This window comes from Notolabrus celidotus, chromosome 10, assembly GCF_009762535.1.
Source record: "Notolabrus celidotus isolate fNotCel1 chromosome 10, fNotCel1.pri, whole genome shotgun sequence".
Taxonomy (NCBI): domain Eukaryota; kingdom Metazoa; phylum Chordata; class Actinopteri; order Labriformes; family Labridae; genus Notolabrus; species Notolabrus celidotus.
The window spans coordinates 26,351,613-26,491,488 of NC_048281.1; the positions used below are offsets into that span (position 1 = coordinate 26,351,613).

The 139,876-nt window shown below is 41.4% G+C and overlaps 4 protein-coding genes and 1 long non-coding RNA gene across 8 annotated transcripts; all 5 read right to left on the reverse strand.

Moving 5' to 3' along the window:
- Positions 1-26,868: 26,868 nt before the first annotated feature.
- impg2a (interphotoreceptor matrix proteoglycan 2a) lies at positions 26,869-57,965 on the reverse strand. Its single transcript, XM_034694043.1, has 21 exons — positions 57,881-57,965; positions 57,337-57,564; positions 54,952-55,118; positions 54,829-54,854; positions 52,021-52,067; positions 51,657-51,736; positions 50,509-50,664; positions 49,594-49,652; positions 49,468-49,488; positions 46,742-46,953; positions 43,715-43,758; positions 41,062-41,242; positions 40,254-40,933; positions 39,220-39,507; positions 38,905-39,124; positions 37,290-37,500; positions 35,840-36,028; positions 34,151-34,352; positions 32,130-32,209; positions 31,642-31,705; positions 26,869-29,298 (listed from the first exon to the last, which is right to left on the reverse strand). Exons 1-20 carry the CDS (start codon positions 57,963-57,965, stop codon positions 31,663-31,665), a joined length of 3,219 nt encoding a protein of 1,072 aa, XP_034549934.1. The 3' UTR covers positions 26,869-29,298; positions 31,642-31,662.
- A 2,683-nt stretch (positions 57,966-60,648) lies between these two features.
- Positions 60,649-82,606, reverse strand: senp7 (SUMO specific peptidase 7). 3 transcript variants are annotated; one of them, XM_034693781.1, is made up of 23 exons: positions 82,416-82,606; positions 81,850-81,938; positions 80,094-80,159; positions 79,885-79,988; positions 76,773-77,030; positions 75,397-75,521; positions 74,695-74,813; positions 73,283-73,574; positions 71,046-71,194; positions 69,347-69,481; positions 69,225-69,258; positions 66,484-66,708; positions 65,921-66,369; positions 65,475-65,602; positions 65,181-65,297; positions 64,972-65,088; positions 64,760-64,855; positions 64,453-64,667; positions 64,319-64,377; positions 64,142-64,185; positions 63,155-63,223; positions 62,917-63,067; positions 60,649-62,811 (listed from the first exon to the last, which is right to left on the reverse strand). In XM_034693781.1, exons 2-23 carry the CDS (start codon positions 81,904-81,906, stop codon positions 62,674-62,676), a joined length of 3,147 nt encoding a protein of 1,048 aa, XP_034549672.1. In that variant the 5' UTR covers positions 81,907-81,938; positions 82,416-82,606; the 3' UTR covers positions 60,649-62,673. The 3 variants fall into 3 exon arrangements, with proteins under 3 accessions (XP_034549672.1, XP_034549671.1, XP_034549673.1); XM_034693780.1 differs by having other exon boundaries at positions 69,347-69,484; XM_034693782.1 differs by lacking the exon at positions 80,094-80,159 and having other exon boundaries at positions 69,347-69,484; positions 82,416-82,605.
- A 1,649-nt stretch (positions 82,607-84,255) lies between these two features.
- On the reverse strand, positions 84,256-86,222 carry LOC117820128. The gene is made up of 3 exons (XR_004632702.1): positions 86,060-86,222; positions 85,251-85,340; positions 84,256-84,973 (listed from the first exon to the last, which is right to left on the reverse strand). It is a non-coding gene; the product is annotated as an uncharacterized LOC117820128 (long non-coding RNA).
- A 2,602-nt stretch (positions 86,223-88,824) lies between these two features.
- Positions 88,825-96,281, reverse strand: atp6ap2 (ATPase H+ transporting accessory protein 2). Its single transcript, XM_034694384.1, has 9 exons — positions 96,127-96,281; positions 93,328-93,458; positions 92,737-92,865; positions 92,523-92,618; positions 92,287-92,424; positions 91,873-91,926; positions 91,617-91,766; positions 91,403-91,522; positions 88,825-89,682 (listed from the first exon to the last, which is right to left on the reverse strand). The coding sequence occupies exons 1-9, from the start codon at positions 96,200-96,202 to the stop codon at positions 89,488-89,490; spliced, it is 1,089 nt and encodes a 362-aa protein (XP_034550275.1). The 5' UTR covers positions 96,203-96,281; the 3' UTR covers positions 88,825-89,487.
- A 5,400-nt stretch (positions 96,282-101,681) lies between these two features.
- bcor (BCL6 corepressor) lies at positions 101,682-135,862 on the reverse strand. Of its 2 annotated transcripts, XM_034693893.1 has the most exons (14): positions 135,005-135,862; positions 125,256-125,337; positions 121,896-125,018; positions 120,394-120,450; positions 119,726-119,891; positions 118,231-118,566; positions 116,860-117,144; positions 115,124-115,431; positions 113,596-113,880; positions 106,985-107,151; positions 106,164-106,309; positions 103,317-103,394; positions 103,052-103,205; positions 101,682-102,965 (listed from the first exon to the last, which is right to left on the reverse strand). In XM_034693893.1, the coding sequence occupies exons 2-14, from the start codon at positions 125,256-125,258 to the stop codon at positions 102,635-102,637; spliced, it is 5,439 nt and encodes a 1,812-aa protein (XP_034549784.1). In that variant the 5' UTR covers positions 125,259-125,337; positions 135,005-135,862; the 3' UTR covers positions 101,682-102,634. The 2 variants fall into 2 exon arrangements, with proteins under 2 accessions (XP_034549784.1, XP_034549785.1); XM_034693894.1 differs by lacking the exon at positions 120,394-120,450 and having other exon boundaries at positions 135,005-135,861.
- Positions 135,863-139,876: the final 4,014 nt, after the last annotated feature.

Here is a 139,876-nt window from a genome sequence, read left to right on the forward strand (position 1 = left end):
ACTCAGTTAACTTTACGCAAACTCAACCAGTCCTTCACCTTTATATTCCATCTTAAAATTTTAGCTAATCTCTGCAACCTTTTGAGCCAATTTGACCAGTCCCTAATTTTACTTCATGGGCATCATTATGAATGTCACCATTTGGGAGTTAAAATATGTTTCTTCTTAATTCTGCAATATTGTTTCATCATTACAGGATCCCAGTGAGCATTGTTCAGTTGAGTAAAAGTTGAAAAATGACGATGGCAACCATTGAAAGCCCTTGAAAGTGTATTTGTAGCAGTTGATTAAACGCCAATGTTCAGATCAGATGTCACAGGGAAATTCACACCACACAGCCTATGATCATTTTGTTTAAAAAATGTTGACTTTATAACTGAAACATCTTTGCATAGGCAGGATTTCAACAACAGCTGGAAAATAACTTTGGAGAAATGTCACAAAAATCATTTATTTCCTCCTTTCCCTTCAGTTTGTTAAAATTCTAAAACAAATGTATGATTTATGACACGTTGAGATCGTAACCAAATTCATTTCACCTTGTTTTCAACCACATTTCAACATAGAGATCCCAGTCAGTGCTCATTGGGTTACTTTTATTTGCAGGCAGCAGCTCTATTTCAATAAGGGCTCTGGTGAGATCAGGTCTCTCTCATGAGTTTCATAAACTGACCTCAAGAAATCCAACGCTCAGTGTCTTCTTGTGATCATTTATCCAGAACAGTTAGCTAGCCACTTAACCACTTCTTGGTGCATTTTGTTGAGTCTATTAACCAATCAGAGGCTGTGTCCCTCACTTTCCATCAACCGGACAATCTGTTCCAGTAGTGTGTGTGACTGCTGATTTGAGATAGTGTTTGTTTATTAAAACAGCAACCCCCTGTCTCATATCAGTGATTTTATACCATTGCAGTATATATAAACTAGTGCTGTAATACAACAAACATATTGTATTTTAGTCTCTGACCATTTGGATGGCACTGAAATGGGCATGCACATTTTATTTGGCATCTAGACACAGACATTGACTAGTAGTTATGTCAGGAGAGGTCTCGATCTCAATGGGTCTTTTATCTGGTTAAATAAAGGTTAAATAAATAAATAAAAAGGAGACAAACAGCTCGCCCAGCCAGTAGATGACTTTGATTGAAGTATTTCTCCCAGTTGATATGTGATATGTTTCACATAAGAGCTCTCAAAACATTGCGACCTGTTGTACTGTAGGGACTGATCAATCAATCAATCAATCAATCAATCAATCAATCAATCAATCAATCAATCAATCAATCAATCAATCAATCAATCAATCAATCAATCAATCAATCAATCAATCAATCAATCAGACTCTATTTATAAAGCGCTTTTCATGCAATGACATTGTAACACAAAGTGCTGTACATAAAAACAACCTAAAATAGAATAAATTCAGAAAAAGATCAAGACCATTAAGAGATTTAAAAACCAATAAAATAATCTTAAAATCTATTCTAAAAGACACTGGAAGCTATTGCAGAGACTTTAAATGATGATTGTCATTTTGTCATTGAGAAATTAGAAATGTATTTGATGTTTATGGGTTTTCCCTTTGTCAATGCTAAAATGATATCATTTCATGTTAATGTGATCAGATGCATTGCCCAGTTTGCATTGCGTTGGGTTTATTTTGTGACCTCATGACCTTTCCCTCAAGTACCAGTGACAGACCAAATTTAGACTTCTGTGCAATTTAGCCTTTCAGCATTCAGTGTCTCAGAATTTGATAGATTAACTTATACAATAATAAATCTATGGATATGAAAGGTTTCCTGCCATCTGTTGTAATAAGATACTGGCATTGCTGCTAAAATGACTAATAACAGTATCTACTTGCTGGTCTTTCTTTAGTTAGACAGGTAGTTGTATCAGAAAGGGAAAAAATGACAAGTGAATGCTGATGGAGAAAAAATATGAGCTAGGTGTGTTGTTGAAAGTGTGTTTTTATTTCATTGGTAGGGGCATTGAGCTAGCTTAAAGCTATATTGAATAGCATAGGCCCTCCAATCGATGATGGTTTATTTAATTATCAGAGTGACTTGTCGAGGGGTATGCTGACAGACTGAAAGAAAACAAGGAGAAACAACCTCTGATTGAAGTGCGTTTGTTTTCCTGGCTTGGTAATATGATTGTGCTAAATCCTCCTTTAGTCTCGGCTCTGCCTTTGTTCCTCTGAGTGATTAAGACAAATAAACCTTGGGATCAAACTAGGACAGGCTCTGGAAGACAGAATGGAGGGTACAGGAGAGATTTGGACAGATTTAGTACAGCCAAGCTCAGTATTGGTGAAAGCACCAGTGTGTTAAACCGCAGAAAAAAATCACCCACTTCACATCACCTCGACACAACATTTCACACCCACCAGACTGAATACAACCACCACTCTTTACAGTAAATGATGTAAAAGCCTGAAAATCTCTTATGTGACACTTCTTTAAAGAGACTAATTGCTCCTTCTTTCCATTTTTCTATCCCTTCATTTATCAGTCATCCATCTGGACTAGAACAAATGAGACTTTATCTGGATTTGAACCAGAGAAAACCTGCATGTGACACATGATGAAGTAAGAGGCACAGTATAGATACAGTGCAGTCCTTGTTTGACCTCACAGGAGACAAATATAACGCTCAACAGGTGTGTCTGCATGGTTTCATCTATTTGTCTTCATTTGAACACAGTGCAGGGATTGTGCTGAAGCAGAGCTCTTGGGTGCATCCTACGCTGGCAAAATGTTCATAAAATGATTGATTGTAGTAGGGAAAGAAGAAGAGGCCGTCAGAATGGGACAGTTTAAGCCATAGAAAATAGTTGTAAGAAAAAAAATGATTCAGTGCCCAGTGTGAACAAGAACAAGTGAAGAAAGTTTTGTCATACGCAGCATAAAAAAATGAGTTATGAAAAGTTATGGATGTTGCCCAAAGAACTCCAGATGTCTCTCTTCTTAAAAGAAAACTACTCATTCTAGATGTCCTTGGTGAAAGTGTCCATGTGGCAGAACTAATAGGGCATTGTTAAACTTCATTGCACATGGGGCTTCAAGGGATATTTCCAAATTATAAAAAATTGGCTCTTAGTTCTGTGTTTTTTAAAGGGTTATTTGGCATTAACTGAGAACACAGAGGTTAAGAGTGCATATCTTTAAACAGGATATATATCAAATGAGTCGGATAAGACATCTGATGATCAAACAGGCCCAAAACAAGCCAAAAGTTTAGACCACAACAACTTGGACTGGTTGGCTTGGTGGCATTTAAGACACTGCCGTGGAGACACTGTGCCATTGAAGTGTTTTCACAGCTAGCAGCCGGTTGACTGCAACTGAAGTTAAACGTTAATCATAATTACTAGTCTCTGGGTCAATGACAGTATTCAGAGGACTTGTGCTTCATATCCATCCATCCATTCATTATCTTGACTGCTTATCCCGTTAGGGGTGACGGGGGGCTGGAGCCTATCCCGGCTGGCTTTGGGCGGAAGGCAGGGTACACCTCGGTACACCTTGGTACACCTCGCTCGCCTATCACAGGGCTTAAGGACGCAGAGAGACAGACAACCATTCACGCACACACTCACACTTACGGGCAATTTAGAGTGATCAATCAACCTGGTAAGCATGCTTTTTCGACTGTGGAAGGAGTACCCGGAGAGAGCCCACACATGCACGGAGAGAACATGCAAACTCCACACAGAAAGGCACCTACCCATCTGGGGATTTGAACCAGGAACCTTCTAGCTGTGAGGCAATAGCACTACCCACTGCACCACCGTGCAGCCATGCTGCTTGATAGTATAATATTAATGTTTTGTATCAAACGTCATTTAAAAAATGTTTTTTCTGGTAATGATGTGGTTAATTTTAATTACAATGAATAATTTGAGTGAAATACAAGCACCCATATTAATCATAGGTAAAAACATAGCAAATTGCTGATTTTGTAAAAGCCAAAAGGGTATTATGAAGAGCTGTTTGGGAGCCAAAAGTGTTGGCTCTCATTGCTGAACTGAGCAAAATGATCTGGATTACTTAAAAGAATCAGAATTCCCATCATTGGTACAAAAAATAGAAAATCTGAAACCTGTAACATCTGCTGGAGACAAATAAATACGGCACTGACCTATCATCAGCTTTTACAGTGTAAAGGTAACCTTGTCAGCAGACCTTTATTTACCCAGAAATTAACTACTCATAGAGCCAAATTATTATACATTATTGTTATCGTCTACATTTTGCTTATAGCTCCTTCAAGATATTAGGTCTCGGGTAGAAGCTGTGGAAAGTTCCTTGGTCACTTCGGTATCACCCAAACTGAGGTTCAAATCTTTCAGAGGCAATACAAGAGGGTGAAACACATCAGACCTCCAATTGGTCGAAGAGGGCAGAGAAACAAGGGTCCAATCTCAATGTCCTCCCTAAGCCCTGAGCCCTGAGCCCTTCTTGACTTAATTGACGTCAGCTGGAAAGTGATTGAGGGCAGGAGGCTGTAAGGGCTCAAACTGTGGAACTAGAATGGGACAGCACTTCGCGACTTCTCACGTGACCTGCATGACGTCACCAGCTCATCCTAGCAATATTAAGAATTTTTATTGCACAATTTTGACTTTCCTCAAATTCAAGGCGCTTAAGGGACTGACTGCCATGTGATCCAGGCTCTTACCGTACAGACTGATTAACCACAACATTTAAAATATATAAATAGGCTATATAACTACAAATATATAAATTATAGGCTACTGTATACACATATATGTGAAGATGAATACATTAAGGCTGTTTTCTATATTTATACTTACAGGCAAACTTTTTTACCTGTAAATTTCATTGCAACTTTCATGGTTCTTTTTTACTGTCACACTTTTTTTTATTTCCATGTTACGGTGCTCGTTTGCCTTTCCATGCTCGCGGGCTTCCCCTAGGAATCCCTTGTTTCACATCAAAATGCTATGAACTATGGGTAATTCCCTTACACTAAGTCTGCACACATGTCCACTTACGGAAAGGGGGCATAAAGGGCTCAAAAAGTCAGTGAAAGATCCCTCACACACTTGATGATTTGACAGTGGGACAGCCCTAAGCCCTCACAGACTTAGTGGGAACGCGCCTCAAAGTCAGTGAGTGTTAATTGGGAAGGATTGGGAAGAAGAAGAAAACAAAGCATATAAATTGCCAAACTAGTTCAAAGCAGTTCAGTAGAACCAACACCATGCTGTGTGGAAAAGCTGCTTATTTGATGTTTGAGGTCAGGTCAGAGTTCCTGTCAGTTTTAGCTAATGACAGTATAAGAAGGGGACAGATGACATAATGTTTGGGGTGGATTATATTTATATACAGCACAGAGAAGACCAATGTTATGCGTGATTTTAGGGAAAATATGCTTGAAGTGACAGGAAGTCATGATCCATTGGTTTGTGGTTGTTTACTTTGATTTTAATCTTCCCTAATGACAAAAACACTCATTTCTCATCCACATGGAGAGCGGATTTTCTGCTCTGCAGGGGAGGATTACAGCCAATACAAGCAGGCCAGGAATTGTTTTACACACACAGGCACGGAGACTGTGACTTGGTTAATTTGGAAAATGTTCAACATATTTAAAATTATCAGCACCACCCTGCAGCGGCAAGAGCACTAACAAATCCTTCAACTAAATAGAGATGAAAGTGTGTGATTACAGACTGTCAGACCAAGCATTCAGGGTGAAAAGTTTACCACCCACAAAAAATAACAAAGAAGAAAGACTAAATATACAAGCAATCCAGTGTAAACCAAGAACTGAAAGCAATGATACTTAAGCAATGATTAATCCTTTGGTCCATAGAAACCAATGACATGCCGATGGTTTTGCATTTTTAAGCCCATTAACTTCTGTTTTACTTTCCATTATCCAGCATACCGTGAGGCTTTTTTAATTGGTTTTCCAAAATTTCAGGAAACCATTGGTTTTAATTTGCTGAAAATATCAACTTGCTGAGGCTCTCAGTTTGCTTCCATCACAAAAGACATGACCTCAATTCTTCAATATTTCATTGTTCTGATGCAGGATGTGTCTTATCTTTGCGATACTGCAAAGGTGAAAGAAGAATGTCGTTGCAGTGTGTGGTGTGAGGGAGTTGAAGGACAGATTTTGATCAAATTGAACTCCCAGTTTTCTTACTGTAGTGCTGGATGCCAGGACAAAGCCTTCTATCATCATCTGTCATCAATCATCAGAAAATGTCTCTCTGAGTTGTGTGGGGACAAGAACAAAAACTTCAGTCTTGTCTGAGTAGAGTGACCAAAACATCCTAGTCATATGGGATTTGATGTCTTTAATCAATCAATCAAACAATCAGACTTTATTTATAAAGCGCTTTTCATACAATGATATTGTAACACAAAGTGCTGTACAAAAAAATTAAGAATAAAAAGACCCCATCCTAATACCAACCCAGCCCAACCCTAAAAACCCACCCTCTTGCTCTTATGATATCTTTATGAGGAAACACTGGAGGTAAAATAAGGTGTTAAAACTCAACGCAAGAAATTAAAATCATCAAAATAAAGTACATTTCTAAGATAATAAAACACTGAAATATTAAACCATTAAAAGAAAATATTATGCTATACTTCAAATTAATAAATAAATAAAATAAAATAAAATAAATTACTAAGATAATAAAACACTGGAATATTAAACCATAAAAGGAAAATAAGAAGCTATACTAAAAAAAATTATAAAATAGAATAAAAAGTGACAAATTTTTGAACTAGATGATAAATAAATAAATAAATAAATAAATAAATACAACTGTTATAAGAATAAAACTCAGTTAAAGGCAAGACTAAAAAGGTAGGTCTTGAGTTTGCTCTTAAAAATACTTCTTGTTTTTTTCTGGTTTGATAAGTATAACTGTGTGTCATCTGCCTACCGGTGAAAGTTTATGGACTTTTTCCTCATATTACCAAGAGGACGCATATGTGAATGTGACTGACGTGTCAATTATGTGACAGTTGTTAAAGACAAAGAAGAATTGTTCCTGAGAAACTGGTTGGCAAATACTATTACAAAAAAGATGATTCTTCTAAAAGGTCCAGGCGCAGTTTTAGATAGCAGTATAAAAAGCCCTTATTGTGATCACTACATGACAAAAAAGTAAACAAACACACACCAGGCTTCCTCACACTTCCACACAACAAAGTACAAACCTTTATCACACAGAAACCACATTAACTTTTTGTTTGTCCTGCAGGTTTTATTCTCTTACACTGTTTTTGCTAATGCACTTCCATGTTAGCTGACAGACCTCATCTGTTCACCCATCAAGGCTACCTGTCAAGAAGAAGGGATCACAAGTGAAAATTTTCAGAAAGTCCTGGAACAAACCGTGGCTTTCCCGTAATATATAAAAAAAAATATATAAAAAAAAAAAAACTTCCAGCAAAGAGATGAAAAGTGAATCCACTCACACCTGACGGCTCCCGCGGTTTGGAAGAGATATGCCCCAATAACTCAAAGATAACATCATGTGCAGCATGTGGGAGATATTCTCCATGGTAGCAGTCAGAGCTAGTCTCTAATTACCATGCTAATGCCTGATTGTGTTTAATTTGATAAAAATGACCATATTATCCAGCAGTTTACAGGGAGCAGTTATTACCAAACATCTCACTTCATAGGCGAACTTGGTATTATGACAGATGTGTCACATCACATCACATACAGGTGTCAATATTGAGCTGGGGTTGTGTTAAATCCTGGGAGTTGTGCTGCTGGTGTGATTAATTCTGATTCCCCGAAAAACTGCTGAAAGTTTCCTGACAGACACAGGCCAACATCTAATTGAGCCTGGAGAAGGGGGAAGTTCTAACTCTTAACTCTTTTTTTTTTTCTATAATCCATCCCTGTGTTTCCCATTAAAATAGTTTCCAGCCACCGGGTAGAGGATTTGAAACAGCCAGCCTCAGGTAATACCTGCTGAAGCGTTTGCCAGACAGTTGAGATGAACTCTAGACCTTTAATCTGGTGTTGGACTGTCTCCAATTGTTACTCTTTAACTGTTAAGCTGAGTCCATAATATTTGTTATACTGTTTGTTTATTCCACTACAACACAGCGCTCTTTCATGAGCTTTAGTTTTGGTCTAAACCAGTAAGATAACATCTGAATTATATGCATCTGTTGTAACGTAATGTGGGTGTTGTTTGTTAACACTAATGCAACATTGAAAGACTCAACCAATCTATTAGTAACTAAGGTAATACTGTGTCAGATAGTCATATGGACAATGTGTTGTGGGTTAAATAAGACATTTGACAGAGGAAGAAATGTACACCAAAATGGTTCCATCTGTATGGGCACATGATTTCTGTCCAGCTGGAAAACTGCTGTCTAGCGGAGGTGAGCTATGCTTAAAGGACTATACTCTTTTTTTTTTCTTTTTCTTTAAAATTATTTTTGGGGCTTCTTTTCATGCCTTTTTTGAGAGGATAGGACAGTGGATACAGTGGGAGGAGATGGTGGGGAATGACATGTGGCAAAAGGCCAGGGGGCCACCTTTAAACCTGGGCTGCCTGCTTTAAGAACTACAGCCTCTGGACATGGACTTAGTGTGGAAAATTGAATTAAAGTGCTTTTTACACTATTTGTCATATTCACCCATTCATACACTGATGGCAGAGGATGCTCTAGTCAAGGACCAACAGTGTTAAATAACTCCATTCATAAGCATTCACACAGCAAAATTGGGTTCAGTGTTTAATTACAGGACTAAACCGTCACCCCAAAGGACCACCGTTTTCCAAAACTTTTGACAAGGTTATGGCACCAGGCAAATACTGAGGTTGGAAAAAGCTGGGAAAAAAGTTTAAAGGTGAAGACCAAACCAATCAGCATGAATCAGACAAGTCTAAAAACTATTTACAGTAATTCAAGATGATTTTCCCAATAAACATGTAATGGCTGAGGTGCCAGTTTTGCCTAGTGGTTAAATCGCGCACCCCATGTACAGAGGCTTAAAGCTGGGGTTGGTAATCAGATTTAGATACACTTTTTGTTATACTGGTTAAAATGATCTTTATGTCCTGATGGCAATCAATACATAATGTGCTCTTAAAAAAGAGCCAAGAAAAGTTGCTATCTACAGCCAGAGTTAACCTGGGAAAACACCAACAAATCAGCCTTTTTTGGGTGCCAAAATTTTAAACCATTCAAATCCCGACCTGCTGTTCTGCCCGCCTCCTGCGCGTACATTTCCCCGGCGTGCACTCTGAGTCTCCGTCTCCTGCCGCCGCTTCCCCTGACTCTATTGACTGCCCCTCTGGCTCGACCTCGGGCCTGTCCCCTCTGACCCGATGAGGTGCTTTGCTCAGGACTGTAGTCCGGATCAGAGTCTAAAAAGCTCTCACCACGGGGGCTCTGACAAGCAGAAGAATGAATGACATTTACTAAGTCGTACAGAAATGTACATGTATTGTAGCGTCCGTCCAGACGCTGTAGGGATGACGAGCCGATTCGTGAACACGTTGAGCTTTAATAACCGGTCACTGTCGGCCGTGATCACGACAACCAACAAAGCAACAATCAATGTTTGAATGAATGAAGAACTTCTCCTCTTGTCTCTCCTCTCTCCTGCTCACACACTCTACACCTCTTCTGATGCCTTCACTCAGAGCCGGCTCTACCCAATGTGGTGCCCTAGGCGAGATTTTAAATGGCGCCCCCCCTCCATCGGCGATTAACATGCACTTACAAAAGAAATCGAATAGCATTGCTTTTATCAATGTCTTTAATTTGTAAGGTAACGTCACCAAATTTACATACGTAAATACAAAAAAATATGAAATAAGTTTGGAGGAGCTCTGAGGGAGGAGGGGAGGGGTTAGATGGAGTCCTGAGGAAATGCTACATTCAAATTCATGCTAGCTTTCCGAGACTGCAGACCCCAGCTTTAAGTCCCAAAAGTGGGCATCCCTGGTTCCATACCAGCCTGCAGCCCTTAACTGCATGACTTTTCCCCATTCTCTCTCCCAGTTCCCTGCCCTACCCACTCTCCTATCCTCAAGAAAGGCATAAAAGCCCTAAATAAACTTAAAAAGAAACATGTCGGGGCGCTGGTGGCCTAGCAGTCTAAGCATCCCACGTATAGAGGCTATAGTCCTCATCGCAGAGGTCGCCAGTTTGACTCCTGGCCAGTCGACCATTTACTGCATCCCCCACTCTCTACTCCCCACATTTCCTGTCTATCTTCAGCTGTCCTATCAATAAAGGCAAAAAAGCCCAAAAATAGAACTTAAAAAACAAAAAACAAAACATATCTTGGCTAACTAGCTAGCATATCCCCTAGTCAACAATTGGCAGTGCCAATAATTTGTTTAAGTAACATTTAGCAACAGTAAGCATTTGAATTAAGAATATGATAGCAAAGTCAGAATAATATATAAGCACTTAATTTTGCACTTATCACTATTCAAGATGGTTACTTCCAAAGCTAGCTCTTTAGTGGTACCACGCATGGGTTCAATAAACTAGTTTATTAATGTGTATAAATGATTACACAGAATTGTATTGAAACAGAGTCATTACACCCTGTAGCTATTTACCTATCAATTTGTTGACACTTATTTGTCGAGTAGGTAGTTGAGGCCACATCAGGCTAGAAAAAAATCCTCATTTTAAAACTGAAAAAACTCATAGAAAAATTTTAACATCTTCATGGCCAGATTTTAAAAACTGGTCTAGATCCAGCTTGTACTCCGCATTGATTGAAACTTTATGGAGCAGAAATTATAGTATGAATCCAAATTATTAAATTAAGTATCAAAACGACAGTGGCATGGTACACTAAAGGACTAAAGTTAACATTGCTGTATATAGTGCTACTCTGAAACTTCAACAGTAAGTAAACTCTGAATGCATTAATTAAAGACTGTACTTTCCTACATTAAATTATTACAATTATTGTAGACTATTGTCTACTTAGTTGGTACAAAAAATGACGTAGATCCTTCCAGCTTCAGTCTATGTTAAACATTTTGTCTGAAAATACCTACACATCTTGTACTGTATTTATACTTGATCAAAGCAGCACACAACAAATCCAAAGCTTACAAAAGCTCTGAAATGCTGCACACTGGACAGCAAAATCCTAAAGCTCAATTCATTGACATGAAAGTGTATTTCTTGGCTGTGATTTATTGTTTTGAATCCAGTCTTCGACCTGTATTAGAGAGGCCCTGTCTGGACAATGATTGCTGAGGACATAGAAGGAGAGAGGAGGGAAAGACATCCAGGTCTAATTGTGAGCAGGTGACAGGCAGGCGAGCAATGGACAGACTGGAAAAACTGCCCCCGCTTCCAAATGCCACAGTCACCCTGACTGGCCCTGCTCCCTCACAGGCCTTTTTAATTTTCCATAACATTCCTTAATCCACCTGGCTGACTCCACACACACTGAAACTCAGACGCATGCAAACATACACTCACAGATACAAATAGCTTCACATTTTGCCTCAGACCTTTATTATACTACCAGTTGGATGTGTGTGGGCAGTTTTCACTGAAGCATGATGCAAACAAACCACAGCGAGTGTCAACAAACAATAGAGATGGACTACAAACAGAGCGTGAAGGACAACCTGGACACAAAGAGGTCCAAGTTACCCACACACACATAAATGCAATGTGTAACACAAGGTATTATAATACATACAAGACTGGGTTGTTTATCTTAAGTTTGACAGGTTGGTGTGTAAGCCACCATCTCTTGATTACACACACTAGTTAAAGCCTTGGAAGATTTGTTTTGGTAAAGCACCATCTGGTTTCCATATGTCTTTCAGGAACAACTCTTACTATTGGCCGGAAACCAAAAAATATCAGCATTGCTAAGATCAGCAGTTGGCGGAGGTGCTCGCTGCTTTCTGAAGAAAACAGAAGGCTCTCTGATCTATTAAAAACCCAACACATAGATGGATTCTTCATGAAGACACTGTCGCACCCAATTTTTAATATAAAACAACTGTAGCTGAGCACCATTAACTTAATACCTTTCACCACACCACTAAATCCTAGCGTCTTTCTTACATCCATTACTAATCATACAAATAGTAAAGTACCACAGCTAGAAAGGTAATGTTTTTGTTCCATTACTGAATGTTGATGCCAAGGCTAAGATATGAAGAAGGTTACAGCTCTCCTGTTTGTCAACTAAGTCATCTAAGCTTAGCATACAGACTCTACTTTGGGAGAAACTAATTGCCTCTGTACACAGTTAACTAAATAGGTCTGCTAGCCGGGCCCAAAACAGAATATGATGTTTGTTTATTCTGTACATAAACCCAAGTGTAAAAAGCCAAATTGGGGTTTTATGGGGGATTGTGTGTGGTCATGTGTTATGTTCTGGAGTCTCTGCTACTTTCCTGGCAAACCAGGAAGTAACTTCACCCTGCCAAGAAAGTCTGACGCATAATTCCCAGTAAATCTCACAGCGAGTGATTTCTCCACTTTCATATGTGGAGTTCATGACCTTGTTTCTCTCGAAAACAGGTTCAAGAATTTTGTACTATGTATGCCTTTTTAAATATTTTTAAACTGTGCTTCTGTATGGTGAGATATTCCGGTTCGCTTTGTGTTACTACATTATCAGTCATTGCAATATGGCTCTTGAAATAGGTGAAGATTGATTAAACTCACGTTATATCTCCCCGAAAAAATGGATAGAGGTTGTGATAAGTTCAGGCACATGTTTTTAATGATATGAGGGTTCCCCCGATCCCTTGAGGTGTGGCCAGATCTGTCCTCAAAATTGTCCCACAGCCCACAAGATTGGAGATATGTCATAGAGCCAGTTGGGTTTGAACTTGAAGCCAGTAGAGAAAACAAAGTTAAAGGGGAGGTTAAGACAAAAATAGAAGGCTGAAGAAGAGGGGAATCACGATAGACAGCGTAAGAAAAAAACAGTGACTGGCAGATTATAGCTAAGTAGAACAAGAGATTATTTAAAGGGAATATAAAATCCAGATGATTTAATACAGTCTCTACCGTAGAGACCAGATTGTTATTCCTGTTCAGATTGGTTGGTTAACCGTGGTTTCCTCTTTGTGACATTGTGTATCCAAACATTATCACTGTTGACCACAGATATGATACGAAATACCTCAACTGAGGCGCCAAACTAAACAAACCACGGTGAAAAAAAATAACAAAGCTGAAGCTGTTGTACAAATCTGTTCTGTACTTTTTTTCATACGGCTCATCCGTGATATTGAATCCATTTTCTCTCTGAGTGGGAGTTTATTCTTTGTTGCCTAGAGCTAACAGCCTGTTAAACAGTGGTCCTTCCAAACAGCGTTCACTAATTTCTTAGGACCAACTGACCCTTCTCCACTTCTGCCTTCCAAAATTCTTGCTTGTATACTAGCCACTACCACCGCAATCTGCACCCACAGTAGCTGCAGCCTAACCTAACCCACAACTATTACCATAACCCTAACCCTAATCTTAACCCTAACCCTAATCCTAACCCTAACCCGAATCATAACCCTGAATCTGAACCCTGACCCTAATCCTAACCGTAACCCTGACCCTAATCCTAACCCTAACCCTAATCATAACCCTAACCCTAATCCTAACCCTAACCCTAACCCTAACCCTAACCCTAACCCTAATCATAACCCTAACCCTAACCCTAACCCTAATCCTAATCCTAACCATAACCCTAGTCATAACCCAAATCATAACACTAACCCTAACCCTAATCATAACCCTAATCCTAATCATAACACTGACTCTGAACCCTAACCCTAATCCTAACTCTAACACTAACCCTAATCATAACCCTAACCCTAACCCTAATCCTAACCCTAATCATAACCCTAACCCTAATCATAACCCTAACCCTAACCCTAATCCTAACCATAACCCTTATCCTAACCCCAACCCTAATCATAACCCTAACCCCAATCCTAACCCTAACCTTAATCCTAATCCTAACTCTAACCCTAACCCTAATCATAACCCTAACCCTAATCATAACCCTAACTCTAATCAAAACCCCAACCCTAATCATAACCCTAACTCTAATCCTAACCCAACCCTAATCATAACCCTAACCCTAATCATAACCCTAACCCTAATCATAACCCTAACCCTAATCATAACCCTAACCCTAATCATAACCCTAACCCTAACCCTAATCATTACCCTAACCCTAATCCTAAACCTAATTTAACCCTAACCCTAATCCTAACCCTAACCCTAACCCTATTCATAACCCTAACCCTAACCCTAACCCTAATCATAACCCTAACCCTAATCCTAACCCTAATTTTAACCCTAACCCTAATCCTAACCATAACCCTAATCATAACCCTAACCCTAATCCTAACCCTAATTTTAACCCTAACCCTAATCCTAACCCTAATTTTAACCCTAACCCTAATCTGAACCCTAACCCTAATCATAACCATAACCCTAATCATAACCCTAATCGTAACCCTAACCCTAATCATAACCCTAATCCTAACCCTAACCCTAATCCTAACCATAACCCTAATCCTAACCCTAATTTTAACCCTAACCCTAATCATAACCATAACCCTAATCGTAACCCTAACCCTAATCATAACCCTAACCCTAATCATAACCCTAATCCTAACCCTAACCCTAATCATAACCATAACCCTAATCCTAACCCTAATTTTAACCCTAACCCTAATCCTAACCCTAACCCTAATCATAACCCTAATCCTAACCCTAACCCTAATCATAACCATAACCCTAATCCTAACCCTAATTTTAACCCTAACCCTAATCCTAACCATAACCCTAATCATAACCCTAACCCTAACCCTAACCCTAATCCTAACCCTAATCCTAATCCTAACTCTAACCCTAACCCTAATCATAACCCTAACCCTAACCCTAGTCATAACCCTAACCCTATCATAACCCTAACCCTAATCATAACCCTAATCATAACCCTAATCATAACCCTGACCCTAACCCTAATCATAACCCTAACCCTAATCCTAAACCTAATCATAACCCTAACCCTAATCCTAACCCTAACCCTAACCCTATTCATAACCCTAACCCTAACCCTAATCATAACCCTAATCCTAATCCTAACCCTAATTTTAACCCTAACCCTAATCCTAACCCTAACCCTAACCCTATTCATAACCCTATTCATAACCCTAACCCTAACCCTAATCATAACCCTAACCCTAATCCTAACCCTAATTTTAACCCTAACCCTAATCCTAACCCTAATCCTAACCCTAACCCTAACCCTACCCCTAATCCTAACCCTAACCCTAATCATAACCCTAACCCTAATCATAACCCTAATCATAACCCTGACCCTAATCGTAAACCTAATCATAACCCCAACCCTAATCTTAACCCTAACCCTAGTCATAACCCTAATCATAACCCTAATCATAACCCTAACCCTAACCCCAATCATAACCCTAACCCCAATCATAATCCTAACCCCAATCATAACCCTAACCCTAACCCTTATCATAACCCTAACCCTAACCCCAATCATAACCCTAACCCTAACCTTAATCATAACCCTAACCCTAACCCTAACCCTAATCATAACCCTAACCCTAACCCCAATCATAACCCTAACCCTAACCATAATCATAACCCTAACCCCAATCATAACTCTAACCCTAACCCTAATTCTAACCCTAATCATAACCCTAACCCTAACCCTAATCCTAACCCCAATCCTATCCCTAACCCTAATCATAACCCTTACCCTAATCCTAATCCTAACCCCAATCCTATCCCTAACCCTAATCATAACCCTTACCCTAATCCTAACCCTAATCATGACCCTAACCCTAACCCTAATCCTAACTCTAACCCTAATCATAACCCTAACCCTAACCCTAGTCATAAACCTAACCCTAATCCTAACCCTAATCATAACCCTAACCCTAACCCCAATCATAACCCTAACCCTAACCCTAATCCTAACCCTAACCTTAATCATAACCCTACTCCTAACCCTAACCCTAACCATAATCATAACCCTAACCCCAATCATAACTCTAACCCTAACCCTAATTCTAACCCTAACCCTAATCCTAACCCTAACCCTAGTCATAACCCTAACCCTAACCCTATCATAACCCTAACCCTAATCCTAACCCTAACCCTAGTCATAACCCTAACCCTAACCCTAATCATAACCCCAACCCTAATCCTAACCCTAACCCTAGTCATAACCCTAACCCTAACCCTATCATAACCCTAACCCTAATCCTAACCCTAATCATAACCCCAACCCTAGTCATTACCCTAACCCTAACCCTATCATAACCCTAACCCTAATCCTAACCCTAATCCTAACCCTAACCCCAATCATAACTCTTACCCTCACCCTAATCATAACCCTAACCGTAATCATAACCCTAACCCTAATCATAACCCTAACCCTAACCCTAACCCTAATCCTAACCCTAACCTTATCCCTAATCCTAACCCTAGCACTAACCCTATTCTTAACCCTAACCTTAACCCTTATTATAACCTTAACCCTTAAACCCTAACTCTACTGCTAGACCAAACCCTGCTCAAAACCCCAATAGTCAGAAGGCTCGTAAGGCCTCGCTTTCACTGTTTGTATTCATACTGAAAATTGAGATCAAGCAAGCTTTTGCCCTTCTGCCCCACCAGAGGTTTCTTTCCTCACTTGTCTCATGTTAGGACACCTGCATTACCCCAGTCAAACTCCCCCAGCTTCCACTGTCCCTGGCATGGGTCGCCTCATGCCAAAAGTGAGAGCCCGCTTGGGACTTGTCCCCCTGCCTCATCGGGTAAGAGGAAAAAAAAACACAAGAGGCGAGGCAAGTTTATTTATGAAGCACCATTCATACAAAGAGCAATTCAAAGTACTTTACAGAAGAGCAGTGGTATTTCACCAGAAAACAGGCCTCCAACTTATTCTGAACCTCCCTCAACAGGGTATTCTTCCCCCGCTGATTCTGCCAAGCCTGTTCCCTTGGCTGTAGTTTCGCTAGATGTTAGGATGGGACAGTGGGAATCTCATCCATTCATTCATGCACGTCACTAAGTAGATGACGAGGCATTTGGCTACCTTAAGAGAGTCATAGTTAATTTGCGGTTTACCCACCCTTCATTGAATTTCTTCACTTTGACATTTAGAGCACTGAATGTGACTAACCCATGTTTCTGTTGTTGTTTTTTGATTTCAGGTAAATTTGTGAAAAGATTGCTTTGACTTGCAGAAGCTAGTTCAACAAAAGTTAGCCTGGGTTTGCCTGGACTTGTTTAGGACACTGTTGCATCACAGTGAAAGTACACTATGAGATGATTGAGAACTGGTATTAAACACAAAAAGCTCACTGAAGAAAATAAAAAAGAAGGAATGTTTCTATCCATGATCTAATTTTTTTGTGGAAGCTTGCCCTGACACATCAGGTTTTCCCTTTTAAAGGCCATGGAGAAGGCAGTTATGCAACCGAAACAGCAAAAATATTCAGATGGTCTTTCAAAACTAATACTATAAAATCATAATCTCATAAACAGAGAACATTTTTCTATCATTATTTTTTTCATATAAATAACATTTATCACTTGGCCACTAAATTTAATGTGAATGACATCAGTATGTTAGCTTTTTGGATAAGTGGCGCTCTTCTACCCTTTCCAGAAGAAGTAAACTTGTCACCATAAACCGGAGTATTGACAAGCCAGAAGAGGTTTCCCATCTTTTCCTCTCTGTGGAGCCGTTTGTACCGACCCACCCTAAGGTCTCTGCTGATGTGGGCCTGGAACGAAACAGCTCTGATCATGTTTTTCACACTCTTGATTTAACAGTTCCAGTGCAGGCAAATATAAATAATGTCATGGAGTAAGTGCCCCATTACATAATAGCAAAGGGACATGATTGGGAAAAAGAAGAAAGAAAATATTCAATTTCCATTTTTTCATGTCAGTGGGGAAAATGCCTCATTGCTTCAGAGGGATATCTCATACACAGACTGTCCCAGCTTATTCATTTGTGGTGAGTGTTTGCAAAACACAACAACAGTCACCTAAACGAAGTAATAACTACTGCCAAACTTACAACTGATACTTGCTGATGAATAGCCAGCAGGTACATTTGCTGCCATGGAACCTGGTCTGAATCTAGCCCTGATTAAAGATAAATGATGGAAGGAGCTTTATTCAAGTATTATAGCTCATCAGGTTTAATCTTAACACATGTCCTCCTGTGAAGACAAGAGGATGAATAAAATCAATCAAACTGATGTAGGGGGAACAAATTTAGCTTATAAATATAATAGAAGTTGCTGCCTTACAAGTTCATCGTATAAGAGTGATTCAAAACCAGGAGTTGGTCTAACTGTAGTTAGACAATGTACAGAATGTGAATGGAACAAAAATAAATAGCAACTGGATTTTAAACAACTAGAAGTCTAAACTCTGTGGCAGTTAGCCTGAATGCAACATGTGGCAGCAAAGAGTGGCCAAATTAAGCCTAGCTTTGAATTTGTTAGCTAAAAGTAACTGATACATGAGTGATTATATTAGGTTAAGGAGTATATAAAGATTTTTTACAGGTCTCTATTGGTACTATAGAAATGTTGTTAGTCTAAATTTAAATTTAAATGGTTACGTTAATGTTAGCTTAAAGTAACAGGTAAACAGACAAAGTAATGGATAAATGATTTAATTCATTTTATAAACTTCATGGAAAAAGATAATTGATGTTTTTATCATAATTATCAAAAAAAGTGAATAAAAATTGTAGTAGTTTGCTAAATGTAATAGATACGTATTGGAAGCACTTGTTAATGAAAAAACATTAGCTTCAATGAATAGCTAAAACATTATGATAGTAAAATCATTTTTAAAATTGTCTTATTTGTTGAACATTTGTATGTTTTTGCAGTTAAAAAGCTAAAAGTCTGCACTATTATCTATTTACATTGTCCATTTTTAAACTGCCAAGGCACTGCACTACCTGCACTGTGTACATAGTCTGTTTTTAACTGTATTTTAATGTACTTTATATTAAAATTTTTGCTATTTAAGAGTTGGAAGAGAGAAACAGCATCTTGATTTTCCTGTATGTCATGTATACATAGTGAAAATTGACAATAAAAACGCGAATGCAGTTTTACCGAACCAAAAACCGGCAGTTCAAATACTTTTTGAAATAAAATTGTAACATAATATTTAAATTGAATATGATAGTGTGAATTTAAGTTAGACCTCATGTCTGAGGGGCTGAGAGGGGACATTAAACAGAAAAGGTTGGGGGCCACTGTGATGTTGTATAACTGTCCTCTAACTGAGATAATGAATGGAAATGAACTGAATTCACAAAACAGAGTAGAAAAGCAGGACTTTGAGAATTTCCCCTCAGACTTCACTGGACAGCGCTGTATCACAGCCAGTTGCATTACACTCATCACAAAGACACGCACATACTAGCCTACTTCCCAACAGGATAACTGCTTGTCCCAAAACATCTGTGTGGTATAAATCACCCTGGGCGAGGTTACCTCACAGACCACAAGGCCTCACAGTCAAAGGGGGAGAAGCTTTGGCAGCAACTGCCAAGCACGGGCGATAGAATTTAATGTTCACAAACTGCAATACATCATGTTTTAATTGCCAAAAAGCTGAAATTATGTTTCAAGTGGGATTTGGGAATGAGAAGTAGAAGCAGGCTTAAAACTTGGGTGGTGTGACTGCAAACTGAAATCAACATCTCATTATGTCACATCTATCACCACAGGTCTGTATCGCTGTGTAGATGCCTAGAATGCTTCTAGACTAAGAAGTAAATGATACAAAAAAGGAAGCACTCTGCTTTGCTATCCGGATCATGTGCTATAATACACTACAACTTGGGGCCATTGTGGATACATCTTAGGAGAATTATGTATAAAGTCATGGCAATGATATGATATGATGATATATTGACAGTTATTGAATCTACCAAAAGGCAGCCTGTGCAGGAAAGGAGAAAGGGGCCTAGACTACTACCTTGATGAACATTGTATTTAATGTTTTAAGTTGCTAAAACAGAATAATAATAATAATAATAATACATTTTATTTAAAGGCACCTTTCTCGGCACTCAAGGACACCGCACAGATAGAAAATATATACATACACAAATTCACATTAAAGGAAACAAAATCAGAGTCAGAAATGAAAACAATATAAACAAACAAGGGGTGAGAAAAAAAAAAAAAAAAAATGAAACAATAATAAAATGACAGTGCAATTGGAGTCAGACGGAGTAAGCGGTTTTGAACAGATATGTTTTGAGTTGTGATTTGAAATGGGGGAAAGAATCTGTGTTTCTGAGTTGAGGTGGCAATGAGTTCCAGAGAACCACCAAGATACTCTTAAAGACAACACAAGCTTTGTCTGAAAATTTTGATTATGATAGTGACCAAGAAAATAGAGTTTGAGCTGGAAAACCAAGATTTAGCAAATGATTGTAGTGTTGCTATGTTTTTAGACCCCAAAACTAGAGCACTTAAGTTCACCTTGTTGGTGTACCTTTTGTGTTTTTATCAGGACGGGGGATTTATCTCACAAATCAGTGTTGAAATTAGATACTTTGAGCATAGTTTAGGTTTTTATGTTGTGTAAGCTAAAAGTGAGAGTAAAGGCTGATTTATACTTCTGCATTGCCCCTACGCAGCAGGGGCAGATGCAGATATGACCACATACTTGTGCGTCGATGTGTCCATGTCGTGCAGCAATTCTCCGCCAAAATGCTTGAGGGCAGTGTGGTCTCTCTGATATGCGGCATCTACAATGCTGCTGAGCGGACCAATCACAGGGCTTGCGGTCCGCGTTGATTCTACAGGTAGTTACATTTTGGAGGAGGTGCACGTTAGCTACGTGTGTAGGTCTCTGCTGGAGCTACGCAAGTTGGGGTGAGCTGATGTGAGAATTCAGCAGGAAGTGTGCAGAAAAGTCACAGTGGGCGTGGGTGATGACATTTATATCATGCAATATGTAACAAAGAGTGACACGTAACAAAATGACTACAACCATGAGGTCGAAGAAGGAGAATCATTTTCAAGATCATAACCGCAAAGATGTCTGCACATCTGTTTGTGTGCAAGTAGCATTGAGATAAAAGTAAACGCCGTCATTGTGTAGATATCTGTCGCTTTGTCCATCATCATGTTGTAAATAGTACATTTTGACTTTCCCAGCAAGCTTTTCATGTCAGATCCGTCCCCCAATACTCATGTCGGGCCCACGATCACCACCACCCTCATCTGACAGGGAAGACTTCACGGTGTGTGGGACATGTGTGAACCAGCAGTTATGGAAACATTTCAGAGTGACTTAGAATTTTAGATTTACTTGAAATTTTCACGAGTGTGTATGTGGAAGAGGCTTTAAGTATTTGTTACTATACTCAGGTCGCTCACTTGAACCTGGGCCAAGACAACTTGGGTCAACTCCAGCCAAACCGGCACATCTGGTCACCCTAAATATATGCTAGTTCACCAACAGCAGACAGATAAGTGGCCAAGTCTGGGTGTTTAATTGAGTGCAGATTGGACCTGTGCAAATGGCCAGGCCAGTAGGACTTGTGAAAAGCTGATGATGACTTGCACACTTCCATCCTTTTTTGAACTCTTGGTCACCCATAACATGCACCACGCTGCTGGGTGAGACACGTGGGTCGAAAAGAGGGCAGTCATCCAGCCACGTGCCTTTTCAGATTCTTCCGTCTCCCACTGACACACACCCACAGAAAACATACTGAAGGCATTAATGGGTCCACATCGGGATTAGAAGAAAAACACATAGTTGTAGATATAAAAAGAAGCAATGAAAGGATTAACTGGTGCAGGAGACTTTGTAGTAAAGAGGTTAAAGAAAGTGCTGTTACTAATTACATAAAGAGATGAAAGTAAATGGAAAATTATTAGTCCTAGGAGAGTCAAACAAACGGCTCTGTGTCATAACTTGTCGCTTCAAAACAAGGCTGTTTCACCTAAAGTTATTACAACTGAACAGAACCTTAAAAAGTATGCATCTGCTGTGAGCAACAAATGTGTGACTTATTTCAAAATAGTGTCATATTCAGCAAAAAAAATTGCACTCATTGAGGACTCTTTTTCATTCTGCACGGGTAGAGGTGATAAACTCCAAAGTTACTGCAGTATTTCACAGCCAGCTGGGGCAGCCCAGGGTTGTTCTTTCAGCTGACACATTTATCTTCCATAAATCAGCAGACATTTATAAGACACTTAACAAGCGTCGGCACAGACGTGAGGGAATGAGCTGCAGCCAGATTGAGATATCAAATTACACTCAAGCAGGCTTATCATTTTAATTACCTGCTGTTGTTGGGGAAGAGACAAGAGGAGAGGAAAACAATCTGACAGACTGATATAACCAATTACCAACAGAGAGGACTGAGGATGCATTTGTGTGTCTGTGCCAAAAGGTACTTTTTCAGTGTCCTAGGCTGCCTCTGTTCCAATGAAGTCTTTCCAAAATATGCTCATTTCCATATTTTCATGTTAAAAGTCAGTGCCCTTGTGTCTTGTAAATAATACACAGTCAACTTTATTACAAAGTAATAAACAAACTTTTTTAAAGTTGGGTGCAGACAGATACATGGCCCTCTTGTGGCTGAAATGGATCAGAAACATCCAAATCATCATACACTCCTGACCTTAAAGCTGAGTAGTCCCAACAACAGAAGGGTCACTGAATTTTGGAAGTGCAGGTCAAACAAAACAAACTCAGTGTGTTATCACAGGCTCTTCAAACAAAAAAAATGTTTATCAAAACCTGTTTTACAACTCCTGTAGGAGTTTATCTCAGCTGCTAACAAAATCTACTGAAATTTCACACAAAGTTGTAGACGAGTCACCAAACCTCACGTCTTAGTTGAGTTTGGAGTCCTCAGTGCTCAAGTCCAAATCAAGTCAGAGTCTCCAGAGAAGAATCAGAGTCGAGTCCCTGTTACCTGAGTCCGTGTTGAGTCCTCATAATAACGAACACTGTTTGAATCCAAACTATATTATGAACTTGGACTGATTGTGCGGGACCTTTTGCATGTGTAGAAATTACATTTCATCCATTAACATTAGATGTCAGTATGTCTGGAGATTTAAATTACTAATAAAGTTACAGCACCGAGTAGTGTTGTAGTCAAGACCACATTAACCAAGACCAAGACATGTCCGAGAACAGAGTGCACCTAGACCAAGACAAGACCAAGACAAGACCAAGACATTTAGGGATCGAGACTGAGTCAAGACCAAGACCGAGACAAGGCCAAGACCATATATATCAATGAAAAATCATCGTGAGAGTTAACAAAATAAAAGACTTCTGTTCATTTTATTTACGTTTGCTTTGAATACAATTGACAGCAACAAACCAGGTTTGGTTTTGTCTTTGTTGCCTTTCTTTTGAAGCGCTGAGAGACTTTTGACTCCTTAAGTTTAGCTTTTCCTCTTATCACAGTAATGACAGGGACACAGAGTGCATCTGTGGTGGTCTCGATTGGTCTTGATGTGAAATACGGAGTCTGCCCAGTCCGAGACCGAGTAAAAATGCTTTCGATTCCGAGACAAGACCGAGACCTGAAATAGGTGGCCTCGAGACCGGTCTTGAGATCAAGACCAATCTCAAGTACTACAACAACTAATAAAGTAAAAGATAAATACAACTGATGCATGTGCAGGAAAAAAGATATAGGAGTCATTACTTGTTCACAGGGGGCGCCAAAATTAACACAAACTGAAAAATACTCACAAGAGCTTTAAGTAAAAAAAATTATCAGAAAATAATCAGACTTATCAGACATGAAAATAACCCTTTCTTATAAATAAGTTTTCATTAAAATCACAAGAACCACTTTTTTGTAAAGAAGGATCGCCTTACCTCTTTGAGCATTGAGAGGCAAGACAGTGCCCCTAGAACCACTGGGGGGGATGGAGTCTTGCCATAAGGTCACCTCAACCTACTTGCACCATTTCAGAATCACCCTATATTATATTTGATTTGAAGTTAAAAAATTAAGTTCATGGTGAGTTTAATATCTTTAATGTTTACGGTAATTAGAGGCAGGCACCAAACAATGACAGTAATACTAATGTGTCAACACACAGGGGATAGATTAGTTTTCACTTTGTTAAACACACTGCTTGCACATAATTATGGTTTCATAAATGACGCACCCAGCAACTTGAGTGGGAATCTGATGTGGTAAGCTTTTCTCATTTCCCAAAAACAATCCATCTAGTGAGGTCAATCCACCTCCCCTGGGACTTTCGGTCTGCTCCTCACTAAAAACATTAGACGTCAGTCTGTGAGCAATACCGTAATAACTTCTTCCTTACTCTGTGTTTCAAAGTTTTACGCCATCTGTCTCACGTGCAGGTGCAGGATTCAAACTGAGCAATAAGGGCTACTTGGTGCGGCTGCTGTTTCTTTTCATCCTTCACTGACTTTTGACATGTCGAGGCTACGAGCAGGCACACCCTCCTGCTCTGTCACATGTCGAGTTTGACATTCTAACATTACATTTGATTAAAATGACGCCATCATTGGCCAACCAATACACCCAATGACCTAACAAAACCACACCAAAGACAATCCAAACCTCTGGAACAATGCTCATACCAAAATATAACAAAAAAGAGACAGCTGGATCCAATTTCTGTCTGCAGTATGAGTACACACATTGTTTCAGCGGACCAGTGCTTTGTTTACTGTATGTCCCTCACTTGTGCACATGCGTAAAATCAAACAGCCATACCCAGTACACAATCATGTGATGCAGGCTGATTACTGGTATACACTCACTCTTTTAGTAACTGTCATGGACACAGACAAGCTTATAATCTGTATTTGCGGTGGGGCTAATCTGCTTTTTGGATTATCCACAGAGTCCAAACACTTGGCTTTTGAAAAAAAAACAACAATATACATGTGTAAGAGCAAGTCTGCAGGTCACACTCTTTGTTTTCATGTGTGTATTCTTTCATAAAAAGAAAATCCATAGTGTGAAAGTACTCTGTTTAGAAGATATCCTGTGCATCGAGAGTTTTCATTGTAAGAATGCTATCTCAGGTGGAAAAGGCATATTTGCTCAAGTTACGGAAGGTCAGTTGAGAGGAGTTATAAAACTCTTAGTCCATACAGTCAATATAAAGTTCCAGCCATGAAATAGTTCACATGAGAGGTAATAGTCGGCAGGCAACTGGGTTGAGACTCAAAAAGGTAACTGCTCAAGGCCCAAATGACAGCCCCACAAAAAGCTGCCAAAAAGAGAGAAACAATGTCTAGCTAGCTGCTTCCAGTCGTAATAACAGTTGCTCTACCTGGCTGCTGATCTTCAGCTCCATAATAGTGGGTGAGTAAACGTGAGTGGTTCTGACTTTTTCAATATAGCATCAACAAAAAAAGAAGGATTAAGGGTAAAGGAAACTATTTTGTGTATTTCTGTCTGCATACTGATAAGTAAACAACATATTTCCTAGTTAACCCTCCTGTTATGTTCGTTTCCCAGGAACAGCAATCATGTTCCTGGGTCAACTTGACCCGGGGCATATTTAATTATCCAAAAGTGTCAGAACCCAAAACAATCCATTTAAACATTCTTTTAATCTCATTATTAACTCCATTACTAACCATTTAAATCAATATTAAGTGCAATTGTGTTCTTCAATCCTCACAGATCATGGTTTAATGAGGATAAATCACTCGTTTTTTATGAAAATTATGAAAATTTGTGTTAATACTTTTTTTAATGTACATTGGAAAGACCTAAATATAAATACAGTAGTGTTACATGGCATATATATTTTTTATTTTATTTTACATTTTGAATTTCTTTCATTTTATTTATTTCTTTTTAGATTTTGATCTTTAAAATGGGTCAATTTGACCCGCAATATAACAGGAGGGTTAAGATAACCAAGCATAAGCCTGGACATCTACTTCAATTCATAGAAATGTGATGCTGTTTTTTAGTCCAGCCTTACTCAGTGCTAAACTTTCTGATATGTAATGTAAGGTATGTTGTCTATTGAGTGGATGGTTATCGACATCAGAATCCTGACAGTGATGGGATCCTTAAAAGTTTTTGCCACAGTGTCAACAGTCAGTGGGGAAATATGCCACTTACCTTTTTTGATTCAACATGTGTGATCGATTGTTCCTGGTGTTGCTTTTGCTGTTGAGAATTAATCACAGTTGTTGGGGTTTTCAAACCAATCAGAATCAAGTATTTAACACAGCTGGGTAATACATTATGAAATAACTTTCCTACAAATGCATTAACATGTAGACCCTGCTTGTTGTGTCTTGTCTGGGTTGAATTGCTGTTAAGCAGTTTTCTTTGATAACTAATCTGTATACTTTAGAGGTTTGTAACGTATGTTTTGTAGATTCAGTTCTTACTCTGAGAAGTAACTCATTATGGCAGCTGAGCAGAAGTACAATGTACCGAGCATTGTACTTCTACAATGTACTGAGTATTGTACGGAGCTGCATTACTACATTAGAAAAGAAGACATGGTAGCTGATCTTTGGCCTAGAGGTTTAGTCGTGCACCCCATATACAGAGGCTGAAGCCCTTGTTGAAGCGGTTGCTGGTTCCACTCCAGATCATGACTAGTTGCTGCATGTCTTCCCTCACTCTCTGCTCCTCACATTCCCTCTCTCTTCAGCTGTCCTGTCATGAAGAAATAAAAAAGCCCAAAATTTAAATAAAAGAAAAAACGTACCACCTTAGTCTACATTTTGTACCAAAAATCGATTTCGTACAGATTACAGTTTTATTTAGTAAATTACAGAGCTGCATGTTATATTAACACTGTTAAATGATGAAACAGTTAATCAGTATAAAAAGAATATGTTCATAGAATGACAAACACATGATTTATACTGTTAGTAATGTCTCTGATGTCATGAACATGGCTGAACACTGCGTGTTTGATGATTGTCCCTCAGTACTGGTGGCATGGAGATTATTGACAGGTCTATATGATGAAATTAAAAAACAAAACAAATCCCAAAAACATGCATATAAAACAAAACTGAATAAGCACACAGAAAAGGCATGACACTGTAACAGAAGTCTGCTCCTGCTGGGTTTTTTTGCTCATGCAGACCTCCAAAATAAGAGCAAAGTTAAGAAGCATGTAATGTAAACAAGAAGCTAGGACATAATCTGCTGATTCTGACCCTGAGAGGTCAGAGGTCATGCTAGCCAACAACAACAACAAAGGAAAATATATACTGATCACACTTTGCTGCAGCTGTAAGGTCCATTAAAAAACAAGTTGGATCAAGAATAACTAGCCCAGAGGGAAACATGAAAATACAGAACAAATCACATGAGTTAGTCCATCAGAGGGTTCCAGATTGAGGAGCAGGAGCACGGCCAGAGAAATATTTGAAGTGCAAGTCATTTTTCAAGTACTGCTCGTAGACTTGAAGTTTTTATCAGGAGACATGGCTTGAGATTGTCTTGTTCAAGTGTACAAGTTGTTCATCTTGTTACATCCAACAGTACAAATCAACATTTCATCGAATCCATGCTCCACCTGCCCCACAGTATTTCCCTCCTGTAACATGTTTTCAGTTATTTCAGGATCCAGTGAGTTTATACTCTCTACCTGTGTCCCATCACCACTGTTTTCCCTTTCTCACATCTAGCTCACCACTCATTTACTAACTTACACAATAGTTTTTGATAGATGGACCCAAAATAGGTAGAAAATGGACGTCCACTCTACTTCATGTTTGGGTTATTTGACATTAATGGACACTAGCACTGAATTTGGCCACTCTAAAGAAACAATTTGACTTTTTTTTGGATAGCTGCTCTCTGGCAAGGATTATTTTTGAACGGACTGAAAAACATTTTTACATGTGTACATTAAATATAAGCCTACAGCCAGCAGCCATTTAACTGTTCAGCACAAAGATTGTAAACAGGGGGAAACAGCTAGCCTGGCTCCGTCCAGTTTAAATGCGCCTACTCTCTGCAATTAATCTGTAAAATCCGTAATTAGTGAGCTTTGGTTGCACAAAGCTTCAAAGCTTACCAATTACTTTCACCTCAGAAGTTCTGTCTTTGGTGCTGTTTGTTTGTCTGCAGGATTACTGGAAGGGTTTGTGTGAGTGTGTGTTAGTGTGTGTGGGGGGGGTGGTGGTTAAGGATGTCATTGAAGAGTAATAGCAGATCCGACTCATCAACAAGTGATAACTTTGACCAAATTCAATTCTTAAAGTAGTTGCACAAGTATTTCATTGAAAATTGGACTATTAGCCTTGACATCGGTCGGTGCTCTGCAGTGTCCTTCTGGTTCGTGTTACATTATTGTTCTTCAATACATCCATACAAATTTTGTTGACTTTTAACAGATCCAGGCGAGCTGGATTTCTCCTAGTTTCCTGTCTTTTCTGCTAAGCTATGCTAATGGTTGCTTGAAGTTAGTTTCATATTGGATTGACAGATAAAAGATCTTCTTATCCAACTTCCTAACAGATAAGTTATAAAACTATTTCCATCAATATTGAGCTTTTATTTTAATGTTAAGTGTCATTTAAGATGACCCATTTTAATTGTTTTTGAATCTGTAAAGGTTAGTCTTTATATGCAACTATATTCCATACAGTATTTTAATTTTTGATAGCACCATGGACTAAAAAAAATGCAGCTTTCCCAGTGCCCCTATGAAAAGACCTAAAGAGTAAAACTGAGCTTCATAGAGACAGAATATACAGGGAACTGTTTACAACATCTCATCTATCAAATATCCAAATAATAACACTATTTACATATTCACAGTTTTAAGTTCTTCCATTAAAAAGTGGATAGATATGACATTGTGAGACAGAGCTGATGATTCCCCTAAAGAAGAATTCTACTGTAGACAGGTTTGATGTGTCTGCCAAAATTTCAAGTATCAGGATGCGGTCCAGTTTTCCCAGCAGGGAGTTGTCCATTATATGACAAATGTGAACACGTCCCTTGATGTCGCAGCCAGCTCACAGTCAAGAGAAGGCACCGAGGAAGGACGAAGAACAGTCAGTGCTCCTGCCCAAACAGGCAGGTTCGGGCAAGATCCGGACATACCCAGATGATGAGAGGGTTCATTGGTCTGTAGCATAATAGTCTGCTGAATGAAGAAGAAGTCCGCCTTGAACGCTCCAGACTCTGAGTGATGAACGAGTGGAGATTCTTGACAGGCGGCTTCAGTTTTTTTAACATAGAGGCATGTTTCTGTGCATCAGGAAAAAAAAAAAAGGTCAGTGTACACAAATAAACACTCCAGAGTCAACTTCTTTATGCATTTCTGAAGGTTGTTGCTTGTGTATTATCCTAGTTTTAAGAAACTAAAATAGTCTCTGATTCAGAAACTATAGTTTAGCTTCCCTGTCTTATGTTTAGAATATGCAAAAAGCCAATTAATGATTCAGCAATTCAAAAAAACAATGTTCTTTTTTGGGGAAATATGCTCAAAAGTAACTGAGACATAAAGTCAGGCATAAGAAAGTCTGCATTCAGCAATAACTACAAGCCGGAGGAGACCTCAACTTCCTGTGGCCAAGAAAACCTCATTAAACATCAACACATTGGTTTAATATATTTGTTTTGTTCTTTTTGAGACTTTAACAACTTAAGAGAAACATATTGAATGTGTTTCTTTTCAACTTTACTGGTAAAAATATTTTATTACTTTAGTACAGAGTCAGGCTAGCTGTTTCCACCTGCTTCCAGTCCTGCAGCTAAGCTAGGCTTACTACATCTCACTTTAGTTTCATGCTTAATGTCCAGATGTGAGGGTGGCATCAATCGTTTTATGAAAGTCTAAACCAAGAAGAGAATGATTATAAGATTTCAAAGTCTTATGTACAGATGTTATTTGTGTGTGAGCTAGAAGTGGAATTGTTGTTTTGAGCCTACAAACGCTTTTAAATACTGCGGGGCAGATACCACCGACTCTACGACATCTACGCCCCCTCCAGAGCACTGAGGTCTGCTGATCAGATGCGTCTTGTCGTGCCAAAAAGCCGACAAAAGACGAGGGGTGACCGAGCTTTTTCTGTGGTAGCTCCTAAACTGTGGAATGAGCTACCCACCCAAGTCAAAATGGCCCCCACCCTGGATCTTTTTAAATCACATCTTAAAACTCATTTTTACTCCTTGGCTTTTAATACAGCATGAGAGTTTGTGTTGGTCTCTGTTTGTCCTTTAATGCACTGTATTTTAAATTTTACTATTATTTATTTCTACTGTTGGTATTTGTTGTGCAGCACTTTGGTAACCTTGTTGTTTTTAAAATGTGCTATATAAATGAAATGGATTGGATTAGATTGGACTCTCTGCTGACGGTAAATATTTCACTCTAATTGAGCGGGGCCGGTGTTGGTGAAACGGGTGTTATTTGCAATGAGGCTCATTTGAATAGAAAAGGGCCTGTTTTGCTCCAAATGAATGCATAATGGATCATTTAAAAGTATGCTAACAACACTGATGCACAGAGATTGTAAAGCATTTAACCATTTGTGCAACCCTTTTGGCTTATTTGCACAGGTTTAAAGGGTGTAGAAGCTGTGCAGTGATTGAGTGAATCAGACCCTGTTAAAGCCATAGACTGTATAAAATATGGACGTAGTATCTGTGACGTCACCCATCTGTTTCTGAAGCACTGTTTTGAGGCCAATCGTCGGCGTCAGCCATATTACTGCTGTCGAGCGATTGTGACGTAAAGAGGCGGGCTTTGAGCCTCCTAGCCAACAGCTGCGGTGTTCCCGCCTGTCAATCAAGTCAGCTGTGCCTCTCATTGGAAGACTCGTAATCTCAATATCTTCAAAATTCCTGCTTTAGATAAAAATTCACCCCCGTGTACAGTGTGTGCCGATTGAGAAATGAGCTATCCAGACTACACTCGTCTTTTGTACCAGGCTGTAAACATGTTTATTTCAGCTGTAAAGATCCTCTTTTTTTAATTGGTGTGTATGTGGTTTCCGGTACTTCCGGAGCCAGCCTCAAGCGGATCCTCGATGAACTGCAGTTTTTAGCACTTCTGCATTGGACTCATATTTTTAGACCGGAGGTTACCGCTTGGTTAAAGCTCAATTAGGGAATTAAAAATTAACAAAAGCTATTAACCCTTTGTGCGCCACTTGGTTTCGACTCTGTATTGGAACTTTGTTAAATCGTTCATTTCCAATAGAATAAATTCCAATTCAAGTATAACTTTTAAAGTTCGAACCATCTTTTATAAATATATTAAACCAAGTATTGATAACGTATCATAGACAAACCTTAGTAAAATATATGTCTTCTTCAAATTAGTATTTCACTTATTTCATACAGCTTAAGCAGTAAACAAAAAGCCTGTTTGGTTGTTTGCTAAATTTTGTGGAATAGAGATGGATCTCTTATCCCTACATCAGCATGCACATGACCAAGCTCAGTTTCTCTCCATCTTCTAAGTTGTTTTTCTAAATATAGTTTAAGGTTCATTTCTCAAATTTGCTAGAGCCAAACTCAGCTATGCAGTTGGATAAAAACTGCAAACTTAGAAAGTGGAACGCACTCATCAACAAAAAAAAATACCTTGTTGTTCACAGGAGAACTTTATGCCTGTACAGAGGAGCTCTCTCTGCGGGTATCCACGACACTGCAGAAGAAACAAACAAATACAAATAAGATTTCATCTTTCTAAGTGAATTAGTTACTTTATTTACACACACACAACTTAACTCAGGTCTATCTGGCACGAAGAATCTCCATGGCCCACAGAATGATGATCTACAGCCAGATACAACTTAAAAACACTCCACTCAAACACGCTCCTCCTGCTTAACTGTTGGCAGACACAGGAATGTCTGTTCCTCCTAATGATGTCTATCTCACTGAATGAGCTCCTGGCCTGGCTCGATGATGATAAATCTGTTCCCACACTGGTTTATTTTTTCGTACAATCTTGCCAGACTCCTTTATCTCAACCTCACTTCCCTCCTTCCTCATGTCCTGGTTTCTTTGGCGTGTGTTTATCTTTTTGCGTTTAAAAAAAAAAAAGGAAAAACAAGAATGGCACTCACGTTTGATGATGCCGAACAAAATCTGCGAACTGCCGGTCCTTAGCGTAGAGCTCAATAATGCGTATCCTGTCCTGGATTTCCTGCAGAAACATATGATAGCATTTGTGTTAGGAAGATTACATCACAAAGAGATAAACAGTAAACTACAGACTGTGGCTCAGTCAAAACATTGACATCATGACACATTTAAACCACCAAAGACATAAATGCCAGTTGGTGATGGATCAAGTTAACGAGCTGGGATTTCCAAATTCAGATAGTTGTCAGGTGAAATATTGATGTAGGAAATGAAAGTGATGTCCCATGCCTTAGTCATTAAGTACTTAACAACATGCACTTCCAAATTGAATAATTCTACAGCGTGAAATGAGTAAAACAAACAGCTGTATTCCCAAGTCTCTTGATTGCAACTGCCCAACAGTGTTTTCAACTTCCTAAATGAAAATCACAAAAACTAAATGTAAGATCATTTATTGAAAACTGGACCTTTGAGCTATGATGCCCTTGGTTCACCAGATTTCGACTCTATGCTGGAATGCTAAATTGAGTTTATGATGAGGTCTTTCAAAAAGTTACTCTTTCTCTGTATACAGGACTCCCTAAAAAGTCCATCAGACAACTGCAGCTCACACAGAATGCTGCTGCTCGAGTCCTAACAAGGACCAACAAAGTAGACCACATCACTCCAGTTCTTAGATCTCAACACTGGCTTCCTGACTGTCAGAGAATAGACTTTAAAATCCTGCTGATGGTTTATAAAGCACTGAATGGTTTAGGCCCAAAATACATTGCTGATCTGCTGCTACTGTATGAACCACCTCGACCTCTGAGGTCATCAGGTACTGGTCTGCTTTCAGTCCCTAGAGTCCAAACAAAACATGGTGAAGCAGCGTTTAGTCATTATGCACCATATATCTGGAACACACTCCCTGAAAGCTGTAGGTCCGCTCCAACTCTCACCTCTTTTAAATCAAGGATTAAGACTTTTTTATTTGCCTTCCTATCTTAGCTCATTTTAGCTCGCTTTAAATGCAAAATGCAAAATTGAATGTCATTTTAATATATTCTATACTATATTTGTCATTTTAATTGTGTTCTTTTATGCTTGTCTTAATGTTTCCAATGCTTTTAATCTTTTGATGTAAAGCACATTGAGTTGCCCTCGTGTATGAAATGCGCTATACAAATAAAGTTGCCTTGCCTTGTCTATACCAACAAGAAAGAGAAACATAAGAATGAGGCCTTTGCACAGCCCGTTAAAGACTGTGGGAATGCTCAAAGATTGGTATTCCAGTTGCTCCATTCATTGTCTTTGGAGAGTTGATTAAAGCTCCAGTGGGGAACTTTTTGTTTGTGTTGATTTTGGCGCCCCCTTGGGACAAGGGATACCTGTTGTATTTTTGCTGATCTTGGCCTGGGCCAAGTGCAAAGAGTGTTTTCTGACATGAAATCTCAAATTTATCATGAGTAGATGGTGGGGTAAAAGTTAAAAAAGGGGTTTTCATTGTCTTGTCTGCCACCTACTCCCTCCCATCTGTTACTGCTATTAAAAAATACATACAGAAAGTATTAATCTTCTTCCTGACAGTCTTGTTTGCCTTTGTAGGTCATTACAAAGCCTTACTGTTAAGTTCAGTCTGTTTCATAAGCAGTCAAATATTTGCATATAGCTTTAAAAGAAGTGGTAACATTTAACTAGAATTCAACTTTAGATAAAATCATAGAAAAAATAAAGAGTTTATGTATTAATTACTAATTTATAGAATATATCAATTTCAAAATGCAGTCTTGTTTTTTTTCAGGATTTTTTTTAGTTCAAGAAACAAAAATGATCTTCACAAAACTGATGAAATTCAGCATAGTGAACTTCAGTGGCTTTGTGTTTAAAGAGGACAACCTTTGTACTTTAACCTGTATCTTTGATGATTTGTCACAACATGGGGATAATAGAATACTGATTTTATCACCAAGTAAAAACACCCTCTTCATGTGCTTCTAAGTACCAGCTCACACGCACACACCTCCTTGGTCAGTTCACTGTTCTCATAGATGTGTCGTATCTCCTCGCTGCTGAAGTCAGTGGAGGCCTCTGCGCTGGCACTGCTGTACACGGGCGCTTCAGGATACCGGCGATAGTAGTGGCTGTAACCCGTAGTGGCCTCGCTCTCATACATGGGGTTGTACTTTGTTGCCCTCTCCAGCGATGGCAGACTCTCAGCCCTCCTGTGGAGCATCACAGAAACAGACAAATCAGTCCCTTTTGGCCTAAGAGACAACTAGGTCAATAGACCAAGCTGCAGTCACAACTTTAAGCTTGTTAACCTGTATTAACCCCGGATGAATCCGTGCATTTCTGCCAGATTTAGATTTGAATCTTTCACCCTTTTTTAAGGGGTTGAACACTTTTTGGGAACAGATTAACACCATTTCTGATAAGTTAATTGGCTGAGGTTAGAAAAGGGGTTCTCTGCCGGCTGCTCCGGTAAACACGCCACATGCACACAGTGACAGACAATGAGGAGATAATTTGTGTGTTCGTGTCTCCAAAAGGAGAGAGAAGAGTGAAAGAGGATCAAAGTAGGATGACAGATAATAGGCCCCTGCTACTGGAGAAGACAATGAGGATACAATCATGTCTCAACGTATTCTCTCCTTCAGGGAAAGTAAGCAGGCTCCTCTAAAGAAAAGTCTGTGGAGGGAAAATGCATTATGTACTGTTTATGTATCAAGCAGTTTAAATTAAACATATAGAGGATGTATGAATTAAAGTGATATCCCTCCTTCTATATTAGGCATAATAATGTTCCACAACTAAACTTTCTTTAAAAATTCTTCAGACATTATAAAACTTTTTTTAACTAACCCTCCTGTTATGTTTGTTTCTCTGGAACAGCAACTTCTGGGTCAATTTGACCCGGGGGCATATTCAATTATCCAAAAGTGTCAGAACCCCAAAAAATCCCAATATACATTATCTGAATCTAATTTTTAACTCCATTAATAATCATTTAAATCAAGATTTAGTCCATTGGTGTTCTTTAGCTCTCACAGATCAAGGTTCAATGAGGATAACTCACAAGTTTTTCATTCAAATTAATGTTGAAACTTTTTAAATGTACATTGGAAAGCCCTAAATATAAATACAATAGTTTTACATGACATAGATTTTTGTTCATTTTATTTAACATTTTCAATTATTTATTTTTTTTGAATGAAGTGATAAATTAACAAGACTCCTCTTCTGTCACATGCTGCCCAGATTTTTATGCTGTATTTAGCTGGTTTGGAAGGCATATATTGCCTAAAATAGACTTTAAAAAGGGTCAATTTGACCCGCAACATAACAGGAGGGTTAAAGAGCTTTAAGAATGGAAATTTGTCAGCACAAATATCTGTTTGTTGGAAACACAATTAAAGACTGTTTTGTGAACCACTTTGTCACCCACTGGTAACTTATTTTACAAAATAAATAAAAAATCTGAAAACTAATTTAGTGGTGTAGAGTAAAAAAAAATCTAATTTGTGAACTTAAATGATGGATTGAAAAGTCAAATATATATGCCCCCAATCACTTCAATTAAAGTTTCATTCTGGGCTTTCTGTTATGTAGCGTTAGTACAATAGGTCATGGATTAGATTCCTGATCTAGTTAATGTGTCTGACTCGATCATTACGGACCGGCAACAATGGGAACTTAAGCTGTTTCTCACCTAATGGGGTCCTCTGACTCATCCTTGTCATACTGATCCCGTAACGTCCTGGCGAGGAAGAAGATGACTCCAGAGGCCACCAACAGGAATCCAGCCACAGAGGCGATCGCTATGCCGACCACCAGCGGCTCGGATACGTACTCCTCGCAGTGCTCTCCTCTGTACCACCAGTTCTCCCCGACGCGACACCTGAGACAATATTTTCAGAACATTTTGGCAAAATCATCAAATAATTTCCACTCAGAACTTCAGCAATGACAAAAACAGACATTACTCTCAAACAAATCTTTGGACCAAATGAGTTAGAGGAACTGCATCACTTGTTTTCGTTCTGTGCTGAATTAATAAAGAATGTAGAAATAACCAAATCACTTGGTCACGTTTTGTCTTAACTTTGTTAATAACGTGCAAAATTAAACTGTTCAGTGAGTGTAATATAAGCAGAATTAACTTGTTTTGGAAAACTAATAACCTTTAAAAACCTCTTTCCTGTTGCTGTTGAGTAATGAAGTACTTCTGGTCAGACAATGTGCAATAAGCAAGAATCCAACAACATCTGCAGCTGTCTGCATGTTTTATGATGTTCTTGTGAGTGTGAAACAAAAGTCAGCGCTCATCTTGACACAGTCTCTCTGTTCATAATCATTCAATTCAACGTGCACCACACACACAACACAGCCAGAGGACACGTTTCTGTCACTGGTTTGGATTACTGGCATATCATGTGACACATTTTACACACAGGCAGTTGTCTGTTTGGACATGACGCACTTACTGGAACACTCATAAGAAAATAGTTTAAAAAGTAAGCCTTGGAAATGTTTGAATATAACAGGAATTAAACAGAGCTACAACACAATATAATGAAAAATATTTCACTAGACAAAAATGTGTTAATATGCATCCAGGGGCTGAAAACAACGAATCCCAACACTAATCAATTATGGCTCCCCAGATGGCTCTCATTGTTTTCATTTGTAAATAAATACTACCAGAGGGATAAAGTAAATTAAAATGACCAACTGCCAAATATTTCAGTATGAGATCAAAATCTTTTTTTGTATTCTGTAAACGAGGCCAAACGTAATAAATCATTTGAAGATGTTCAACAGTTGTTTGGAGCCAACTAGGTGTTAACCTAATCTCTATTCCATGTAGGTTGCTGTGATTCAAATTTGTTTGGCAATAGCACATATTTTGGCTCCCAACAATGATACGCCAAACATAAAAATCTTTTACATAAATGTTTGGAGTATTGTGAACATCTCTGAACTCCCTGATATTAACATCCAGTGGAGTCAAGTCAATACAACCCTTGAAACTAGAAGCTCAAAAGCTGGCCTCCTACATGAATTACAACAACATGTTTGAAGTTCTCTTTAGTCTTTAGTCTAAACCTGCACACTCTTCCCACACACACGCTTATCATTTCCCCTTAATCCCCACCCACCTGCAGATGGCTCCCTGGCCCGGGATGATGTCACACTTGCCGTCATTGAGGCAAAAATCTGTCTGCAGGTCACAGATACTCTGACAGGGAAGGTCGTCCACGCTGAAGTAGCCCGCGTTGCAGACACACTCCGCCTCCCCGGACCACTTGTTCACTTTACATTCTGCATACTCGTTACACGCCTGGAACTTACAGGGGTTGGCTCTGTCACCTGGAAAATAAAGAACCGGGAGTGTTAAGAGAAATCAAAACAAAGAAGGATGGCTACAGGCTGTTGCTTGATAATAATGTGATCAGCTATAAAAGAGACATTAAAAGGGCTTTTAAGAATAGTTAAATGTCTTAGATAATGAACTTACACCTAAGTACAAATAGTCAGATGTGAAGATTGTTACTTCTTTTGTTCTAAGCAGTAAATGTTAACTGCAGTTGACTGAAAGCGTGAGAAATGTATGGCATAGCTCTGTATTGTGTCAAAACACATCTTTTCATTGGGACTTTAACAGTTTACTAGAGTACATTTTTTACAAATTTAAGGTTTTGGAAAAGTTAAAACAAAAAAATTAATATTTCAATCTCTACAAAAGCATTTAAGTATGTTTCCCGAATGTTCAAATTCTTTAAATAACATTTTAATTTTACAGATATATTCAGACTTATTTCAGATAAAGAGAATCTAAGTCATTTTCTGAGTTGTTGTTTCTTTGGGGGTTTCTTTATTTCGAAACAAGGACACACAGACTCATTAAGTGTCTATATTTCTTTCTAATGTTGCACAAATGCAAAGGATGATTCAGTATTTTGCCTTGACTGTGACGCAGGCTGACTATGACAAGACACTTCTGGTTGTTTACCAAAAGCATGAATCAGTGATATCATGACTGGCTGATTCCAAGCAGCGTGATGTTTTCATAATAAATGAAGAAAGTGCACGGAACAAGTCCAGCTAGTCTGTGAGTGAACTACTTTTGATAAATACAGGACACATGTTTGTGTGAAACTAGAGCTGCACGCGGTGAACAGTCGGTCAAACAGTGTGTCGACTTGGCTTTTGTCCCCGGAAGCCATTATTAACTCATCCCCTACTGATGTGACCGTGTCGTTTGCCTCTTAAGACCAAGAAGAGTCACGGGAGGAATTCAAACACCTGCTTACACCAGCCTGTTTCACACACTAACATATTTTTAAATTCCAATGTCATGCTGGTGTTCTAATCAACAATGTTCTGAGAGTGCAACCATTTGGTCAAAATTTGAACACTTTGGAAAATGCTTTTAGAAGAAGAGTAAGAAGAAAAGAGTAAATTGCATTTGCATCTTTTTTTTCCATTTACTTCAATCTATATCCACAAGCTGCTGAGCTTAGCCCAGCTTGTGCGTTTCTTGTTCCCTTATATTGACGCAGGCTAGCTGTTTCCAGTCTTTATTTGAGTATACCAAAACCTGGCCCCAGTGTTTTTATGTACTGCCCTTCACAGATGAGTAAGCTTACCCAAAATGATGATCTATTTCTGTATGAAACATGAAACGTGCTTCAAACATCTAATGCTCACACAAGTGTTTTCTCGATCAGAGCACTCATAAAAACAGTACAGTGTACAAAGCTAGGAACCCACCTGACTCCACGTCCAGTGAGTACTTATCGATGGCAAGGTTCATGGTCTGGTAGGCCGTGTTACAGAAGTCCTCCAGGATCAGATAGACAGTGCTGGTAACAGCTTGTTGCACAGGCTTTCCAAACTTCATCCGACTGTTCACCACGATGCTCCCGTTCCTGAAGTTCAGGATCTCCAGGTTCTCAAAGTTAGTCAGGTTGGACTGCAGGTACGGAACCAACTGTGGGAAAAATGAGTTGAGTTTAAAGCCACAAATCAGAGGCTTGGAGACAGTGTGAGGAATGATGACCACAAGTACATGAAATGTGCATCTACCAGCTCTAGGAAGCGTTGCTCCAAAGCTTTGTATTCTGGGGAGCTCTTGTTAAAGAGATCATCAGAGAAGATCATGTTGGTCACCCTCAGGCTGAAGAAAACCATCAGAGCTCTTCCAGGGTTTGCAGGCATGGCGATACTGACTTGGTCAGTGCCGTGTGCCACGCTAAATGGAAAACCCGTGCTGCCATCCTCTGTGTGATTGATCAAACCATAACCATACTGAATCAAATCATACTCCTGGTCTCCGGGGGTGGCATCATCAGGTCCTTCATTCATGGCCTGGATCTGAGGGATAAAAGAGCGGATGGAGAATGAGATAATGCTTTTCACTCTCAACGAGGAGACAACATTCATCCTTTGTCTTATAGGACTGTATTACAACACGAGAAATTAGAAATAAAAATGATGTTTCTACCCAAAATATGAAATTTTCTTACATTCCTACACGGGTGGTGAAGTGTACATTCATGTTTTTCAGTGGGGGGGACTTTTTTGTAAATTTTAACTGGTTTTATATACGCATGGAGGGACAGTAAAAACAGTTTTAAACATTACATTACAACATTACTTGTCATCACCACATTTGGACTGAGTAAAATGTAACCTTCTCCTTATGAACTCAGTGCAAACACTGCATGGAGTGTGCCTATCAACAAATCAAAGAAAATAAACACATTGTGGAAATCAATGCTAATGAGTAAGCTAATTTATTAGCATAATCTTGAAAGAGAAAACCAACACCATGTCGCTAAACATCTTGTATTAGCATTTGCCACGTCTTGCTCCATTAGGTAGAGCACCAAAGATGTTGGCAACATAAACTCTCAGTCTTTGATATCGTTGCCAAGGGTAATAAGCACCTAGAGGCCTTATTAGTGGATGCCATGTCCACATAATTTTACAAAACACATTTGAAAAAAGAAGATATTTACTGCAGTGTACTTAGATTTACACTCAATATATAAGAATTCTAAATTCACTGGGACCCTATGATTTTGTCATTTTTGCAACATATGATTCTTGTCCATTACCTCCACCACTGAAGGGATGACGACGTCAGGTTGTCCATCATGTACCGGGTTTATGTCAGAGATTCTGGTGAATGGTGATTCCCTCTCTGGAGACAGTGCGGTAGGTTGAGGTGGGCTCGGGGTGCCTGTCACTTGTGGCTCCATCTCCTCTTTGTTGACCAGTATGATTTCATCCTCTGTAAGATCTTCTTCTGAGATCGCTGGAGCTTCCACAGCCTTCTCCTCCACTGCAGGAGCTTCAGGTGCAGCCTCTTCCTTCATCTCTATTCCCTGGCTCTCTTCAATCACAGGTACCTCAGAGTGGGTCTCCTGAACTGAAGCTTCAGTCACAACTTCTACAGATTCAGGAGGTGGGGCTAAAGCAGGTAGGTCTTCCTCTGTGATCTCAGATGCTACAGTGGAGGTCTCCGGCTGCTCTGAAATCTCTGCCTCCTCTGCAACGATATCGTTAAGACGATCCTCTTCTGGAGTCAAAGTTGTTGGTTTTTCTCCCACAGCAGCCACCTCAGCAGTCTCTGTGTCAGCCTCAAAAATTACAGCTGGTTTTGTGGTAACCTCCAGGTCTTCTACACCAGAGGACTCAACGTCCACCGGGGGTTTAGGCAGAAGTATGTCTGGAAGCTCCTTGACTGGAGGGGGGTTTACATCTTCCTTCAGCAACAGATCCTCCTCTTCAATGCCTGGAAAAAAAACAAGGACAACAAAAATCTCAACTCATTAATACAATTTTTTTTATTCTGAATCATCAAATTTTAATGACACATCAAAGGGGGAAAAGTTGCATGTGTGAATTGTGATAAACACTCACTGAGGGCTTCAGGTGCAGCAGTGGTCAGGACAGGTGCAGGAGACACAACTGTACTTTCCTCCAGGACGATGACATCATTTTCTGCCGTGGCCTGCAGAGCCCTGAGAACGTCCTCCTTGTTTACATCTTCATTGTGCTCTCTGATGATCACAACCTCTTGTGGCTCGTCTGCAGCTTTGACCTGCATCACAATCAGCTTTTGTTATCTAAACCTATTTGCACCATTCCCCTATAGTGTGCCAAGGTACAGGAATTTTGATTAAGCAGAAGTTTTAAGTTTGTAGGTCAGGTCAATCAAAGCTCCTGCTGGTTCTCTGTGGGTTGGACTGCATTGTTAAGAAGATACGATGCACAAATATCTCTTATGAGAGGAGATGATTAGTAAATTTATGACAGCATTATATTAAATTTATGTCAAATTAAGTGAAAATAAAAAATGACTGAGATGTTTTGCATGGCAGTCCCATCAGAAAGTGGGATAGTAAAGGTTCTCATGTTCATCATTGATTTTTCGCTTATGAGCATTTATATTGTGTGTCATCTTGGCTCTGTATCGTCCTCATCACCCATTTATCATTGCCTTAAGTTTAAGGTTCCACTGGATCACTCCTGTAGATGTTCCTCTGCTGTGGACGTGCCAAGCTCTAGCTACAATCCGACTCCAACTGATGAAGTTGATGTAGTCATATTGCTACTTGTCTCTGTCCATGTCTCTCTCTTTCTGCATCTCCCTCTATCCCTCTTCCCAACCCCAACACAGTCGAGGCAGATGTGTGTCTAACATGAGTCTGGTCCTGCTGGATGTTTTTGCCTGTTAAAAGGAAGTTTGTCTTTGCCACTTGTTAAATGCTGCAAAGTGCTGTGCTCATGGTGGATTAAGACGAGTCAAGACGGTCCTGCCTATAAGATGGTACTGGATCTTATCCTGTCTTGATGTTGGGTCATTGTTATTATTATAACATAGAATACAGTTTAGACCTGCTCTGTTTATAAAGCGCGTTGAGAGAACATTTGTTGTAACTTGGCCCGAAATGAATAAAGATTGACTGACTGATGATTTATTGATAAACCTGATCACCATGTGGGTTTTACCTCCTAATAACCTCCCAGATACTCCTATTGGTGGCAAGTGAGAAAGCTGCAATGCATTAATTACAATCTTAAAATGCTTTGCTCTATTTAGGAAGTAGTGGGACACAACTGAGCAAAGAAGTCAAACACTGTAACTCACATACAATTTATTGGGTAGTTATTATGAGGATTAGATTAGATTAGAAAATCTTTGTCCCCAAGGGGCAATTTGGTTCAAAACAGAAGTCCTACGCATACAAGCAATACACACAACAACAAACACAAGTTCACAAATCAATTCAAGTACATATCCATATAACTTCACTCCCGTGGATGACATCATTCTTCCTGTACATGAGACCAAGGTAAGGTCCTACAGCTTGTTTAAAACCCCAACAGCTGAGGGCACAAATGATTTAAGATATCGGTTTGATCTTGCCCTCCTAGTATAAGTGAACCTCCTCCCTGTTGGCAAAAGTCTAAACTCTGAATAAAGGGGGTGGTGAGGGTCTTCAAGGATGGCCTTTGCCTTCTGAGTGGTTCTCACCTGGTAGAGATGGCCAAGATTATTAAGATTAGTGCCAACGATCTTTCGGCATTTGACAATGAAATCTAACCTGTTTTTGTTAAAAATGCTGAGGTTACCAAACCAAGAGGTCATTGTAAAAGTTAAAATGGGGAAACTCATATTGAACAGCCAATTAGCTGTAAAATAAAGTCATGCAGAGTAAGGCATTAATAAGTGGCTTTATGTTGGCTAATAAAGAACAACAATGCCAGTAGTACAAACAATTGGCACATTTGTCAGAACTGGCTATCTTGACTTTTCCATATTTAACAGTTCAAGATAAATTTAACTGGTGAGAAGAGAGCCAATTATTGACTCACATGAGTCCAAATTATGTATAAAATTTAAGGTAGCTTTTCAACAAAGCTATAAAACTCCATAATCATTTTGTTGGCATTCTGCAGACTCTGCTCTGCCAATATCAACTTGACGAAAGCTTGAAAAAACAACAAAATCTTAAAAATCCCACAGCACAGTAGCTCCGAGTTCCTGCCTGTAAATCAATTACTAATGAGAAGGTTGCCAAACCCTCCCAATTCAAATAATGAGTCATATTAATCACAAAGTAAGCTGAGCTGTAAAGTGAACCAGCAGACACGTTTAGTACAACCCAAACACTGATTAGCATCAAAGAGCTCTTTCTACCACTAGAACACCCACAAGTTAAGACAGACTGTGGATGATTTACTCGTCTGCATGAACTCATATGTGCTGTCTCCATCCTTTACTATCTGTGGTGTGGTGTCCTGTAGCTTTTCACCTAAAATAGCAGTGGATTATTATAGCAAAAGCCACAGTAATCCTCAAAGCCTCACTTCATCCTTGCTGGTGAGCTCATCCCCTACCTGCACTGGAGTGGTCTGGAGAACATCACAAGCCAGTTACATGTTATTGCAACATCAGTCATACTGCAACCGCCAGCTTTTTTAAACATGAGTGATTTATCAACTTAAAGGAGCTCAAAGCAGCTGGAAAGAGATTGTTGTTGTGTTGTTGAGGTAACTTGTTACTTACCGCGGCTCCTCCAGCGGTGTTTAAAGGCTCGGGGACCTCAGACACTGTGGAACCAGGCAGGAATCAAATATTAATTCAAACTGACATACAAAAGGCATAAGAGCCAAATGGCTAAAACAATCGTCCCTGCGGGAGTCTACAGAATCCCTTTAATCGTTACCATTTCAGCACTGACTTCAATTTGACAGCATTACCTTCAGGGGTAAATATCTACAAATCAGTGCTTAAATCTGGAGAGAATATTAGCAACTCGCTGTGGGCCAAAGCTAATACAGCATCACCACCAAAGAAGAGAAACAAAGACAAGATGTCGCTTCAAGTTACCCAACAGCAAAACATGAAAGCCATATGAGAGTGTTTAGCCGTCATTTGTCAAAGCCCACCCGTAATGTGAGCATCAGATGGCACTATTCTCTAGGAAGGCTTGCATGCACAGTAAACTTGAGATACTCATTGTTGTGCAGGACGAAATCTCAAAGCAAGACACTACTGAAATTATTAGCACATTTTTAATTTTCGTCACAGTTTTGGAGAAGAGGCCTGGACAGATTTGAAGGTAGCTTTCCTCGTAAATGTTTTAGATAGAAGAGACGCAGAAGTTTAGTTGTGAGGATTTAAGTGTGTGGTACAAATGGGTCTACAATGATTGGAAACTAAATCTATTTAAAACAAAATGTCTGTTTGCAGATCGCAGAAGAAAGGGCACAAAAGACAACCAGGGATAAAGGAGTCAAACATTTTCTATTATACGGGGTGGTACGGCATGGTATCGTTATCGTAGCGTATACTATCACATGGTATCATTTCATATTGTATCATATCGTTTGGTTTCGTGTCGTTTTGTATCATATCCTATTGTTTCATATTGTTTTGTATCATATCATTTTGTATCGTTTCATATCGTTTTGTATCGTATCATATCATATCGTTTCATATAGTTTTGTTTCGTATCGTTTCACATTGTATCGTAATGATTCTTTTTGTATCGTATCATGTCATTTCGTATCATTGTTTATCGTATCATATCTTATCTGTATCGTTTTGTATCATATCGTATCGTTTCATATAGTTTTGTATTGTATTGTTGTGTATCGTATCGTGTCGTTTCATGTAGTTTTGTATTGTATCATTTTGTATCGTATCGTTTTGCATTGCATTGTATCATATCGTTTCATATAGTTTTGTATCGTATCGTTTTTTTTCGTTTGTTATGTATGGTATCGTTTCACATTGTATCGTATCGTACTGTAATGATTCTTTTTGTATCGTATCATGTCGTTTCATATCGTTTTTTATCGTGTCGTATCGTATCTTATCGTTATGTTTCGTAACGTTTTGCATCGTATTGTATCTTATCCTTTTAATAAAGTTTTGTATCGTATCATTTTGTATCTTTTCATATAGTTGTGTATCGTATCGTTTCACATTGTATCGTACCGTAATGATTCTTTTTGTATCGTATCATGTCGTTTCGTATGGTTTTTTATCATACTGTATCTTATCGTTATGTCTCGTATCATTTTGCATCGTATTGTATCTTATCGTTTTAATAAAGTTTTGTATCGTATCATTTTGTATCTTTTCATATAGTTTTGTATCATATCGTATAGTTGTGTATCGTATCGTTTCACATCGTATCGTACCGTAATGATTCTTTTTGTATCGTATCATGTCATTTTGTATCGTTGTTTATCGTATCGGCTTTTTTTCGTATTGCTATGTATCGTATTGTTTTGCATCGTATTGTATCTTATCGCTTTAATATCGTTTTTTATCATATCGTATCGTTTTGCATCGCATTGTATCTTATCGTTTCATATAGTATGGTTTCGTATTGTATCGGGTTTTTTTCGTTGGTTATGTATCGTATCTTTTCACATTGTATTGTATCGTATCATGTCGTTTCATATTGTTTTTTTATCGTATCGTATCTTATCGTTTTTTTTCGTATCGTTTCGTATCATATCGTATTGTTTCATTTAGTTTTGTATCGTATCATTTTGCATTGTATCGTACCGTAATGATTATTTTTGTATCGTTTAATGCCGTTTCGTATCATATCAGTTCGTAGCTTAATCTGACAAATAAAACAGTATGCTGGCATGGAGTGAGAGAGGTGAACTAACCAAACCTCTACAACATGCTCCTCATCACCGCCTGAGGCTCACAAGTCAAGGCAGTGAGAGCTGATTTTGAACCACTATATACAAATCCTTGGCTCGATGAGATGCTTTGTATGTAATGCTGTTTATCAGATTTTACAGGAAAGAAGAATGTGTGGCATAAAAAAGTAAAACATTCTTGATGCTATTGTGTACAATTCAATATCCCTTCTTTGGCAGTGAATCTGCTATAACAGCCTCAGTGTGTTACAGGGTGCCAGCCATCCATGAACAGAGCAAACGTGAAGTATAACAGCATTAGGATCATTCAAAACAGTGCTGTCCATTTCTGCAGGCTCTACTTTAACAGATTTTCAGTTCCATTACTTTCTAGGATCAAGTGGGTCCAAGCCAAAGTAAAGAATAAAACAAAGTCAAAAAAAATACCCCAAGAGCTCAGATTTCAAACATCCTTTTTTCTAAGTCCTTTTTTACAGACAATTTAATGACAAGGATTAAACTGTAGCATTGAATAAATACACAGCTCCTATAAGTGATGACTCTGTAATTTGTCTATAAGAAATGGCCCACTTTTGAGCTGATATTTTTCATAAATATTTCTCTGTCCTCTTTGACAGAAGGAGCAGACAAATAAGAAACAGATGAGACTATTAAAACCCTGGAATGTTTTCTCAAGTGGTGTAGCGCATGTAATAATACCAATGCTGGATCTAATGTGTCTCTATTTGATATGACATTTGGAGCTTTTCCCTGCACTGCACGCACTACCACTGCCAATGCTTTCCCAATGACTTCACTGCTATGCCAATTAAATAAATAGCCCTAATGGTGGCATGTGTGTGTTCTGTTACAGTTCAGGGGAATATTTTAAAACTCAGCAGTCATGCTCTGGCCATCGTCTTACCGCTCTCAAGCTCGGGTGGCTGCATGGCTTCGGTGACAAAGTTTTTGATCTCGCTAATGTTGTAGACAGTAGGACGCTTCAGCTCCATGACCTCACGGTATGAATTCTCCACCAGGTTGGACTGTAGGGTCAGGTAGTCCATCTGTTCATTGGTCGCTCCATTTCCATCCACCACCAATGTGACGGCAAAGTCCACCATCACGCCATCTTGCCTGAGGACAGAAGCGACAACTAGTTATTCTCAATATCTGCAACAACCACAGTCTAACTTAAAAGGTTATAGACAGCACAATGGAGAATGTTGTATTTAATCCTTTAATACTAAGGATGCAGTCTGTGTTGGTGCTTCACTAGACTGAACTATGTTTCTAATGAACAGAGAAGAGCTGGATTGAAGACAACTGAACCACGAGACTAATAAAGGCTGCCTTTAGTACCTCCCAAGAACAATTTCATCAAAAAAAATAAGTGTAATCCTCATGCAAAAAATAGTTTTTGCAGAGCAGTATTAGATTTATTTAAGTGTTCCTAATAAAACTTCATCTGAGAAGAGACTTTGTATGAATTAAGAACTATCATTTGAAAAAGTTTGTGGTTGGCATTTTGAGTGAAAGTGAGCTGGCCCTTAAAAATGATTAAAAATGAGTTTCGACTTGTTTTGTTAATTTCAAGTGCAAATGAAAAAAGTTAAATAGATGTTTTAATATTTAACCTATGAACAGTATGTAAAGGATTTTACTTAATCTGTAATCCTCATATTGTTTTATTCCATTTTCCTATCCCTTATTCAGGGAGGGCATTTCTCATTCTCAATCAACATATTTGGACCTAACCTGCACCAAAACAACTTTAACATTTATCTTATAGACGTGTACAATAAGGAAGTATGAAATAATGTCTCCTGGATCAGAAACCTGTCCTCTTGAACGATGAAAACCACTAAGGCATTAACGTGATTTAATGTCAAACCTGTTCAAAAAAACTTGTCGAGCGCTTACATATGACTGATGAGTCCAGAGAATTACTTGTGCTTGGAATGCAAGAGCCCGACTGTATAGGCCAAAAAAACGGCAGAGTCAGCTGAATGATCAACATCATCATAATAAACATGGAAACCTCACAACAGATTCCAGGCCCTGGAAAAAGCAATTTATCAGCCTAAATTTGACTGCTGGGAGCCCTCCACTCTGACCTAGTTTGTCGGGTTTCTGGCGGACGGCTGAGCGTGTGCCGGCCCACTGTCAGCTGCATTTAGATCCAAATTTTTCCCCATTTAATTTCACACATACACAGAAGCAGAGCTCTACTACTGTGGTGTCCCGCTGCCTGCAGTTAGCAGCAGTAGCGGTAACCAAAATGATGACCAAATAGCACTTAAAGTATGGTTAACACAAAGAAAGGAGGACAAGTATGTTCAATATCTCTTTGAGTTTTAGCAGATTTTTCTGTAAAAAATATCTTGATGCAAAAATGTGCTCAGCTTTACAGACATAATGACTTTGAAATTAAAATGACCAATAGTGGAAAAGTTGGTCTAGTTCACTCCACTTTGACCATCCACAGCATGGGAATTCTTTTAAGAAGTTGTGTATCGCTCTTATTTAGGCAGTCAGGCTACTCAACTCAACTCAACTTAATTTTATAGCACCTGTCATACATAAAAACATGCAACCAAAAGTGCTTCACAGAATAACAGACAGTCAGAAAATAACATCAAAAAAATGATAAAAGGCATGATTATAAATAAAATACTTAAAAATTAATAAAATATGTAAGAGTGGAAAGAAAAGTTAAAATAAGGTAGCGTAAACAAGATCAGATGAATAGAAGCAATAAATAGATAAATAAATAATTAAATTAAATTAGATACATAAATGTTAAAGCAATGGTTCAAATAATAAGGGTTAAATAATAATAAAAAAAAATAAAAAAAATAATGCAGTCCAGGGCTAAAAATAAACTACTCCAAGTTAAAAGCTAGATTAAAAAGGTAAGTCTTAAGATTACTTTTAAAAACACCCACAGGCTGTTTCCCTCTATTTCCAGTCTTTATACTAATCCGAAATAACTAGCTGTACGCTGCAGTTTGATGATCTAAAACTTCTCATCTGGATTTCTGCCAGAAACAAAAATGTGAGTCCCTAATTCTTTTTTTGTTCCTTTCTGAAAAAACTTCAGGGCATGGTGTTTGTTTCTGAATATCTAAACTATTTCAGTATCCTTGCAATACATAAAATAAGGGTTTGATTTCTTCCCTCACCGATGGTATAGCATGGCATGCACGTAAACCCACTAACTTCTCCACCTTCTTTTACTTCTTTATTTCTGCTCTTTTGCTCCCCTGACACACACACACACACACACACACACACACACACACACACACACACACACACACACACACACACACAACATCCTTCCCTCTAACTCTCCTGCAAGTTCGTAAAGCCCAGATAATCGTCTCTGAGGAAGAGCACCTGCTCACTCTGGTGAACCAATCTTGATCCCACTTACCAGGTGAGTGACCACACTAAGACCATTAACACAGGCAACCCGCGACACACCTCTACACGTGTCCATGCTCCCAGGGGACCGTAGGGGGAGATGAAGGTGACACTACACACACCCGAGTGGGTCTAAATAAACAATGGCTGATAGGGATCTGGTGGCTTAAACAACGGCGGGATAGGAGAACTATTCAAGGTTGACTTGAACTTTTGACTCACCCTTGGGTGTCCTTCTCTGGTCTGCATAAAAAAGGGTTGAAATGGGTTAGTGCAAAAAAATTTAGGTTGGTTTCAGCAGTGAAAAGAGGGCATTCGTTTGTCCAGGATCACAGCAGAGGGACTAACCTGAAGTCTAGCACGGACACACTCTTAAATCCAGGAAGTCCTTCCAGAGCTTCTGTTATCTGCAATTACAAAAATAATCAAAGCATCACTAGTGAGCCACAGGTGGGGTTTTTAATGAGTTATGGTTGCAAAAAGGGTAATTCTAATATTTGGTGCTGTAAATGACTCCATCAACTTTTTTCTTATATGAACTTCAGATATAAAGTCCATAATCCTGTTTTGGACACTCCCACTCACAGTGTTTTTATTCCATTAGTGATAGGACATGAAAATAGGTCTCCAGGGCCTTTAGTCTCCTGGCTTATCCTCCATTTCCCCCCTCTCTGCTTCTGAATCTTTACTCCCTGTCCTCCCTTCCACTCCTCTTTCTCCACACAGCCTTTAATCTCTTTCTGGCACTGTATGTTTGCAGTAAATAAAGTGTACAGATGTTTTTCTTATAGCAGATCATAGAGGAGAATAAAACAGTATAGCAGTCAAGGGACATGTCTTCCCTTGTGGACAAAAAATCAAGCATGTGATGAGGGTATTACTTTTATTAACAGAGTATTTTTGCCCTTTCACATCAATGTGTTGAGGGAAAAAGTACCTGAGAAATCAACTGAACTTAACAAGCTCCTATGAAACCCATTAAGTTGATTCCAAAGTTAAGTACTCATGCATATACCAGAGTTTCCCTGTCTCATCATTACACATAATGCATAATATAAAACCTAAGTTTTTTGAAGTCTTGACCAACAGTTTAGATTTAACTACTGCTACTGCTGTTGAAGTCTTGTTATAAAAGCTAACAATGCATCCATCACAGACTATAAACCAGGGGATAAAGTGAGCAAAGGCTGGAGCCAACATACAGTAGCACTGAAGGGAGTCATAAAGAGAGACAGAAAGAAGCAGCTGGAGCCAGAGACAAACCTTTTCATCAAGCTGTTTGCTGAGTATTTGGTATTGGAGGCTGTCCGGATCATCAAGGTTGTTGTTAAACATCTCCCCGGTAAGGAGGATGCTGAGCTTTACCACCTGCTCCAGCACAGCAGGGGTGGGAGGCGCCACGGCAATGTCATTGTCCTGCTGTGCAGAAAGACAGAACTTAGGAACATTCTACATTGTTTTTCTTTTCTGATCCTAATACCTAGACATGAAAATCAGAAGTATTCCTCCAGTACTAGTGTGTTCAATAAAAAAATATGTTTTTTTATTATTATTTAAAAGCTGTAGACCATATTAGTAACCATGTATGGATGGGATTTGATTGCTATCACTGCTGACCTGATTCAACACGCTGAAGAAATCCTAATATAAAATCAATCTGGGCTCCTGGAAATGAGCTACACAAACATGAGCGGCAGATCAGCTCGCAGCCTCTCCTGAAGTCCTTTGTTCTGCACAGTGCAGCAGAGAAACCCGGATTTTCTCACAAGAAACTACTTAAGTTTTGTATTTTTACAAATTTTAATCATCTAGCCTTTTTTCAAAGTAAAGCCCTATTTTTCATTAAAAAAAAAACACTGATTGGGGCACTGTTGGTCTAGTGGTAAAAGCATCCCACATACAGAGGCTATAGCCCTCGTTGCAGAGGTCGCTGGTTTGATTCCCAGCCGTGACCATGTGCTGCATGTATTCCCCCACTATCCACGTCCCATGCTTCCTGTCTCTCTTCAGCTGTCCTATCATAAAGGCAAAAATGCCCCCCCAAAACACAAAAACACTGATTGTTGGTTTTCTTTTTACTAGCTTTCAGTAAATCCTGTGTCCTCAGTGCACTACTTTTTTGCTGCATATTTGATGCTAGTGGCACTCATCATACATATTATTGATATGAAGACTACTTCTAAGAAGAAGAAAAAAATCTAATTTGTGGAAGCTGACAAATTAATTATAACAAAAGGTGTGTTGACATGTACTGAAGGATAACCCATACTGCGTTTAAGACAATAAAAGCAATTTCAGATACTGGCATTGGTAACTAAACACATTTGAAATGCAATGATCAATGTAGAAGTTAAGCCTGCAAATTAATAAAACTGTATGACTCCCAATTTGTAAATAATCTGTGTACATACTGAACTGTCCTCTGGCACCGGGATAATGTCGTTTTCATCCTCGTCCACATTTTCTTCTAATTCTTGGAGTTGGTGGGGCTCTGGGAAAAAATACAAGAAAGTATTGGTTTATTTCAAGAGGATGTGAGCCTTACCCTTTGGCAGTAGCTGTGATTCCCGCTGACTGTTTGGATTAGACTGTCCTGTTACTCTGTGTTTCCAAAATCTCAAGTGGAAGTGGCCTAAAGCCAGCTTGCTCACCAATTATATAAATAGTGGCTTTACAAATAGATACTTAAAAGTGATTGAGTAGGTGAATGAAAACACAAAAATAATGTGCTGACACTGAAATAACAAAGAACACAAACAGCTTGGTGACACTGACCAATATCAGGGGGATCGATAGCTTTAGGTGTCTCTGGTGTTGGAGGACTGTGAATAGAAAAAAGATTGTTTAGACGATGATTGTTTATAGTTCCTTAAAACTAAAAATAAAGTGCACACATTTTAGAGAGATAAACATTTTGGGTTTACAAATACAAGTAGGATATAAAGGATAGGACTATTTTATTTTTTACCATGACCAACAAATCCTTAAACATGCCAAAACCAACAATGATGTACTCTACGAAGTGGACCCAACCACAGAATAATATAACACTGTCCTAAGATTGTCCCAAAATACTGTCCTTAAATAAAATAACACTGAAAGGAATAGCTCAGAAGTGTCTGTAATCATTTTAAAACTCCCTTACAGGCCTAGGTGTACTCAACCGAAAGCTGGCAATTATTTAGCTTAGCTCATCATGAAGACTCAAAACAGTTTGGTTTTTTGGGACCTGGTGGCCTAGCGGTCTAATTGCCCCACATACAGAGGCTACAGTCCTCGTCGCAGGGGTTGCTGGTTCGATTCCTGGCCACGACCATTTCCTGCATGCTCCCCCACTCTCTCCCCACATTTCCTGTCTCTCTTCAGCGGTCCTATCGAATGAAGGCAAAAAGCCCAAAAATGTAACTTTAAAAAAAAAAAAAAAAAACTGTTTGGTTTGAAAAATAAATAATTACCCAACCATCATCTCCAGATCTGAGATAAGCTAGTACAATGTTTGTCTAAGACCTACAAAACTATACTGAAGGGGTTTGTAGAGGTTAGGACGGTCAAGAGTTTTGTTGCTATTGTGGAGAATTAGTTGCTTCATGATTACCAAAAGATGATAGAAGTGGAAATACTTTGTCTAACCTCTATCAATGTGAATAATTGCATGTGCCAAACTCTAACCTTTACTTTATAATATCCACACTGAGGCAGAGTGATTTTCTGGCATTACAATACAAAGATTTTGAACGGTATAATTTATTCTCTTATTTATTTTATCTAATAGTTATCAAGAAAGTCAATCATTTTAAGTGCCAATCTATGAGCACTGGTTGATTTATGGCAAGTATAGTTTAATACTGATACTGATCCAGGTCACACTCACATAGAACCAATAGCACAATCATTGGTGGACCTCTGGTAGTTGCTTTAGTTTAAATTGTTGGTTTTGTGTTGATTTCATAGGATTTGTTGACAATGATAAAAAGATAAAATAATACCAGAGTGGGGTTTTATTAACAGTGAAAACACATAGAGGTGCAGCTCAAAATTTTTTAAATATCATGAAAAAAAATCTCTATTTTTCTCTGTCTTTCAAAAAATTGAAAATGTAATATATTGCAGTCTCATTACACATAAACCTAAATGTTTGAAGTATTTCCTTTTTAATTATGGCAGACAGATCACAAATCTAAAATAAAGATTTGAAAATAAAAACATATTTAATGTGTGTGAGTAAATTACTATTCAAACTGTATCAATGCTGTTTGTCTTGGACTAGTTTAGTACAGTTAGGGGGAAGAGTGCAGACTTGACAGTTGTCTGGAAGAAGATCATGAACACCTTCAACAAGAAGGACAAGCCACAAAGACTGATTGTTCACAAAGTGCTGTATCAAAGAATAATAATGGAAAGTTGACTGAAAAAAGGTGTAGTAGGAAAAGGTGTACAAGCAACAGAGATGACGGCAGACTTGAGAAGATTATCAAGAAAAGACCATTAAAGAACTTTGAAGAGCTTCACAAGGAGTTGACTGAGGCTGGTGTTTGGAGTTGAGTGTAAAGTTTCTATAGCCTGATGATTTAGTGTCATCTGCTGGTGTTGGTCCACTGTTTTATCATGTCCAAGGTCAACGCAGCTATCAACTCAGAGAGTTTAGAGCACTTCATGCTTCCATTTGCTGACTAGCTTTATGGAGATTCCTTATTATTTTCAAGCAGGACTTAGCACCTGCCCACAGTGCCAAAACGTGCGTGAGGAAGATAAAAAAAAACATCAACAAAGAAATATTATTTAAGGACTGAAAGCACTGACTTTGCTCTAGAAATTTGACCTGGCTGCTCAGACAGTCTCTCCTTGATGTTCAGTGACTTCATGTCCCATTCTTTCACCTAAATATCCAAACAAACTATTGAAGAAGAAGAAGTCTTTACATTAAAACGCTTCTAAAATCAACTGAAGTTTAAAAAGGACAAGAGGTTACTGAACCCTGTTGGCATGGGGGTGCATATTTGGATCAGGATAAGCACTGCGTGAATCATTTAGAGCAGAGTCTGAACAACCTCTGTTGTACTTTTTGTGAAGAAATCCTTTCAAAAAAACTATCATTTGTCACAGTTGCTTTTTTTGTACAATGATGTTAAATAAATCTTCTTTTCAGAGAGAAAAAAAAAAGAAATATTCTAATAATTTGAGATCTTCATGGGCTCTTTCATGAGATGTGAAATATTTCACTTTACATGTAATGAGTATAGAATATATGAAAGTTTACCTTTTCAAAAAAAGGTTACAAAAAAGAGCTTTTTCACCATATTCTTATTTCTTAAGCTGCACCTGTATACCATAAGGCCCAACAAAAAAAACCAAATAACAAAGGAAACAAATGAACATGATACATGTGAAGTCGAAATATGAACAGGTAAGGTTGAAGAGCTTTGACAACCTCACCTGCACATATGTTGCCAAGACCTGGTGGGCTCACTACAGACAGTGGGAAAGATGGCACATTTACAAAACACAAACTTTATCAGGAGATTATGTTTTTAATGATTAAAATGGTGAATTAGCAATAAGGCAAATAGTTGAGTGTACTTGTACCTTAGTAACGCTGAAGCAGATTTTCTCTGGTGATAGAATAAGAAAAAGGGAGAACTTTAGTATCAGCCACTTGTAGCTTGATTTATCAGAATTTGTTTCCAGACACTTCATTTCTCCACTAACCTTTTTAACCAGAGTCTGATGCTCCCCTGATTGGCTGAAGTAGTTGCCAACATCTTGTGCCGTGACAGCACCCTCCTGGCACTTGTTCATCCAGCTTTGGTACTCGTCTTGCTCTGGCAGGCGGTCCCAGAAGATTTTGAAAGCCTCCCATATGGTTTCCTGGCACACTAAACAGACCAGAGAAAGACACCATTGCCTTAGAAAACAAACCCTTTGAACCCATTTCCAAATGACTAAATGACTCTGGTGTGTCACTAAAAGAGGAGAACATTTTAATTCTTGTGGTGGTCTCATCTACATTGAAAGGAGCACACTTTGCTCACATGCTTTGGGAACTGAAATATCTTAACATCTACAACTTTTATCCTGAGTCAGCCCACTTGGCATTGAACCACAGACAACGAACAGACATTGTTTTCTCACATCTTCTGCTCTAATCAACACTCTCCATGAGGCCGAGTGAGTCACCAGGGGTCATCTCCAAATCCCAAATCTAGCTTACTTAACGAACTTCAACTTTTCGCAGACATAGAGTCAGACTGTCTCCTGGCACCAATGACTGTCTTTGTCTATATTTGGCTGATAAGGATGATACCTTGATCTCTGGCATCTCAAACACAAACACATTGTGTTTTACTTGTAATAAGAAGAAGTTGAATATTTGGAACTTCAGTTTGATGACTTCAGCCTGCCTGGGGATGTAATACCAATTCAGAACCCCTAGACGAAACCACAACAAAATGTACTTTTTTTTTTTTTTTTTTTTTATGTTTTTGGGCATTTTTGCCTTTAATGATAGGACAGCTGAAAAGAGACAGGAAATGTGGGGTGTAGAGAGTGGGGGAGGACATGCAGCAAATGGTCAACCGGCCGGGAGTCGAACCGGCGACAAGGACTGTACTAAGCCTCTATACGTGGGGTGCTTAGACCACTAGGCCACCAGTGCCCAAACAAAATGTACTTCAAGAGTCAAAAACACTCTTCGTGAAGGCAAAGCTCCTTCAGATTTTTGTGAATTCCATTCTTAGTTATCGGTTGATAGATTATTCTTCACTGATGCCTCATATTCATGTTCCTGCCAATATTGATGTTTATATATCTTATATATATAATATGTACAAATATAATTGTATTTAAAACTCCAGAATATATATTTGGTGTCATTAAAATCAGATACTTCCGTCCGAAATGGTGTTACGCAGCAGTATAAAGCTGCATAAGACTTCGATTCACAAGAACAAGAGCCTTGGAATAGTATATTAGATCAGTACTTAAATAATCAAGCAATTAATTAATTAATTAGATTCCATGATTGGCATGTAGCCATGCGGACAGATTTGGTTCAGCGTGTTCCAAGTGTCACATCTTCAGCCGTGGGGGTTTTTTATGCAACCCTACTATGGAGGTTAAAGACAAATCACAGCATGCATGCAGAGTGAAAAAAGAAGTGTGCATTAGCCTCCTTTGATTCTGCTTTGTCAAAAGACATGGTTGTAGGTCTACTTTGCAACTGCTTTCTAATAAAATGTAAGTCCCTGTCCAATAACTTACAACATGCTGGTGCAGATTTTTTATGTGACATTTAATATGCAGCTCAAATCAATTTACAAGCACTCTTTTTTTTTTTTTATCGCTCTCAAGGAATCCTACAGTATATGTTTTTAGACCTTTGTTTCTCCGAAGAGACCTGCAGGAATCCTGAGTAGTGGACACAATAAGTAATGTCACCTGAGTCAGCAGAAGTTGGAAAACTTAAGTGTGGGTGTATAAACTTGGCTATAAAAGTTAGCTCACCATACTTGTGTGGCTTGCTCCTAATCACTACTTTAACCATCCATTAGCATGATAAGCCTAACTATGTCTGAAGCCTAAAAGTTGTGGACGATGTAGGCTCTATATTTTAACAAGAAGGAAGAATGTAGGGAAATAAGAAAAAAAGATAATGTATCTGATTTTGCTGCTTCATTTTTTAAAATAGTTGAAGTCAGACTGTCAATCTTGAATCTGTTAGCTTTCAAAGAGTGCAGTGCTTTGTATGTTAGATATAGCCTGTTGACATTAAAACGAATCACTCTCAATGAGTGCATACCAGCAGAGTAAGTAAGAGAGCAAGTTCTTGTTTGTAATCTGAGCTGACCTTGTACGGATGCACATCTTCCACATCCGAAGATGACCACAGTCTATTTAAAATTCAAATCTCATAAGGCCTAATTGTGACCAACAAAGGTTAACACTCCTTCCACACTTGACAACTAACTCCAAGTGCAAATTGTTGACACAGATGACAGTGAGGGACTCACAAAATGAATCACAGTTGGGTTTTTTTGTTCTTGCTGCATCAAGATCGATCTAAATTCTACCAAGATCTACTCAGTTCAGTCTTACCTCTGAGGTAAAAGTAGCTGAGGTGGTTTGCAGCAACTTGCTCGGCGGTCTCTTGTGCACAGAGTTTGACTCCACTTGGGAAAAAGATATTGCGTTTCCGTCTAGAGACTGCAAGGTCATCAAAAGATGTCTTGACATGGGGCGTAGGATCAACACCTGGAAACATGTCAGGCTCCTGACTGTAAGGGAGAGTCAGGTAACCCATAGCTGAACCCTCCTGTGTTGCATCTGGAGCATCAGAACAACAAAAAACACATTAAAGACTTAAAATTTGACAGTTAAATGAGCAAGTAGTGTCTCAAAAGCGTGTGATTTATCCATACATACCTGTCCTAATGTCCAAAAATATTACAACAAAACTAATTAAAGCAGAGTTGAAAAAACATCTCCAAGTTACGACCCTCATGTTAAATCCGTGATTGTGCTTAATTCCGAGGACTTGGAAAAGGATCAAGCGTACTTCCTCTCAAGGCATGCGACAGCAACAAAAACAACTTCTTACAAGTGTGCATAGTTCAGAAATCTCCAGATCCAGAAAAACAACAGAAGCCCACGTAGAAATCATTCGGCAACACTACAACACGCTGGTTCCCTGGTTTCCTCTGCAGCTGAAGAGAGGCGTATCCCATGGTGCTGAAAGGACAGCTCCTGGGTCAGGTAGATAGGCAGATGGCTCCAGGAGAGAACGGGAATTTTTAATGCCCTGTAATCCTGTTTACTCTAAGCCTTTCAGAGGAGCTCGCCAAGAAGTTACTGGAGCAACAGTGGAAAGAGAGGGCACTTAGACGGGAAGAAACGTGGACCGAGAGGAGCAAGAGAGACCTCTGAATCAGGGAAATGTATCAATACTACTGTTATTATTATATTTATATTTATATTTTTATTTGTATGCCTTATTCCTATGCCTTTGTACAAAGAGAGCACAGTTTACCAAGTCAAATTCCTTGTGTGTTCAAGCATACCTGGCCAATAAAGCTGATTCTGATACATAGCGATGCTTTGACAATATATTGATTTTTGGTGTCAATTAATTTTTTTCTGCATTATTTTCCAATAAATGAAGACCTGATCATGGTCAGTTGAAAGACAGTTCCCTTAAGTTGTAAAACCAACTGGCCACCAAATCAGTGAAAAGGCATTAAACACATCTAGTTTTTAAAGATAATAAAAGCTGTCATTTGTCTGCAGCTCTCATGAGTTCAAAAAAACTCCCATAGTATAGAAAGCTCCTTATAACTAACCAGAAACCCCCAACCCCCTCCCCATCCGATCACACACAAATACACACTGATTATACGTCAGGTTGGTCTAGCGCCTAAAGCGATAAGCTGAAGAGTAGCAACTGAAATCCTCTCAGTATGTATCTGCTAAAGAGAGTGAGAGTTGTGGAGCTTAGACAGGAGCAGACCTTTAACCCCAAACACTTCCCATTGTGTCTATCCTGTTTCTAAAAGGGAAGGGTTTCTGTTCTTATCTTTAAGAAGCTGCTTCAGGTACAAGAAAAGACACAGGAAGAGGGGAGTTAGTAATAATAGCTAACAACCCTTAGTGTTTGGTAAGCTGACAAAAGAAAGGAATATGTCTCATCTCATTGTACTGGATGATGCATTTATATTGACATTTAGAGATAAAAATATGATATGTGACCTGACACTAACAATATTAGCATGCTAACAAGCTTAAAGGATAGCACTTATAAGCTGGTGCAGTTATGAAGTGTACCATGTTCACACATGTTGCAAGAATTTACAAATTAGCTTTCACTAAATTTTGTCAGGAAATACTAAAAAAAATAGTAGAATATATCCTCTTGGGAACATGAAAGTCAATACAAATTTAAATGTAATTTTGTAGGGATATTTAGTTTAAAACCACAGTACAACCTCATGGTGGCGCAAGAGGAAATTTTAGAGGCTCCTTTTGGTCATTAAGGTTTATCCTTCTGGGATCATAATCGTTGGTTCCAAATTTAATTGAAATCTGTCCAACAGTAGAGGGGATATTTTGTTAAGAATGACAATGTCAACCCCTGAGTGGAGCTATGAGAAGTATTGGGGAGCTAACCACAGTCTTTCTGATTTGTCCTCTGGAGGCCATGAATATCTGTACCTAATTCTTATAACCATGTAATGTTGGAATATCTCACTCAAATCCTCAAAACAACCTGATGATGGCACCAAAGGAAATTGTCAGGGGCTCCTTTTGGTCAACAAGATTTATCCTCTGGAAATCATGAATGTTGGTTCCAAATGTAATGGAAATCTGTGCACCAGTTTAGAATGACAGTATCAACCCCTACGTGGGGTTATGGGAAGTATTGGGGAAAGTCTTTCTGATTTGTCCTCTGGGGGACACATATAATCATGCATCCAGTAATTGTTAAGATATTTCAGTTCTAACGGTCAAAGAGTTACCATTGCTATGAGACAGCTACCTGTAAGGCTCTAGACTGACTAGTGTAACAAGACAGAAAATAATACCAGTAAAGACTTTTGTCCTTATTGCCTGGGCATAGCAGATGGAAAGGAAGTGGTGCATTGTGACTTTGCACTAACCTAGACAGACAGCTAAGTAGGCCTTGATGCCATGTCAAACAGTCAAACACCACAATGAGTGTGTGCAGACAATGAACAGGGCCTGCTGTCCATAGGCATTTGTTAATATACAATCAACTGCATGCTTCATAGATACACATACTCCATACAAACTGAAAGGTTATCGTACTATCCTGTTATGTTTAAAAGGAGGTCTTCATTGAAGTCATTTTCATCCTTATAAGGAGACTGCAGTGATGCAAGAAAATATTGTAATATGGCGATAAGTGTTTCTTTTATTCAGCCAACCGTCAATGATATAAATGGCTGCAAGTATAAAAGCAAAGTATATAATCGACTGACAACTGAGTGTGAGTGTTCTTGAAGGGCTGTAGCACACTGTAGCAAGTGTGTGTGTGTGGGGATGTGGTGGTGGTGGAGGTGGGGAGGGTGGGTATCAGACACTGAGGTGATCTGACATAGACTGTAAACACACCTAAGCTGACCACGTAACCCTCTGAACAGATTACATTACAAAGCATTGTATTGCACTACACAGGCATTTTCAAATGAAGCCTTTTGGCTCCAGAAGCACAAAGTTGGCTCCTCCAGACAGAAAGAGAATTATTTACTGTAGGGTAATAAAAAAATGTTCAGAAGAGCAGCCAATGAAAACTTTGTAATACACACAAATGAATAAATCTACTGATTTATGACACAGGCTTTCAGTCTCTGTTGTAGTTACTGACTTCTAATCCTCATTTTTGGTCCGAGGACATCTGGGTCAAGATGTCAAGAGTAAGGACCACACCACAAAATTTGTCTGTTTGGCATTTGTCATGTACTACATCATAGAAAATGGACAGAGCTTTATTAATGCAGCAACCAAGATTTGTGGTTCCCAATGAAACTTAAAAAGGGTAACAAGTGGTCTACAAGATTTATTACACCATTGAAACCAAATATGTTTTGGATTCAGCTTCTGTACATTCATCCAATACAATGTCTAAAAACATTTTGAACATAAAGTGTTTGAAGGGACAAAAAAACTGAACAATGAGGGAGAACAGTTACAAGGCTATCAAAATTGATCTTTTCTGAGAAGAACTTAGGCAACTTTAGTGATGGGCTGTCTTAATTAAGTAAGTTTTAACAATTAAGATCAGTTTTAAAAGTACACAGGTTAACGTGTGAGAACAACTAAACTCTATGCAAGTAAGGGGGGCCAAATCTGAACATATAAATGGTGACGACATAAAAGGTGAAATATGTTTATGCCAAAATCAGCGTCAAAACATATACACAAGTTTTCTGTAAACACTGATTGAAGTCTGATAGTCTGGTATCCTAATTTGGTCTCATTCTGCAGGAAAAGTTAATTGCAGGCACAATCTCAGTCTCCCAAAACTACATTTGGATTCACGATTATAATTACAATGCCAAACAGTGTCACAGACAACCGGTCCTACTTGATTGCACAGAGAAGTGCGTGGATGATGCTTGTTTGTTGTGATCTGCAGACTCAATCAGGAGTTTTATGTGGGTAACTTTGTGAGGCACTGAGTGACTACTTTTATCTTATTTGTATCCATATAGGAAACATTTTTCATTATTCAGTGCACGTTATTATATATTTAAGTGGTTGTTGGTTTCCTTTGACATCACACTCAAAGGGGTAGTCTAGTGTTGTACTGCTGTGTTACAGAAAATAACACGGATCATTAGAAGTTATAATTTCCCTGCTTCTCGATTGATCAGTAACTAAACAGACAATATGAAATGTAAATACAGCTGTGCTTTAAACAGTAGAAAAACTAATGACAGCTGAGTCATAACAGCTTATGTTAGCGTTTAACTAATGCAAGCTAAAATTCACAGTGAGCGAGGAATTAAAACCTTTATTTAGGATTGTGTAACTTCAACAAACAGAGACGCAAGCCTGCAATAGGTGCTACTTTAAGCTATTGTCAGTAGCCAACGCTTTTTCAAATGTGTTGTTTCAAACTATCCCTCCAGCAATTCACAAGGCATCAACTTTTTAGTAGAAGAGCTGAAATAGAAACCACTTGTCAGAGTTGTTACACTTACATGCTTTGCAGTCCCTGTAACACAGCAGACAACGATAAATGAGTGTTTGAGCTTCCTACCTTGGGCGTGACATCGAAGGAGAACTCTTGAATAGTTGTTGAATATTATATGTTTTGCGATTTGAGTGTATCCAGGAAAAGAGTATTGATGCAAAGAAGAAAAGATGCCCTCGGATTGGAAAACTCAAAAGTGAGACTTAAACATGAAGTTTGACACACGATGTGCTCAAAGCATGTAAAACATTTAAACTGTTTACAATCTGCTGTTCAAACTAGCTCTTACTGTTTTACACTTAACTTGTTTGCCTATTTATTCTATGTAAAAAAAAAAAAAATTAAATACAAAAAATGCCTTTATAAAACATCCTGCAGCATTAAAACAATCTGTAAAAAGCCAGGGGGTGTACAAACATTGTACATGGGGTGTGCAACATCTCTAAGTATGACCCGCTGTGGTACTCGTTCTGGTTGGAAGGACTGCTACCTGTTTATTTTAAATTAATAGATAACTGCGTCTTCACTCACAGGACCCAGAGACAGTCAAAATTTTACATGTTTCCTATGAGTCAATGCATAAAACTTAGAAAACAAAATCAGCGTCTAATATAAAGAAAATGTCTTCATTTCACCCTGAAATGTCCGTCACTCAGTATGAGCAGAGATGTATGATGGCTACAGGAATGTGACGCACTGAACAGCAGAGCTGCTCTGTGAGTCTATCTGTTACCATCCAACTTTTGTTTTCTGTAGAGGTGAAGCACCAGATCTCTAATTTCGTCCCTTTTCCTCCGCACCTGCTGCCGTGGAAACCATCGATGTAGATGTAGAGGGAGGTCAAAGTGCACCACTGGATCCTGAGAAAGAAGCAGATCATCCTTTACCATGCACATGTCGGGAAACCCCTATCATATAAACATTTCTATTTAAAGCTCTAGCTTCATATGATGAGAGTTCTTTACCTTCAGAAAACTCTCGACGTACTGCAGTAAGTAAAGGCCACAGTCGCTGCTGTTGTCCTGAAGGGGAACTTGGCAGTGTGAGCTTTGCATCTGGTCAGGACTGAAGTCCCTTGATGAACCTCGACGTACCTCCCACTCTGACTGTAAGTAGCTGAGGGAATAAAACAAATTCATTTTAAAGACTTTCATAAAACACATCCACAGCAATAGATGAATGAATTCAAAGTGTCACACTTACTCCCTTAAGAGTTTGAAGACTCGCTCATGAAGAGAAAGTTTGAGGGAGTCCATGATAAGAATGCACGGCCTGCAGGAATAAAACAGCCACATGTAATCAGACTTTGTTTTATTTAACCTTTATTTTACCAGATAAGTCAATTGAGAACCAATTCTCATTAACAATAACAACCTGGGCTAAAAAGCAACACAGGTGGTATGACAATAAAATGAAAACAAAACAAAAACAGAGAGGACACACAGAGAAACCTAGAGACAGAACAATACAATCCAAAAATATGACAGGAGTGAACAACTTAAAAGCAAGTGCAGAGATGTTGAGTTATGGGGTGAAATAAGTTTTTGAAAGTGGCGAGTGGAATGAGAGAGGTCAGCTTTAGGAATTGTTGCAGGTGATTCCAGTTGTTTGCAGTGGAAAACTGGAAGGAGGTGCGGCCAAAGGAGGTCCGGGCTTTGGGTGTGATGAGGTTGATAAAGTTACTTGAGCACAGGCTACGGTTTGTGCTGTGAAGTTTGATTAGTGACTGTACATGTAAAAGGGTTTTACCAGTGAGGGATTTGTAAATGAATAGAAACCAGTGTGTTTGTCTGCGAGAGTGGAGTGAAGGCTAGTTCAGCTGAGAGTACAGGTGACAGTGGTGAGTGGGGCTCCAGTGACAAAACGGATAGCAGCGTGGTAAATGACATCCAGTTGGTGAAGGAGCGTGTTGGAAGCAGACCTGTAGGCTATGTCACCGTAGTCGAGAATTGGGAGCACTGTCATTTCATCCAGAAGCTGTTTAGCAGTGTGTGAAGGAGGATTTGTTACGATAAAGAAAACTAATATGGGATTTGGCCTTAGTGAGCAGTGTGTTTGTGTGTATCAATTGTTAGTTCAAGGTTGTGCAGAAAGTTGGATTTTTAAAGGAGGGGAAAATAACCCTAACCCTAAACCGTCTGTAATTCCTACATACCAGACCAGAACCGTGCAAGTGAAGAGCACACTTACCTCTTGCAAACCATTTCCTTCTGGCAAGTCTTCTGTGTGCAATTCTACAAACAAACAAACAAAGCAATAAGGTGAGCAGATTCTAAAGAGCAGTCAAGATAAGACTGTTAAAACTTAATCAGGTTAGGCTAGAGGAATAATATTTGTATTCTTCGTGAGAGCAGATCTCTTTCTTACCACTGGACCAGGCGTTGGGTCTTTGGTAGGTTCTTTAGTGGGTTCAACAGCAGCTTTTTCTAAACACATGAAATCAACCATTATTAACAGGTCTGGAATCACGTCATAAATTAAGAGTGTTCAGTCAAACATACCGGTCTCTATGTCCACATTCTTATCTTTCTTGTCTACTGTTGGTGTTTTCTCTGTGTCGTCATTTGGGCTTGTAGAACCTTGAGCCGCCTCCTGATCCTGTAGCTCTCCTGTCACACCATTACTCTTCACGTCCTGAGAGTCTGTACTCTTGCACATCTCCAATGTTGGCTCCTCCAGTCCAGGAAAGCAAATGACGACTAAATACCAATGAGCCCTGAACAGACAACATAGAATATTCAAATCTAACGTGATGAATGTAAAAAAAAAACTCTGAACAATACACTTTTTTTTTTATGTTTTACTTACTCCTGATTGACAGGCACGAACAGGAAATCCTTTTTGAAAATGTCCACATGACGTGTCCATGTTTTCACGCGTTGGTGCCGCCTCTGCCTCTGACACCTGGAGGTTCAGAACAGTTTCACATTATCAAATCTACACACATACACATTATTAGTTTCAGTGCAAACAGGAGAATAACAGAAAAAAGAGAAAGGTATGTTTTCATCACTACTTACGTTTCATTAGTGATGCCTTCACTGGCGTTGTCCCTGCGTGTCAGCTGCTTGTAGAAGAAGCTGCTAAAGATGTGGCAGCCCTGGGCCACAGCGTCAGAGGCGTTCTGGAGGAGGTATCTGGTTCAAAAACACATCACACATTAACAATTTAAAACTTGATCCAGAATTTTAAAGTCAGGAGGCCTTTTCTTTAAAAATGTGCCGCTTACTTGAGATAAAAATCAATGATGACATCGTTGAGGAACTGCCCACTGTCGAGACACTGCAGGTCTTCCATTGTTACTGTGATTCCTCCTTTTAAAGGGGGAGGAGGAAACTGGATCAACCTGGGAAGAGGAGAAGAAATAAAGGATGAGCAAGTGTAACCTTAGCCACAGTTTGGTGAAGAATGAAGTGTCAGATTATTTCCTGGGGGTCCTCTTGTATAATAGGAACATGGATCTCAGTGAGTCCTATGTGACCACATCCCTATTGTGCTGATACATACAGGGTCATGAAGTTACCTGTGAGCGAGGCCCTGATGTTTGTATTTAGTCCACTTGGGGTCTGGTTTACACAGAGACACGGAGTAGGATCCTGAGGCTCTACGATGGCACAGTGTATATACAGGAGTGGTGTCTTCTTTTTTCTTCTGTGAGGGGAAATGTACATATTTCATCAATGCAGAAGCAACATTTAATACCTTACCATGCCAGATATTACGAAAGGTAAGGGTCAGGATTAATAAAAGGACAAAGTTTAAACCCATAGGATCATAAAGAGGTGTGTGGAACCCTCAGATTTATTTATACAGACTTTCATTCATTTTGATTCCTTCTTTTGTGGGCTAGCATGGTTTACCTTTTGATTCCACTATAGCGAGAGAAATTCTTCCTCATTAAAACATATGCATCCCCACATAAGGTTTCCTTTAAGGGGTCAAGAGCTAAAAAGGTTGGAAGTGTCTTACCTCAGCGGGAGATTTGGGCTCTTGTTCTTTGGGTTCCTCCTCTGGTTTGGGTTGCGTCTCTGAGTCCCTTTCTGCTGCTGCTCCCTCCGGCTCTGGTGCCGACTCTTCCTGTGAATGGTCTTCCAGCTCGACGACTGGTGCTGTGTTTTCATTAGTGTCAGAATGCAAACTGTCCTGGTCTGTGTTGAGATCTGAGTCTGCACTCTCCAGACCCAGCAGAGAGAACAGGTAACAGTCACAACCGGTCGTTCTAATCAGCATTATGCTATCGGCCAGAGACAGATCTGGATCGTGATTGTCTTCCAGACCGATGATGCTCTCTGCACCGTGAGGATCCAACGATAGGTCTTCTGCGAGTGCGTCCATTTGTAGATAGGATTTCAATAAAGCCTCCACCATTGTCTCCAGAGGATCTCTAAAAGCCAACAGGATGAAGGGGCTCGCCTTGTCTGTTGAAGTGAAAAACACAATGCAGATGTTAACAACCATAAATGCTTATTGTCTCTAGAATCTATCAGACATGTGGGACAAGTTTCTAACTCAGAGAGTGCTAACAAACCCACCAGTGTTTGTAGTTCTGTCTTGTTTGTCACACAGCAGGAGGTCACTCTGTATAGAAGCTGCAGCAGCTTCCGACACAAAAAGCATGAGGACGGCAGCAGGTAAGGGGTCCTCGTCGTCGTTGAAGGAAATGCCCAGAGCCTCCATTTCCTCCCACTTCCACACACTGTACCTTCGCAACTCCTGGCGCGGATAGCATAACTTCACCTCCACCTCATTACGGGTGTCTAGAGAGAAGAAGGATGCCAGATCAATGCAAAACAAAGCCTTACCCACACAGAACAGAGACACAGTGACCTTTCCCTGATAACAATCCATTCCAGACTTATCCCTCTTTGTTCAATGTTCTGGTGGTCAGTCTGCAGATGGCTAAAATATACCTTTAGAACGTCAAAACCAAAAACATCAACAATAATCACTTTTTTCAAGCAATCAGAAATCACAGAGCACACTTGGGAAATCTAAATTATCTGTATTTGCCACAATATAAAGATGCAGATTTAAAATGAGGTATGACTGAAGTGATGAATGAAGGAGTTTGTGTTCGACGTTGCATGGTAAGCAGCCAATGTTTACTACGTGAAGCATTTAAGTTAAGCCTGCTTGGTTGATTGACTTATTAATTGAATGATTGATTAAATGATCGAATTACTGATTGACAGATTGACTGACTGACTCATTGACTGACTGACTAATAAATTGATTGGCTTTGCCGTTCACCTCACTTGGAATTTGAGTTTGCCTTCTCCATCGTCCCTTTTTAGCATGCGGACATTTGCCAATTAGAACAACTCACAAAGAGTAGCTGAGGCTTCTGGGTGTGTCAGCAGTTACAATGATACAATAGGAGGTACTCAGAGGATTACGTGTGTGCCATCCTATAAGACAATAGAGTGTCTGGTCATGGATATAAAATGTTTTTCCACTGGATTTAATTTAATTCAAGTCATTTGACACAATTTTTGAAATGACGTTAGAATGAATAGGCCTGGCATTCCATTCAATTGAGTTATTTCAGTCTCAATCCAAGTGTCGTATAAGACAGCTTTCTTTCTCTGTCTTATAGTCAGGGTTCAGTAACTAAATGCCAATATTCTTTGACAACAGCGGATGAAGCCACTGTGCTGAAAAGCAGGTGAACTACTCATGACTGAGGCTGGCCGTCACTCACAACTACAGCGGAAGGGGGATGAAGGATGTAGAGGCACAGCGATCATGGAGACCAAAGTGGCTCAAAGATGATGATTTTTGATAATGGTTATCCAGACGTCCATTCATCTGTTCATCATTAATTATCGGCTTGTTTTTTTTATTAATTTTAAAATGGGAGTTCATTTAAAAAACACAATTGAAACCTTCAATTTCAATTAAATTCAGTGTCTTTAACATCTTAATTTTTGTGTAACCTGACTTCACTGCAGGAGCGCAGCACAGTGGCAGCAGACAGACATCTATGCTGAGCTGGTGAGCCTAGTGAAAGACCCATCTGTTATTGTTTACTACAACTGTCATATTATATACCCATATTTATTTATTCTATTGATTAATCTGTCATTACCAACCATAATCTCACTAAGTCAACCTGTCACTACTGTTAAAATGTTTAATACTGCCTGTAATTGCTGCTATTTAATCCATTTAACATTTGTATTTAAATTCCATTTGTAACATTGTATATATTTAAATTGTATTCTATCATTATTATCTATCTTATTTTACTTATTCTATTTTACAAATTGGAACTTTTTCTTGATTGTACTTATGTCTGGGTTGCTGCAACAACTGAATTTCCCCCCGGGATCAATAAAGTAATATCTTATCTTATCACATCTTCTCTCTAAAAGCCAGCTTTTAACAGTAAAATGAAGTCATTTGGGAGCTGAAAAAGCTGAGTCTATTGATCGGATTCAACAAAAAGAGCTGGAATTCCCATTACTAGGAGCATCTACACTGAGGTTGTTTACCTGCGATAGAAGAGGGATCCAATCTCTGTTCTTACAAGGTAAGATGGATGACAGAAAACTTGAGGAACAGCAAACAGCCTTTGTAGCTGTGAAGTAATCTGTGGATCTTTATGAATATAATGTTTGGATTTAATCTTTTACTGGACTTGGATTGTGGCGACCCTCTCTGTTACAGTAGGAGGAGAGAGGGCAGACCATCTGACTTTCAACAGGTGTTAATGTTATCATTGATGTTAAGAGCTTGACCGGCGACTACTGCCTGTAAATTGTTGAGAAACTTTCTGAAGGCTCAGTGCTTCAGTTTTCAGAAATTTTTTGTTTATTCATTCATCATTTTCTCTCGAGAAACAAGCTTGTATTATCAACATGTGTCTCCATAAGCCTGTTGCTCAGTTCGTCCAGTGATGATTGACTAATCAGACACCACCTTTTGAGGAGCAGACATATTTCCTACGCACACATGGCAGGGGTCAAATCTCAAAGAACAACCAGCTTAGACTCTTGAAGGGGAGATTTCACAGGCTCAGAGGTGAGAGTGCACTACAGCCTTCGAGGGCCTAATCCACCAACAAACACAGTTTAACATCTTAAATAGACCAGTAATCTGGGAGTGGATGGTGTGCAGACTGCATCACCAAAACAAGATGACATAGCTTGCTCTTAGGGTCTGAGAAAATACAACCGGACAAAAGGTCAAAGGTAGACAAACACTGCCTCACAGACAGTGTTATTATCCTCAGTGTACGTGAAACAAGATCAAACACTACAAACAACATTACCTGTGATGGGGATGATGACTGCATCGTTTGTAATCTGTGAAAAGATTTTTAAAAAGAATATGTTTACAATACATGTCAAGGATGGAAACCAGAATGTAGTATTTGTAGATTCCTCAGCTTACCATGAGGTCTCCATTGGATGTCCCTTTGAAGCCTCCACAGTGCAAGGAGGTGAAGGCCACACCCAAGAGGCAGTTGTAGTCATCGGGGATAAAAGAGACTGAACTAGGTATGTCTTCAACAATTACACTCACTAACTGCTACACACACACAGACAAACAGACACAGTGTGGAGAAAACAACGCGAAAGATCAGCATCATAACAATGGTAGAACAATGTAACATAGTAACAGCACAATCACCTCCTGATTACATTGACACCAGGCAGGTTAAGCAATAAGGTGGAAACCAATGTTACAACAGTGATGTTATTTTTGAAATTTCAGAAAACATCATGTGTAGGATTTGAAAATTCTCTACTCTGGTGCCATCAAGTGGCAGCTTAAAGAATTACATCTTAGGTGACTAATGTATTCTGTAGCTCAATTGAACAGTAAAGCATGTTATACAAACATCTCTCAATATATCTTCAGAGAGGCAAAAATAATGTGGACTGTTTGTTACAGCAGGTAAATTTAATCCCTGAACTCTTGTAAAATGAATCTTGTATTAATCTAATTTTAATCCCATTCATGCTCTTTTATTTCATTTCTTTAAACGTTAACTATCAAGGCCTTGGGATACAGTTATGGGAATTATTCTGTTAACATATTAAAGTGAAGACATGTATGTCTTTGGAAAGATACGCAAGATTTTGTGACACAATTCTACAGTGAAGGGATGTTTTAAGCAGACCAAATCCCCACAGTGGGTCTGATAGAATTCAAATTAAACATGCAACTTAGAGGACTCTAACAGTATAGCTTTATGTTAAGCTGAAGCCTTTGCATTAAGGCATTAGTCTGTGAAATAGATACGATATTTTAACTGCAGTATGCACTAGATATTATGCACATATGAATGATCCACAGTGCAATGGAATATTAGTAACAGAACGTTACAGACAATAGAAGAAGAACTCTTATTGCATGTCTTCTTTTATGGTTTAATTCAAGTGCAGGTATGGGATTTCACTTTGCAAGGCCTTATGTATCCTATGATTATTTATTTGTAGCATAACTGTAGAAGCACTGTTTTAGCTGCTACTGATACCTCCATAACATGTCGCCAATCAGACAGCATGCTTGCACGAAGTGAACATGACAATTACTTCCTGGTAAAGTTCTTAACTTGCTTCCCTCGTATTTATGCGATTTTATTCATTTAAAAAATACTGGAAACTGCAGTCTCTGCTCTGTGACCCAGTCACAAAACTTGCTTTTGCTTTCAGTCCCCAGAGTGCGTCTTGAAATGGGTAAAAATAGTTTTAGATATGGTGCTCCTGCAGCCTGGAACCTGTTGCAGGAGAGCCTGGGTTTGAGTGAGCTTGTCTCTTTAAATGTTTTTAAAAGCAGACTGAAGGCTCTTGAGGAAGATGCTTCAGTTTGTAGATGCTTTGATTGATGACTTTTGTTCTGAAACCCATGATGCGTTGTAATGTTTTAGAATGATGTGTTGTTTGTCTGTAACTTTTCTGGACTGTGCTGCTGCTGATCTTTGAGAAGACACACTTGGAAAAGAGATTTTTAATCTCAATGAGGTTCTCTCCTGGTTAAATAGCATAAAATAAAATAAAAATAATAGTAGTAGATGGCTACTTGCTAGTTTTGTGAAATCATATATTATTAGGGGCTACATTCTCCAACGCTGCATGTCTGGTACCTCAGAAGCTTCTTGCTGTGTGGCCACAGCTTCCTCTGAGGTTTCTCCCTGTGAAACTGCATCCTCCACGGTGACCAGAGTGAGAACTGCCGGGCTTGACCGCTGAGGAACCTCGCCGCCGCCCTCCTCGTCATCACTGGACAGCACAACTGGAAAACAAGCATAAATAATAACAGTGATTTTATGTCGTGAATCATGATTACATTTGTTTTTCTTCAAACATAAGCACACTTCCAGGAACTTTCATGCCCTTAATTGGCACAGCATGAAGGAGGTATAATGGGCTTTGATGGCAGGTGAGGACAGGAGTAATCCTGGAAAAGACAATTGGGAAGGCTCTAAAGAGGACACACAGTGAGTATTAAGATGCAGGACACCCTCAGGCCCAGCCACAACAAACGGTGCAAGACAAACAAACAGCACGCACAGATAGTAAACACTGATGTCAAAAACAAGACGCTGGAGCCATATGGCTGAGAGAAAAATCCCCTCAGATGCAAGTTGATTAGGTCAAACAGAGAGATGATGGTTATTACTTCTGCTAATGGGGTCTTGTTTTTGTTTGCATTTGTTAGTTTGTTTGTTAGCAGGATTACTGAACAACTACAAGCCTTATTTACACGAAACTTGGTGGGAGGGTGTAACACAGACCAAGGAAGAACATGTTGATTTTTGAACAAGACCTGGATCTGCCTCAGGAACAAGTAATATTTGTAGAGACTGCTCTCTGATGTATGCATTTATGGCAGTTTTCCCACACGCAAAAAAAAAAATGATAATCACAGTTTGAAAAATAAAAAGTCAAAGAATGTCATCAGAGCTGTGAAGGTAAATAAGTGAATAAAACGCTGTGAAGGTAAACAGGCTTTTTAATTTCACTTTAGATCTAACAAAAATAATATTTTGTTAGATTTTCTTTGTCTCCGTTTTCAAAATTTTGCCATTACCAAGCAAAAGAATATTTAAATCATACTAGCATATTTAAACGTTATATACCATCACTAATTAAATGTGTTTTCAGCTAAACATAAAAATATACTCTGTTGACCGCCCTGCTTTGAGGCCTGACTTACAGAATTCTCCAGTACCTTCTATATGGAGAGAATCAGATATGAGCTGTTGGGCAAAACAACCAGATTCAAGGCAGCACTTCCTTGACTACATCACACCTCTTAGGAGACCCACGTGACACCTCAATGCCTTTGCCTTTTAATCACACAATACAATTGCATAAAAGGATGACCGTAGCAATATGTCATTTAGAGTGCTACACAGATGATGTGTGTGTTTTTTGTTTTTATTTGTTTGTTTGTTTTCCTACTTTTTTGTTTTGTTTGAATGTTCAATGTCTTCTGAAAAAGCTATAAATGAAGTATTTAAAATATATATATATATATATGTTTTTCCCCTTTGTCAGGTCTAAAGGTCAGTCCATATCTTTAGTGCAAATTACTAAGTAAATTTTAAAAAATTCTGTTTCCTTTTTTATCAAGGTGCAGGTCTTCAAGGAATAACCTGCCGATTCTGATCCTTTTATGTTTTTTCAGAACTAAAATGACCAGCAAAAAAAATAATAAAAAAAGAAAATTTCTTTAATGAAAACTGTAATTTATGTTCATAATAAAACATTGGATAACAAAAGCTGGGGAGCTAAGATTTTGACAAACTCTTTATTTCTGGGGTTTTATCATTTAAGTGTCCTACCCTGTAACTGATTTCAAAAATATATTACTTGAATATTTATAATCACTACTCTAACATTCTCCTCACTCCTTTAAGCCTAGGGAGCAAGAGAACGAGAGTAACACAGAGACAGAGGTATAGAAATGAAGAGGACAAGTTCGCATTCATCCACATGCAAAACAAAATGCAGAACAAAACCTGATCATGTGATCATGAAGCCTGGTGTAGCTTTTTCTAACGCTGTGTTATCAGTGAGGTATAAGAAGTACACTGCAGTCTAGAGTCTGTGTCAGAGTGTTTCTATAGATTCAATGATTATAATTTCTTGACATTTGAACATGTCGGGTGATTGTCTTTGTTTATCCTCAAGTAGTTCCTTTTTTTTTCTAAAGTGCTGAGCTTTGAAGGTTGAGGGTTTGTCCATCTGCTGATATGAGATTTCAACTAACAACTGCAAAGTAGTTTAAGGCCACAGCGTATGTGAATGATAAGGTAAAGGGGATAGAAAAGAGCAGCTAGGTTCACCAGCAGATCCTCAGAGTTGCTGTACTCACTTGGTTCAGAGGGCTTTGTCTGGGCGGTGCTGTCTCCAGCCTCTAAATGAGGACTCGGGATCGGAATCAGAATCTCTGTCTGATCATCTGCTCCGACCGTGAACTGTACAATGGTGTGGTCCAAGCTCTCCAAATCTGCATATTCTCCACTTTCCTCTTCCAGACCGATCTGAGTCGAGCCCGTTTCTCTGTCTCCTTTGTCCTCTCCCATGAGGCGGAGCACACTCACACGATGGCGTTTGGGGCTGCCTGTTCCGTTGCACTGAGACAGCGCTTCGTTTCTTTTCCTCTTCTGTTAGGGAGGACACAGAATACAGTAACTCAACTTTAGTATGCATTTCCTGGTCAACTCAAACTGTTAAAAGGATGACGTAGAGTCATGTCACCCTTAATACCCAAAACCAAAGAACCAGTGTGTTTCATTTGCATGGATGAAAACTGACACTTCTGTGACTCTATTCTCCAGCTTGTGTTTGTACGTTATAAAACTACTTTCAGGCTATTTTGACCCTCACGGCGCGCTGTACTTGTGTTGTGATTTGGTACGTCAGGAATGGCGTGACATCAGCTACTGGAGATCAAGTTAAAGACATTCCTGTTAAAGCTGTGAGACAGACATTTGGCTCACTCAGTCATTGTTAAAGGTTGCACTTGAACACACTGAATATTTCTAATGCATGATGATGCAGCAGTCACCTTGAAATGAAGTATAACCTAATAAAATAGCAATAATCTGATTTTATCTGTACATAACTGTATTCTTTAAGTGATGCTTAAGTTGGATTTTCATAATAAAAACGTATGGTAATTATTTTGAATCAAATAAGGCATGATTTTTTTATTTGGCCGGTGAAAAATAAAAGATGAGGTAAAAATTTCATTTTACGTCCTGGCTGTGGGCCTCCGACCATGCTGTCTACGCATGGAGATCTTACATGTCGTGCTGGTAGCTGTTTACATCCCCCCTCTACCAACCCGTCTATGGTGGCCAACGCTCTCAACACTGCCATAGCCAGACTCCAGACAGACCACCAGAGTGCCCTCTTCCTGATCACCAGGGACTTCAACCGTGTATTTTCTACATGGCTTATTTTTTCTTCTGTACATTCTTTTATTATCATTATTTTCATTGTATTGTATTTATATCTTATTAATTACTTCTTCTATCAATACTTTTTGATATTCTTATTGTTTATAGGAGAAACTGTAATGACTGAATTTCCCTCCGGGATAAATAAAGTATTTCTGATTCTGATTATAGGAGAGAAAAATAAAAGATGTATTCACAGGGTGAGGCTTCTATGAAAAGTTGCAGCCACGTTATATAACCCAGTCTGAGTTGTTTCTCTGAGTTTTTGCAGGAACTGCTTCTGTTAGGATATTTAATCTCTGTGGTTGTGTCTGGAGCTCACCGAACTGTGCTGGACTTCTTTTTCAGGGTCGCTCAACCTGTCCTTGATGCTTGCTGGAGAGAACTCATCACAGTCTCCTGTGTCCTCTGCAGGCTTCCAGCTCACGGACAACCCACAGTCTGTACAAGAGATAGAACAAAATATGTAATTACAAAAGTACAACCTGAACACCAGACGACGTCTGCTACTTTAAGAAGAAAAAACAAAGAAATGGCTAAACCTTTAACAGAAATAACCACGGGGAAAGGAAGCCAGGAAAACCATACTGTGCTCATTTTAATAAAACTTCTAAGTGTAGGATTATTTTGGAATGCCCATCACATGAAAACGACCCTTTAATTAACTTTGGGAGACAATGTCAGCATGTTGCTGTTCACCAGTAATAGAAGTGAGAGAGTCAAATTACCTTTGATGCACTTTCATGGCTGCTTTACCAAAATTCTCCATACTTAAAAGACTTCCAATCACATCCAATTTGTTACTTTTAATAAACAATAAATATTATGTTGGAAATTAAGCATTTTTCAGGGACTACTGTTTGTATGAATTAATGCTTTTTTTCACCTTAAAAAATGTTTTCTCTATAAACTTTGTACGAACTCTTTCAAAACTATTTTTGTACAAACATGATAAACTGTAGTAAATACGGTGGGCAGCGTCTAATCAGTAATCATGTGTCTGTTTTTCTTTATGTTCACACACCTACAACTTCAGCAAACTTGTCGTCCTCTCCGTTGTCCTTGCCTATCATCACCTCCTGGATTTCCGTGCTCTCTTCTCCGTCTTCTTCTTCTTCAGTGCTCTGTAACCTTCTCCTGACTCTGGATCTGAAGACATGACAGAGAACCCAGTGTTCTTATAACTGAATACAAGTTCATCTCATTTACAATGAAGCTCAAAAACTTCTCCCAGAGGCACTGTTAACTCAACATTAAAAGCTAATCACAAAACGCCGAGACTTAAAAGAAGAAACACATATTTGACCAAGAATCTGGTGTTGTAAAACGTTTGTCTTGTGGTATTACTCCAAATAAAAAAGACCAAGTTTTTCTGTCTGGAAAATAAAGACAGCCAAAGATGGAGCCAGCCGAGCCAGAGCCCATTAACAAGTAATTTCTTCTTCATCTACTCAAAAACAAATAAAGTCAATGACTCTAATAAAGAAAGCCTTCAGCTGTTTTTGTGGCTTCTCTGTTTATTATTCACAAGTCTGCATCAAAAACACTCACACTACACTGACATGGGAAGTTTGGCCATGCAGCAGCATTTCTGAGACAATGACAGTTCAAACAGTAAAGAACCAAACTGACTTTTTGTAGTAGAGCTCCCCCTTTTCTGACTCATCATTAACCCTCCTGATATGTTGCGGGTCAAATTGACCCTTTTTAAAGTCTATTTTAGGCAATATATGCCTTCCAAACCAGATAAATGCAGCTTAAAAATCTGGGCAGCATGTGACAGAAGAGGTGTCGTGTTAGTTTATCAACATCACTTCATTAAAAAAATCTAAAAATCTAAATGTAAAATAAAATAAACAAAAATCTATGTCATGTAAAACTATTGTGTTTATATTTAGGGCTTTCCAATGTACATTAAAAAAAGTTTTAATATTAATTTGAAGGAAAAACGAGTGAGTTATCCTCACTGAACCATGATCTGTGAGAATTAAAGAACACCAAGGGACTAAATCTTGATTTAAATGTTTGGTAATGGAGTTAAAAATTAGATTTAAAAAAATGTGTATTGGGATTCTTTGGGTTCTGACACTTTTGAATAATTGAATATGCCCCGGGTCAAATTGACCCAGGAACATTAATGCTGTTCCAGAGAAACAAAAATAACAGGAGGGTTAAAGTGAAGTGCTTAAAGGTGCATGTCTTGTGTCTGTCTTCAGCAGCTGTCTGTCTATAAACAGTTATTGCTGATTTGTTGAAACCTATCAGGAGTAAAGCTGAGCTACACAGAAGCCAAAGGAGGATTTCGCAGCCACTTGAAATCCTAGTAACCCCAAAAATGTTAAATAAAGCCTCCCTCAAGAAGGTGATGTTCTTAAGATTCCTGTTGCAGTGTCTTCCTACCTTTGATTGGGTGAGGATGGGGTCCTCTGGTTGCGTTTAGGAGTCACATTCTTGTTTTCACCAGTTTTGACATCAGACTTCTGATTGGACCTTGTTTCTCTGCAGATCACAGGCTCCTCTTGGCTATGTCCACTCTCTCTCTGTGAACTCGACAGGCGTCTACGATTCCCCATCGTCCCTCTCCGTTTTACCTTTTCAATATAATCCCTGCCCTTGTCTGTCTTCAGGACATCCTCCAGGATAACTCGGGGCTTCCTCCTGAAGGAAAAAACAGGAGAGCAGATATTCACAACCTTCCTGGAGCTGCGTCTTTTTTGGAACATTGAGCTTCCGCTGGGTAATGTAGCTTACAGCTTCTTTACCAATACAGGTCAAACTTTATGTAAAGCAGCTGGTTGAGTGGGAGGGGCAGACATGACTCTTGTTGGAGATAAGCCATGTGTAGAGGCATGATAAGCTTCCACTCTGTGCTTATGTGCAAAGTTTCCTTTTAGCAGTGGAACATGGACAGCTGTGCAAAATAAACACTGACCACATGGGCAAGAGATATACCCTGAAAATGCTTATATGGGTTTATTTTTTCTTGATATCAGCCTAAAAAAAAATCTAAAACAAAAATAACTCTTCTCATATGACAGCACAGTGAATGCTTAATTACCAAACCCAATTTTAATGAACATGTTGAGATGACGAGTCATGCAGCTGACTTAATTTTAGTTTCATTAGTGTAAACAACATGCTGCTTTCACTGTTTGTCACATGCATCATCTGTCATGTCATGAGTGCAAAGATAAGCTCCAATTATTTTTCTAATGTTGTATTAATGTAGCATCCTTGTGACGATAGAGCATAACAGCTAATTTAATAACACAAAAGAATGTGTCCATTAATGCAGCAGGACAGAAAAGTTTAGGCACAGCATGTAGAGCTGGTTTATCCACTATGAGTGCTGTATAATTAAAACTTAGTCATTAAGCTTGCATGTTTTATGAGTAAACAGTAAGTAAGGCTGACATGTGCAGGTATATGCTGAAAACTACTTTTCCATTGAAGCTGTGTGCATTTAAATTCATGCAAAACTTTTGATACAATAAATTCTACCCAGATGTTTTTAGTTAAATTTAAACCTGTACCAATCAATACAACACTCATGTATTTAACAGAATTAGAATGTGTGGGGCGCCAGGGTTAAGAAACATAAGTCCCATATACAGAGTAGGGATGTACATTTTAAGTTTTTTCCTAGATCGATTTTGGAAATGTTAACGATGAATTATCGATTAATCAATAAAATAAACATTATTATTCTTATGTCAAAAACAAGGCCAAATACGTTTTTCCCCCTAAATTATATTTTCTACAGCAAAAAATGCATATAGCTGACGGTATTGAATACAGGTACATGTTTAACACTGATTATCAATGATCAGGCTCATAAAAATATTCTCTGTGGACATAGTCTTATAAAGTAAAGGCTCATAATACTAACAGAAAGTGTCCAGTTTTCTGCCTACTCGTTCTTATTGAGAAAAATAAACATGTGTATTCGGCAGCCCAGGTTTGATTCCAGCCTGAGATCCTTTTCCTGCATGTCATTCCCCCCTTCTCTCCCAGTTCCCTGCTCTATCCACTGTCCTATCCGCTCTAAATAAAGTAAAAAAATAAAATAAAGGCAAACATACCCCAATTTTTTTTTTTTAATAATAATTTCAATGTGTGAAAAAGTTGAATATTTCCTGACAGTTATTTAAGGGGTGAAAACTCATGGTACCCTAGACTTATTACATCAAAACTAAAATGTTTCAAGCATGTTCTTATTTTAATTTTGGTCATTATGACCTGCAGCTAAAAAAAACCTTCAAAATATTAGAATACTTCATTTTGAGTTACTTTACTAACAGAGTTATTACAAAAAATGTACCCTTTTCACATTATTCTAATTTTTTGACATGCACTGTTACAGAGCTCAAGTTGTATTAACAGATGGCACATAACTGTCTGAATAAAGGTTCAAATTAAAGACATATTAAGGAATGTGAGCAAATGTATACCTTTAGAATGAACGTATAACCCCTTTACTCTAAAGGTGCAGCCTGTACTCCTCCTGCTGTAGATTATCAATAACCTCCTAAATGTTTCATATTTCTTCCCACACTGAGAAGAGTAAACACTGATACAGATCCCCTCCATGAGACTCTTCATACTCTATACAAGTGTGCCATCTTGTGAAAGTTAGGGAAGCTGCAGTGCTTACAGAGGTACGACCAGGCAGGTTTACCCAATGTGACTTTAACTGATAACATAACCACCGACTCACCACCTGCACTCAGCTTGTAACCACAGGTAAGACAGCAACAATGTATTATTTCAAATTAAATCTGCTGATCATACTTTTGATGAATCAATTAGTGTTTGAATTATAAAACATACCATAATATTTAAAAGGACATCATCATTACTTGTTCAGTTCAGTCTTGCTTGAGGGATTTTGTCAGGATGAAATCTGATCGACTATCTCCACGTAGCACAAGATACTGGCAGGTTGTGGTTGACTTAAGAAGACAGGTACAGTATGAATATCGTTGTCTCTAAAACATCATGACTATGTTCCAGTGACTGACTTCCTTTATTTGATTGATTCTAATCAGGTGGGTCGAGGTGCACCTTGTACGACCCTGTCAGGAGTCCATATCGTGGTCCTGTGTGGGTTGTGTTAACATCGTTAGTAGCAGACAGTACTTAATAATAGATAATCACAACCCAGAGTTGTCTTCATTTATCCTACTAGTTATTTCCCTGTTCAAGGATACCTTCTTAAATGTGTTGCTGTAGAGATCAATAAGAGAATAAATAGCAAGGGTGAGAGAATCTGCAGCATTACAAAGGAGGGAGCTTGAAAATTCAACAGGCTGAACTTAAAGCTTAGTTTATTCTATTCGTATTATTGCCCCTAAAACACCAAAAGGAATTCCTTGGATGACTAAACTTACTTTGCAATAAACCTGGTTCTCATCTTATTCTGCTGAGCAGAACAATAATCAGGTATTTTGATCTACTACCAACAACCTGAGAAGTTTCCTCCATCAAAGCTCCCTGGTCAGCGCCGGCTCACCTGTCCATGACATCAAGGGGATGTTCAAACAGCGTGGATCCGTTTTTATGCGGTGAATCTCGTTGTCTGAGTTTGCAACCTGCAAATGCAGTCCAGGGCACCTGCTAAAAAGGAATACAACAGCATGAGCGGTGTAAAGCAGAACAGTAGCCCTGATCGACCATAACACTTGTACATGTGGTCAGACAGAGAGCGATGGTGTTCTGTACCTGGTTTTCTAACTTTCCACAGTCTGGTGAAATACGTGTGATGGGGATTTTGAGTGGGTTTTCCATCTACAATTCAACGGATGGTTAATGACCATGCTTGCAAGACTTTACTTAATGCAGCTGCCATAAGCTTGTATATTATTTATTGGACGTGCGAATAGAGCAAAAGCAAAAAGCAAAGCTTATGCATTGATGTGTTATCAGTCATGTTGATTTTTCTTTTGTGATTGTAAGCATGTTGAAGGCACCGCTGTTTAGCCAAGCAGGTATGGAAGCAGTTTTAAAAGACTTATAGATTTTAAATCTGAAAACATACAGTTATTTAAATAGGGAGTGACAGCAAGACCAGCGGCATATTCCACGTCTATGTTGCGGCATATGCAACATGGTGGTATAGAGAGCTGCCGCTAGTTTTGGACCGACATGCTAGTATAGAGAGCTGCAGCTGTCGCTAGTTTAGGAACGAAATATCATGCACAGCCGAAATATAGGAGCTAGTAGTAAGCCTAATAGAAATTGTTTTAGAATGATGAAAGGAGACAATTAAATTGTACACAAACAACAGACCATCGGCTATGGTGACATGAGCTTTGCTATGAGCTCAAAGATAACCTCGGCAAGGAAGTAGCTATGTAATCATCTTATGTGTCATCACAGCGGTGCTGGATAAACATTATAAGACACATGACACTCAAACCAAAGAGACTGCCATTGGTTTATTTACATCAGGGTGTTTCAGTAACTGTCAATAAGTTTTTTTAATTTGTATATAATTGCAGCAGTAAGTCACTTAAAGTAAAACCTCTAGTGCATATTTGAATGTTTATCATGGGTGTGGAGCTTGGGTGGTGCTGGTTTCCCTATTGAGGCACCTAGACGACTCGCAGGCTACTGAGGACGGCATGTGATGGCAGCTACCCCTAAGGCAGGCCAGCCCTGGCATATGATACAACATAGGCAACATAAGCAACATAGGCGTGGCAGGCCACTCTTTAGCTAGTGGCATGTCATCTGGCGTGTTTGGATCTCGGCGCTACTGTAAATAAATGACGGGAAATGAAAGTAACTCCCATTTTATCTTTAAAAAAAAAAATCACACAGCCCGTGTTTCTTTCTTCTTTTTTTATCCAATGCTGTTTGTTGTGTGGCTATTATCCCCAGTTTACGTGTCTGTTCGTCATTTAACTACTGAATTCTTTATAGTAACGTAATTTTGATTTTATACATTTCTTTACATTTGTATTTAACATCTTGAATGAAGATCAAAGATAGTAATGTTTCCTAGTTTTTCACTGTTACTTATAAGACAAAACTTACTTTAAGGCATCAACTTACTTCAATGTTTTTAGACTGCACAAGTAATAACTGCCTCAATAACTGACAGAAAAGTCCATTATGACAATAAGTGTGATTTTGGTATTATAGCAATTTTAGTATAGCAGTAGCATGGCAGCGTGTTTAACTATGCAGAAATATACTGATTGATCATGCTTTTGCTGTGATCCAGTTCTTTCAACAACAGGTTTTTTTGTTGACAAGCAGACCATGGCAATAAAGCGGTCAAGAGACCTGCATGTGAGCAACCCCAGAGCAAAGCCAGAGCACAAAGCACTTGCAGTCAGCACATCATGAGCAACACTTATTATAGCAAAAGGGAAGCAAGCGTCAAAACAATACCTGCCAAGGACTTCACACTAAAATCTCACAGGTGGATATGTATGAGACTGTGAATGTCAAATACACGTTTCACACATACCAAGTTATCCTTGTTGACACTAAAGGGAATGGTTAAGGCTCTTCTTCGCTCCATCATGATCCAAGACTTGTGAAGGCACAGCAAGAACACTGCAATAAACAAACACAGAACATTACATAAGAAACAAAGCAGCCGACTTCAGGACACTTATCGACAACAACAGCACGGGTGGAGCTTAGATGTCTATGACGAATCTCTTGTCGTGGATACACTTTTATGAAAATCTGAGGAATAACTTTTAATATACAGTCTATGGGAATAACCGCCTATTGAATCCTCAAAAACACACTTGGCTGCAGAAAGTGGAACACAGGTGGAAAAATGACTGATGTCAAATAATTGACTACTTGTTCTATTTTAAAAGAAACACCTTTAAAATATTTTTTTTCAATTGCACCCCTTCATCAATCTCACATTCCACTTTTAATTAATTTAAACTCGAAGTGCTGGACGAATCCGAAAGTGAAAAAAAAAACCTAGTAAGCTAACGCTAGCTTTAGCAGGTAGAGCTAGTTTATGCTACCTTGTCCAAATATGCTTCCTAAACACGAGAAAGATAAGCTTACCCCAGAGCAGATCTTCAGTTTCTATTAGCAGAGAAGGTTTATGACAGCTATTTCCCGATCAACTTTTTTTTCAACAGCGTGCAAACACTGGAGAAACACATTTTAGCTGGAATTAATACAACACTTGCAGGCGCTCCAATATTTTCTAGCAACATCCGGTGAGGACCGGAAGTGCATCAGAAGATGACCGAGTAGAACAAAGGGGAGAACATTTAGTTCTCAAGCAAGTTTGGGTAAATAAAACCCGAGGTCAAAGTTGTGTTTGGGTTGTATGGAGTTGTTTTTTTCTGCGAAATAAAATATATGACCTCGCAAGTCGTTGTGGTAAATGTGTCCAAGTCAAAGTATAGATACTCCAGGTCAAATGTTACTCCAGTACAAGTGAAAGTTGCTCTGTCAAATTATTACTTGAGTTAAAGTCCTGAAGTACTTGCTTTTAAAAATATTTAAGTACTCAAAGTACTTCTTAAAAAATCTCAAAACTTTGTATTTTCAAAATACATAATTACAGTCAAGAATACATAGGAGTACATTCTGTTACATTATGTTTATTTAGAAACCAATTCTTGAAATCTGTAAAAACTATACCATGGAATAAAAACAGCAACTTAGTTACTCCAAGCACAGACAACTTAGTTTGAAATGTTCATCTGGAATGAAACAATTGTTACGTAGCTCAACACGCTTTCTCAGGTTGGACAGTGAATTTTTGTATGTTTGAGCAGAGTGGGAAACAGGGTGAACATTTCAAACGATACGTGTCATTCTTCATTTCGAAAACCTCTAACACGGGCTGAAGATATGGACATGGCTCAGGTGGAGAATTATAGCCATCATTACCAACTCTAAATGAAGTGCCTGATCTGAGGGAAATTTGCTCTGTTTGCTCCACGTTCAACCGTGGAGACGCATGATATATAGCTATGACTAAACCACTGAGACAAACAGAACTACACAAAAATATTTTACTGTCTTAGGGATCAGATTTCAGAGAAGAGAAGGAAATTCACGAGCTGACTTCAAAGCAAAAGTAGTGAGTAACTAGAGCATTGATAGAAATGTAGTGGAGTAAAAAGTACAATAATTGTCTTCTGAATGTAGTGGGGTAAAAGTAATAAGAATACCTCAAAAAATAATACTCAAGTAAAGTACAGATACTAAAAAACTGTAATTAAGTACAGTACTCAAGTAAATTTACTCTGTTACTGTCCACCACTGTAAATGTGTCACTGCAAGAGGAACAACATATTTCATTTTATTTTGTATTATTTTATTTTTTAAGGTTGGATAGTTCATATTGCTAAAACTAGATGCTGTTGCAACACAGACCCAAAGAAGCAGGTAGGTTTACAAGAGGTAATGCATTGATTATATACTGTACATATGGGGAGAGAGAGAGAGAGAGAGAGAGAGAGAGAGAGAGAGAGAGAGAGAGAGAGAGAGAGAGAGAGAGAGAGAGAGAGAGAGAGAGAGAGAGAGAGGGAGAGAGGCAGACAGACTGACAGACAGACAGACAGACAGAAGTTTTAGTTTAAACAAACATGGGGTCTGTTTGGGTTGAAAGTTCACATTCAGGGTCCTGGAAACTGTTGATATTAACTGACCTGTCTGAAAACTATTACCTGCCTTCCACATATATATGTAAATGACAATGTTCATTCTGAATACTAACAGCCCTATATTATATGCCACAACTCTTAAACCAAATTAATAGACCCTTTTGGAAAATAATGTTGTATCGGGTCAAGTACATGTGTTTCATTACCTTAATGATGCCTAGATTCCATTTAGGTGCTCCTTGCTTGTTAAAGTAAAAAAAAAAAAAGAGTCAACAATAAAATTATTTTTTCTGTTTTTATTTATTGATACTGCATCAAAGACATCAGGCCTGCTCAGCCCCTTGAGAGAGGTTTGTGAGTCAGCCTTCAAACACTGCAGTAAATAAATACAGGGCTTTTTTTTTTTACAGAGAACATTCTGACTAAGCAAATAAACGTCATACTATAAATGTCTGTTATCACATTTAGATGCATATACCAATTTGCATCCCACTAGAACACCAAAATTGGCAATACAGATTGTTAATGTTAATGTTATTGTATTTATCTATTTATTTAGCAGCTGTTCTATTTTATTAAGGTTAGTTTAAATGTTCCCTGTTTAAAAAAAAAAGCCTTATGAACATGTAAGAACAAGCAGGATGCTGGCCACCAAGGGGGATATGGACACCACACAGCAGCATTATGATGTTTCTTAAATGTCATCCAAAAGAGTTTTTTTATGTTGTAGATCAGTGGATGTACAATGTCTCGTATATGAGTGGAATCCTTCATAATTGCTGATCTGTAATGCAAAAATACAAAGATGACAAATTGTATTTTCCCACTGAGGTGACCACAGTCCCAGTGTCCTCTAGCGTCAGGATCCACATTTCTCCACAGCTGTCCCTGAGGACATCCCGGAGGCTGCTGCTGCTCCACCAACTCCTTCTTCAGATCCTGAGCTCATCACGATCACCGGGGGGTTCCCTTTCGCCTCATTTCCTGCATTCATTACAGCTAAATACAAATGAGAAACCCATGTCAGTCAGTGACATGCCGTACAAAGCCCCTCCATAGGCTTACATGATCACGCCTGCCCTCCCTCTAATACCTCTAATCTTGTGGGCATGCAGCCTGACATAATGGCAACATAAGTAAGACTGATGTTTCTAGAAACGTATTAATAATCAGACCACCCTGTTAAAAAGTGTATTAACAGGTTAGTTCTTTGAACGGCTGTGTTGATCCTTCAAATGTCTTTGTGGAGGTGTAGACGTAGAGGTTGTTGTCTTACCTTTAGCACTACATGGTGTTATGATAGGCTTTTCCAATTGCTCCCCCTCAGCAATGGAAGCCCGGATCTTCCGGACCACATAGATGCTAGCTGGGATGTGAAACAAGGAGGGTGAAATATATAAATATCAACATCATCTTTAAACTGTCTTAACACAATGCAATCTACCCATTAACATCTCATCAATCACATCTTTTCAAACTGTCATATTCACTCTGATTACACCTCTTCACTGCCCTTTAATAATAATACATTTAATTTATAATACATTTTATTCAATCTTATCCTGTCAATTTCGTTTGTATTTATTAATTACACTATATCATGCCTTGTTGATTTTATCTGCCTAATTTTTATATTGTTGTTTTTTTGGACTCTCTTGGCCCTGTTCGGTGAACTTGAGTGCTGAGAAAGGCGGCTTTAAATGAAATGCATTATTATTATTTTTATTATTATTATATTATTATTTACTTAGAATATGTTTAAGTGATGCTGAAATGCAAAATTTGGAGAAAATTCATCATATAAATCTAATTAAGTTAAAGAGAAGGTTATATATCCCAATAAATGTTATATTATTTAGTAGGCTATTACTAATTCATCAGCAAAAATAGATAGATAGATAGATAGATAGATAGATAGATAGATAGATAGATAGATAGATAGATAGATAGATAGATAGATAGATAGATAGATAGATATCACATTTACACAATCACTGCATCTCGCAGAGTGGGCGTGGTCCAGCTGTTAAGATCATAGACTGTATAAAATAGGTTAAGATACAAAAACACGAAAACAAATCCTACCTTTGATCAACAGTCAGACCATGTTGCTGTTCTCCGTCTCAATCTCAAGGATAAACGACCTCTTCCAAAGTAAGCACCACAGACTGTATAAAATAAGCACACGGTAAGCACACGCTGCTCTCTGCGTTTCTCAATATTCGTCTGTTATAAAAGCAAACAGGAAGTCACACTGGGAATGAAAAATAGGGGCGGGGCTGGTAGTCCCGTTCTTCGTTCTGATTGGCTCGGCTCATTGCGCAAAGCATAACGTAATGAGCCGGAAGATATGGATTAAATACATCCCATAAATTTAATTTCTATAGGGGACTGAGATTACCCAATGCTTGACGTACAAAGCACGTGTTACACAGAAGCGGTATCTTCTCTAACTTACTTATTAATTACCTTATGTCCTAATTTAATTAAGGAAAGCACCCAGAGCGCCCTTTTCATTCAATTCACAAAGTTCTCAGTTATTTTAATGAGGATGATATAAATAGAAAAAGATTATATGCAAATGTACTGTGTTTAATTTTTATCATTTTAACATTTAACATTGCATATACACTACCAGTCAAAAGTTTGGACACCCCTTCTCATTCAATGGCTTTCATTTATTTCAATTATTTTCGATATTGTAGATTAATACTGAAGACATCAAAACTATGAAATAATCTGGTTTTGCCATAATATGGATTACAACAGTAGTCAAATCCATTGTGTGCTAACCCTGCCTCTGAACAACGCAGCTGATGGTCTCAAACACATTAAAAAGGCAAGTTATTCTACAAATAAACTCTTGACAAGGCTCATGTTAATCAGAAACCATTCCAGGAGACCACTTCATGAAGCAGACTGAGAGAATACCAAGAGTGTGCAAAGCTGTCATGAACGAAAAAGGGGGCTACTTTACAATAAAATATAAAACATATTCTGGTTTGGTTTTTTTGTGAATTAAATAATTCCATATATGTTCTTTCATAGTTTTGATGTCTTTGGTATTAATCTACAGTGTTCAAATAATTAAAATAAATACAAACACTTGAATGAGAAGGTGTTTCCAAACTTTTGACAAGTAGTGTATGTATAAATATGAATGCAATGTGTTTGATGTACTTGTTTTGTTTTTTATGTTGATTTGGACAAAGCTGCTGTAAGTGCAATACTAGAAGAGCTCAAGTTAAAGTAGGCAACTACACTCAAGATTGCGCCCTTTCAACCTGACTGATTAGAATTGATCTCATCTTTAATAAATCCGCCCTGTTGCACAATTGTCTTTCAGTTCTAATTTTGGACTCTTAAGCCGGTGGGCAGCTTCGGTTTATGTGTTAATCTGGGACGTGGATGTTCTGGTTAAAATGCTTCTTATAGTTTTTACTCTGCTTATGCCAGAGTATAAAAATAAGCCACTTACTTACAAGTAAAGCTCTTAAAAGAGAAACCTGACATAGGTGAAGTGAAGAAGTGTTACAAACTGAAACAAAAGCACTTTTTCTTATTCTGCAAAAAACTGTATTGAGGCAAAATGTGGTTATAGTTGTAAGGTTTTAAAAAAAAAGAGGCCTCATCTTGTTATCACAATTTAATCATTTTGTTACCTTGGGAAAACAAGATCACATTCATTCAATCAACACAATCTCACAAGAGAACAAACAGTCCTGCAGGACTGCAATGACCACATTGATTGGAAACTTAACAACTCTGACAACTGAAGAAACTGGTGGTTGATCCATAAATCAGGCTGAGCATGAATCTGTGATCAGTATTGAATTATAACAGACAGACAGTTGTGCACTCTTAAAGCCACATAGGTTGGATACCATAATGGAGAGGGGGCACCACATGCAAACTTTGCGTAAATGTACCCAGTAACTGTGCAATATCTCTCTTCACTGAACTTTTTATGCATTGCTTTATTTCTTCAGTACCCCAAACTGTTTGTAATAATTGCTTTATTTATTATTTTTGAATCCTTAAATCCCTTTATCTATTTATATTCCCTTGTCTTTTACAGCTATATTGTATACAAGAGCAACTGTAACAACCACATCTCCCCTTGGATAAATAAAGTATTTCTGATCCTGATTCATTTCACCATCGGGTAAGTCAGTCCCCATCTATGACACTGAAGTTTGAAGTTATTCAGCGAGGACTAGATTAAGCTATCATCAAACTCAAAAAATCTGTATGGAGTTTCTCTTACAAGTAGTTTCCAGTTATCCCCATGTGTGGATACCTCCTGAGTATATGCTCTGTAATTCAGTTCAAACATTATTTATAAATAGTCTCTAAATATAACACAAGACTTTCATGAGCAGTCAGCAGTAAAGATTTTAAGGTGTAGATGTGTAGAGCTCCACTTCTTGTCCATGTCAGCTTCAAATAAGGAGCTAGGGAGATTAAAATAAATGGTTCAAACAAAGACTATATGCAAATTACAATTGGCTGTAATTAATTAAAAGCATATCAATTGACTGTCTCCATTTTCTTTAGAATTATTACCAATTTAGAAAGTCCCTTCCAGGAAGCCTTCAGAATTGACTCATCAGCAGCTTTCTTGGAAATTATGAGAGAAAGTGGCTCCAATGAATTAATTGCTCCCCCAGATTCCCCCGTGGGGGGACAATTATCACTTTCCATATCATTGACTTTCTAATAAGTTTACCTTCATTCTGAGACATCCAAATAGGATTTTTTCAATGCATGCTCTTAATGAAACAGTGCTCCTCTTGTTTTCAAGAAAGCATCTTATTAATGCTCCAGACCTATAAAGTCGGCACAACTCAGAGTGATCCACGTAATAATTTATTGTCAGACATGTTCCTTCAAATTACAGCGCTTCATTTGTCCAGAACCAATCACAACAAACACCTTATTCATCAAGTTATTCCGTAAACCAATATGCATTTAACATTTTGAACTGTGTAGGGTGAAACCTACCTGGAATAATCGCAGCGCAATTTTTTAACAATAGGACTACAGCAGTTTCTCATATAGTTGCATTTGTATATTCAATATATACACATAGATTTATTTAACTTAAAACAGTTTCACACAGCAAGACAAGCACTACAACTTCACACAGGCACCATACAAACCTCATCCTTTCATAACATTACAACAAGTTTTTACAATAAAATAAAAAAATTGCAATCAACAGGGGAAACAAATGAAACCTGGTTAGTGAGGAGGTTAAAGTCAAGAGGAATGATGAGAGGTTGAAAGGAGGAAGAGTTTGTTCACTGTGTACACCAGAGGATGATAATGAACCACTTCACCATACTTGAGATGATGTGTTTTTTTTCTTTGTGTAAACAAAGATTCAGAATTATTCCCTTCCTCCCATCAAGCGGTCACAGTAATTTCACTAAACACAACCTCACACAAAACACACACATTCACTAGAAGGATCTAGGACGACAGCTGGAGTGTTTGATGGAGAGGTGGACTCAGTCCATCCTGATCTTCTGATTGGTCATCCTGTAGATGATGCTGTCATATCCTGGGTCCATGTTCCACAGGTTGTAGGCGATGGCGATGACAGCAAGAGCCAGAGCAATCATCAGCCACAGCACAATGTTGAAGACCACGGCGTAGTGGAAGTTGTATTTGTAGGCCAGGTTGTACGGGCTGCCGGGGTTACTCTGCAGGAAGGAGATGATGAGAGTGAAACCAAGACCAAGACCAAGACCAAGGCTGTTTTCGAAACGGCCTGCTACATACTGCGTTTTAATTTAGTATGTAGTATGACTGTTCTGTTTGATCTGTTATGCAGTATGCTGAGCCAGACGCCACTGCATTTACAGTTTCGGAAAGCAGAAGTACACAACGGCCAAGCCCATAGCGAAACTGCTTCTTTAGCATCCACTTATGATTTAAAAAATTAAGAAGACGTTTATATTTAAATTAATAATTTGCACAGCACCTAAAACGGAGTTCTCCCCTTCAAAGAAGAAGAAAAAAGAAAAAGCGGGACGTCAGTGCTGTGCATTGTGGGAGACAGTACACAAAGGAAACTGGTCCAATGCATACTGAGAAATTTTCCCAAATCAGTACGACATCTGGGAAGTTTTGGCATACTGCAGATTTTGCGCTTGTTCACATATTACATTCGACATACTGAATTTTGTCCAAATCAGTAAGTACTGCTAGTATAGTAGGCGGTTTCAAAAACAGCCTAAGATTCAAGTCATCAAAATCAAAGCTTTAGCAGGTTTCATCCAATGCTAGTCATTTTCACTTATGTGTGCATGCATTAAGTTCCCTTGAGGATCATATGAAACAAGAAGTTTTGACATGGTGCCTCTGCACAACCCCTTTTGCCTAATCCAGGTTTAGAAGAGTTAATGAGACATCCTTTGCTTCTGTGCTGTAGCAAACTAAAAGTCATTGACAAGAACTGGTTTTATACTTCATTCAACAGGAACTGTAGGAAGCCCCTTTGTTGATACCAAGATTTTTAGTTCAGAGTCTGATACACGTTCCTCATTCTAAAACATACGTATTTTACCATATTGTAGTTTAATATTATTCCCCAGTACTCCCGCAGTTGCAGTTTTTGAGTTTTATCAGTAACTGTATTCCGTAGCGTGTGTATACCATGCATGTAATGGTTATGATTAGGGATGTGGGTGTGTAGTTGGCTTAACGATAAAACATTGTTAACCTTTCAAGCCAGCAAGGCAATCCTTTTGTTATTGTTTGCCTAAAATTTTCAAATGTTGTGGCTCAGCTGTAGTGCAGCCACCCGCTACTAGCCATGGTTGTAGCTCTGGTTTATGATACAGCATTATCTGCTATAATACTCTGTTACCTGGAAGTGAACAGGCCCGGGCGATAGGTGGCATCTCGTAGCATGACATCTCATAGCATGGCACCATTTTATTATCAGAAAGTGGAGGTAAAGTGTTATGTAGGCTGTGTCTGGTTAAACTGCTGTAAAACCACTAAACCTGAGAAACATGTAACCAGTACAGGCATGTGGGCGTTAAGCTTTAAGCAGGACCAAAGGCTGGAGGTGCTAGATCTGTTATCGTGGGCCACATTCAGTAAACCAATATGTTGTTGATTACCGGCAGTCTCCGTGTTTTCATATTTATCTGACTGAAATAAACTGTTCTCAGTTTTTAGTCTTTTTTCACTTTCAGATTTGTCAGTTACTCTAAATGTAAATTTCCATTTAACAGCCAGGAAACATCCCTATTCACTTTTTGAACAGTCCAAGGAAAGTGTTCATTCAGCATCATCTTTTGCACTAAACTAATTAAAGTATCTGATTTATACACAACAACTTACAGTTGATGCCTGAATAAGGCTGGATTTACTCTGTTGGCAAGTTTGACAGTTGCTCTGTCTCATACTTACAATCTGTTTGGATTCCAGGATCGAACGGGACTTCCTGGTCAAAGGAGCCTCAAAGGTCTTCACTGTGACGATCTCAACCACAGCACTGTTACTGTAGAGACCATACACATCCTCTGCAAACTACAATAAAAGAAACAAGTGTTACTGAATGCAGATATCACATTAAGAACTGGAGAGAGTCTGTTAATAAGAGCCACAACAACCTTCAACTTACCTTCTGCAGGACAGAGGAGAGAATGGCGGTGGCATCGCGGTACTGGGGAGAGTCTTTGCCGTAGACCCTGCTGAGCTCCTCCAGGCCGGACAACTCCAGAGAGTACAGGTCAGGGGAGTGATCCTTCGCCAAATGTTTGTGCCTTAGCAGCTATAAAATAAGAGGAAAACGAAGACTTGTAAGCAACAATGCAAGGCAATCCTTAATTACAGAGACTAGACAGGTTAAAGGAGATCAGGGATCCTTTGCAGCTTACCAGAGCTGTGATATCATGCAGGACTTGGACCTCAGACAAAAAGAGGAGATCAGCCTAGAGAGTAAAAACAGAAAAAAAGGTCATTTGTTTGCACCAATCCCAGGATTCTTAGGCATCATGTTGCTATACAATTTTAAGTAAATGGTGTGAGTATACTGCATGCAAGCTGCAGGAAAACATACATCTTAATACCACTGATGCATTCTGACTTTGAATGATGGTGCAAAAAAAATAACTATGCTAGAAATCAGCTTCCAAGTGACTTTGACTGTCACTCCTTTGTCTTTAAGAGTTTGTATAAAGGAATGAGAGACTGCTTGGCGTAAGATTAAGTCAGACTTTTGCTCTCCACACACAAGATAAAAACATCCAGTCTGCCCTCTTGTGGCTTCTGTCGAGTTCTTTGACACTAACCTCTACATTTCTGCTGAGGGAGTTAAGTGGCAGAGAAGCCAGCACAGATCCATCCTGGGACAGACGAGCACGGATCTGCTGCAGGGTGACCGGCAAGTCCTCGAACACAGCATTGGCCTTCCCCAACATATACAACCTCTGAGAGAGAGAGCAGAAATTGAAAACAATGAGCCTCCTTGAGAGTGATGACGCAAACAGTAAGCGTGCCCTGATCATTCCCAGTATATCCTCCTTACCTCCTCACTGGGGGCCAACTGCAGCACTACAGGTGTGTCCTCAGCGAAGAGGGAGTGCACAGTCTCTGCAACGTTATCCAGTGTGAAGGGGACGGGCTGCAAAGAAGAAGACGCCCCACATACTTGTTAAGCCAAATTACAGTACAGACTTTTGGAAACATTTGCAGCAAGGTATGGTATATGATGTACAGAGCATGATGTCAGTCTAACTCACGTTCTCCAGGGGGTACGAGGCCACACTCTGAGGCAGGTCCAGGCTGTCCACTCCTCTCACCACTACCAGGACGTTAGCACGGGGACGCTGGAACAGTGGGCCAGCCTTAAGACCTGGCCAGGACAGATCCTGCACAAAATACACACATTGTATTGTAAGACAAAGACTAGCTAATCATTATATTACACCTGCAGTTACTCTGATATATTTTTCTACTTGCTGCAGCAAAAACAAGCTCTGGATAAACTTACATATTGTGACTCCTCAGTCATTTTTAGCATTATTTAATTGCTTGGCTGCTAAATGCACCATTAGTTACGTCAGCTCATAGATAGCGGTTTCTGTCTGTGCTTTGGGGTGAAGGATGTAGTGTGCATGGGCTTTATTAGCTTTTAACCTTAAACAGATGCCTGCTGCCATCAAAACAAGAACGCTTGATAATGAGCTGAAAAACAGTACAAGTTCTGTAAAACTGAGAGGATCTTCAAAATCAAAAGACCCAAGTCCCACTGGCACACTGGTTTCATTAAAAAAAGCAGATTTTGTACATAATGATATTACAAATTTGGGACTTAATACAAAATAAAGTACCTCTTGAATAGAGAAGCCCATAGTTAAAGCCACTAGGTCAGGGATCTTCTCCCCTGAGACAGGCCAGTCTCCCTTCTCGAAGGACACAAACTCTGGAGCCTGCAGCACGGTGAGGCTGTCCCCATGAACACCTGAGAGAAAAAATAGAAGACTGTCAATCTAAGAAAAACACAAAGTAAAACAAAGCATTCCAATACAAGTACATCTTCCAGAAGAATAAACTTCACACACTCTTAACAGATGCAATAAAAGATTCATTGATGGGATGACATTCTGCAAAGGACCACAGGCTGGAATCGGACCAAGGCAGCCCACTTCGAGGACTATAGCCTCTCTGCATGGGTCCACTTTTTACAGATACTCCAAACCAGTGCCACAAGCTGTACATTATTGATATATTGTGTACTTTCAACAGAAATCTTGTTATTTCGGAAACACCCAGATAGGCTGACGGTCAAGAGCTGGATCCTCACTTTCCTAGATATAGATTACTTAGAGCTTTCCACTGCTCCGATGATCACGGTTAAAGAGTGTAATGTTCAAATGTGGGCTTCTTTTGCAGAAAAACTGGAAGAACAGATCCAGCCTCTTAGGATTGTGTTGTGGTCTGATGCAGCTGGTGGTTTCAGTTTGTTCTGGGGAGGGTTTTTATTTATTTCAATTTTGTTATTTTATTTCATTTAGTTATGTATTTATTTTACTTTATGTGTGTACATTTATACGTGAATATCCAAACTTCAATTTGTGTACGGCTGCTTAGCCATTGTACTTACATAATACTGCAAATGTGATAACAATGTACATTTTTTGTCATTTTTCTAAAAATAATAATAAAAAAAATAATTTGATTAAAAAAAAAGAAATCTTGTTATTTTTACATATCACTCTTCATTTGGCAAATCATACTACGTTAGCTGGAAGTTATGTACAATATTAACTAAGCACTAATTTATTATATATTTCTTTACAATACTTCCTGCAAACAATCCAACTGTTATTAAATGTAAGTATACCAAAACTGAATGAGTCAAGGATTACAGTTTCCATACCTTTTGAACTACTGTATTTTAGAGTGATTGTTCATTCAGCGGAAACTAATGAGTAACTGCAAGAGTAAGTGGACACGTGTTGCGAATGTGGAACTTCAACTTTATATATTTTATTTTAGAGAACTATGGCTGTGACAGGGTTTAAATAAAACCCAAGGCCTCCATATGATTTAGACAATTCAGCTTCACAAGTAACTCCCAACGAATCATCCCAGACAATCACAGAGTAATAACAGTTTAGTTATCTCCCTTCTCTCAGAAATCTTGGTGTAATTTTAGATTCTGAACTTAACTTTGAATACCAAATTCCAAATATAACAAGAGCATCATTTTACCATTTAAAAAAACATCTCCAAACTCTGATCATTCATATCCCAAACCAATGCCAAGAAATTAGTCCACTCATTCAAATCAACCCGGGTTAGATTATTGCAACGCACTGTACACAGGTCTATCCAAACACTCCATAGGACGGCTCCAACTCATCAGGAACACAGCAGCTAGAATCCTGACACATACAAGAAAATTTGATCATATCACCCCGGTTCCCAAAACACTTCACTGGCTCCCCGTTCAATACAGAATCCATTTCAAAATCCTATTATTAGTCCATAAAGAATGCAGTGGTTCAGCTCCCCAGTACATCTCTGAGTTGCTCACAGTGTATAACCCGACCAGGATCCTTAGGTCAGCAGGTTGAAGTCTTTTAAATGTACCCAGAGTCAAATCAAGGTCCGGTGAAGGGGCCTTTAGTTACTGTGGTCCATCTTTTTGGAACAAACTGCCTGCTGACCTCAGGTTGATGAATGATATAATTACTGCTGTGACTGGATGCATGTGCAGCAACAAGCTGTTTGTTTGATTGCTGTGTCTGATATATGTTGGGTGTACCTATTGTTTTTCTGTTATTTATTATATTTGGAAAAATTTTATTTTTTTTAATTCTCCATATAAAGCACATTGAAATTGATTGTAATAAAATGTGCTGTATAAATAAAATTGCTATTGCTATTATCTAACAGCTGTTGAGCAATGATGGAAACAAATGTATGCATCCTGAAATGAGAAGCTACGTTACTTCTGTCGGTGAAGTGTCATATTCACTTCTCACTGATGTGTTAAATGCATGTTTTTCCAACATTGCACAAGCTCTTTCTTCCGTCTGATGGGCTTAAGAGTTAGACTTGAGAGTAAAGATAACACAGACATTAAAGAGCCTTGAATGGAGGTATTATCTCGTGACAGAGAGCTGATGATGAATGCTAAAGAGGAAGTGCCAGTTTACAGGCGGTCACATGACTGACAGCCTGGTGTTAACAAGCTAAAACGAAACACATTAGCCAACATCTACCCCGAATTATAAGACAAAATTCACAAACTGTTAGCCTCGACTTCAAGAAAAATGTATATAGAAAATAATCAAGGCTTCTTAGCGTTTTCGGTTTGCTGGTGTTAGCATTATGCTAGCAATATGGGCACCACTTGTCCAATCCGTTCTTAGGTCAACAAGGTAGCATAATTATTCAAATAATACAAATCAAGTACGATTTCATTTTAACTAATTATCTGTCTTGTCTGTGCAACATTTGGACGTTACACCTAGCATACAATTTGAACAGCAATGTTGAGCTACACGGCGATGCTAACGATATTAGCGTACTATCATTTGCAAACACTATTAAGCTTGATGTAGATGGAGGAATGACCATAGAAGTGGATCATGGATATCCGTCAATGCATATATGCTCACCGTTTGTGGCCAGAAAGCAGAGAAGAAACGCGGCGGTGAATACAACCTCCATCCTTCTCCAGTCTGTCAGCGACATCTTTCTCCTTGGTAGTGATCAGCTGACCTGACGTCACCATACTGCAAAGGTTTCTTCTTCGTTGGTGTTCATTGGCGGTTGGCAAACAGCTCAGAGATGTGTTACCGCCACCAGCTGGACTAGTGTGTAGAAGAAGAAACAAAATCAAGCGGTAGACGTCGCTAATACAAAGACTTCAGTCCTTGACGGCTTGGCCTGGACTGTCTGTGTTACCAGAGCCGGTCCTAACCGACTTGGTGCCCTAGGCAAGATTTCAACTAGTGCACCTTGTATTGTAACCAGTGGTGGACAAAGTACACAGCTTCATCACTGAAGTCAAAGTATAGATACTGCAGGTCAAATATTACTCCAATACAAGTGAAAGTTGCTCTGTCAAATTATTACTTGAGTTAAAGCCCTGAAGTACTTGCTTTAAAAAATACTCAAGTAGTCAGAGTACTTCTTAAAAAATCTCTAAACATTGTATTTTTACAATACATAAGTGCAGTCAAGAATACATAGAAGTACATTCGATTCCATGTTTATCTAAAAACCATTATTTGAAATGTCTAAAAACTACATCATGGAATAAAAACAGCAACTAAGTTACTCCAAGCACATAGTTTGAAATGTTCATCTGGGTGAAACAAATGTCACGTAGCTCGACACGCTTTCTCAGGTTGGACAGTGAATGTTTGTACGTTTGGGCAGAGTGGGAAACAGGGAGAACATTTCACACGATACGTATCATTCTTCATTTCAAAAACCTCTGACATAGGCTGAAGATATGGCCATGGGTGTTCACATTTTACTGTCTTAGGGATCAGATTTCAGAAAAGAGAAGGAAATTCATGAGCTGACTTCAAAGCAAAAATAGTAAGTAACTAGAGCATTGATAGAAATGTAGTGGAGTGAAAAAGTACAATAATTGTCTTCTGAATGTAGTGGAGTAAAAGTAATAAGTTCCCCAAAAAATAATACTCAAGTAATGTACAGATACTCAAAAAATGTACTTAAGTACAGTACTCAAGTAAATTTACTCTGCTACTGTCCACCACTGGTTACAGTATCACCACAAAGAATGATGGACAATATCAAAAACACAGGGGGAGCTGTCAGAAAGTGCCTCCTCTCTCCTTCTCTAACTAGTCTTATTCAACATCGGAGGCCATGGAATTGAATGAACTGAAAGAGAACTTGGAGTTGTGAGAAGGAGACCATACTTACACTCAGTGGCAAATACAGAGGCGGTTCTTACAAAGTGACACTATACTTTATTGTTCCAAAGATGTACTGCTTAAAGTCCATCAATTGACCTGGGTAGTTTCATCTTCATTTTGTAATGGAAGGACCTCTGAGAAGCTAGGCCTGTTGATGTCTTTAAACATCGGTTTTAAATAGTTCTTCTAAGTGCAGTCTTCGGCCTTTTTGGGGCTAAAGTAGGATTTTATATTGGGTCTCCCTCATTGGTGGCCTCTAATAACTTTATGTAATCTTTTTTTATTTTTGGGACAATTGAGCCCATTTTTGATAGGACACCTAGAGTATAGAATGGGAGAAAGACATGCAGCAAAGAGCCTTGGTCAGGAGTCCACCCAGGGACTGCTGTGAAAAGGACTATAATCTCTGTTATGGCACTAAACGCTGTACATTTCAGTAACACTGTATATGTAAAGGCCCAGCTTGAGACAAAAATAGACTAAAAATAAGCAAAGCTAAATTATCTGTGCAATGCATCACTTCATGCTCTATAATGGAGCTATGTTGAATTACATCATCTCCGTCAAATGAAATGCATTTAAAGCCTTTAAATGACACAACAATTACTACACTAGCCTCTTCACTTAAATCAAAATAAAACTGCAAACAAACAACAGACATTTACAGATTTCAGTGTTGTGTCAGTGTTGTGACATATGTAGACCTTACAGAAACCAAGAAGAATGTTTTTTGTACTTTTATGATGTCCTGCAGGCTTTGCAAGGCTTAAGTTCAGGTCCATGCCTGTATTTCTAAAATTACATCCTGCTGTTCAGTCAAGAGGGCCAGCGTGAACCTCCTTCACCTCCTGTCTCAGGATATGACGCTCTGACTCAGTGTTTGGGCAGAGAAAATCACGTCCGCCAGTCTGAACTCTTTTTTTAGGATCTCAATTAGCTGTCTGACAGCCTCTAGTCTCTATGTGACCTTTACCTGGAAACAACAAATGAGCACAGTCCTCCCTGCTTGTAGTCAGCAGCTCCAACTCCAACTGTACTCCATAACACCCTCTAGACTCGGCTGCTGAATGATGCTTTTGTAGATTCTCAGTGATCTTATCAATCTAAAATAAGTCTTGAAATGATTCCTGAGGCTGATGGTGATTTTAATCTGCTTATTCTTTTTTTCCAGAGGATTTCTCCAGATTTTCCCATATGTTGCCTGAGGGGATGATTTGTCCCTTTCAGAGGCTCCATTGTCAGCTTGTGGATCAACTAAACTCCCCCTGAATTTTGGCCTGGTTCTTGGCAGCCTGCCTGCAGATCTCTCATGCGCCCACTCTGCAGCAGAGATAGAGCTGTTGGCAAATAAGTTTCGATTCTCTCTGTCTTGTGTGACTCCCCTTAAGTTAGGTTGCATTTGTTGTTGAATCTCAGCCAGAGCATCATGCGGTTTATTTCTGCAGAGCCTCTCAAAGTGATGTGTGTTTCTCCACAGCAGGCCCTAAAGGCCACTGAAGTCCTGACCCTCAGAACTCAACTGGACAATTTATTCTGAGAAAGGATCAAATGTTGACGAACACATCCACGAAGATGCTCAGTCAATCATTCTGAGGTCTGTTATCGCCATGCAAACCCCATGTAACCAGGGGCAGAACCAGACTTTGTTATTGGGGTGGCCAAACTGGGCCACATACTTTTGTAGGGGTGGCATGAAGACACTGTCTGCACTCACACAAATGAGTAGCATTTATCTACCCTTTCCATCTCATCGACTCATCTCTACTTAGACTACTGAGTTGAAAGTAAACTCTGCAAGGTGGCATGTTAGATTAATGGTTAGCACAGCTGCCTCACAGTGGAAGGGTCAAGGGTTCCTTTCCTGGCCAGGGCCTCCCTGTTTGAAGTGAAAGTGTTTTGGCTTTCTCCAACTTAAGTCTTGACCTAGATTTTGAACAACAAGTTTAGTGTGAAAACTTAATACCCCTAGACAAGTTAGCACTGCCAGGTGGCATGATAGCGTCATGGGTTGATCTTCCAACTCTCAACATGAAGGGTTCTAGTTTCAATCTAAGCCAGGGCTTTCCCAAATGGAGCTGGAGTGTTGTAGCTCGCTGTAAGGTTTAAAAATCTCCCACTGCACACTGTTGCCTTCTAGTCGAATATTCCTGGGTGGAGGATGAGAGAGGGGAGACAAGGTAGATTTTCTTTACCACCTTAAATTCTTTTGTTTATCAGTGATTGCACAAGTTCTTGCATTGTAAAGGTATTTTGAGAAGTTATCTGATTAAATTTAATCTGAATACTTTGGTGAACCTAATCTAATAACATGTCATCTGATTACAGATGTAAAAGACATCTGATTGGGGTGACGTTGGTCTAGCGGTCTAAGTGCATGCCCCATATACAGAGGCTATAGTCCTTGTCGTAGCAGTTGCTGGTTCGACTCCCGGCCTCTATCATTTGCTGCATGTCTTCCCCCTCTCTCTGCTCCCCACATGTCCTGTCTCTCTCCAGCTTTCCTGTCCAATAAAGACAAAAATCCCCAAAAACATAACTTAAAAAAAAAAGACTTCTGATTTCATGTTATCTCATTAGTCTTTTGACTTGGCCGAACGATTAATCGGTCCATCTCTGCCACACACACACATGTATATATACTGGTGTTATAGTCCCTGACCTATTCCTACAGGAGCACACACACACACAGGACCATACACACATACACATACACAAATACAAACTAACTACCAAACATAGTAATGCAGTGTTTTAAGGCCAGTATTACAGGAACTTCTGTTTCCACAAACCTCAGATTAACTGAAAGTTGTTTCACCAAATAGCACCATAGTGACTGAACACACCTTCACCCGTTTTTGTTTGACTTTAGGGACGTTTACGAGGCCCGTTCCTGATGGTCTGAGGAATATGATTAATTTGTTGTCATTGAGTGGCTCTCAGTTCAGTCCTGTCCATCGGCTCAGACAAATGGTGCTTTTTGACGGCAGGAACTTTCCCCTGGAATTAGGGACTTTTTGATGAACTGCACACGTTTCGACACCAGGAACCAGGGTCTAAATTTAGTTCTGGGGTAGTTAAACCCCCACCCCTGAAAAGTCCCTGCATGGGGTAGAACTTTTCAAAGGTCCAGGAACTATGGGGGGCAGGACTTGAAATGCTGAACATTTCTGATTGGTGCTGTACCCACAGTGTTTTTATTTGACCTGCTGTCCGCAATAACATCACACACAACTGTGATTCACTTGGCTTTAATAGCTGTTTAACAGTCGTCTTCTCTGAGCCTACCACAAATGCATCTGTCAGCTCCCTGTGTTACAGTTTTATGAGTGACCATGTAAACTGAAGACCTCAGCTGAACGTGTCAGGTTGTTCAACAAAGACATATTATTAAAAAAGTGAGTCACAAATATGAACTTTCATGTCTTCAACACACAAAATGACGGTGGGTGTTGTGGTTCTTATGAACTCTTGACCAAACAGCAGTAAATAGAGAACTTGTTGGGAAGTATTTTCTCAGCTAGAGTGGTGTATGTGAGGATGACTCAAAACAAACCAGGGTGCCCATATAAGAAATGTGTCACTTATCGCTACAACGTGACTCACTCAGACAGTTTTGGTTTTTGAAAAACAGTTGAGGTGACTTAAATCAATTTGGTTACACAAATTGTGTTCAATAGTTAATTCTGTGATTTGGTCTTTTGGTGTTTTCAGTGTAATATAAAAAAGACAGAATGTAACACAACATATCCTTTTCAAAAGATGCTGAAATCATCATCATCATTCTCAAGACATTGTGATTAAAAATAGCTTGCCAACTTTCACAGATTAACAAATACTGACATAAATATAGGGCCAACTTTGCCCTGTTGGTGATCCTGCCTTGATGAAGACAACAAATCATTCCCTCCAATTGATATCAAATAAAAATGTAGGAACCCCAGCTTTTATATTCAAGTGATCATTCAAATATTTATATACATTATCTAAACTGCTTTTTCAGAGAGTTGCGTGTGGACCAAAGCAGATCCAAGCTGTTATTGGGTGAAAACTGGGGTCTGCTGTAGCCATATCTTGCGTCAAATTCAATACCCTTTTAAGAATTTGGTCAGGCACCAGAGGCGCTTTGAATTGAAAAACAATAACACTTTCTGCCCACTGGAGGGCACTGCAAGCCTTTAGTACTGAGAGGTTGGAAACTAGAGGTGGTGGGTTTCCCACTCTTGGTTGCAGCGATCAAGTGAATGACACAGACAATTCAAGAATATTCCAAGAGATGGCAATACAGGATTATTTAGATTTTATCATCTCAGAGACGTACAGAAGTAGTACACGGCAATCAAGGGACACAATGTGTATATTACTGGGCAGTGTGCAATTTCCATCCTCGGCCCCACAACCCAATTTAAGTGAAAACATGCAAAAAAAGGCACAGAACTCGATTTCTCTTGCAGTTTGTATATTTATTTTAAAGCAACTTCTTTGTAAAATATAAATACAAATTATGAGATATTTTAATTACAAAGTTAAAACAAAAAATGAACACACAAAAATGACTTTACTGCAGTAGCCTCCTTGTTATGTACAAGCTCTGTGCCGCAGGGTAATTATCAACATTATCTTAAAACTTTATTATACAAACAGTTTGTAGTTTTTTGTGTTAAATTACAGACTAAGCAGGAAGCCGAACCTTTACGCTAAAATGAAGAAAAGATACAACAGATCGCCCCTGAGGCCAAAGCCAGCGCTAAAGTCTGAGGAAAAAAAAAAACAGGACATCATGTGCTTCCTATAAACACAAATACCACATTCAATAGCACAGCCTCAGTTTATCCTGTACAGCTACACACAGGCACAGTGTGCTGCGAGCTCACACACTCCGCTGACAACATAAATACAGTCTCTCAGAGAGGAGTCGTGAGCAACATCAGAACCAAAAAAATCTCCATATTATCTATATATTTATTTATATATATTTATGAATTTATACATATATTAATTTATAAAAATAAGACCATTATTAAGTCACAAATCTTCTGAAACTCAGATAACAGAGGGTTTCAGCAGTCCGGTCAGCTAGCAGATCAGTCCGTCTGTACAGTGCACCAGTGCTGATTCAAAGCCGAGCTGTGGGAGCTAAGGGTCGGGGCTAAGGCAAAACATCATGACCCCTGGATGGTTCTAAAGAAAAATGCAGTCACTAAGGGTTAAAGTCCAGGTGAAGAAGCCTCAGGGGTCAGGACGAGCCTAACTTGCCCACAGCCTTAATTTTGTCCTTCAGTTTTTCCCCCACACGGTCCCAGTGGTCGTCCAAACACTCCAGGGAGGAGCCAAGCAGAGCGGCCAGCTCAGCGCTGTCTTCCACCAGGTCCAACAGGTCCTTACTGTCGGGCTGGAAGCCCTCCAGCTCCTCAGGGCAGGAGAAGAGCTGCGACAAAGATGCCTGCCGGTAAAACTCAGCCTCGGCCACTGTCACCACCTCCATGTGGGGGAAGGCCTGTCGGAAACCTCGGGCGGACATCCTCAACCGGCGGAGCACATCAGAGAGCAGCAGCCAGTTTCTCGGCCTGGAAGAGGAAATGAGGAAAAGTTTAGGTAAAGGGAGGACACGCAGAGAGGTGAAGATGGTGTGTCTGTTTGGATTAAAGCTCACCCCTGGGAGAGGGAAACCTGGATGTTGTAACAAGGCAGCAGAGGTCGGTCAGAGAACTCAAACTCAAACACCTCCCTTTTATCCTCCTCATCTTCATCCTCTGGGCCTGGAGGGTCAGCCAGGATGTCATAGACACCACCCTCCTCGCTTGATTCTGACACACAAAACATGGGTTCATTTTAGTAAGTATCACTAAGGTGTTCAAGAGAAAGAATGTTGAAAGCACTTAAACACACACACACGCACGATCAAGATTAGTACTCACCACACACAGCGCTGCCATAGAATTCCCAATAAATCCCTGGGTCGTCATCCGAGCGGCCCTGAAGGTCGGCAAAATAATCTATGGAGAGAGGAGAGGAGCAGAGCCTGTTATTCAAGAGCCAGAACCCCGAGGACAGACAAGCAGGCAAATACAATTGCCCTTTAAAGTCTACAGCAGAAAAATGGATAAAGAGCACAGTAAAACAGAAGAGGAGGAGGAGGAGGAGGAGGAGGAGGAGGAGGAGGAGGAGGAGCGGTGTCAAGAGAGAAAAGAGAAACAAACAGAGCAAATGTTTTGGGGGGAGGAGGAGGAGAGGAGGGGGGGTGGGGTGGTGATGGTCAGGGGCCAGCGGCTGTACCACGGGGGAGGAGAGCGACTGTCTCCGCTGGGTGAGAGCTGGCTCCGTTCAGAGCCGGGCTGCCAGGAATCAAACAAGAACCACACACAGTCGCTGAGTGCGAACACACACACACACACGCGCGCGCGCACGCACACTCACACGCACACACAGACACAGACACACAGGCTGGAAACAAACAAGCAGAGGGAGCTGGATAAGCACACACAGCGAGAGCAAAGTGTATGTGTTTTCAGCACGCGCATGCACACACACATTTGCAGAGTGAGAGCTGGGCTTTGTGCCAGTGCTGAGGCGTGGGGCGTCTGGCGTGTGTTTGGAGGGATTAACGGCCTCCAGATGAGTGGGACCAGGTGGAGGGAGGGCAGCGATCGTTCGCTCTCGCTCATTTTCTCCGCTGCTCGATCTCCCCTCTATCTCTCCCTCTCTCCTTGCTCTGTCAATCTAGCAGCCATCGATCCATCCGTTCACGCTCTCTTCAAAATTCAACACCACCTTTCCATTTGTCGACGTATAAATCTCCCTCTTTCGCAGCGAACCTGTTCACCGTGAACTTACACCTGTTCATTTTCACCCTGATCTCGCTTCCTGTCTCCTGCGCCTCGTCTCGTCTTTTCCTCCAAAGCCCCTGGCGTGTCTCAGATAATCGGTTTTAGCTTGTTAGATGTTCATGTAATATTAAGCAGCTGGTTTCAGAGGAAGTGTGTGCGTGTGTGTGTGCTCTCATTTCCTCCTCCTGTACACAAACTCGCTGCCTCTCTCAACTTTAACAAACATTCAGATGACTCCTCTCGGCACACACTCACACACACACCCAGAATACAGACCATGTCAGGCTCTAGTGAAAAGACACATTCAGGCACTCACACGCACGCACACACAAAAGCGGTTTCCAGCCAGAGCGGAGCCCATTTCCGCACGTACGCTGAGCAAACACAGTTGGCGTTGCTAAGTAACCAGATAGAGGAGCTCAGAGGCAGCAGCACGCACCCTGGCAGGCTGAGACTCCCTGTCTAACAGGTGGTCGGGGGAGGGAGGAGGGAGGAGGGACGGGGGGCTGCCAGGGGGGAAACAGGATGACAGAGATGGACATGTCTCGTAGCGGCGGTAGGGAGGAGAGGGATTTGCGCAGAGGGACTCAGACCAACAGGTTGCACAGAGGTCAGAGCAGAGAGAGAACAGCAAACAGTGAATGAGCCAAGAGGGAGGACGAATGGGAACTGGGTCGGTAACTGTCCTTTTAACCATTTAACCTCTATCCACCTCATCCGCGCTCAGATGTATCCGCTGTCTAAAAACACATTTTATCTCCAAGCGTTTTCATTCACAGCTACCGAGCAGTGACCGATGAGAACTCTGCCTTCTTCTACTTTTTCTGGACAGGGTAAATCTACATCCCTAGTTTGTTTTTTTGCAGGAAAGATAAATGCAAATCATGGACAAATAGTATAACCTTAAGGCTAATTTTTAAAAAAGTGAATGCATCTGTTCAGTTTGAGACTTATCATCATGGATCAGATATTTTGGAGGGGAGTTTAGGACTAATGTCCAAGGAGAAGCAGGTTTTAAATGAGAAACTTTCACTCATAAATGAATACAACTGCATGTTCTGTGTTACGCTCAATAAAACCAGCCTTCTCAAAAAACAAATTGCATGTGGATTACGTGCAGTTGCTGCTTCTGCTTGTTTTTTTTTTTCATCTTTCTTTATAGATTATAAAATATCAGAATTATTTCTAATGGACAAAATTTGCATTGGACTTTCACCAAATCTGTGTCCGGTCAATCTTGGTCTTGTGACTCCAGCTGTACTGAGCAGGACCTCCATACAGCTCGAGTCACGGGACCATGGTTTTCCCACTGTAATTACTGACTCAAGGATTATCCTCCTCTTCTCCTGACAACCTCTGACCTGTTGACTCCAGGCCTGGCTCCGCCCATCATGACGGTTTGTTGTCGTAGTTAAGAGAAATACTATCTGGCGACAACAGATTGTTTAATTCTGAACATTAACCGGATGCTTCAATTTTGTTTTGGTGCCTGACTTCCTTTCCCCAATATTTATGCGTTGTGCTCCAGCAACTGGCAAAAATTGAAGTCTTGCGTATCTGATCCGGAGGGCTCCGGCATGCTGGATCAGACGTGCCGGGACGCAACGGAGCGGATCTAGTGGAAGTTAACTCATTGACTAGAATAGAAACCTATCAGATCTGGTGCCGTGACAGAGCAGAGACAGACCGGACACGGATCTGGTGGAATTTGGCATTTACGCCCTTAAATCCCCCAGACCACACCCATATGATAGGATTTGATTCAAACAGTCGGACCAGCCTAACCTGGATTAAGAATGAAAAGGAGCCTGATGACTGAAGATGGGGGAATCTGGAAGTACTATATATGTACCCAAATCCAAAGTTCAGCAGGGATGACTTAGGATTTTTTTTGTTCCAGTGTCTGTGACTAAATTTAAAAGCCAGCTGGGATCTTACCGGTGAGGAAGCGCTCCATGCTGTCACTGTGGGTCATCTTCAGCAGACCCCGGCCTGAATATGTGGCGAGGGTTGGGTCAGCGCCATAAGAGAGCAGGATTCGCACCACGTCCAGGTGGTCGTTCTCCACAGCATCATGAATCGGCCTGAGCACACAAATGTTACAATTAACACACAGGAACAGGCAGAAAATAGGTCATCACGAGGAACAGAGTGTTTTATTGTCCTGGGACTTTTGCCTATTATAACAGGTAGACCCCTCTCTGTGTCAGGACTCGTATTACTTTAAGTTTCCCATCAAACACTTCTTCTCCTTCAGGTTACATGTAGCTACTCCTGCACATCCCTGCTGCTGCTTAATTTTCCCTTTGGTGTTTGACAGATCAAGACTTAACATGATGATGGTTTTCAAGGCAGCATCTAATACCCAGTAAAATTTAAATAGTAATAGTAAAAGTAAGAATTTCAAAAACATTGTAATGGCTAATAAATGCAGCACAATGCACCTTAAAGACCTGTGCACGGTCTCCTGGAACAGGAGGCCAAGAATAAATTTTAATAGCTCATCAATGAGAGCGCTAGCCTTTCCCATTCCAAACTGCATCAAAGCGGTCAAACCACTGCTCTCGCCAAGCCAACATAAAATCAATCCCATGAGTGTTATGTGCAAACTCAAGTGATTTGATTGATGACCAAGTCCTGGCTTGCCCTTTAAGAGCATGTGGAAAAAGCAGCAGAAATGCTGTCATTGTGCAAGGGGGGGACGTGTTTATGCAAGCAGGAGTGCCTGTGATCGTGTGTGCATATGAATGATTGCTTACCTGGTGCCATCCTGTGCACTGCAGTTGATGTCAGCCCCGTAATCCAGCAGGTGCTGGACGATGCTAAGCCAGCCACGAGCGCACGCCTCGTGGAGAGCACAGTACCCGGCGTAGTCTCTATGATTCACCTCGCATACTCTGTTCTCCAGACAGTACAGCACCACCTCCTGAAGAGAGCCAACACAGAGGAAGAGGAGGGTTTAGTGGCGACAACCCAAGCAACACAAGAGCAAACACACATGTCAGACGGAGCAGACGCGTAAGCAAACAGTCCTTCCCTTCACACGTCCTGTGGGAGAGAAATTAGGGAGAGGAGGAACTGAGTGTGTTCCTGTGTCGGGCAAACACACACACTCGCTCGCAAATGCTCCATAATGCTAACGCTGGCGCCAAAACACATCGAGGAGACTAAGTGTGACTCAACTGTATTTAGCCTGCCAGATTCTACTCCTGTGTGTGTGCCCGTGCGCGTGTGTGTGTGTGTGTGTGTGTGTGTGTGTGTGTGTGTGCCTGTGTGCCTGTGTGTATGTATGTGTATGTGTGTATGTGTGTGTGTGTGTGTGTGCCATGGTTGGGCCTTGACGCCACTGTGGCAGCCAGTTTCGATGGTTGGGCTCTGAACACAGCGTAATGGAAGCGGAACAAAGAGATTTGATAGAGGCGCTTAAGAGTTGGAAGCATTTTCTCTGGTCTAGGGCTGTGACAGTTGGCCATCCAGCACTAAGTAGTCAGACTGGTTTTTATTGGACTGGAGCTGCGTCTGCTGTTTCTAAAACAGAGAGAGGAGATAGGAGTCCGGCCATGTGTTGATATCAGGCCCGTCCAATTTAGAGGACTGTGTGTTTCAACACTGCAGGTATGTTTATTCCTTTTGATATGCAACTTAGTGTGGGATCGGACAGATAAAACAAACAGAAAACAATGTTTTTTTAAATATATATATATATGTATAACGCACATATATTAATATATATGTGAATGCAAGGCTCATGCATCCAGAGACACGCAAACTCTGTCCTGCTAACAGTCCTGTGCCGAGGGGAGGAAAGCTGCTCATCTGAACCTGGGGAATGACTCCAAACTTCCATTTCTATGCTAATTCTAGCCTGCCGTCGAGTCCAAGTGTTTATCTCACCCTCTCTCTCCCTCTCTCTCTCTCTTTCAGTGCAGGCGGATGGAGGGAAGGAAAGGAAAGGCAGCAAGGAGAAAAACAGACTGACAGAGGGACGAGAAGAGAAGCTAGAGAGAGCAGAAGAACGGGAGAAGAGCAGAGGCAACACCCCAACAGATGACAGATTAATGAATCTGTGGATGGAATCTGCCGGGGCTGTCCTCTGGGCTGCAGCTGATAATAACAAAAGATGAAAGGCTGGGTGGTAGTGGTAGTGTGAAGTGTGTGTGTGTGTGTGTGTGTGTGTGTGTGTGTGTGTGTGTGTGGCGGCGGTGGTGGTGGTGGTGGTGGTGGTAGTGGTGGTTGGGTGGGGGGGGGGGAGTGAAGTGATAGGAACGAACAGAGGACGATTGAGCCGGGGAGGAAGGAGAAACAATGAAGAAGGAAAAAAAAAAGGGGAGAAGTGGAAAGGAGAATCACAAGAAAAAAGTGAGCAAGTGTGAGCAAGAAAAAAGTGCAAGAAGAGGAGCGAAACTAGGGTGGAGGGTTGGGTGAGGGGGGGCTGGGACAACGCTCCAACTGGTTTTCGCTCACTGCCAACACTCTGTTTGCCTGCTGGAGAGAGATTCAGGAGCGCTGTGCCGAAGCTCCCCTCTGGGGGATTCCACTCACTCCGTGTGTGTGTGTGTGCGAGCGTGTCTGTCTGTGTGAGTGAATGAGAGCAAGTGTTAGAGAGACTGACGGGTAGGGAGTGTTGATATGCAGCTTGCCTAAGTGTGTGTGTGTGTGTGTATGTGTATGTGTATGTGTATGTGTATGTGTGTGTGTGTGTGTGAGTGTGTGTGTGTGTGTGCGCGCATGGAGCCGATGTGCATGTGTGTGTGGCTGTGGAGGAGGCGTAGCACTAAACCTCCGAAGCCGTGTTTAATATCGCTAGGAGAGAGCGAGGAGCTTAGCACGAGAGCCCTGGCTTCCCGCCACACACACACAGCCACACACATACGCACGCACACACACACGCACACACACAAACTCCTCCGCAGTAAAATGAGACACCAACCCCTCCCTCCCTCCTCTCTCACGCTCTCTCCCTCCGTCCTCTAATCTCCCTCTCTAGAATGCTTCCCTGCGCTCGCCTGCAATCAATGCATCACTCAGACATTTAACCCCTTGCGGAGCTGCCTTGTATGCTCCTCGCGTACAACAGTGCGTGCATGTGTGTGTGTGTCAGTATGTGTGTGTGTGTGTGTGTGTGTGTGTGTGTATGTGAAAGCGTATCACATGTAGCAGTAAACGCATGAGTGACTTTTCCCATGCGATGAACAGACTAAGCGGTAAAGAGTGGGTGCGTGCCTAGACAAGGGTAACGTGCGGATGTTTGTGTGTGTGCGTGAGAGTGTATAGGAAGTAGCGTGTTGTGGATTGAGTGTGCTGGGGTAACAGAGGATGCCTGTCAATCTTGCCCCAAATGAACCCAGTAAGGTTAATCAATCTTGCACTGATGCTGAACTGAACCCCCCTCCCCCCGCTCTATATACGGCTATTCAGCGCTAGAAAAATGGAAGAGCTGAATTAATTCACATAATGACTACTCATGGGGCGAGCTAATGAGCTTTTATGGTTGACAAGATAATTTGATACAGGCGAATGTAGCCTGATACTAATGCGATAACTTTAGCTAGCCAAAGTAACTAATCAAGCTAGCTGGCTAGCCATGACTGGGCTAAAAGTCTGTAAGAAAACAAGCTAGCTAAGTCGCTGACAGGGTAAAAAGACATATTTAAGGGGCGCTGGTGGCCTAGCGGTCTAAACGACCCACATATAGAGGCTACAGTCCTCGTCGCAGAGGGCGCCGGTTTGACTCCCAGCCGGTCGACCATTCACTGCATGTCTTACCCCACTCTCTACTCCCCACATTTCCTGTCTCTCTTCAGCTGTCCAATACAGGCGAATGTAGAGTGATACTAATGCGATAACTTTAGCTAGCTAAAGTATCTAACCAAGCTAGCCATGACTTGGCTAAAAGTCTGTAAGAAAACTAGCTAGCTAAGTCGCTGACAGGGTAAAAAGACAGATTTAAGGGGCGCTGGGGGCCTAGCGGTCTAAGCGACCAACATATAGAGGCTACAGTCCTCGTCGCAGAGGTCGCCGGTTTGACTCCCAGCCGGTCGACCATTCACTGCATGTCTTACCCCACTCTCTACTCCCCACATTTCCTGTCTCTCTTCAGCTGTCATATCAAATAAAGGCAATAAAAAAGGCCCAAAAAATATAACTCTATAAAAATTTAGGGGTTTCTCGTCTATCATCGTATGTATGATTTTGACATAATGAAAGAGAAAAGCTGTAAACAAGGGGCACCACTAGCTTGGTTTGCGTGGTTAGCTTTCCAAGGATGTTATAATCAGGGAACTGGAAAGTTACAATACACAATGAAAGGGGGTGAATTTTCAAATGCCCCCCTGTGGGCTCGCACCGTAAAAATTTGCTGATAGTTTGCTGCATGTTCTAAAATTAACAACCATGGGACAGCTTCTTCTACTTTTGACCGTTGGTTTCAGTTCTCTCAAAAGGTCAGCTCAGCAAGACCGCTTTGGTCAAAGGTACACATTTGCAAGTCAAAGTTCACCAAAGTTGAACTTTAAAAGTCAGTTTGAATTTATTTTAAGTCCTCAAGCGAATCTACCAATTACCCCAATTTTGGCCTTTAATTTATGCTATCATAAATAGAGGTCTAACTGGGCACTTAAAATGCAATCTAGTTTTTCACTTTCCTTGGATCATACATGGTTTCGGAAGAGAAAATCAGAAGTGATTCATGTGAGGAGAATAAATTACAGATTGCACCTTTATCTGAGCCTTCAATGGGCAGAGCTGAGGGGCCCCGGCACGAGGGGGAGAGGGATGAAGACATCCGCAGAATCTCTCCTCATTACCATTTCAAATGCTCAGAGAGCGAGGCAGACGAGGGAGAGAGAACGAGAGAATAAAAGCAGAGGGAGGAAAAAAGAAAGAGTGGGCTTTCGTGTGCAGAGGCACGGATCGCAAAACTAAACGAACATGAAATATGCACAGTGTCGGCCCGGGCATCGGGAACATCACAGAACGGTGCGCGTGTGTTAAATTACACGCATGTGTGAATGACGTGATTCTGTGCCCTGCGTGTGCAGGTCTGCACGGGAAAGGATGCCTGTGTGTGTGCTTGAAGGGTAAAGTGTGTCTCTGACTTTAGGCGTGTGTGCTCGAACTGAGCATGTAGGATGTGTGTGTGCATGAGCTGATTTGGAATTTGCATGTGCAGGTTTGTGTGGGTGCACGACAGCAGCGAGTAGCGAGACTCGTCACTCCGTGCAGCATATGGAGAGGAACACATCAGGATGCCTGTGCATGTGCTTATTGGGTCATAACCGGTGTTTCTGTGTGCATATTTCTGTGTGTGCTTGTAATCAGCATGCGCACTGTGTGTTTGTGCACGTATGTGTGTGTGTTTGTGTGTGTGCGTGCCTCCGTCTCTCAGGCCCTCATATCTCTCTGCCTGTGTGTGATAAGCCCGGAGCTTGCGGCGCTAAAACACCAGCGTGAGACAAGCTCTCTGTGCGTCTACAGGCTTGTATGCAAGTGTGTGTGTGTGGTGCTGAATGCATAAATTGGTGTGTCTCTCTGCGCACGTCCTTGTGTGTGTATGTGCTTGGTTGAGTGTGTGTGAGTGTGTGTGGGAGCCCCAGGGGTCTGCCCCAGGCTTATCACACACAGGCAGTGAGAGACGAGCTTCCTGCTAGAGAGAGAGAGAGAGAGGGAGAGGGAGAGAAAGAAAGGGAGGGAGGGATGGGGGGAGGAGGGGAAGGCGGGGGTGTTGTTTGCGCAGCGGTCAGCGCCTTGTTTGTGTAGTCTCAGGTTTTCTCCTCCCTCCCCTCTCCACACGCGGAGCGCAGGAAGGGAAAAATGCTAAGGGGGAGAGAAAAAAAAAAGGAGAGGGAGGGAAAAAACGTTCGAGAGAGACGCATAAATCAGAGAGACGAGCCAGCTTCTCTCCAGCACGGCTGACTGAACCCTGCTGCTGCTGCGCTGCACCCTGCGTGTGTGCGCGCGAGTGCATCTGTGTGTGCGTGTGTGTGCAAGCGAGGGAGAGAGAAAAACAGCCGCCGCCGCTGCTAACCACAGTCACCACGGCACATTAGAGGGCCATTAGAACGCGATTATACTCCCAGTGCTTACCTCTCATTCACACTCTTGCTCTCTCTCCCTCTCTGACTCACACACTTCACACATAATCACGGACACACACACAGACACACGCACGCACACCCCTAATCATCATAAACGTGTACAACAAACACACACAACCATAAAGCAACCGGTTAATGAGCAACAAAAGATACCCACACCTATTTACAGTTCTGTGAAGATACCTCTGCTGGTGATAAAAATGATCACGCACACACAAAGATGGCATCAAAGTCGGGTGAGAGGAGGAGTGGACACACACACACGTAGCACGATCTGCGGCTCAAGTGGCATTAAAACCACTTGGATCAATAAATCAATTTGTAAAATCTGTCAACAAGGGGGGAGAAACGTTTAGGCCTAAGGACGGGGGAATAAGACAGCAGGCCATCCAACTTTAATTAAAAGCTTTCTGAGCGATGGGAGTTTCATGAGCATACGTGGATCTCATTCTTTCGCGTACACGCAGAGAACGAGAGGATTTGGTTCAGGAGCGGGCGATCGGCAGCTACGCACAAAGACTGAGGGAAAAAAAAACTTCCGATGCTGGAGAGAGGCAGCGAGCATCAGTCTCCGTATAATGATCCCACCGATCCCTCATGCTGTCTGCACACACACACACGTTTGTGTATGTGTGTGCTCGCCTGTGTGTGTGTGTGTGTGCGTGTGTCACACTTCGCCTCACGGAAAATTAATGAGATGTGAGAGCGGAGCGAGGCAAGAGGAGGGGAGGCGAAGGGGGAGTGTGTGTCTGTGTGTGTGTGTGTGTGTGTGTGTGTGTGTGTGTGTGTGTGTGTGTGTGTGTGTGCATGTGCTTGCGGGAAGGAGGAGGAGGAGGAGGAGGGGTGCCAACGACAATCTGAGTCACAAAGAGAGGAAGAGAAAGAGAGCGCTGAGAGGAAAGAGGGGGGAGGGAGGGAGCGGAAACCTGAGAGAGAAAGAGAGAGTAGCGGCGAGAGGAGCAGAAAAAGATGGAGTAGGGGAAGAACAAAGCGTGTGTAAGGGTGAAATAGAAGGAAATGATTCAAAAAGCAAAAGAAGGAGCTAAAAAGAGGAAGATAGGAGAGATGCAAGAGCAGAAGAAGATGGGGAAAGACAATTTGGAGTCGAGCTATGTCTGCCAGAGTCACAGACGGGAACAAAGTAGGGGGAGAAAATGAGCTCAATTTAAGAAGAGAGAGAGAGCGCAGATTTGGAAGAGATGAAGTGTAAGAGTGTAAAATATGAAGAGAGAAAGTGATAAGGAGCAAGGATGACTTTGAGCGAATCCCATTACCTCGTAGCCGAGTCGTGCGGCTCTCTGGAGCAGAGTCTCCCCGGCGTTCTTGTTCACGATCAGCCGGCGAGCCTCTGGCGGGATCGGACGCACTGCAGGGGGCTCGGCAGGGGGGGTCCTGTGCGCCCCCACCGCCTCTGGAGGGACAGCGCCTGCTCTGCCGTTGGCCTGGGGCTGGAGGGAGGGCGGACAGAGCGCGGCGGGGGAGCAGGGCTTGACTGGAGAGCAGGGATAATGATTAGGAGAGGCGGCTCCTTTCCTCAGAGCGCCGCGCTGCTCGCTCAGCTGAGGAGAGACGGAGAGGGACAGAGAGAGAGAGAGAGAGAGAGAGAGAGGGAGAGTGTTACAGCTACTGTCACATTGCAGACGCACACGGACACTCAAGGGCACATGCATAGACTACACACTTACATATGCACACACGCACACACACACTTAGTGGGGAATGTACTGTAGTTGTGCAAATACGAGGGAAACTCACTCAAACTATTCTAGTTTTTTACTGAAAGCTGAAGTCCCCGAAAGAAAACTCTTAACGACATCATCACCATGTGACTGAAATCTATCTCGTAAGATAATCAGAATTTCAGAAGGCTCAAAAATGGCTCCCTCTCTTTTCCTTTTATGGCTTGTACTCTTATATACTGTCCACATATGGATGAAATACAGAAAGATGGATTGTCCATTTACTTGGTTTACGTTTGACATCTACGTATCGCACTACGCATCACTAAAAAAACACCCACACAGTTTTCACACCAACTGCTCACACCCCAAACACTGCAGGTTGGCACGCCACTTTCCTTTAACCGCTAAACCAACACAGCCTTCGGAGCGCAACACGCCAGAGACAGGGAGTTGCATGCCTCTGTGTGTGTGTGTGTGTGTGTGCGTCTATGTGTGTCTGTGTGTGTATAGTGCGTGCCCTCTCAGTGGAATTCCATGTAGAAGCAGCTGTCAGGCTGAAGAGGAGAGCAGTGTGGGCGGAAAACAACTAGCCTTCTTTTTTTTTTTTTCCTCAATTTTTCCCCATGCTCGTTTTTTTCCCCCTCTTTTGAACTCTGGTGCTTCATACGCTCGACCACGGCTGCCACATTCCTCGCTGTGAGAGTGAGAGAGAGTGTGTGTGTGTGTGTGTGTGTGTGTGTGTGTGTGTGTAGGCACCAAGTGCGATGTATAAGTGCTCTGGGGTTTTGTTGTAATGTCAGGAATGCTCACATACACTCACGGCCTGTGGCACGCACCTACACACAAAACAGCAGCGATGAAACACGTTCAACAATTAAGGCCAAAGACAAACACACATGCACGCAGGCGCTCCACGGGGAGCCACTAAGGGCACAAGGAGGTCAAAGCTCCAGCAGCACTCTAAACATTGTAAACATACTTCCTTCCTCTCTCCCTCACTCCCTCCCTCCTGCTCTCCCAGCTGCATAATCAGAGGCGCCGACAGGCATACTGAAACACACTCCGCTGCTACAGAAATCCAGGCGCCTGTATCGCAGCCAGACAGCCTATCAGCACTCACCTTGTCATCCTCAGCTGCTCCCAGATCAGCTGCACACCGCTGGCCTGGGCTGCTAGGTGTGGCCTCTTTCTTCTTCTCCCGCTCCCTCTGACTGGTGTGTTTGGTCTTGCACGGCCGCTTGCCCTTGGGTTTGTCGGTGTCACTATGACGACGGGACTTGAGGGGAGGGGTGCCTCCCATGGACGGCTCTGGGGCAGGCGAAGGGGGGCCCCTCCTGGGCTCCTTGAGGCCACGGTCACCTGAGAAGGGGCCCAGCGGTTGCGCTCTGTCCTTCACTTGGCCGGGGGGAAGGGGAGAAGCAGCTACTCCTACAGTGAGAGGACAGAGGGAGGCAGAGGGAGGCAGAGTGAGCGGCTGATAGTGTGAGAGCTCGGTGGAAGGGGAGGATGGGAAGGTATTGCAAGGCCATCTCTCACCCTCTGTTGGTTTATTAATGAGTGCATAGAGCTGTCTGGGAGCGCAGCATGCCTTCTCGCTCGGGAAAAATATAAAATAAATAAAAACACACACTAGCACGAAGAAAGCAGGCTCACATAAACACCCTGTTGTGTGCAGTTATTCACTGCAGCAAGGACACTACCATGAGTTATCTACTTAAACAAATGAGGGACTTTCTAATATTGGCCTCTTATACTTCAAATTTACACTGAATGTTAAACCCTGCCCTTGAAAACCACAGAGTCAGACGCACTTTAAGAGCTCAATGGAAATAATTTCACTCATAAGGATCATTGAAAAACATTTTTACTACTCAAGAATGTGATCTTGGTTTGATCTGCTTGAGCTGCACATTCAATCAATCTTAGACTGAAGAACCACGAGGAGGAAAGAATAAATCACACATCCCGTTAATATCGATTATACATGCACTTTCTATGTAACCCATGATGCAGGAAAAACCTTCAAGAAAAGCAGGAATGAAAGTGTTTTATCTCATAAGTGGAATCCTGGAAAAAATAGGAGACAGCTTTGACAGAGACACAGAGAAATAACCATATTGATTGTAAAACATAGCTGTTGCCAGGGTGATGTTATCTATAAAGGTAAAAGCAAAAAAAAGAAAAAGGAACTCAGTGGCCTGCGTTTCCTGCAGGAAATATAAAACCCAAAATCTTCTCTGCTTTATTCACTTCCTCTGATCTCCCGCCTGCTCTTTCATTCTCTCTTCGTCTGTGCCTCCCTCAGCCTCCGTTTGGGCACATGAATAAGGGAAAGCCCTGGTTTTAATAAGTTACCCCCCCCACAAAAAAACACACACACACACGCACATGCACCACACACTCCCTTCCTTTCCTTTCCCTGTGACTGGTCTTGAGGGGAAAAAAGAGAAAGAAAAATCATTGATCACACATTAGTCACACTACACCTGCCCACGCATATCTCCACCAGCCACTTCCCCTCGTTTACTGAGCACTTTCATCGTTCTTACAGAATCCGCTTCAGAGCAGCTGAACAAAATACCCCAAACCACAAGGGAAGGGGACATTCTGGCTTTTAGTCCCTAGGTCCTGTTTCTTATTCTCCGTAGAGAGAGACTTTCCTCCACTAAGAGGAAGTAACCCCTACCTCATTTCCTCCGCTTCCTCTGCCCCCCCTCCTACCTATGGCTCACGGGAAATCCCCGAAAAGACAGGCCGCTCAACATGAGAGTGAAACATAAGCCGAAGATAGATTTCCGTTACCCTAGCTGAACTCAGATACAGCGGCGGTTTGCATAGCCGACGGTTCATTCTTACCATTAAGCAGCTTGTCGCAGCCCCATTTCCTGTTGATCTCGGCTCTCTGTGCTGCAGCTCTGTCCTCAGCCTCGCCGGCCCTAATCTTTCGCTCTCGCACATTCTGGGTCGGAGGCACCAGTCTGGGTTGGGGCCACGGCCTCTCCTGTTTGATGTGAAACCTGTCAGGTGATGCTGCGCCGGCAGCGGGCTTGCTGAGTCTCAGTCCCTTCAGCTCGATGCAGACTTTGAGCTTTCGCACCTCGTCGTCTTCGTCTTCGCTGGGACAGGCCTGCTCGCGCCCGTCTGTGGAAACAAAAACACAGAAAAAAGCATGTTCTGACTTTGTCCTGATTAAACCTTGATTTAAGATATGCAACTGTTCATAATCTAGTTTTGACTCAGTTTAAAAGACATCATCACTTTCTCATAAAACCAAATAGAAGAACTCAGAAACGTATCTTAAAGCTTATATCTCAAACGTTTAATCTCCAAGTGCCGGAGTTGGACTCTCCCCTTCTGAAAAAGTCAGTAATGTCAGTTTCGGTAACAATGAAAAACTATTGTATGTGCAGTACATCCAAACCAAACTACAGACTACTGAGTACAAGGAACAAAGGCCATTAATCACTACATTCTTATGGCTTGTAAAACCCCCTCTAAGCCTTACATTATACACACATGCACTCTGGCAGGAGAGGAACAGAGAAGGATGTGAAACAGGCAGATTGAGGAGTACAAGGGGAAGAGAAGTCAGAAGAGACACAAAGCAATAAAGACTAGAGAAGCCGAGGGAGAGATCTGCCCCCTTTAAATTCATGGGGGACAAGTATTTGACTCGTCTGCCAGTGCCGGGGAGAGCGAGCGTGATACCGCATGCCAGAAAAAAAAAAAAGGGAACCCAAACAGATGAGGGAAAAAAGAAAAGAGATGAAAAGAGAAGAAAAGAGCAGCTTTGAAGAGGGTGGGTTAGCGCAGCGGAGGAACGACGGAGCTGAAAGAAGAGAGGGAGAGAATGGCTGTCCCTCTTCCCCGCTTCTCACTCGCACTCCGCTCAAAGGCAGGATTAAACACTTCTCCGCGCTGGCTGCCACACAGAGCGAAAGATGGGACAGAGAGTGGTGAGGGAGGGGAAGAGAGCGGGGGTTGTGATGGAGCGAGTTTAAGGTGGAATTGATTGGGAAGGAGGAGGCGACAAAAGAAACAGATTTTTTTTTTTGGAGTGCGAGAGATGAGACGGGGCTCAGCGTAACACAGGATGAAGGGGCGAGAGAGAACGGGCAGAATTAGAGACAAACATAGAGAGCAGATGAAGGGAGAGAGGAGCGGGGATGAATTCGAGGAAAATGGAAGTGGCGTGAGGGTGAGGAGGCATGTTGAGGAAATTCTCACCAGTACAAATCTTGGCTCTTTTCTCTGGGTGGGACAGCCTCTCCTCTTCCTCTCTCTCTGAGTCGTCCTGTTCGAATTTGAGCGGACGCTTTCTGTTGAGTCCGAAACTGTGGTTCACTCTCTCATCAGGGTATCCTTTTATCGGTGTCAAAGTAGGAGGAACACAATGACCTCCCTCAGACTCCCTTGTCCCCTTTCTGGCTCCATCCTTGTGCATCCCTTGGCTGGCTCCTCTGACCCCATCTCGAGCTCCGTGCCCTGGGGACAAAGGCTCCTTCTGGCCTGCACACCTCTGGAGGACTGGAACTCGGTTGTTTGGGAATGCCGGCTGGACACCTGAGGGAAGGAGAGACAGACAGATGGAAAAGGGGCAGGGAGGAGGGGGGGGAGTGGGCAGAGGGAAAATAAGCAGGAAAAGATGAAAGGGAGACACAGGCACGGGGAGAGAATGCAGGCAGACAGACAGACAGACCGCAAACCAGACAGACAGACAGAAAGAGATCAGGGGAACAAGGGGGCGGGGTGAGGCGGGGTGGAGGGATTGACAGAGGGAGAATGCCAGTTAAACACCAGCCAGCTTTTATTCTGCTTTAAAGACAGGCAGTAAAACTTTGATGGGGTAAAGACTTTTTAATCTGATGTGAGCTGAGCCAGCGGGCCGACGCTTCAGCGCAGCCGCTCACACTTCCAAACGAGGAAAGGCAAGAAAACATCCTGCACACTCGCTGCGCACGGCGACTCCCATTCCTCCCCCCCTCCTCCCTCTCCCTGTCCTCCCCCACGGCATGACCGCACCACGCCCTTCTCACACTGAGCGTGACTCTGCCTCCCCCCCTTTTGCTCCCCCTCTCCTCGACTCCCTCTCTGTCTCTCTCCATGCCATAATTAGGCTCACACGTCAGCCGCGGCCTCGCTCCAACACACAGCTGGGCTCCCAGCCAACGCAACCAACCCCCCCTCCTCCCCTTCCGCCTCCCCCCCTCCTCTCTCCCTCTCTCTCTTTCCGTTGCGCTCTCCCATCCGCTTTCACCCACTAGTCCACCCCCCCCCCCTTTTCACTCTCTCTCTCACTCACGCAATCTCCCCCCTTCTTCTCCTCTTGCCCTCCCTCTCGATCGTCTCTCGGCGCAGATAAGCACAAAAGACTTCTTGAAAATAAAACTCCCCCTCTCTGTCTCTCTCGCTGGCTCGTTCGCTCGCACTGCCTTGCATGTGAGTGTGTGTGTTGAATCTGTGTGTGTTTGGAAGAGTGTCTTTTTTTAGAGTGACCCGGTCTTGCCTCAGCATTTGCTGCAAGTGCATGTGCGAGTGTACGCGCATCTATTGTCTGTGTGTGTCCCTTCCCCGTGTGTTCATTTGCAGAGTTGATGCATGTGTGTGTGTGTGTGTGTGTGTGTGTGTGTGTGTGTGTGTGTGTGTGTGTGTGTGTGTGTGTGTGTGTGTGTGTGTGTGTGCACGAAAAGTGTGTGTGTGTGTGTGGTGCTGGGTTACTCACCCTCCCTCTCTCCCTGCCTGGTGGTGTGTTGGCAGTGTTCCAGCACTCGCTCTCTGCGCTGGCCGTCTGCCAGCTCCCGTCCTGCTGCCGCTGCTGAGGCAGACACACACACACCGCTGCCCTCCTTCTCCTTCAGCTCCAGCTCCGAGAACCGCATCATAGCCCGCTGTGCGCACACACACAGACATAAATGCAGAAGAAAAACCCCATGAAAACCACTCATCGTCTGCCCGAGCCGCACACACACCTTTCTAAGCCTCAATCTGGCCTCAACAGCTACAGAAGCAAAAAATTGCGTCAGAAATCGCATTGTCACAAAATCAAAAGAAAATGCCAAAGAAATTAAAAAACCCACACACACAAACACACACGCACACAAACACACACACAGGACAAAAAAGGTAGACAGATAAATCACAAGCATGGCATCAAGACACATTAGACTACTGCAGCCACTGTGAGTCCATGCGCTCTGGGGCTTAAGTCCTGGCATCTCCCTTCCTGAAACATAAACATAGCTAGGAAACATATACATCTAAGCCCTGAGGCATAGAGAGAAGAAAGAGGAAAGAAGGGAGTGGGGGAAAAAAGGAGTGTGCGGCGATACAGAGTACAAAAGAGACAGAGCCCATCAGAGGCAGATGTGATAAGAAATGTAAAGAACTGACCTCCCAGTTAGCTGCAGGTTGACTTATATTACTCCCCTCTCGTGATATGACTTCCATCTAAGCAATTAGAATGGGGGGGCTCAATATATCTGTCCATCATTTCATCTTTCTTTTAAGAATTTATGTTCTCCACATGTTTCTTTACACACAATAGGCAGCCACAATCCCACAAAATAACACAATCAAATTAAAGAGACGCAACAGGTCAATTAACAGAGCATCAAAACTATCAAATAATTTCTGAACTGCATGAGTGACAAATTGGAAAAAAGATAATCAAAACAAGGTTTTCATTCTAAGCATGATTGATGATGCTAATTCAGTTTAAATTGTCTCTTTTTTTTTTTTTTTCCCCAAACACACTTCCTCATCCGTTCTTTTTACACGTCCAGAAATTGAGCGTTTGATAGCTTTGTGTTGCAGCTGTGCATTGACAAGCATGACACAGACAAAACCACAGTTTTTCTAGGGGTGCGTTCACAACGTAGACACAGACAGACATGTGCAACCTATTAACATATCTGCCTCTGAGCCAGTGAGTAATAAAGCATAGGGTTTGTTTGCGTTTCTATGCTGAACATTGAACATGAGGAATCGGAGATAACAGGCTAAAAATGAATAGCTGGATTGTGGAAATGACTGACAGGGGGGATGATAGCTCAGAGTCGGGGACTTTTCTGCACTTGTGCATTCGTACATGAAATAAGATATGTGTTAGGGTCTTTTAAGCAGTGAGATGTGGAGAATTATGAACTAGTACAGCAGCCACGCAAGGTAGTATAGGCCATCAAGGGGAGGAATAGCATCTGGTGAATGGGGGTGCATGCAGGAAGCCTAAGAGGAACCCTGAAGAGGGCAGCTGCTGGATTTTTAGACACACTTTGAGCCCTCCACCGCCCCTAACCTTGGGGGTTAAGCATTGCCAAAGGCGGTGTGAACTGTAGGGCTTCTACAGTCATGCTCTGGATCTACAGTATGCAGCTCTACAGCACAGTCAGCACTAACACATGCTTTAGCCCCGAGGCAGTCGCACAAGGACAGGCATGTACGGACACACAAACACGCACGCACAGAAATAACCTTTACAATGACTGCTCACTAATCAACATACAGAGAAGGCAGCACTGGTTAACCTTTGAACTGCTCTCCCTGATAGAGGGCCTCCACTGGCCTTGCACCAGCCTTCTAAGACAATTATAAACTAAAGGGGAAAGTCAAGCCTCTAGACAGGACAGTAGCATGACAGCCCTTATATTACTCTGTGCCGTCATATAAATGCAGTGTATGCCAATTTCATGCAGGGTGTGTTCTGAATTTTGCAGCAAATTAATAAAGGCACTGGCCCATGGAGGTTAATTCCTGCGTGGAGGTTAGAACTCAAAGTATGTTGGAAATGCCTGCATGTATAAACATTGGTTGAAATAACCAGCCAACCACCTACTTTTACCCAATTAATCCTGTACTATTTATACACACACATACAGAAGTGTTAATGGCCTTACCTGCAGAGCTCTCTGTTCACGGCTCAGCTTGCTGGAGTCAGCATACAGCTCAGTGGTGACACATTTAAAGCGGTCGCCAACATAGCCCGAGGAGTTTGCGATCCTCTTGGCCAGACTGGATCTACGAGCGCTTCTTGATGAACCATGGCCACACTCGTCCTCAGTCTCATCCCCTTCTCCTTGTGACTCCCCCAGATCAACAATACTGTCTTCCTTTTCAGTCTCTGCCGTGCTTTCCGTCTCCTCCTTCTCCACCTCCGCGTAGTGCTGAGTGAGGTGGAAAGCTCGGCGGTCTCTGTCCGCTTTGTCCTTACCAGAGCTGAACAACCCAGATGTGCGGGCACAGCGCAACGTGCTCTGGTCTTGGTCACCAGGGTCGGGGCTGGGGCTCCGAGGTTCATCCTGGCTCTCCTCGGCTTGGGCGTCCTCTCCCGGAGAAGTTAGGGATGTGCTGGATGTTACCCCGGGACAGCTCGTGTCTTGAGTAACTTTTGTTTTCCCAAAAGGAGATTCTGGCTGTCGTTCAGTGTGATTGGGCCTCAGGGTGGGGCTCTGTCTGGATTGGATTGAATAAGGATGGGATGGGTGCTGTTGGTGTTTTGGCTCGTAGTCAGTCTTTGTCAAAATTTGGTTACTATGACAACATTCATTTTGGTTAACCTTTGTGCTGGTCTCAGCAGAGGACTGCTTGTGGACTGTTGGCGTAGACTCAACATCTGTGTCTGAGTGTACAAGGTCAATGCAGACAATCTTTTCTCTGGATACTGCAGAGGAAAAGGAGGTTTTGCTTTGGCTGCCGCCAAGTGCTCCTGTTTCCCTATCCTGCTTTAACTGACTTCCATCACCAGTCTCTTCAATACCGCCTCGAGATTTCTCCTGTCCCCGCGGCTTCAGAGTTGCATCTCCTCTTTCTGGCAGCTTGTTGTCTGGGTGAGCCTGCATGAGGGGATGGGCCATCTCCTGTGAGTTATAAGTGAGGTATTCCCCTCCTGGACCAGCTTGGAGGTTATGATAGGGTAAAGGGTGTTTTGCTGCCAAGTGGGTTGGGTAAAGGCTGTTGCTGCCCAGCAACACTGGGTGAGGATAGACTGGGCCTTTCCCTGTTATCGGTAGGGAGTGTAGAGCCATGCCATCAGGTATTGGGTAGTGCAGGTATCTATTGGCGTAAGCCAAACTGTGGTTCAGGTAGGCATCATTTTGAGGAAGGTAAAGGTGGCCAGGAGGGTGACCGTTCTCCAAACAGGGCCTTTTGTAAGATGGTAGATCTTGGGTTGTTTCACTTCTCTTAGTGGCCTGGGAGGACTTCTCTGCTCCCTCTCTGTGGTGGCTCATGCCTGGTGGGTGTTCTGATTGGCTGGGGCTGTGTTTGACCCACTCACCGTTAGGTTTAGGGGAAATAGGCCTTGAATTGACCATAGAGGAGTGTTGGGTGGAGGGAACATTGTGGTTGGGCTCTCCTATCCTTGGACAGGAGGAACTACGCTGCTGAGGGAGGACTCTCTCCAGGCTCTTATGTTTGATGACAGAGGGGGAGGAACCTTTGGCTTGGGAAAGGTCTGGGTTAGGCCGTGGAGAGGGGGGTAAGCCTGGTGTGTGCTGTGCGTTGGAAGAGGGAGATGGGCTAGGTACAACCCAGGAGGAGTGTAAAGTGCTGATCATCTCTGGCCTCTCTGGGACCTTGGAAGAAGTGCTGCTGGCCACAGAGTGAGGGTGAGAGGAAGGAGACAGGGATAGGTTTTCCTTTAGGAGATCTCTGCTAGGGGGCAGCCCATAACGTGGGCCTGATGCCATAGTGTCCATCTTTACTGGAAATCCATTAGGAGACGGCCCAAACTCTAGTATTCTTCCAGACAAATCCAAAGGCTTTTCAGCTGAGTCTTTGGTAGATTGGGTTTGGTGAGGGGGCCTCTCAAAATTTGGCTTGGAGGGTGACCTGCTTGGTCTCCTCTCAGCCCCTACATTTCTGTGTTCAGGTGCTCCATCTCGTTGCCTGTGTTTGTGGGGGCTGGGTCGGGCAGGAGAGGGCTGCTCTGATGCCATGCTGCTCACAGAGAACGGATGAGGAATGGACTGTGTAGATGAAGATGAAGCAGCTATCGAAGAATTGGAGGAGGTTGGCGGTTGTCCGATCCTAGCAACTGGTCTTTGTAAATCCAGTGAATTGTCAATGAGAGCAGGAGGTGGGGGAGGTTGAGGGAGGCGAGAAGATGCATGAGGAGAGGAATCAGGAGGCAGACTGTTACTATTCCCACCACTGGTGTCTCTAGTGCTACTGGTGTTAGTATTGTTGCTAGACCCCTTCCTAGAGGGGGGCCTGCCTGGTCTGCTGCTCCTGCTCGGGGATCGGTCCCTGTCCATTGCAGCCTGATGGTGCTGATGAGGAGAAGGTTGGTGGAGCTGCTGTGCAAATGAAGGTGCAACACCAAGCCCCTTGTCCTGGCAATGTACCAGTGATGTGGGGGCAACTGTGACTGCAGGAATCCTCATGGGGGGTGCCACCAGGGGGGAAGAAATGGGAGAAGGAGGATAGGGGGGCATATAGTAAAGTCTTTCAGCAGCAGAGGCGGCTGCAGGGTTCCCTCCCTGGGCTGCACACAGAGAAGGGTAGGCCAGGTGCTGCGGAAGATAGGGGTTGGGTTGGCTTAGCAAGGAGGCTTTGTACATGTTTAGAGCCGCATACTTGGATGTGTCCATGAAGGGATACATGCTTGCTTCTGGGTAAGGGCTGAGCCATGGCAGGCGGAGGTAGCTGCCACCAGCACTTGCCAAGCCCAGATCAGATGCTTTGTCTCCAGGCCCTACTCTGCGGTCCAAGCCCAGACTTTCAGCTCCAGCTCCAGGAACCAGCATAGGCTTGTGGAGACCTGGCGGGCCGCCCTTGTAGAGGCCCAGGTATCCATTAGTGGGCTTACGACTGTCCAGAGGGCCATCGGGCTTGTAGATTAGCTCCGGGATACCATCCCTGTTATAAGCGAGGGTGTGGGTAGGTGTCTCTCGGCTCTTCTCTGTAGGCAGAGCTCTGATCCCTTGGTACACAACCCCACCATGGAGACGAAGACCATCGTGCATTAGAGTGCCTCGGTCCAGCCCCATGGCTGCCAGTGGTGTTAACCTTGCATCCACCTGAGATGAGAGAGGAAGTCGGGGAAGTTAATTTCTTCTGTCATTACAGAAAACACATCCAGAACAGAGAGTTTTTGAAAATATGATGAAACAAATCCATAATAAAACATGTTGCCTTCTAGGTTACTTGCATGCGAACACAAACGGAAACAGAGTGAAAGTGTTTGTTTCCAGACAATAGTGACTCATATGACAGATTAGTTTAAACAGTACTGAGAATGTGCACTGGGGACTTGCCATGTTGTGTGTGATGTGGTTCCCTTGTCTTAGTTCCAGGTTGGTTTGTGTCTCAGCATCGACATCACGAACAGATGTTGCCCTGCGGAGATGAGCAAACAGTAAGCAGTCAGTGTCTTGGCTCGGTCACATACACACAAATAGACCACAGCTTGATGTAAATCTGAATGCCTGAAAAAAATTAACAGGGCAAAATTATCAGTTTATAAAATCTCCACAACAGAAATGATACAGAAATCAGCCAATGGACATGGTTTGATTTCTGCTCATCTACACAATAAACACATAAATCATAGTTAAATATCAATCAGCTGTCGCACAGGGAGTCAGGTGTTGAATGAAAATAATAAGGAGGATAATGGCATCATAAGCTGTAGTCATCACACTACCTCTCTCTTTCTCACACGTACACACACGCCTCCGCTGAAATGGACGCTGGAGATGAAAGCACTGTGTGGGCTCCCCTCCCCTCCCACCCGTCAACACCCCTCAGCAACCCCCCCCAATCCTCCTATTCCTCCCCCCTGACCCCCATCCTGCCCACCCTGTGGGCTAGACGAGCATTGTGGGGCTGCATCTATTCAGTCACGTTCCCCACACACTGGTTTTTCTGTGCCCTCTTTGACCTGCTCTCTCGGCTGCCTCGGCCAGCGAAGCGAAGAGAGATTATACATCAGAGACCACTACGGTGGGAGCCCATTTACCGCCCGCCAACACAGAGCCGCAGATCAACAAACACTCACACCGAACAACGCATGCAAAAGCGCAGCATTGCAGAGAGATGAGAAACTACTGAGATAAATTACCCATCAGGAAATCTCAACGTGGAGTTAAGGTTTGAATGCAGTTTCTTAGAATTGGTTTATACATCAGTGAATGTAGGCAAAAATAATTTAAAAAGACCTCTTTTTTTAGCTAAATGTCCTCTTATCTGCCAGTGATTTGTATAAATCTGAATTTCTTGGGAAAAAGTTGAGCATAGCAGAGCTGTTATTTTATGTTAAGGGGTAAGTTACAAGAAGATTGCTATTAATAATTTAGTAGTGCAACATTAAAGACGTTGACATATTTATAAATCTGGATTTAACATTAAAACTGTGCTGCTATCAGCTGGATTCTGAAAGGTTTCAAGTTAACAACTTTTTAGATTTAAGATACATGAGTGTTTATTTATATTTGTTATATACCCCCTAAAGTTATTTACACCACATAAACAGTGTGCTAAATGTGACCTTGCTTCTGGAAAAGCAAGTGACAAGATACAATTTGAAAAGCCACAAAAAAGTGTTTTAACAAACGGACAAACTGAGATATCCCAGACCACTTCTGAGCCTGGTTGAGTTAAGTGACATCTTAATACTAACAGAGTGCTCTGCAAAATTTCAATAGACTGTTTCAAAATCCTCAAACAGGTGAAACAACACTGGGTGTTGCTTCCACTTCAAAGACTTTTTAGAAAAAAGTAGTACTGGGGCTGGATATTATTGACGACTCCTGAGAGAGGGCATTTCTGCAAAATAGCCGTGTAAGAGGTACCAGAGCAGGAATGAGGTGGGAGACAGAGTGAGAGGAGTGCCTTTAAATAGTAAAAGTGAAGCCTCTCTGTGCTCTGCTGAGAGCAGCAGAGACTCTCGGCTCCTCGATCATTGCAGAGAAACGCCTCTGAGCCTTGCTGCCGCGCCACTGGCACGCCACTTTTATTGCCGTGACCCGGGGCCCATTAATCAGCCTGTAGCGGGCCCCTCGGCACGGCTCCTCCTTGCTCTAGCGATCCCATCCCCCAACACAGCTCCCCAGGGCCAGTCCTGCTTCAACAACATCGGCGTGTGACAGACTGAAACAGTGTGCAAAGTGTGCATGAGCAGAAGCGCTACTATGAGGGAACATACAGCAATGTGTATGCACTTTTACACATTTAACAGACATAACTGGAAAAATCACATCAGTCCCATTTCTTGTGTTTCCTGGAGCCTTCTGTCTGCCTCTCTCACACACACACTGACCCACAAAAAACACATGCAGAGCAGCTCCTCAATAAGACTGAACATGATAAAGAAAATTAATCCTCTTACATGAATGCAGATATTCAATTACATGGACATTCTGCTCAACCTTCTCTGTGAAACCTCTCTCCTTTAATACAGCAAACATCTCCCAAGATTTACCTTTTAAAAAAAAAAACAGCTGTGAAACAACTAAGAGGTGAATCTGTGTTCATATTTGGGTCAGCACGACGAAAACACTGGCCTGTTTTCTTAAGCCCTGTTATTACTTCACCACGTAGCCTCGCTGCGCTGATGACGGAGTATTCTGAGCGCTCACAGCACCCGTCATTTCCATGAAATTAATAGCAGTCCAGTGAAGATGAGAGGCTGCAGTGGGGCCTCAAGGTCAGGACCGAGCAATTGGCGACACTCTGCACACCACTGGGAATAAAAAACCCTGCGATTAGAAGCGCGGACCCCTGTGGAAACTGAACTGCACCCATAAATTCAAATTGTGCAGAGACACGTAAAAGGCAGGAAGGCTCCCTCGACTGATCACTGTTTTTTATCAACAGCCTGCTAACACTTCAGTGAAAGATGTGTCCTGAAGGGGAAATAGGAACATAAGAATGCTGTTATAGTTTCAGTAGACTTAGAAACATCTTAAAAGGAATTTCATTTCATTGTCCTCCTCACTTTTAACAGATATATTATAAAACTTGCATTTTTATAGACTTTTCATGTTCAAGCAGGATTAGTTCAATGTATTTTAATTTGCTATAGGCTTTTAAATTATGATGCTAATGCAAAGATCATCTGATACACTGGATCTGAGTTTCTCAGATAATCTAGGATAACGCTGCTTACATGCTTACATGTTTCTGCACAGGATTTCATTAAACATGTACTTTTAGTGACGGCCAGCCTCCTATTTCTTGAGCTGTTTTCGTGTTGTCAGATTGAATCTCATATACAGGCTGTCAAGATATGATTTACAGCTCTGATAGGCCACAGTTGTAACTCATGACAAAACCACATTTTGAGGCTAAATTTGAACTCTGTTTTCCTCCTGCTGGAGAGACTCTCTGAACCTCATCCAGACCTTCCTGACACAACTGATCAACAGGCGACTACAAGACGACACCATACAAAATCTATCAGGAAACCATCTGGAGAGCTTTTTTCCTGCACAGAATAATCAAAACAAAAAGATATTCACACCTACATCGCACCCTGGAGTGTTTCAAAAGAGGGCTTCATGATTATGCACTTCATATCTCCTGAAGTCTGCGCGTTGATAAGGCGTTTTGCATTCGTTTTGCCTGCAAGCGGGACGCTTCTGAGGAGAAATGCTGCGAAAATGTCACATGGTGAGTAAAAAGGACGAGGAAGGAGAAAGTGTGTTAGAGATATAGGAGAGAAGGAAAAGGCAGGGTGTTGACGCTCGTCCCCGCTGCTAAGAATAGTTTGCGCAACAAACAACTCCCGACGGCCGTCCAATCCATCACAGCGGCGGCAGCAGCAGCAGCAGCAGGGGGAGGGGGCGCAGCGGTCGGGGCTGCGTTTATAAAGCAGACCGCTGGAGCGGAGCCCCGACGCGCACCATTAAACAGAAAACCACCGGGCGTTTCAGCGGAACCTCATGTAGGCTAGATCTGCGTTTATATCTGCGCCTTTTGAGGTATATGAGCAAACAAAGACAGGAATGACTGATAAAAAAAAAAGGAGAGAGAGAGAGAGAGAAGAGAGAGGAAATAAACTCCATGCTCCCTCTTCTCCCTCGTTTCCTGTTTCTGACGACAATGACCTGAACTCTGCGTGACCCGTGGTATGTGTGTGTCTGTGTGTGTGCACCGACACCGCTCATCATTTCCTCCCGGGTTGAGGCCTCTGGATGGGCCGTGCAGCGCTTTGTGAGTGCGCCCCAGTTCAGTGTGTGTGTGTGTGTGTGTGTGTGTGAGAGAGAGAGAGAGAGAGAGAAAGACACCGAGGAGGGTCGATGATTGTTTGAAAAGTGGTTACGTCCCCATTAGCAACTTCCTGCCTGCGCACAGGTTGAAAATGACCAACAATAAACGTAGATGAATATGTCTTCCCGTTGAGGTTTGCATGTGTGTTTGTTATAGTTCAACGGGAAACCAGGACTCTGTGGGTCTGACAGTGAGTGCAGGCACCCTCTCGCTCTTTGTCCCTGGAGCTTTGCCAGACTCTCTGAAGCGCAGAGCTCCGATCAGCTCGAAAAAAATGCAGTGTGACGCAGGATAATCTCCGCAGCGGCGGGGGTGGGGTGGGCATAAACACGGATTAAATGCGAGCGCGCGCAGACACACAAATACACACTTTACCACAAACGACACACACCAACATGAGGCTGTGTGTGTGCGCCCACAACGAAAGGAATTCTGTGCATAAAAAATAGAAAACAGCGGGAACGAATTGGAGGAACAACATAAAGAACGCGGACTAAAACTGGAGCCTCGGGGCCACACTTTCACCAACACTGACACCCAGCATTCGCCCTGATTATCAGGCTGACACGTGCCAACGGGTGTAATTATCTTCTCAAAGTACAGTCAAAATGCAATCTACGGAAAGTTGTCACAATGTCTGCAAGTTTCTGGTACAGTAATCCGAACAAAAGACAGAGAGGCTGAGGGCTGAGGGGGAGACAGCGCAGATAAACGCTGTTCAGAGACAGTGAGTGCGCGCTGCTGGTGGAGCGCAGAGCCCGAAGCAGCCAGCGGCGTCTCTTCAGCTGTCACATTATTAGCGACCGAGCTGTAAACAAGGGGCCCCTGCGTCCTCCCGGGCCGCTGCACAGCCGCATGCACGTCGGTGCACGGTTCAGTTCTCCCCCTCGGCAGCACGGCCGTCAACAACGGACACATTGTGAGGCCCCCCGTGCTGTCACCAGGGCCCGGGCGGCGGCTGCTCAACTGGGCTCTATTCATCCCAAGCCAAATGGGGACTAAATGGCCCTTTATGCCACCAAAGGAGCCGATTGTAATAGGGATGCGCATGCATGAGTCGGCCCGCGTTTACCGGAGGTTTCTTGACTCTCCTTTGAAATGTCCGCGTTGCTTTCTTATGTTGGATGTTCCCGATGAAAGCACATGACGCCAAAGGACTGATCCGCCTCCGTATGACCCCCCTCACTCCCTCCCTCCTTATATAGGATGAATAGTCTGTTTAAAGAGGAGGCTTAATGATTAGTGCGTAATGACGTTAATTAGGCTAAATGAACGTCAGTTTAAACAGGCCGTGAGGCAAACCAAGCTTCACACATATCCTGGATTTCTGCATTTAAAGGTCACACGTGTTACTGTGAGGAAAATGAGCCCTAGATCCTATTAGTGCAAAATATTTACTGGGCTAATTGTTTACTGTGGAGATACGGAGCCTCGTGATGATCCCCGAGCCGAGGTCAGAGGCTTTTCTAGCCAAACAGGCACGTGATATGCCATCCATCCAGACAGCAGACACAGCATTCCTGCTTTGAAGACGGTTGGTGTAATAAACTCGTATCTACCGCCATCCTCCCGCTGCGCTGTGCTGCCAAGCATCTGTGGGATTTCGTCAGATAGAAAGAAGCCCGAGGCACCGACATCTAAAAACAAATGAGGAGGGCCTGATCAAGACCGAGCGTGCAGGGAGGCAGAGGAGGGAGGCGAGGTGTGCCATCATTACTGGGCTGCGAAATCAATCTTCCGATAGGCCAGAGCGAGGTCAGGAAACTAAATGCAGAGATTAAGATTCATACCACAACAAGGAACTGAATCTAACATGAACGCAGCACAGCCATGTTGCTTTTGGAGACATGATGAACATACATTTAAGGGGTTATAGAGGCGACTAATTGTAAAACTGATCCGGCTCGTAATGGGCTGAAATGTCAATCTGTCAGACAGTGACAGAAGGACGTGAAATGGGGTTTTCCTTTAACGTCCTGTCCGCCTCTGTGCCGTGGAAACAGCACTGGAGGTCGTCACATCTCTGCGGGGAAGTGATCCGTGCGCTCCAAACCTCGTCGAAACTAAAAGCTTTGTGGAGCGCGGAGAGAGAAAGAGAGGAAGAGAGAGAGAGAGAAATAGAGAGGAGGAGGAGGAGGAGGAGGAGGAGGGCTGGAAGGGAGGGAGGGAGGGAGGGCGGCTCTCCCGTTTCATCGCGAGGTCCCGGGAGGCCAGCACGGAGCATAGCTTCAATCAAACCGTGACGTCTCCTCCGGGAGCTGCGCAGCGCCTGGAAAACCGATCTCTCCTCGGCTCTCTGCCGTGCCTCCGCTTTTGTTCACACACAGCTCGCCTCAGCAGCGAGCGCTGCGCCGGCAGCGAAGAGACTGTTGTTTTATATCCAGGCGTAAGCGAGAGAGGAGGGGAAAAAACAAGCGCGACAACAATAAAACAGACCTCCTACATCCGACAGGATCTAAATCAGAACACCGGTGTTTCTTCAGACAGGTCCTTTCCTACGTATTTTTCCCAACACAGATTAGATTTGATATGCAAAAATGGTCTCGTGATTTTTATTGACGTGCTCTCATTCTGTGCGTAATATCCCCCGCGTGCTCCCCATTGATTAGAAAAGCGGGCAAACAGCAGGTTAATGGGTTTAGAATGGAAGTGATGTGATTGTTCCCCTTGCACGCAGCCACCCCACGGAGCTGTGCGCTGACACATCCACTGTCACACATCACTCAGCATGACAATGGGGCCCAGCAGGCACGGGGCTGGTGTGTGCTTCAGGTGCACCTTTCACCTCAACGCGCAAACATCTTTTAACTGAACATTTCTCCACAAAATGCAGCGGAAAAATTAGAAGTTTTTTAATGCTTTCATGGATACAGACTTAAGAGAGACATGGCTGTGTTTCACTGAAGCCTTTGATTAGAAAAGCAACTTCTGAATAATTTCACTTGAAGTCATTTCCCAACTAAAGAACCACGGTTTAGTTCACCCTTAAACCTCACTTTGACACCTCACAATCCAGGGCAATGAAGCACACTTTTTTGAAGACGTGTGAAGTCCTCTCACATGAAAAGGGAGAGTGAAAATAAATCAGTTTGTCAATCTGTGGTAAGCAGCCCTCCCCCTTCGTGTTCCAACACCTGGAAAACAGATCAGCCCCACGCTGACATCACAGCGCGCAGTGGAAAAATTATGCGCAAAAACAGTCCAACGGGGCACCCTATAAATAAACTCGGCCCACACAAAATGTGAAGTATTTGTTCGATGCTTCCACAACACGCAGCACTAGGGAACAGATTTTATTAGCCATAAAAAGCCCCTTCGTGAACGAGCCTATCTTGTGCAACGAAGTCTGGTGTGTATTGAGAAAAAAAAACAGGACAGAGAAGGAGGTATGTGAAGACGAGGCGACCTTAAACTCAGCTGCGTAATGGATGACCTCCACTTGAATGTTCAGGGAGGACATGAGGTGTTATCAATGAGGGAAACACATTTCTGGTGCAAGATAAGTCATTCCAAACTACAGAAATCTGATTAAATCTGGACTCGTGTCTTAAAATATGTATCTCCAAAGGTTACAACATTTAAGAATAAAGGTGGAGAATCTCATCACAGCATTATATTTAGACCGTTAGGACAGTAATTAACCACATGCTCTAATGGATCATTGTTTCTGGTCACATAACGTGGTTTCAAAGTGAGGCCAAAACGTCCAGATCTCTGTTTACGTCTGATTTCTCATCTATTAATTCTCCTAGCTTGACACGTAACTTTAAATGTATGTCGTGTCCTTATTTTCTGCATACCAATGCAGACCATGCTTTAATTTAAATACAATTAAGCTTTTATTCCGCAACAAATCCCCCTGAAGTAGCCTCCACCCCCCACCACTTAATCCCCCTAGCTCCGCTCCCTCGAAAAAGGTCCCAACACGAGGTCCTGCATGCTCCACTCCTCCAACCTGCTCCAGCGTCTGCACGTTAATACGAGAGATTCTCCACTATACTGTATATCCTGCGCAGATTGCCTGCCGGGGCTGAAGTGCTCTTTTAGTAGCTGCTTCCCTCACTAAGCTCGTCAATGAGCTGGAGCCAGCCAATATGAGGCACATCGATCGTCCTAAGAGAGCGTCCCCTAATTAGTGCCTGTGTGGCTCCAGGACAGACGGCATGCAGGCGCACGCGGAGGAGGGAAGAAACTCCCGCGATATAAGCCGATGTCCTGCCACGGAGGAGTGAGGTCCTGACTGAAGGAGATTTTAGAAATATGACTCGGTGAAATGTTGCTTTACTGGGTATACAAGCCCAGAGAGGAGCTTTAAAAAAAAGCATTAGGAACCACGGCTCAGGTTGGAACACATCCAACAAGGCTTGCAGCACTTATTTCAATTAAACTAACTTCATGAGAAGTGGTCGCCCACACTGGTGCAAGGCGAGGGTGGCTGTGGATGGATTCAAAACCAGTGTATAAAAGTTAATAATGACAGAGAGGATCTGTGGGTTATATTAAAGATGTGTTCATTCGCAAAAGCTATCCATGCAAAGCAGACAACACAGAAACAGTACAAGGTGCCACTTCTGAACTATTTCTAATATTACCAAAGAGTCTCGGATGACACTTTATCCATACAAGAGAGCAGCGCGTATCGGAGCTGCAGGGGGGTGGGGGGGTGGGGTGTTTAACTGGCGCTGGATCCTCTGTGCGCAAAGGATTTTCCCCCGCAATGCAAAGACGAGTCACACAGCATGCGTGCAAGAAGGGAGACAACAGACTGCAGCGCAAAGTCATAGCGGAGAACACCTGCAAGACATGAAGCGAGAGCGAGACAGCGTGCGCGTGTGTGCGTGTGTATGTGTGTGTGGCACGATGCCAGAGCGGTTTCCATCAACTCGACAGGAAGGTGAACTGTGCAGCCCCCCCTCCATACCTTTCCCCAACACTACCTTTGGGGCTGATGAGACGACTGATCAACGTCCACTCTGTCCAAACAAACACCCCCAACCCACATACACACACCTCCCCCACGAACACACACATACAGCTGTCAAGCACGCACACACACACACACACCCCGGGGATGCCCTCCAACTGAACTGAACCGTGTATAAGCGGAGCTGCACCGCTCGCTTCCCTTTGGCAGGGCGAGGCTGAATTCCGTAACCTTGTTTAGCGCAGAAGCTCCGTGTGCGCGCACGCACACGCGTACACACACACACACACACACACGCACACACACACAGACAAACTCCCACCCTCGCCCCACAGGCTCTCTCGCTCTCAAACACACGCACGCACACACACTTCGTCACTCAGCAGAGTGCGAAAAGCCTGAATATTCACCGTCGAGGACGGCGCCGCTTTCAAGTCTGCTAATCTCTAGGACGTCCTTCTCACCTCCGCCTGGCTAACAGGACAGTTGTTAAAAAAAGAGGGGGCCAAGATCACGGTCGGATCATTATGTGTGTGTGTGCGCGTGTGTTATTTATCAAGCACATGCCACTGCCCCGCCGAAACGCACAAAGACCACCCTATGCGCTATTCTTAGAAGTGGCCGATCCTCTCCCAGTCTCTGCGCACTACACCGGGCTTTAACGTTCACATTCAACCTCACAAGAAGACCGTCTCGGATCCAAAACACAGTTTGAAAACAATTAACGCTTCAAAGCATCTTGGCTTTTGGAGCACACTTATTTTGAAAAATAACAGAGAAGCGTGCGCTCTGAATCCTCAAAGAGGGATTTAACTCGCCAAAGAGACAAGCGAGATAAAATTCATTTTTCTTTGTCATGGATGGTCTCACCTGGTTAATTGCTGATAGTTCCAGTCGTCGTCCGTGCACAGCTACTCACGCCTTTTCCTGTTTTTCCAAGTTAACTGGGAGGACAGCGATCCGTGCGTACGTAGACTAACCCGGTTACGATCCTGCCTGCTGGAGACAATCCCGGCCGGAGAAAAAAACAACTAAAAGTGTCTAACAGGTTATCCACTTGTCACGAAACAAATCAAGTCTTAAATGAAAGCTCTCTGTCCTTACTCTATTGTCTAAGAAAAACTCTCATCCATTCGCTTTTATTTCAAGCGGACTTTTCTGCTGCTGCAAATGTCACTTGTGTTGCCATAAAGCAACAAAAAGATCCTACGCGGAAGAAAAACAAACGTCCGGAGAGAGAGAAATCCACAAAAGAAAATCCGTTATGGTCCTTTAAGTCGTGGAGCCTCTGTGCCCTGCGGTCCGGGCCCCCAAAGGATACAGGTGGCGAGGTCGTCGGACTCGCGGAGAAATTAATTCAGCTCGGCTGTACCTCGCAGCAGCGCCATGTTGGGTTTCAGCGGAGCACGCCGTGCTCGGAAAAAGCCCCTCGCTCCCGCTCTCCGTCACTCCATGTCCTCCCCGGCGCCGGATTGCGTGTCTGGGAAGGTTTGCTGAAGGTTATTCCGTGAAGCTTTCCGTCCCGCGTGTTCTTCTTCTTCTTTTGCTTCTTCTGCTCAGCGGAGAGAACACCCCGGTTCGCAGAGAGGACGCGCGGAGCTGTACGGGGAGTGCCGCACAGAATGGATGAACGCTGCCGAGACCGAGCGACTCGCTCCACTCCCACTCGCGCAGACTCTACCCAGAAGGCCAGTCGGGAGACCGCAATTACCATAAGCCTCCAGCGCACGGCACTGGCTGCGCGCGCACGCACACACAGAGACACACACAAACAGAGCGAGACGCACACACACAGGCTCCGCTGAAAGTCCAAAACAGGAACAGGCGAGGTTTTAACAGCAGAAACACGGCAGAAAAGATGAAGAAGAAACACAAAATGATAGCTAGGATCACGAATCAGTTATTTTGCAAAGGTGTGGAACGTTTTGCAAACTTATGGAAATCATATTTGTTAAAGAAATTTGATTAAAGGGAGAGCTTACAAACCAAGCCTTATTTTCAGTTATAAGAGACAAAGACACACAAGCATTCATTTACGTGTAAGGCAAGGTTGCTTTACTAATATACTATATATTTTGTGTATGAATGCATATGAAATACTCCCTCCTAGCAATAGTCTTCATTGGTGTTGTTTTGGTCCATAATTGCATCAAATGTTCAACTTGTTTACATTTTGTCTGCAAAAATTAAACTCAGAATAAATCCAGATTTTAGTGGCAGGTTGTTTTCTGTCCAATCAAACAGGAACAGTAATTCTGTGAGGCACGAGGCAGTATAGAGGGGGAGAGAGAGGCAGCAGGAAGGGGGGGAGAGAGAGAGAGAGATAGAGAGGGGAGAGGCAGCTCAAGGCTGGGGCACATCTGTTAAGGCTCCCATGTCAAGTGAAGGAGGAGGAGGCTATGAATATCAAGCCGCCTGAGGTGTGTGTGCATCGTGAGCCTGCATGTGTATGTGTATATGTGTGTGTGTGTGTGTGTGTGTGTGTGTGTGTACACGGAGGAGAGGAGGTGAATGAGAAAAGCCAGCAGACAGACAGACAAAAAAGACAGACAGACAGCAGCAAAGTAGGAGTAGGAAAAGAGCGAGGGACGTGTAAATGGAAGGTCTGGCTGGGTTTGCTGCAGCTGTTGAAAGTAGGAGTTAAAGCAGACGTTCGTACACTAACAGACACCAAAGACACCAGAACTCACATGTGGATGCATGGAAAAGCAAAGCAGGTTTTTATGGGAAAGTTGTACTGAATCCTGCAGGCAGATGATCAAAGTATTAGAGCAGGAAAAAAAAGGAGAGATGTGAGAACAGGAGAGCAGACGAAAGAGAAACAACTCTAACGAAACATCAACACGAATCTAAAAATGAATACCTCCTGTCTCAAACTTATATTCAGGGTGAATTGCAGGTTATGTTTGCTGTTATCAGCCCCACCCTCTACCTCTCATAACTGGGAGTTTCCCCGCTTCCACTGCAGCTACGAGGTTGCTAAAGCTACCTTGGCGCTTTGCAATCGACATCTGAAAACACGGTTTACAGTGTGAGAAGTGCTCGCTGCTTCAACAGTGAATCCATCCATGCTGTGATGCCTGAGAAAAAGGGAATTAGTCAAATCTTTCCTTCCAAGGGAAGTGTGTGTCGCAGCCAGAAAGCAGTGAAGGACACAGCCTGGTTAATCTTCTGAGTCTCGGCTGGTTTAGACACAGCTCTCACTCCTACTTTGAATGATGAACTAGACTGTGTTTTAATAAAGCTAAACATGCTATAGTTTTCCCTATTCACACAAACCTTCCTTTTTTCATATGTCATTATGACTGATAACACAAGAGCCAATGTCTCTCCCAACTTGAGCCTTTCCCCATAAAACATATGACGTTTTCTCAACAATCAAGTCCTGGCATTGTCTGGACTTGCCCTTTCACACGTAGCTTTAAGTGGTAGATTGTCCTCATAAGGCTTGTTCATTCTTACTTGGTGATACTCGGTTTGGTCTGGATAAAGAGGGAGGCTGGCATGATATCTGCAAGAGATGCAGTCTTCAGGACATTTTCAGGAGTGCATGCATAAAAGAAGCTAAAAGAGCAAAACCAAACAAAAAACAGTGCATGGTCATCTGCAAAAAGTTAAACCTGGCTCTACTTCAGAAGGACTATGAAGAAATGTCTATTGGCAAAGCGATACAGTGGCCAAGCACACATGTGTCGTTAGTTGTGCTTCCATTCAACTGTCAAACAAAACTTAGGGCCAAATTTTGAAATGTCCTGAAAAACATTTACGACTAAGGGTGTTTTTTCATTAACACGGTTTGGGTGAATAAGATAGGCTTTTATTGAAGCATAGATTCAACAGGAGTTGGAAGTAAAAGCAACACTTTATGCATGATTGTTCTCAAGCATTAAAGTGGAAGAAGTAGAGGTTTTAAAGTCTAAATAAAACAATCACAGAGGTCCAACGGGCCTATGGAGAGTGTTTCTGAAGAGTTGGATTCTGATTTTTTAAGAGTAGGCTTAAAACTTTCCTTTTTGATAAAGCTTATAGTTAAAGCTGGATCAGGCTTGGACCAGCTCTTAGTTATGCTGCTATAGGCTTTGACTGCTGGGGGAACTGCCCCCCCCCCCAACACTTACTTTAACTCTGCCTGTCCCATTGAAAGTTACTAACCATAGACCTTTCTGGAGTCCCTGAGCTCCATTGTCTCGTAGGTCCCTCTGAGCTGCCGTAGACATCCTTCTGCTGCGGACATTCTGGACTCCAGCTGATACGGACGTGCTGGACTCCAACGGCAACAGCTACTACTACTTGTCTCATCACTATCACCTCTCTCTTGCTCCCCTCTATCCCTCTTCCAAGACCCAACTTGGTCGAGGCATGATGGCTTTCTAACATGAGTCTGGTTCTGCCTGAGGTTTCTGCCTGTTAAAAGGATTTTTTCCTCGCCACTGTAACTAGCTAAATACTGCGATGTGCAATGCTCATGACAGATTAAGATTAAGAGTCTTATCCTGTCTTGAAGTTGGGTCTCTGTTCATAATTTGACATAGAGTGGTCTAGACCTCCTGTGTTTGTAAAAGCGTCTTGAGATAACGTCTGTTGTGGCGCTATACAAATAAAGATTGATTGATTGATTGATTGATTGTTGGGCAGGTTTAAATTGTTCTTTTATAACAGCTGTCATTGGCCCTGTTTCAAAGTGTGCCCAGACAAGGACAAATTTTGAAGATTCTAATGCGAGTAACAAAGGATAGATAATCTGTCATGTGATCTGGCATGAAGGGTAAATGTTGGCTCTGTTAGAAGTCATAGGTCCCCAAAAATTCCTGCTCCATCCAAGCATGGGTCAGCACAGGTGAGCCACGGTGTTAGAAAATATCTGTTTTTAGAAAAGGGGAAAAAGGCCAGAAATTGAAATGACTGGTTGGTTTCCCATTGAACCACTGGAGGCTGATGATGGTTTAAGAGCTGGATAATGTTGTCAATTGATGTGTTCATGTATTTACAATTTTTTGTACTTTTTTGTTTTGTAGTGAGTCAAATGCTGCATTCACATGCTTCCCTGGATGGTCCCAAAGTTCCAAGTGTTCTTCCAACTTTGCAGTGTGTTCAAGTGCTTTCAATTTGGACAGACAGGTTTAACATTAATCAAACTGGAAACTTTTACATGGATTGTGCTATACCAAATGGTGTCCCAGTGAGTGGAGGATTTTATATTGTGTTCCAGTTTTACAGAACCAAATGAAAGCTTTCAAAGCAAAGATTGTGGTTGACCTGCATGCTGTACTTTATCTCGCCGTAAAAATTACCCAGACTCAAGCAAAGTTGCTCTGCAAATCAACCAACATGCTAAGGTACCAATTCTGCAGACTCAAGCGATCGTCTAACCCAGCTGCTGGTTGCACAAATAATGAATCATCAGCTGTCGAATGTCTGTTCTGCCTTGTCGACTGTGCCGTTGTGCTCTGATCCCCTCTTGTCCTACAACTCAGTTACTACTGCAGATGCCTGTTCAGTGGTGGTACGACTTCATCCCACCAGTATGCCTCTAACATTTACACTGCCAAATAGAAACCTGGAGGGACATTATCCTGCTTATTACCTGACTAACAACTAATTTTCAAAGAAACTGACACCAAGTATTGATCTGTATGATTTGATTGAAAGCTCCTTAGTTTTGTCTGTTTGTAGTGCTTCAATCGCAATGGGTTATTCTTATTTGCCAACTTGAAAGAGTAAATTAACATGAAATCAAACCAC

Coding starts and splice junctions, on each gene's coding strand:
- impg2a (XM_034694043.1), bottom strand. CDS start 57,965: ATGGGATACGCCTCTCTTCAGCTGCAGAGGAAACCAGGGAACCAGCGT. Junction 57,565..57,880: donor TGATTTCTACGTGGGCTTCT/GTTGTTTTTCTG, acceptor CTGATGCTCCAG/ATGCAACACAGGAGGGTTCA. Junction 50,665..51,656: donor CGGTGCCAGAGGACAGTTCA/GTATGTACACAG, acceptor CTTTCTGCACAG/CAGGACAATGACATTGCCGT.
- senp7 (XM_034693780.1), bottom strand. CDS start 81,906: ATGATGGAGCGAAGAAGAGCCTTAACCATTCCCTTTAGTGTCAACAAG. Junction 73,575..74,694: donor AAGAAGTCCAGCACAGTTCG/GTGAGCTCCAGA, acceptor CCTCCCTAACAG/AAGAGGAAAAGAAACGAAGC. Junction 65,603..65,920: donor AGCCCAAATCTCCCGCTGAG/GTAAGACACTTC, acceptor TTCCCCTCACAG/AAGAAAAAAGAAGACACCAC.
- atp6ap2 (XM_034694384.1), bottom strand. CDS start 96,202: ATGTCGCTGACAGACTGGAGAAGGATGGAGGTTGTATTCACCGCCGCG. Junction 92,425..92,522: donor AGTTGGCCCCCAGTGAGGAG/GTAAGGAGGATA, acceptor TCTCTCTCTCAG/AGGTTGTATATGTTGGGGAA. Junction 89,683..91,402: donor TCCTGGAATCCAAACAGATT/GTAAGTATGAGA, acceptor TCCTTCCTGCAG/AGTAACCCCGGCAGCCCGTA.
- bcor (XM_034693893.1), bottom strand. Junction 113,881..115,123: donor GAGCAGCTGAGGATGACAAG/GTGAGTGCTGAT, acceptor GTCTCTCCTCAG/CTGAGCGAGCAGCGCGGCGC. Junction 106,310..106,984: donor AGTGCACAGGATGGCACCAG/GTAAGCAATCAT, acceptor TTGTGTGCTCAG/GCCGATTCATGATGCTGTGG.